The 144179-nt window shown below is 40.0% G+C and overlaps 3 protein-coding genes and 1 pseudogene across 10 annotated transcripts; 2 read left to right on the plus strand and 2 right to left on the minus strand.

The window, feature by feature from the left end:
* The first annotated feature begins 3311 nt into the window (after positions 1 to 3311).
* Positions 3312 to 69500, plus strand: NAPB (NSF attachment protein beta). 5 transcript variants are annotated; one of them, XM_028523694.2, is made up of 11 exons: positions 3312 to 3545; positions 29315 to 29394; positions 33293 to 33409; positions 39568 to 39614; positions 39757 to 39834; positions 52123 to 52178; positions 53581 to 53665; positions 61273 to 61377; positions 62152 to 62220; positions 62595 to 62645; positions 63573 to 69500. In XM_028523694.2, the coding sequence occupies exons 1-11, from the start codon at positions 3448 to 3450 to the stop codon at positions 63681 to 63683; spliced, it is 897 nt and encodes a 298-aa protein (XP_028379495.1). In that variant the 5' UTR covers positions 3312 to 3447; the 3' UTR covers positions 63684 to 69500. The 5 variants fall into 5 exon arrangements, with proteins under 5 accessions (XP_028379495.1, XP_028379497.1, XP_028379496.1 ...); XM_036009432.1 differs by lacking the exon at positions 3312 to 3545 and adding an exon at positions 3896 to 3949 and having other exon boundaries at positions 63573 to 66983; XM_028523695.2 differs by lacking the exon at positions 33293 to 33409 and having other exon boundaries at positions 3421 to 3545; positions 63573 to 66983.
* On the plus strand, positions 33323 to 38958 carry LOC114506189 (annotated as a pseudogene).
* On the minus strand, positions 67924 to 79158 carry GZF1 (GDNF inducible zinc finger protein 1). 3 transcript variants are annotated; one of them, XM_028523692.2, is made up of 6 exons: positions 79026 to 79158; positions 75423 to 76798; positions 73980 to 74074; positions 72353 to 72520; positions 71435 to 71592; positions 67924 to 70790 (listed from the first exon to the last, which is right to left on the minus strand). In XM_028523692.2, the coding sequence occupies exons 2-6, from the start codon at positions 76775 to 76777 to the stop codon at positions 70440 to 70442; spliced, it is 2127 nt and encodes a 708-aa protein (XP_028379493.1). In that variant the 5' UTR covers positions 76778 to 76798; positions 79026 to 79158; the 3' UTR covers positions 67924 to 70439. The 3 variants fall into 3 exon arrangements, with proteins under 3 accessions (XP_028379493.1, XP_035865323.1, XP_035865324.1); XM_036009430.1 differs by lacking the exon at positions 79026 to 79158 and adding an exon at positions 78395 to 79005; XM_036009431.1 differs by lacking the exon at positions 79026 to 79158 and adding an exon at positions 77452 to 77540.
* Positions 79159 to 131067: 51909 nt separating this feature from the next.
* NXT1 (nuclear transport factor 2 like export factor 1) lies at positions 131068 to 134317 on the minus strand. Of its 2 annotated transcripts, none has more exons than XM_036009433.1 (2): positions 134038 to 134317; positions 131068 to 131819 (listed from the first exon to the last, which is right to left on the minus strand). In XM_036009433.1, exon 2 carries the CDS (start codon positions 131754 to 131756, stop codon positions 131334 to 131336), a length of 423 nt encoding a protein of 140 aa, XP_035865326.1. In that variant the 5' UTR covers positions 131757 to 131819; positions 134038 to 134317; the 3' UTR covers positions 131068 to 131333. The 2 variants fall into 2 exon arrangements, with proteins under 2 accessions (XP_035865326.1, XP_028379927.1); XM_028524126.2 differs by having other exon boundaries at positions 131068 to 131816; positions 134035 to 134317.
* Positions 134318 to 144179: the final 9862 nt, after the last annotated feature.

A 144179-nucleotide genomic window follows, 5' to 3' on the forward strand; every position in this document is an offset into this window, starting at 1 on the left:
TACATGAGTTAAAATAATGCATCTGTTGCCAGTGGAAGTCAGGTTCTCCTACTGAATATGAGGAAAATATTCCAAGAATCCATGCTGAGGAAGTTGTGGTGTGGCAAGGTTTAGTTGGGAAGGTTGCCTCTGGCTTTCTAATTTCCCATCTCCTTCCATTCCACCATGGAAAAAGTCCAATTGTGCCTTTAGCAAGGCCAAACAAAGGCCAGTGTTCAGAGTTTGTTCCAAGGAACTAAGCTTAGTTATTTGGAGCCCACACAGGTTGCTGCAGCCCCACATGGTTGTGTTACAGAAAAAAAGGGGGAGGGGCAAAAGGCAATTATTACCCAAAGGAACTCCCCAGGTTCATTATGTCCGCCACCAGAGGAAAGACATCTCTCAATGCCAGAGATTCATGAAAAGGAAAGGAAATGTTTATTTAATGCTATACAGACTTAAAGTAGTGACCTAACGTTCTCATCAAAATCCCAAAGTCTCTTAAAACACTCACAAACACACACAGTCCTTCCTTCCCCCTTTGTCCAGTCTGGGGTACCGTATCTCAGGAAAAGAAATAGAAGCCCATGGCTCAGGCAGCCCCCGGTTCTTCCCACTAATCCATCCTGGCTGGTAGGTCTCCCTCGGTTCCTGGCACCATCAGCTGTGTCGTTGGGATCTCTGCTAAAGCCGGGTGGTGGTTCCCCCTTCTAAAGCTGCGGGGGTCCCCACTCTGGCAAAGCCGCATGGTTCTCTCTCCACTGCCCCAGCCGCGTGGTCCTCTCTGTACAATGGCTGTGGGCGTCTCCACTCTGCAAAAACTGCGTCGTTCTCCTTCCTCAATGGCTGCAAGGACGGGGGTCGCCACTCTGCCAAAGCCCAGTGGTGGTTCTCTGCTAAACCCACATGGTGCTTCTCTCTCTCACAGGGCTGCGGGAGTCCCCACTCTGCTAAAGACCGAGTGGTTCTCCCTCCACTGCCCCAGCTGCATGGTCCTCTCTGCACAATGGCCACAGGAGTCTCCACTCTGCCAAAGCTGCATGGTTCTCCCCTCAATGGTTGCCGAGTCTGGGTTTAAATCCCCAAGCCAATCTTCCTCTGCAGCCCCATTTCTGACTCCTCCCACCATCCGCTACACTTGCTAGCCCTCTCATATCCTTCCAGCTTTACTGGGCTGCCATCGTGAGTCAGGGAAGGCTTGGCCCCATGTCATGGAGCCAATCTTCTCCAAGCTTTCACGCAGGTGCTGTGACTCAGGGGACCTGCCCCCCAGCTAAGTCTTGGTGGGGAAGTTACTTCCATCCCCCTGGCTCAGAGCATGGCCACAGCTATTTAACATATCTATGTAACCAGTTAAAGATTATAGATATGTTAAATGATCCCAGAGGTTAGCTGCAAAGCTGTTGCTATGCGAAACAGCTCTCAATGGCCCTGCTTTATGTGTCCTTTCCTCCAACCCACACCTGTGGGAGTAAGGGTGAGAACATCCTAATATTTCCTGGACACCTTGAGTTCTGGACCCCATTCCAAATCCCTGTTTGTGGCCCTGCTCTTGGCTGCACCGTGTAACAGTTGCATATGTTCCTGGGTGAGACAAAGAACCCATCAATGAATAGAGTGATTCTGGGTCACTGAGCAAAGAAAGCTCTTCCTTATTCCCCTGGAGTTCTATCCTTTTGGCTTGCAAAAGACCAGGAGTGTTTTTCAAAATAACTGATCTACTTCCAAGCTTTTGTGGACTTCTGATGGGTCCACCAGCTAGTCAATGATCTCTTTTCCAGGTTAGACTGACAGGCCTCTGTGGTCAAGCACCTCCTCCTCCACTATCTTGACTACTATTGCCCATGTGCTTACCTCCCCTTGCTCCTCCCAACAATGGTACTAGAGGGGGAAGGGAGGGATGTTAATCTTTAGAGGGGCAATGCTATGATCCCCTGGGGTATGAAGTTGTAGATTCCTGATGAAGCAAACAGGTTTATGCTCCCTGTTGATTATGCTCAACAAGGATCGATTTCCTTTCCTTCCTTTCTTATTAATGATTAGCTAACTATCTATGGTAACACACATGGTAATAGTAAATAAACTCTGCCCGAAGATCAGATTTTCTTCTGTCTCTAGAATCCTGAAATGCATAAACTCTGTGACATTTGCTTTAGTTATCTATGTTTCTAGGAGTTTTGGCCTTCTTGCCTTGCTCTCTAAAGCAGGCTACATTTTCTTATATATATTTTGTGTGGCAGTGCCCACAGTGTACTTAATAGTTTGAAATTGTCACATTTGGCAGTCATCTTTAAATTTGTTTCACCATCTCTATTCTAGCATTGCCAAATGTAAATGGTCTAACTAGACCGTGTATTAAAAAATAACTCTCCCTGGGACAGTCCTGTAAATCTTTGGTAGTTGATAGCATCTATATATGGATACTTCTCCTTGGAGATTAGAATACTTTCTGTTAGGCAGATATTGTGCCCCACCTATAGACAAGATTATGTAAAGAAATAAGAGAGCTCAGTGGGTCACATCCACTGAAAAGGATTCAGTCAATAAAAAGAGTAGATTATACATATATTGCATATATACAACTCAATTACGACCAAGGAAGAGAGGACCAACAGAAGGTTGCAATATGGGGAGGCTGAAAAAAACCTCTTAATTTATATTGGGGGGCATGATACTATTTCAATTGTCTTGCTCCGGAGATAAAAATGGATCTTTCTGACAGCTGTTGCTGGTGGGTGGGCGAGTGAGTTTTTAAATTTTTATTTATTTATTTTTAGAGAGAGGGGGGAAGGAAATAAACATCAATGTGTGTTTGTCTCTCATAGGCCCCCCACTAGGGACGTGGTCCACAACCCAGGCATGCATCCTGACTGGAAATCTAACCGGCAACCCTTTGATTTGCAGGCCAGAACTCAAATCACTGAGCCACAGCAGCTAGAGCAGTATCACGTAGTTAATGAAGTTATTTCCTGTGGCTGCATTAGATTCCTTTTGCGGAACTCTCCAGTAGGTTCAGCATTCTTTCTTCATCCCCTTTCTTCATCCATCCCATTGCCACGTGTCAGTCCTGCTGAGCAGGAATTCCTACACCAAAGTAAAACTGAGTGTTTCAAGTCATCTTTTCTGAAAGCCAGGAGTCATTTTCCATTTCCCTCATATTTAAAGGATTAAAATTTTTGTCTACTCAGGGACCCACCGCCGCCTCCGGCGCTGCACGTCAACAGGACCCCACCAGGCCTGGCTCTGCATCCTGCTAGGAACAGTGTGTGACTTCTGGTACTGCCCCCACCGCCAGAGCAGGACCTGAGACTACATATCCCGTCAAAATGTGCGCGCTGCGCCTGAGCTCCGCTCCAGAGTAGGTCCGGAACTACAAATTCCGGTAGCCTTTGCACACCACGCCTGCGCTTTCTGTAGGTCCTGGGAAAGAAAGAAGGCGCGGAAGCTGTGGCGGCGGTGTGTAGCAACATGGACAACGCAGGGAAGGAGCGTGAGGCAGTCCAGTTGATGGCGGAGGCGGAGAAGCGAGTTAAAGCCTCCCACTCTTTCCTCCGAGGGCTGTTTGGGTGAGCGTCAGACCGCACGTCCCCTGACGGAATCCCCATTATGGGTCCTATTCTCGGCGGCTGCTTCCGTTGCACACTCTAGAAAGCGTTTAGGGCCTCTGACCTCCCCACACCGCGATCTTAAAACCGGTAGAAAGCCGCTGGGGCCCCCAGCTCCAACGCACTCTCCAGAGATTCTGTAGGGCCCGGAGAACCCCTCCACCTGTCGCCACCTTCCTACACTCCCAGCCTCGGTTCTCTCCGTATCCCTTCCCTCTCTGTGCCATCCCTGTGTTGGTGTGGGAGTCCCATGGCCTCAAGGGTCTGCGGCAGCACAGGGTGTGCGTTGGACCTAACCTCAGTAGCTAGACGGATTTGTTCATTTCACCGCAATTGAACCGCGTAGCTAAGGAGGCCTGTGCCTGGTCGGCGTTTGGCTGCCAGGGAAAGCCTGAGGGGCGGGTCCTGGGACCCCTTTGACTCACGCTTTTGGGGAATTTCTGGCTGGGCTCTGCGCCCTGCGGAGAAATGGATGTTTCCGCAGAGCCGCCATCCCAGCGTGAAAGTGCGTATTTGCCTTGCGCCAAGTAGATATTTGGTAAGTATCCGTTAGGCGTTTTCTCAGCATAGTAGTTTTCCTTCACCAGAAATTGATGTAGTAGTCAGGACCTCCTGTTTGATCAAGAATAATGCAGCTCCTGTTTATGTCAGCGTCTCTTGGGAATAATTTTAATTTCCTGTAATTCTTCCATGCTGTGACAGTGAAGGTCTTAAATTCGGACTTTCCAAAAAGTAAAGCCTGCGATGACAGATCTTGGAAGCATTATGGGAAGTTGAATATGTGAATGATTCAGCTGTTTAGGTTTAGAGAGGCAGTTTTTATTTTTTTCCTGTTGAAAGTGAAAGATCCTCTGCCGATACCTAGAGAGTTTTTTTTGGGGGGAGGGGGTGTTTTTTATTTTTGTTTTTAAGTTCTTGAGAAGGACAAGTGGCCCATACTTAACCATTGAATTATTAGACATGGTTTTATTTCTGTACAAAATCAGTTTGTAATATGCTTGTTTTGCCAGCTTCATTCTTTTGGTTATAGTAGTTTACCATTGTTAACACATCTCCAGGAACTGTTTAAAGGCCGTTTTCACTCGGTGCACAGCAGTGTGCAATACAAGTATACGTGAAGGTAAGGGTTCCTGTCCTCAAGAACCTTTTAGAGAGTGTTTATCCCAGCCAGGTTCTTAATTTCTCAAGTGATGTGTAGTTTGAAATACAACAATGATTTGTAAGTTTGTTCCCCTTTAAAAGTTACCACAGTACATAAGGAACGCTGCCTAATACTTGATGCTAATATCAAACAATAGCTCTTTTCTCCGATTCAGAAAACGTTTAAAATTTACTTAGATAAAATTTAATGCCATAACACCTAATGACAAGACAAGATTTAATGTCACAGCGTATTTCAAGTCAGAATGTCCTTTCCTGGATGATAAGTTGTGATTGGCAGAGGAAAAGAGCATTACAAGCACTTCAAGCTTGTTTCAGGGGAGCACATTGCTTTTTTTTTTTTTTTTTTTTTGAAGAGGTGTTGCATTATTATTGTTGTTTTTGTGAAACTAGGCTAAATCTTATCATTAAACCTAAAAGGATTTTGAAAAGCCTTTTTGTTTTGAAAGAAACATCTTTTTTCCTTGGCTGTTGATCACATATTTCACTGATAGGCTGTATAGGAAAACTTTCAACTTCATCATTCACATTCACCTTGTACCATCCTAGGTATGATTGGATACAGCATGTGAGTTTATTATCCTAGCTTTGGAGCCTGGGGCCAGTGACTTAGCCTCTCTGTGCTCAGTTTCCTCTACTGTAAAAGTGAATAATAATAGTATATCTCATAGTCAGTGAGAGTTCAATGACTTTATGTTTGTAAAACATTGGGACTGGTTGGAAATAATTAGCATATTCATCAGACTTGTCAGTCCTAGTTATTTATCAAGAAACCAGAGAGCCAGGAAGATTAAGTGACTTTGCCAATATTTTAAAGCTGGACCTTTGGAGCTGGATTGTTGGTCCTTTAATGAAATAAAATATTTGAAAGAGCTCTGTACCATATAAGTGGTACTTATACTATGGAGGACTGTTATTTTCAGTAATTATCAGCTCCAGGAAAGCTTAGAGAAGATTACTCAGAGTTCTGTCAGTTTAAATAGTACTGTATAATTGTAACAGGGTGCAGCCAAGAAGGGGGCCCCAAATAGGGATTTGGAATGAGGTCCAGAACTCAGGGTGTCCAGGAAATATTAGGATGTCCTCACCACCTCCTCTCTAGGTTTGGGTTGGGGGAAGGGACAAATGGAGCAGGGCCATTAAGAGCTGTTTTGCTTAGCAACAACCTGGCAGCTAACCTCTAGCGTGGTCATTTAACATATCTATAATCTTTAACTGGTTACATAGATATGTTAAATAGCTGTGGCCATGCTCTGAGCCAGGGGGATGGAAGTAACTTCCCCACCAAGACTTAGCTGGGGGGCAGGTCCCCTGAGTCACAGCACCTGCGTGAAAGCTTGGAGAAGATTGGCTCCATGACATGGGGCCAAGCCTTCCCTGACTCACGATGGCAGCCCAGTAAAGCTGGAAGGATATGAGAGGGCTAGCAAGTGTAGCGGATGGTGGGAGGAGTCAGAAATGGGGCTGCAGAGGAAGATTGGCTTGGGGATTTAAACCCAGACTCGGCAACCATTGAGGGGAGAACCATGCAGCTTTGGCAGAGTGGAGACTCCTGTGGCCATTGTGCAGAGAGGACCATGCAGCTGGGGCAGTGGAGGGAGAACCACTCGGTCTTTAGCAGAGTGGGGACTCCCGCAGCCCTGTGAGAGAGAGAAGCACCATGTGGGTTTAGCAGAGAACCACCACTGGGCTTTGGCAGAGTGGCGACCCCCGTCCTTGCAGCCATTGAGGAAGGAGAACGACGCAGTTTTTGCAGAGTGGAGACGCCCACAGCCATTGTACAGAGAGGACCACGCGGCTGGGGCAGTGGAGAGAGAACCATGCGGCTTTGCCAGAGTGGGGACCCCCGCAGCTTTAGAAGGGGGAACCACCACCCGGCTTTAGCAGAGATCCCAACGACACAGCTGATGGTGCCAGGAACCGAGGGAGACCTACCAGCCAGGATGGATTAGTGGGAAGAACCGGGGGCTGCCTGAGCCATGGGCTTCTATTTCTTTTCCTGAGATACGGTACCCCAGACTGGACAAAGGGGGAAGGAAGGACTGTGTGTGTTTGTGAGTGTTTTAAGAGACTTTGGGATTTTGATGAGAACGTTAGGTCACTACTTTAAGTCTGTATAGCATTAAATAAACATTTCCTTTCCTTTTCATGAATCTCTGGCATTGAGAGATGTCTTTCCTCTGGTGGCGGACATAATGAACCTGGGGGGTTCCTTTCGGGTAATAGTATATCATCCCAGGCCTACCCCTTTGTTCTTTAACATAATTATTTGAAACCAAAAAAAAACAGGCTTAGTTTCTCTCTCAGTTACAGTAGGAAGACAGATCTGTATCAGTTTTATTTTATTTATTTTTTTTATTTTGGGGGGATGCTATAGCTTTGAAAGCCTCTTTTTATTTTTTAAGTATATTTTATTGATTATACTATTACAGTTTTCCCAATTTTCCCCCTTTATCCCCCCTCCGCCCTGCACCCCTAACCTTCCAGCATTACCTCCCCTTAGTTCATGTCCATGGGTTATACATATATATTCTTTGAGTTCTCTGTTTCCTATACCATTTTTTACCTCTCCCTGTGTATTTTGTGCCTGCCAGTTATGCTTCTTCCCTGTCCCTTTTCCCACCTACTGTTCCCCTCCCCCTCCCCACTGAAAACGCTCCATGTGTTGCCCATTTCTCTGATTCTGTTCCTGTTCTAGTTGTTTGCTTAGTATTTGTTTTCATTATTTTTCTTTTTTTAGGTTCATTTGTTGATAGTTGTGAGTTTTTGTCATGTCACTGTACATAGTTTTTGATCTTACTCAATTTCTTAGCTAAGTTCCTTTAACATTTCGTATGATAAGGGCTTGGTGATGATGAACTCCTTTAACTTGACCTTATCTGGGAAGCACTTTATCTGCGCTTCCATTCTAAATGATAGCTTTGCTGGATAGAGTATTCTTGGATGTAGGTCCTTGTGTTTCCTGACTTGGAATACTTCTTTACAGCCTGCCTGTAAGGTTTCTTTTGAGAAATCAGCTGATAGCCTTATGGGCACTCCTTTGTTTTAGGTAACTCTGCCCTTTCCTCTTGCTGCTTTAAAGATTCTCTCTTTATATTTAATCTTGGGTAACTTAATGATGATGTGCCTTGGTGTGTTCCTCCTTGAGTCCAACTTCTTTGGGACTCTGGGCTTCCCAGACTTTCTGGATGTCTATTTCGTTTGCCAGGTTGGGGAAGTTTTCCTTCATTATTTGTTCAAGTAAGTTTTCAATTTCTTGCTGTCGTTCTTCTCCTTCTGCCACTCCTATAATTCGGATATTGGAATGTTTCAAGTTGCCTAGAGGTTCCTAAGCCTCTCTCTTCATTTTTTTGAATTCTTGTTTTTTCATCCTGTTATGGCTGGATGTTTATTTCTTTGTTTTGTTCCAAATCATTGCTTTGACTCCTGTTTCCTTGCTGTCACTATTGGTTCCTTGAATATTTTGCTTTATTTCACTTTGAGTATCTTTAATTTGTTCTTTCATTTTCCAACCAAGCTCAATCAGTTCTGTGAACATTTTGATTACCAGGGCTTTAAACCCTCCATCAGATAGCTTGGAGATCTCATTGCTTAGCTTTCTTTCTGGAGTTTTGTTCTGTTCTTTCATTTGGGTGCCATTTCTTTGTCTATAGGCACCTGTTAAACTGTAAGGGGGAGGGGCCTTAGGTATTCACCAGGTCAGGGCAACCTTCTTTGTTGTGCTACAAGCTGCCTGTGGGGAAGGAGCCAGGTTGCCTGCTTGGCTGTAACCCCACTTTCCAAGAACTCTCAACTGTGAGACTGGGAGTTTCTATCACCATGGCAACTGCTGTAGTCCACAGTCAGCTCTGAGTCTCATTTTTGAGTTTAGTCAGTATCGCCCATGCGGTCTGCCACCTTGCCACAGGTTCATTCCATCTGCCCGTCTTACCAATCTGGTTGGTTTGGTTGACTGTTAAATTCCTTGGTTGTTGGACTTCCAAATAGTTTGATTTTCTGGCACTTCTGGTTGTTTATTGATTTTAAATTGGTTGTTATCCTCCTTTTGGTTGTGTAGGGAAGCAAAGGGTTTCTACCTACGCCTCCATCTTGGCTGGAACTCTTTTCCTCTAGAGTGACAACTCTGTATCAATTTTAAATATTTAGAATCTTACATTATATTTGGCATCACTTCCATGCATCATAATCCATCTGGACTGGAAAACATTACTCCATGTTATTTTCCCTTAGCTATAGAATGTTCCCAGGTACTTGGTACTCAGGACTATACTATGATTTAAATAAAATGTCAGACTCCTGAATTAACAAAACACAAAGTGATATGACTATCATCAGTATCATTTGACTCCGTATGTTTAAGAGCTGACTTAGCTGGTGCTTTAAAGGGGACACATGATGCTCTTTTGCAGATGTGGAAGCCATTAAAATGTGCTCAGCATTTTGCAGATAGTTTACATCATGGACTCAGTCTTAACTGCAGATTAAAACCTATTAGAAGTTCATCTTCACTCAGTGTTTATGTGGCAATATTGTATCCTCACAACTGTTCTCTAGCTCTTTTTTGTGGCTTTCAGTAAAATTAGAGGAAAATATGCATTGTATGTTCCCAAGAAAAAGTCAGTCATGTATTCTTTTATATGTAAGGCACAAATCCCATGTTAGTTTAAGAAATGTCAGTGTTCCTTCCCCACTTTTCCCCATGGGAATTATGTTTTATTCCCCATGGGAAAAGAGATGCCAAAGAGACTCAACTATCACAAGAAACCACTGTTAGTGAGTGTTGTTCTGTGTTCCTTCTTGACTGCCAGTTAAACAGTAATTTGTTTTTGTAGTTGTGGAATTGAATTAAAACTTACTTTTCTGAATATATTAGCATACTATAGCAAACTACCAGCAAAAGAGTAGTGTTTTTATTTCATGTGTTTCCAGAGGTGAGCTATTGAAGTTGGTACTTGATTTCAAATTTCAGTTTATAATCTTAGTAAACTGCTTGGTATGATCTCTCAATGAACTGTTTAGTATCACCTGTGTTTGACAGTAAGATACTTTTGAATGGGTAAGGCCTCTCTTACTATTCTATCTTGTTACTGGAGACCACATCGGGAATAGCCTATACAGTGCACATCAAAGAGAGTGGCTGCTTAAGAATGACAGTGGGAAGATGTTCTGGATGATTATTGATTAATGCTTTCTTCTCTTGGCTTTGAATATTCCCCAATTTCATAGCTTATAAAAGAGACATAAATCTGGCAGTGTCAAAGTAAGTTTAATGAAATAACCTTGTTGTGTTATCTTGAATATATTCACATAATTATTTGTGAATATAGGATGAGGCGGCCACTGACCGGCAGTGACCTTGGAACGCTACGGATGCTCATTGAAACACGAGAAAAACATACACATGGACAACCAAGTCCTGTGGAGAAATAGGGTCAAAACGGCCACTCTCTCTAGTGAAGAGCACACCATTCTCCCGCCCAAGCAGGCTTTTATTAAGAATACAGATACAAGCCCTGGCTGGCGTAGCTCAGTGGATTGAGCGCGGGCTGCAAACCAAAGTGTCGCAGGTTCAATTCCCAGTCAGGCCACATACCTGGGTTGCAGGCCATGGCCCCCAGCAACCACACATTGATGTTTCTCTCTCTCTCTCTTTCTCTCTCTCTTTCTCTCTCCCTTCCCTCTCTAAAAATAAATAAATAAAACCTTTAAATAAAAAAGAATACAGATACAGTTTGTGAATTACAGTGTGACAAGGAAGATAAAACAAGTAGTTAGCTTTGAAAGGGGCTGGCAGATCTCCCTCTGGAATTCTGGGCTGAGATTTTGGGGTTTTATCATGTAAAGAGACTATAGTACTTAAAAGCTTAGTTTCCTTTCCTGCCTGTGCCTTCATATTCTAATTAAAGAGCATCCTCCAGCAAGCAGATCTCACAGGATCTTGCATATTCTATGTCTCAGGCCTGATTACCCTGGGGGTCCTCCAACGCTGGTCTGGACTGCACCACCCCTGTTATTTCCGCAGGCCTGAGTTGGGCAGAGGAGACAAAGGCAGCCGGAAGACTTGGATTTCTCAAGGACTCAGGCTTTGACAAAGCCGAGGGGGCAGGGGTAGATGTCGATCACCTCTTCGTTCAGCCCCCTGAATCTCTTCCCATAGGGCATTCCCTTGTGACCGAGTCTGTCTTAGGTTCATCTTCTTTCCTAGAGAATTGTTACCCATCATTGACTGCCGATCATGCAAAGGGACCCAGGCATTAGAACAGGCAGTGTTCATGCCAGGTAAATAAGTTTTGTCTCCTTAATGTCTCCTGGTTCGGAGGCCTCTTACTCAGCCTTAGCCATGGGTGGTTACAGTTTCCTGAGACCAGGCAGGGTGGACCTCAACAATAGGGAATATGTCTTAATCATTGTAAACATTAATTATCAGTATTCTATACTCAGCTTTATTTTGACAAAGATTATGTTTTATTTACATTTTTAAAATATTACTTATTTTTAGAGAGGAAGGGAAGGACAAAGAGAGGGAGAAAAACATCAAGCCTCTTGGGTGCCTCTCAACTGGGGACCTGGCCTGCAATCCAGGCATGTGCCCCGACTGGGAATCAAACCGGCGACCCTTTGGTTCACAGGCCAGTGCTCAATCCACTGAACCACACCAGCCAGGGAAAGATTATGTTTTAAGTTTTTCTAAAATAAAGTGGAGATTTGTGATACCATTTGTAAGGTATTTCTGTCTTCTTGAGTTACAATAGATTTTCAAAGGTTGATTGAACCTTTAAAAAGTCCTTAGCTCAGATTCAGTTATAGATAGTATATTATTCCTTATGCACTAATATAAGAAATAGAATAACCTATATATTGGGTAGCTGTTTTACATATTATATATTATATATTATATATTTTATATGAACTATAGTAACAAATATAACTCTAGTTCTCTTATTTACTAATTTGGTGATCCTGGCCCAAGTAAATTATACTTGGAACTTCTGGTTTTGGTTTGTTTGTTTTTTTCTTTCAGTTTTCAAATGCACAGCTATAAATAATCTACTTTTCAGAATTGTAAGGATTGAATGAGTTGTCAGAATCCTTAAGCTGCACAGAGCTATATTACTATTAATTATAATTATTTGGTTTGAATTTCAAATTACAGTGTCAAGTTACAGTTTGTTTATCAAATAATAAACTGTTAACAGATTGGTCTTTTTCTGTTTGCATTTTTTCAGTGTTCACCATTTCTTCTTTCATTTTTGTGAGCCCTGTGAGGTACAGACTTGTTTAGAAAAGGTAGAAAAGGTCAGAAAATGACCCATTGGTGTGTGGCTCTAGAATGTAAGCTCTCGGGGAGTTCTGTGGTACATCTCATTGTGGTGAGCAAGAGCATCCTGGAAAGGAGTCACTCACACATGTTTGTGTCTTTCCACAATGCCAGGTTAATTAGGGGAGACCTCCCCAATAAGCATATAGAGTCACATGCAGGTTATACACAGAGAGGGAGCTTACGCAATATAAGCTAGCAGAGTGAGTTCTGGCACAAAGAGGAGAGGTGGGCGTTAGTCTCAAGCCAGGTGGCTACAGTGGCAGCATGTGTCCAGTGGAGTGGAAGTCTGGCAGGACTTTGAGCATGAGCCATGTATAGCCAAGCTTAGGTGGCTGGTTAGAGCTCTTGAGTTTGTATAACCCACAAGGGGTGGAGGTCCCATTCGTTTCAGTGTCCAGAGGGAGTCCTTATCCAAAAGTACAGACTTGTGATTTAGAGTATTCCGGGCCCCTCCTAAGGGCATTCCTGTTACACTCGATTACCTCAGTCCTGACGTAGCACTTGACATAATTGTCATGGCTGACAGTGACTCCATATTGAATTGTCAAAGGTCGCCAAAATGCCTACTCTGTGTTGCTCTGTATCCCCACTCAGCACATGTTATGCAGCTGGCACTTAGTAAATATTGGTAGAGAGAATGAACATGTGAATACTAAAACAAATACTGATTTTTTTTAACTCGACTAGTTTTCAAAAGCAAAGGCAACAACATGAAGGGGAGTTCATGTAGCTTCTATGTTTTACTTAAATATCTGTTTATCATAAACTACTTTTTTAAACAAGATTTTTAAAAATTTATTTTTAGAGAGGGGAAGGGAGGGAGAAAAAAGGAAGAGAAACATCAGTGTGTGGTTGGCACTCACGTGGCCCCCACTGGGGACCTAGCCCGCAGCCCAGGCATGTGCCCTGACTGGCTCTTGAACCAGTGGCCCTATGGTTTGCAGTCCACGCTCAATCCACTGAGCTACATCAGCCAGGGCAAATATCTGTTTATTATAAATGTAGTAGCTACACATGGTAGAAAAATGCAAGCAACACAGAAAGATTTCAATTGAAAAGTAAAATTTTCTCCAAATATTCCCTCCTAAACATTACTCCTTAGATGTAACTTTTTAAATTTCTTTTTAATTCTTCTGATAAATTACCATCATAATTCCAAATAATTTTAGAATACTTATATGTTCTGATTTATTAATTTTAGACAGTACTTATTGATTCTGCTAAAAGTAATGAATTTAGCATAGTTACATGGCCTTGTATTTTCTCCTTCCTGATTTTACTTAGTTAATTCTCAATTTATAACTACTACCTTTTATATTTAAATAATAGTTAAACCTGTAACTGTACTTTAAAGTTTTTAAAAATATTTTCCTGTTTCTATAGTGGCCGTGACTATATTGTACAAATTGGGATATGTTTGAGGTAGCGAGAAAATAGATATAAACCAAGAGTGTTCATACAACCAAAGTATAATTGTAGGAGACTTTATAATCTATTTTATGCTTTCACTTTGTGTTCATTTGCTTTGATGATAAGATCAGTTAAGCTTTTGTACCTTCAAAATTTTTTCAGTGACTGATAATTAGAGTTCAGGGTAAGGAAACTTGGTAAGAGAATTTCGTATGTTAGCCATTCCTATATTTCAATGAAGTTTATTTTAAAAATGGTATTCAATTAAAATCTAACACATTAAAAGTCAGTACTTTCTTGGATTCAAGTATATATTTTTTCATGGTAAGGAAGTACCTGTCAATTGCTGTTTTAATGGATATTTTTATTAGGGATTGAATGAAGAGTTATATTTTGAAGGCCTTTTCAAAATCTGTAGAGATAAACATGATTTTTCTCCTTTAATTAATGTTAATTCATAGATTTCCTCATACCGAGCTGTCCCTGAACTCCTTGAATTAACCATCTGGATTATAATGTATTTTTTAATAGGCTACTGGATTCTGTTTTTACATATTTTATTTCTAATTCTTTTATTTACAATTGTTTTGTGTATAGATGTTATCAGATTGAACTATTGATGTTACAAGTGCGTCATAAAAATAATTGAAGTTGTTCTTTTTTTCCTATGCTCTGATCTTTGAAGGTTTAAGTATCTAAATCAACATTAATTTTAGACAGTAATAAAGAATAAAAAGCATTTATTGAGCAAAAGGAGTTGCAGCCTGTGAGACACAGATTCAGGTCGCGACCTAAATTGTACTCTGTCAAGACCTAGGGGAAGGTGAGACTTGTTCATTAATGGTCCATGTGCACTTGAGAAGAAGGTTGTTTCCTCTTATCAGAATGTATTACTTGACAGAGATCCCTAAGATCTAGTTATTGATTATGTTGTCTAGGTCTTTCATGTCATTGTTCATTTTTTGCTCACTTGACCTCCTTTGGACTAAAAGGGTATATTGCTGTTTCCTTTTATTAGTGTATTTTAGTCTGTCTTCTTGCATCTCTTTTTTAGAAATTATATTTTACTGATTATGCTATTATAGTTGTCCTAGTTTGTTCCCCTTTGCTTACCTCCCCCCAGCACCCTCCACTCCCTCAGGCAATTCCCCTATCATTGTTCATGTCCGTGGGTCATGGGTCATGTATATAAGTTCTTTGGCTACTCCATTTCCTATACTGTACTTTACATCCCCATGGCTGTTCTGTAACTATCTATTTGTAGTTCTTAATCCCCTCACCCCTTCCCATGTTTCGTTGTCTCCTCATTTTGGCAGCCTCCTTGTGTTTGTTTCTGTGTATTAGGTAGAGCTGCTTTGACTCCATGTCTTGGTAGTGTGGCCTAATGTAGTAGGGTCCTGTAGGGTTCAGTGGCACAGCTTCCCCAATCATCCAAACTGGGTACTTGAGGTGCATCCTTTGTGTGCACTGAGTACACCCTCCTCTTGTAGTTGATCCTTGGTTGCTGTTGCCAGATCAGTGGGAGGGATTTATCCAGGCCAGTCAGCTACAAGGATTGGCTGTGACCACTTACCACCAACCTCTGCTCTCTGTGGAGGATTAGCTGCGCAGGGGCAGGGTGGTGATGCTCCATCATGGTCTGTGGATCTCCACTGGATGAGCTGGCCCTGGGATTTCTTGGGTGATGCAGCCCAAGGTCAGCTCCCACCTGTGTTTTTGTTTGTGACCACCCTCCTTGAGCTATAAATCAATCTGAGATATCTGCTACCTGTGCTGGGCTTGGAGATTCCCAGGCAAAGCCAAGCTGTGAACCTACAGTGGCTGCTGCTAGTGCCGGGCTGAGGGCTAATTGAGGCCAGCTGTTGCTTATTTGATAGGATTTAGGAAGCTGTGAGGCATGAGCCAAGACCAGCCATTCTTACGGAAAAGCAGCTTGGTTGGGCCTGGAAGTTGGGTGGGGCAGAGTCTCTGGGGATCTCAAAGGTGAGTCAAACCGTGTTAGCCAGGTTGATGGAATCAGCTTGCCAGCTCTGTGGAGGGTTTAGAAAAGGGACTATGGCCTCTGCTCACCAGACACTTCAGTTTCTCTCTGTATACCATGGGTGCCTTTCAAACTGCTACCCCGGCACTAGATCTCAGAGGGAATGAGTCTGAGTAGGTGAGTCCATGTGTGGATTTTTTAATAGGAACTGCTTGGGGCTCCAGCAGCTTCTTCCATTCACTCAATCCCCACTGGTTTTTGCAGCTGAAGTTGTGGGGACATACCTTCCTGGTACTGGAACTCTGGGCTGGAGGGCCTGGTGTGTAACTGGGACTCCTTGCTCCCAAGATAGCCCTCCTGAATTTTCATTCACCACATGAGGGTGAGGAAGCAGCCTGTTTTGCATCTGCGCCCCTCCTACCAGTCTGGGTGAATGTGGTTCCTTTAATTCCGTAGTTGTCAGACTTCCATTCAGGTCAATTTTTTTACAGTTCTGAGTGATGTTTTTTCTATATTTTAGTTGTAATTTTGATGTGGTTGCACAAAGAGGCAAGCCATGTATGCCTATGCCATCTTGACCGGAAGTCTTCTTGCATCTCTTGTAGTTTCTGCTTTATAAAAGTGGCACTATGGTACATACGGTATGGTATAATTTCATTATTGATTGTGTCTTTAGCATTATGAAGTGAGTTTCTTTATCTCATTTGATACTTTTGAGTCCAAATTCTGCCTTGTCTAATACCAGGGTAGTAGTGCCTGCTTTGTTGTTTGTGTTTACCTGCTTTAGGACTGTATTTTGTAAGAGGATTATATATTCTGCCTGTTGGCATTTGACCTGTGCTGCCTGACTCTGGGAGGAGTGCACTTCCTCTTCCTGTTGCATGTCTTGGCCAGTGACTGTCTTTGACTGAAGGAGAGAGAGTGGAAGGATGCATTCTCTCTCTGAGTAGAAGTTGCAGGGGCCATCCATGCTTCTGTCATGGGGTATATTTTTTCCCTGTGTGTCATAAGAAGAGTGCATGTCAGATAGGGGCTGCATTCCAGGACAGAGAAAGATGACCCATGAAAAAGAAACTATCAAAGTCATAACCAGCCTGCAATAATAGGTAAAGTGAGCAAGATACAACGCATCTAAAAAAAGCTGGTTGATATATTTGATATACTTTTGACAATCTTTTTATCTTTGGCCTTTCAGAAAAGCTTTATTTAAGTTGTAGCTTTCCTGTTTGAGCATAGACTTGGTTTTTATTTTGCGAACAAATAAAAATCTTCAGCCCATTTACATTATTGGTATGACTGGTATATGATTGATTTTAATGTCTTCCTACTTTGTTATATTTATTATGTATTATGTTTTATTTGCAATTTTTCATGTGATCTCTTCACTTTTTATTTAGTAAATTTTATAGTTATGTTCTGTGGGTTACTTTTATTTATAATTAGTTAAATAATTTATTTTTAGAGAGGGGAAGGGAGGGAGAAAGGGAGGGAGAGAAACACTGATGGGAGAGAGAAACATCCATCTTGCCTCTTGTATGGACCCTGACCAGGACCAAACCTGCAATCTAGGCATGTGCTGTGACTGAGAATCAAATCTGTGACTTTTTGCTTTGTGGGATGATGCCCAACCAACTGAGCCACACCAGTCAGGGCTGGTTACTTTTATACAATGAATCTTTTTAAATATGCTTAGCTTCTTCTTACTTAGGCTTCTAGTATTTTGTTTGTCCTGGAAAACACTCATTACCTATGTGCCAATCTGTGAGCAATTTCTACTCCCCCCACTTTTTTTATCCTCACCCAAGTACATGGGTGGATATTTCATTTTCAACAATAACTTTATTGATTTGGATATTTTGAGTGTGTCAGCTATCTGTTGCTACTGGCTTCTAGTGGGTAGAGGTCAGGGGTGCTGCCAAACGTTTTCCAATATGTAAGACAGCCCCAGAGCAAAGAATTATTTGGCCAAAATGTCAATAGTACCAAGAAACTTCACAAACCACATTTGACATGTTTGATCCATCTCAGTACTTTCTCCAACCACTGCACAAATCTTGTTTTTTGCATTTCAGTTGCATTTTTACTTTTTCTGAATAAAGCATAACATGCTGAAAATATTGCCTATCTTCTATAATCTTCAATATTAAAATGGCTGCACAAAAATTCACCAATTTTGAAAAGATTTTTTTTAATGAATGCTAATATGCTATGTTAGACTGCATTGTGACAGCTATCACAATGCAGTCTAACAAAATTGTTTCAAATGAAGTTAAGACAACTAATCACTCACTACTAGAGATGGTATGAAAAAAAACTAAATGAACCTTTTGGCCAACCCAATATAAACTAGAACAGTAACTAAGCTGTTATACTATTCAGGGTCAGCTTTCCCAGTACATGGTAGGCCTGTTACAGAACCTTGCCTGTGCTGTTCTGGAACAGCTGTGGTGTCTGATTGCCTGCCACCAAGAAGCGTGGCTCCCAATGCAAGAGTTTAGTGAAAAAGGAAAGGGGTTGTTTGTTTAAAGGTTATACAGGTTCAGAATGGTGGTGGATTTCTGCCCTTAAGTCTCATTCCTCTTTAAAACAACCCAAAACACATAATCCTGCCTCTCTTTGCCAAACTAAGCCAGTTTCAGAATATGCCAGTCAGAGATACTGTCTTTCATTAAAGCAGAAGTCTGAGGCTCAGCATTCCCAGTTACAGATCAGCATCTCAGGCATCTCCTGCTAACTTGTGTTTGGTTAGGCAGGTCCTCTTAATCCCCACCACCATCAGCCCTGCAACTGTGTTCTCCAGGCAAGTTTCCCAGAGGGTCTCCTCTTTCTTACTCCACCTCATGGTGGACAGGGAGGGGCCCTTCTATGTCTTTTCAAACTTCATGGCTGCCACCCTCATGGCTGCACTCTTCATGGCTACCTGTTCTTATTTTAAATCCTGACCCAGAGCTTCCTGCATGACCTCATACTTGACACTCTGTTCTCTGAAAGTCACATAGACCTTTTATCTGGGTGGCAGCACAGCTTCCTTTCAGGAAAGACTTGCCATAATTATGCAAAGTATCTTAAGCTGTATCATCCACTCCCCCTTTCCCTAACCAAGGGCTGCAGGGAATATGCTGTATTTTGGGGTCCCCTCATTTTTCACCCCGTTTCAGACCCTTTCAATATTTAGATTCAGATCTTCATTTGTATCCAGAAATTTTTCCAAGATTGTACTTTTAAATATTATTTCATTATTTTCCCTCATCTCAGGGGCCCCAATTATATGGCTTTGCCTATCCTTTATATCACTTTTTTTTCCTGATCCTTTGTCCTCCTTTATTTAATTTTTATTCTCTGGGCTTTTTTTTTTCTTCTTAGTGTTGGTACAATCTATTCTCCCCTTAAGTTTATTATAACTAAAATTTATTTTCTGAGATGATTTGGTCTTTTTCTTTCTTCTAGAATTTGAAATGACTTTATTGTCTTATTTTTTGTGTGTGTGCATGTAGTAGAGAAGAAACTTAACCTCTTTTCTCTACACTCCTAGGTTTTCCAGTGGGGGCCCTGCAAATTAGACTAACAAAATGCATATTAACAGCAAAAAACAGTTTATTAAACACGTGCAGTGATTAGTAAAATAAAAGGGCGGTTAGAACTTGGGCTTTTCTAGCATCTTAACAAAGAACAATACATTTGTAGAGAGTATCAAGACAAAAGGTTTTTGTCTTCCAAGAGTAGCAAACTGAAAAACAAACTTAGAAAACTGAGAAACAAACGTAGTGCAGGTTTATCTTGGTTCCCACCACACCGACTTTCCATTTTTTTCACAGCCATAAATCTTGAATGGGAGAAGGGATTTATGGCAGTCCTCATGTCTCAGAAGTTTCTGATTTTAGTCAGATGAGGGAAGCTCTGAGAAAGATTATCTATCCGCTGATTCCCTCAAGTGACATATTTTGGGGTGGCCTACTGTGGTCCATGCAATGTGGTCCATACTAAGTTTTGAATTTCTGACTTATGATGTAGTTTCACATTAGTAAATGTTTGTTTGATAATATTTAAATTATACAGGATTGTCTTCCTCTGCTTTGTGATGGTTTAGGGGAACGTATTTTTGTCAGCTGCAGTGTTTTTAGTGCTTCTTATGTGGTGACTTGGTATAGACACTGCTTGTTTTTTCTGTTAGAGTATATTGGAGTGTGTTGGGCCTACAATAGCACATGTTTCTGTGATGGGACAGGGGTTTGGGTGGCTCACATGTTTCTTAGTCTGAATGTTCTTTTCTATTGGTACTGTTAAGGGAGTTTTCTTTAATGCATAGTTTCATGGAGTGGTGGGTAGGAGCTTGGTGTGACACTCCTCAGTTCTGTGATCCTCAGATCTTCATTTCAGTAAAAGTCTTAGTTTATTTCCACCACGTGCTTTTTTCCCCTTTACTACCAAGGTTCCACAGAGCTTTCTTCTCCTCTCTGAGAAGCAATCCCTTCTGGAGACTGCCACCTCTGGCCAAACCACCTTTTTAGCTCCCCAGTTCTAGTGCGCTGGCCTTTGTGGTCTCACACCTGGCTTCAGTGTTCCCCCCCTCTGGGTGGCCCTTCCTTGTTGAGTGTTACTGTGAACCGCCATTGCTAGGACCCTGTGCCCCCCATCTCGTGTCCAGGTGCCTCCTCCTGGCTTTCAGGTGGGACTGTGTCTCTAGTTTGAGGTTTTTATTTCTCTAATTATATTTAAATGGAATCTTGTCCTAGTTTTGCTGTCAGAATGGATTATGTCTGGTTGTGTTTGATCTTATCCGTACAGAACACTTAACGATCTGTATGGGTTTTGGAGAATGTGTGGACAAATTTGTATTTAGGTAACTACCATTATCCTGTGGGGATTGCAAGTCTCATCAGTATTTTTTATTTAAAAAAATGTTTAAAGATTTGATTTATTTATTTTTAGAGAGATGGGAAGGGAGGGAGAGAGGGAGAGAAACATCAATGTATGCCTATCTCTTGAGCATCCCCTACTGGGGACATGGCCCACAACCCAGGCTTGTGCCCTGACTGGGAATCCATGCAGCGACCCTTTGGTTCACAGGCTGACACTCAATCCACTGAGCCATACCACCCAGGGCACACTCATCAGTGTTTTTTAAAGATTGAAATTCAGTTATTGAATTTCTGAAAATTTGAAATTAAATTTAAAACCTTCTCTTGGCAAGTCATGTAATGTGTGGCAGTCATTTCTGAGTTAATCCCATAATTATTGCCCTTAGCTTTTGTGTCTAAAGTATTTTGGTTTTGTTGTATTAATAGGTACAATCTATACATATCTTCCCTCTATAACACAGGTGAATCCCTGATCCCTGTATCAAGTTGAGACATTGGCACTATCACCAAAATAAAGTCCAGCTAGATTTCTTTGCCATGCAAGTCCTCTTAAACTTTATTTCAGGAAATTACGTTTAAACACAGATACTTTTGTCAGGTAGTTCTCAGATGTCTCATTGTTTCTTGTGTCTGAGAATTTATGACGTTGATTTTTTTTTTAAATAAAGTGAAAAGTTCTCAGAAAATTGAATCCCGGGGTTCAGGCCAGAGCACTGAAACCATATTAATCAGTAATGACATGTTCCCCCTGCTTAGCCATCTGTCTGCTGCTCTGGTGGGATTTCTCTGAGCCTTGGAAGGACTGGTTTGTTCTCTCCTACAAGTATACAGCTAATAAATGACAGCAATCATTTGTAGGTAGTCTGACTCCAGAGCCTTCATCCTTACCACTCTACCTGCTGTTACTGGCTTGTGAAGAAACAGAAGACCTCGATCTAGTGCTTTTAGGCACTTAGTATAAGATTTCAAATTAGCATCTGGAAGTTATCTCCCCTGGGGCTTCTGCAGCTCCCCTGCTGCTGCTATCTCTGCTTCCCATATTGCGTGAAAGAAGTTTGACTGTTTCTAAATATATTAAAACCCAGAAATAAAATAATCTTGAAATGATTACATTTATCTAGGAAGTCTCCCAAGTTTCTACAAGCAATGATTAAGAAAATGAAGTATTAGGTGATAATAAATTGCTTATGGCGAGTAAAATATATCACAGAATATATATGGTTGTGATATTGTTACATAATATGAAGTATATATTCTTCATCCCTGATTCATGACACAGAACTCAGAAAACCTTTGTAAGATTCTCAGTGATAAGGGTAAGAGAAGTGCATCTGCTGTTGTATGTCCTTTTAAAGCATACCTGAGTTTATGAATAAGGTGACTCTTTGTGGGTCCCTGGATGGCAACAGTGTGCAGGCTGATTTTCAGAGGAACCAACCATATGATATCAGGGTTGAAACTTGCAGTCCTACTGCAAACCTTCAAGTATGGGAGAGAGCCTGGGTTGAATTAATCAACAGTAGCCAAGGATTTAATTAATCATGCTCTGTAATGAACTGCCTTAAGAACCTTAAATGGCAGGGTTCAGAGAACTTCTGGGTTGGTGAACACATGGAGGTGTTGGAAGGTGGCATACCCAGAGAGGAAATAGAAGCTCCATAAATGCTATTTTCCCATACCCTACCCTTTCCTATTCTAGGAAATTACTGAATTTAAAACAGTCATAGGGATCCATGATTTATACTCCTTAGAAATGTGAGTGCCCTGGGGACCTAGTACTTATGATTGGTATCTGACATGAGGGAGCATCTTGTGAGATTGAGCCCTTAACCTGTGGAGTCATTAGTATCAGAATTGTAAATTGTAGTACACCCAACTGGTGGTGGCCACAGAGAACTGGAGTACTGCTTGGTGTGGAAAATCTACACATTTGATGTCAAAAATGTTATGAGTAGAGAAAGAGTGTTTCCTTTAATGGTAGAGATATTTTAAGCAGATTTAAATTTTTCACTTCTTTTCTGTATTTACTTGTTTAGAGGGATACATGGGGAAACTTTTTAAAAAGTCATGTGTGTAGTTTCTTCCATTGAGACATTGAGTAATCAGCATTATTATCAAGTCCTGTGTGCAAGGCCCTGTGTTGGTCCCTCTCCCCAGAGAATCAGTCCAATGGCTAAAGAAATGTTGCTCATAAATAATGAGAAGAAGGAGTTAGCCTATTTGGTGGTTTTTCCTCAGAGAGTCTTGAGCACTACTAAAAGTGATCCTTGCTTTCAGTCATTCAGGGTATTCTGATGATAGACCTGAATATTGTCTCTAGTCGTACTTTCACATCATTGCAGCATTGTCATTGTCACTCTTTATGATATTTATAATCTAATATCTTATGATTTTAGACGCAGCTTTATTACTACCACAGCAATTGTCACTTTCTTTTGAACACATCTCATGATGTGTGTGCCATTCTTGTCTTTTGATTCTGCTGTAATGTCTCCATCCTCCCACCCACAGTTTTAAAAGAACATGTATTGTAGTTGCCACTGTTTCATAGTGCTCCAAAATAGTTGTTATTCTGGGTAGTAATGTTGACCTTGGTAATAAGACAATCAGTTATTTTATAGGCAAAGTGGGTTTATTTGAGAATAACAGAATTGCAATTTGGGACAAGCAAGCTATGGGAAAACCATGGCCAGTTTGGAGAACAAAAGAGAGGGGCTTCCTTTTTATTAGGTTTTAGGAGGAAATTGGGGAGGGTTGTTTTGAACAGAAGTTCACTGGAGAAGAACAAAAGTTTGAAGTTTTGGTAATTTCTCATTAGCTGTAAGTAATGATTAGTGTGTTGTTCCTGGGGCAGGGAGGGATCTTCCTCCTTTGTCTTAAAAGTAGGAGATGAAATTCCAAGTGATTAATGTCCTCCCTTGTTAAAATAATTATTCCTTTTCCTGCCATTATTCAGGCTGTAACAAGTGGTAGGTGGGTGAGATAGTCCCCTTTCAGGGCTTCTCAACTCCATTTTAAATGAGGTTTCCTTTATGTAATTTTATAAGGAAAAACCAACTTTAGATTATTTGATGATTAATTGGTTTTTAAAAGACAAATTACTTGTCTGCATGTAGATATTAACTGAGCTCTCTGAAATGATAGACTACAATTTTCCTGAACTGATTCACATACCCCACCCCAATCATCTAAATGAGAATGAACAGGATAGCATAGTGATTGGAAGTAGGGACTCACAAGCCAGACTCAAGGACTCAAGACACAGCTCCATTATTCACTGGTGTATAGTGGGACAGGTAGCTGTGACCAAACTTCCTCAGTGGACCATGATCAGGGTGTCCAGTCAGGTTGGACACCCTGATTTTTTCTAACCTGAAGTTTAATATTCTTTCCTTAGCATTATGATCTCCTCATGGGCAAGAACTTTGTTTTCTGGCACATGCTGATCTCAGCAAATGATTGCTGAATAAACATGGTCAAAAAGAGGAGAAGGAGGTCAGCCTTGCCCCAGGAATTGGAGGGAAGGGGAAAGGTTGTTTGGGGCTGCTTGGTAGTGGGGCTGGTGCTCTTGGTTCTTATGCAGGATGGTAATTTTTTCTTTTTCAAAGTCAAGATACTATAATACCAAAAAATAGTCAATTTGGCTCAGTTTAGCTCTTGTAATGTCAATTTAGTGCTAAGTGTGTTACATTGTATCACTTTATAATGTATATCTCACAGAAACTTGTTTTTGTTTTCTAGGATCTTCAACCTCACTATATGGTCTCTGGATAACATTTAGTTGAATTATTTTGAACTCTGAATACTTGTCCTTAAACTTATAAAAGTTAACTTTCATATGTATAAAAGAGTAGGCATTTGGAATAATTTCAAAAGCACATTTTTTATTAAGTTTTAAACTTAATTTCTATTTATGACAAGTGAGTTTTTGTAGTGCTTTTAAAAATTCTGTTTTAGGAGAAGTGAGGGTCTTAAGTATAGAAATATTATTTCACTTAAAACTTTTATAATGATCCCTAAACTTGAAATTCAGTGTCAGCTCCACCATTAACCTTGGCTGAATGACCTCGGGCAAGCCGTTAATGTCCAGACATAATTTTCTCTTCTGTAAAATTAATATAGCATCTATCATGGTTGTTGTAATAGTGAAAATGATGTAATGTGGAAATATTCAGCCGAAAACTGGGTATAACGTAGGCATGCTATATCTCTGAAAACAGCAGCATAGATTTTTTTAAAGATTTTATTTATTTATTTTTAGAGAGGGAAGGGAGGGAGAAAGAGAGAGAGAGAAACATTAATGTGTGGTTGCTGGGGGTTATGGCCTACAACCCAGGCATGTACCCTGGCTGGGAATCGAACCTGTGACACTCTGGTTCGCAGCCCATGCTCAATCCACTGAGCTACGCCAGCCAGGACCAGGATAAAGTTAAGCTAGTTTTATTTGGAAACCTTTAATAAGAATGATTGCACTATAATTACACTTAAAGAGTCCTGGTATTCTGTAGAAAAAAACAAGACCTAAGAAAGTGGCAAGCCTTTGTTAGCTCTGAGGAGTCATGGCTAAGATAAAAACTTTCTCATGTTAGGAATTTTCCATTGTGGAAATATAAACACACACACATACACACACACACACACACACACACACACATATATATATATATATATATATATATAGCCTGGTAGTTTAGTTGTTTAGAGCGTCATCCTGATACACGAAGGTTGCGGGTTCAATCCCAGTCAAGGGACATATAAGAATCAACCAATGAATACATAAATAAGTGGAACAACAAATAGATCTGTCTGTATGTCTGTCTGTCTGTCTCTCTCTTTCTCTCTCTTTCTCTCCCTAACTCCCTTCCTCTCTCTAAAAATCATAAATAAAAATGATATATATACGGGGGGGGAGATTGATTTAAAGTGGAGGAAAAGGAACCTGAGGTGGGAGTGGGAGAAGGCATTGCTTATTCCGACACTTGAACTTTTGGTACAGCTTGTTGCCATTCTATGTCATTCACTGTGTGACATAGCCCCCAAAGGTTTTTTGTTTGCTCTTTATATGTGTATATATAATGTTACATATCATAAAATTAACTCATTCAAAGTGTAGAAATCAGTCATTTTTAGCATATTCACAGAGCTATGTAACCATTACAACAGTCAATTTTAGAACACACTCATAACCCAAAAAGAAACTCTGTTCCCCCATGTCCCCCTTTTTCCCCAATACTCCCACTCTAAGCAACGAGTAATCTGTTTTCTGTCTCTGGATTTGCCTACTTAATACCTTTCATATAAATGGAATTATACAGTATGAGCTTTTTTGTGACTGGCTTTGTTACAGAACCCTGTCAATGCTGTGGGGTTCACTTGCCCACCACCCAGAAGCATGACTCCCAGTCCAAGAGTTTGGTTAACAAGGAAAGGGGTTGTTTATTTAAAGGTTATACAGATTTAGCCTGCAAAGTTTCTTTTGAGAAATCAGCTGACAGTCTTATGGGAGCTCCCTTTTAGGTAACTAACTGCTTTTCTTTTGCTGCTTTTAAGATTCTTTTTGTCTTTAATCTTTGGCATTTTAATTATGATGTATTATGGTGTGGTGGTCCTCTTTGGGTTCATCTCCCAGATAAGAAAGAGCCAAAGGAGTTCATCATCACCAAACCAGCATTATATGAAATGTTAAAGGGTCTTCTTTAAGAAGAAGAAGAAAATCAACAATATGAACAATAAAATGTCAATAAATACATATCCTTCAACAATTGAATCTAAAAAACAAAAGCAAACAAGCGGAACAGAACACAATCTTAGAGACAGCATTTTTATGGTCATATGGAAGGGAGGTCAGAGAGATGGGTAAAAGAGGTGAAGGAATTAAGAAGTACAAGTTGGAAGTTACAGAATAGTCATGGAGATGTAAAGTATAGCATAGGGAATAGAGTAGCCAAAGAACATATACGTATGACCCATGGACATGGACAGTGGTGTGGGGATATTGTGAGAAAGTGGGGGTTGGGGAGCTGGGTAGTGGGCTACAAAGGGAGAAAAACTGGGACAACTATAGCACAAACAATAAAATATAATTAAAATATAAATGAAATGAAAAAATAAAGGTTATACAGATTTAGAATAATGCAGATTTCTGCTGTTAAGTCCTTCTCCCTTTAAAAACACCAAAAACATATAGTCCTTCCTCACTTTGCCAAACCAGGCCAGTTTCAGTATATACCACTCAGAGGTACTGTCTTTCAGAAAAACAGAAGTCTGCAGCTCAGCATTCCCCGTCAGAGTTCAGCTCCAAGCATTTCTCATGAATCTGGGTGGCTAGGCAGGTAGGTCCCTGTAGCTCCATCAGGTCTGCCACTGTCTTCTCCAGGCAGATTTCCTGGCCGACCTCCTTGTGGCAGATTCACTGATTTTCAGACCTCCCAGTGGACCTCCTCTCCCACTGCAGACCTTGTGGCTCTCTCTTCCTAACCTTCAGCCCACCTTAATTTAAGTGCTTGGCCTGGAACTTCCTATGTGATCTCATATCCAGCTCTTCCTATGGTACATTAGCATCCACCATTTTTGTCAGTTCCCCAGTGTCTTTTACCCTCTTTCAGCTGCCATCTTTAGTCAAGGCAAGATTTCCCAGTGACACAGGTGCATCCAGGGTGGACATCCACCTCCCCTAGCTATGTCACAAGTCTCTGAATGTTCTCAAAGTCATGAACATAATTTGCCCCGGGCAGCAACCCTCTTCCCTTTAGTAAGGCATGGCAATTAACATGCCTTTTGTTATACAGTGTATCTTAAACTGTGTACTATCTGGTCTTCCCTTCCCCTAGTCAAGGATTGTGGGGGTTTTTGGGAGACCGTACTTTGAACCCTGTTACTGCTTCTTTGATGTAACATACAGGGTCCAGAAGAAGTAACGCCTACTTGAGTGTTATTGTTAGGGTAATAATATGGGTATAATAATTTATGGTTTTAATTTGAACATTTCACCTAAAATGTCATATGGTTTTCTTGAGTGTGATATTGTTAGTTACATAATTACATGCTTATGATTCTGTGATGAAAGATTTTGTTATAAAAAAGGGACATTATTTGTGCTAGCCCCTGTATAATGCTTTCAGTGCTTATCCACATTGTATCATGTATCAGGACTTAATTCCTTTTTATTGTTTAATTATATCTCATTTTGTGTATACCACATTTTATTTATTCATTATCAGTTGTTGGACATTTGGGTTATTTCCAGTTTCTGGCTATTATGAATAATGCTGCTGTGAACATTTGTATACAAGTTTTTCTGTGGACATATGTTTTCATTTCTCTTGGTTGTATAGTTAAGTAGTAGAATTGCTGGATCATATACTAATTTGTGTTTAACCTTTTGAGCAACTGCCAAAGTGTTTTCCAAAGTGGCTGAACCATTTTATATTGGTACTAGCAACAAGTGAGGTTTCTAACTTCTCCACATCCTTACTGTTATTTGTTATTACCTGTCTTTTTATTCTAGCCCTCCTAGTGGGAATGAAATGGTATCTCATTTGTGGCTTTGATTTGCATTTCCCTGGTGGTTAATAATGTTGAGCATCTTCTTATATGTTATTGGCTATTTGTATATCTTCTTTGGAGAAATGTCAGTTTAGATCCTTTACTTATTTCTTTAATGGTCTTTTTATTATTTGATTATACAAGTTTCTTACATATTCTAGATAGAAGTCCCTATTAGACATGATGTACAATTAAAGAATTTTATGCCTTTGATATATGAATCCAATTATAATGATCATCCTGAGTACATACTGTTGGTCAAGTATTTCTTTTTATCTTCATAATAACCCAAAGGTACAGATAATATCTTCAGTACACAGGCAAAAACAGAGACCCAAAGAACTGAAGAACTAGCCTAGAGTTAGAAAGTAGTTACTGTTGCCTAAGGTATAAGTCACACCTGGCCCTATCAGCTCCTCTACACTGGGACTGTATTGACTGAGTTGCATGCCTTTTAAGTCAGAGTTGGAAGCCTGTTTGCATTCTTGGCCTATGTAATGCCCTCACTCATGTTCATGTCATGGCCACTCTTGTCAGCCTTGACCTCACCTGTCACTTAGTTATTATGTCCATACTTCACTCTCAGTCAGTCATTATGAGTACTGCACAGTTATAGTCTACTGTGTTGTGGTTTTCCTGTGGTTATTCTGTGTTTATAATATAGATAGACATGATACAGAAACATCTTTAATAGAAGGTGTTCTCATCTTTAATGAAAACAAGTTTGACTTTGAAAACAGGTGGAAGTTGTAGAGGATTATTTTTGGCTTTTACGTAAGAAGAAATTTCTAAGCAACTAAAACTGTTCCTCAATGGAATCAGCTGCTGAAGAACTTTCCAGAAGTGTATGTTTTAAAAGCAGTAGTGGAGTTGCTTCCTCTCAGGGTGTATTTCCACATGGGATGAGTGGCTGGAATGTATAGCCCCTTCCAAACTGGGGAAGGGTGTGTTCCCTATCACACAACTGACAGATAATATAACCATAGAACTGTGTGGCACTTTCTTATATGCTCTGGCTTCAGGGTTTGTTTTTAAGCCTGAGTAAGCATAGTGCTAAACTCTTGGAAATTAACATGGTAAAGATGTCTTTATCCTTCCAATTTTTATCTCCTTTGAAAAATGTAGTTCTTATTTCTCAGATTGATATACATTTAAGTTTTCATTCATGGATATGACTGGTTAAGAATAAAGATATGGGGTCAGCCAGATCAATATTTGAGTCTCAGTTCTGTGGTATCTTTGCTATATGACCTTCGGCTAGTTACTTTACTTTTGTATGCCTTAGTTTCCTCATCTGGAAAATAGGAATAAGAATATCCCCTTTAAGCAGCTGTTAAGATTTTCTGTTGCTGTCTGCCCTATAGTATTACATGTGCTAGTTAAGTAATTATTGTTTAAGGAACATGGATGATTGTTATAGTAAAACTTAATGCCATTTTTAAATTTTTCTCAGAGGAAACACAAGAATAGAAGAGGCTTGTGAAATGTATACCAGAGCTGCAAATATGTTCAAGATGGCTAAAAATTGGAGTGGTATGTATACAGTTTTTGTTTGTTTATTATTCAGGCAGGTAACTTTAAAATTATTTTGAAAGAAGAAATGACTGCTGTCCCTTTAGAGAATAAGACTATTGGCCCCAAGCCAGGTATCAGTGCTGAATAACTGGTGTGGCCACCATGAACTGGAATTAAAGGACATTGATTTAGTGGATGAAGTTGAAATTCTGACATGAAACATAAGGACTGGGTCTGTTTTAATTTCTATAAACCACTTCGTATAGTAAGAATAATTTTTGCTCAAGTTGCCAGAAAGACTGAAAGTTGTGGTAAAATTCAATGAAAACAAGTAGGATGAATAAAAATGCTTGCTTTTCTTTACCTAAACATTAGTAGAGAACTTATGTTTCTTACTCTGAGAACAGCTCTGTGATAACTGATTGCAGTTTCATTGAGAAATATGATGGGAGTGTCATTATATAAATCCCAACAGACTTACTGCCATTTTTTAAAGTAATACTTTCTGCCTAGTGAAATTACACATTAAAAAATGAACAGAATTATTATTTTTATTGGTTTGAGAGGGGATGTCTCCCTCTATTACTGATTTGAGAACCAAGTTTATCTCCACACCTAGATAAAGGGGTTTGTCATGGTAGGGTATTTCTGTAGTGAAATGGAGGTGGCCTTCACAGGGACATGGTCTCTGGCCCTGGCTTACACATGCTACATGACCTACAGAAGGGGGTCCTTGGCCTCTCCAGTGTTGTTCCCCCATTTGCTTCCCCACTCCAGCTTTATTGAGATATAATAGACATAAAATGTTGTATAGGTTTAAGGTATATAAGTTTGATTTACCCATTTGCTTTTAAAGGTAGCTCTCTAAAATCATTTCAGTGAAGAAAATGCTGTTGAACTAGATGAATCTGAAAGGTCTTTTCTGGCTCTAAATTTTTTTTAGAATTTTAGTTTTATAAGGTTATGTTATATGTTTTCAGAATGCACTTATACATGAATTATAATGTACTGCAAAAAATGGAGGAGAAAATAAGTATTATTTCAGCTTTCACATGTTTTGTTCAGGTCTTGTAATCAGAGGTGAAAAGTAAAAAGATCACTTATTTCTTTTATCTGGTAATCAGATGTTCTAACACTAAGGAAATTCCATAAGTCAGCTTACGTCATTTTAAATAAGAGCTAGAGTCCTTAACAGTAGCCTTTCAGGATCTACCTAAACTTTGATCCCTGTCTCTGCCTTTCTCTGACCTTATTCACCCACTCCCCTCATTACCTGGCTCCCTTCTCAGAACCTTTCGTGCACTCTCTTCCCCAAAATATAATGTGCCTGATTCTGTTTCCTTTATCCCTTTCAAATGTTGTCTCCTCAGGTCTTCCATGGCCACCCTTTTTAAAGATAGCAATCTTCTTTTTCCTGGAAATCTCCTTCCCTTTTTCTCCAATGCCCTTATCACCATCTAGCAAAAATAAGTGAACAATGTTCACTAATTTATATTGTGTGTGTTTTTATTATGTACTGTCCCCTCACTAGAATGTAAACCATAGAAGGCCAGGATGTTTCTGTGTTTCATCTGTGCTGTACCTTCAGGGCCTGGACTGGTGTCTGCAACATGGTAGATGCTGAGGATATTTGTGTAGTAAATGAATAAATGTTAGATTCTGTGGAATTATTTCTGTGTTGCAGCAGTGGTGATCCTAACACCACTGCACATCTATAGTTTTCAAGTTCTTTTATAAAGATTAAGCTAATTTGTTTGATACTTAGCTTTTGAGAGATAATCCTGCCAGGTATTAGACCAATTTTACAGGTGAAGAAATTTAACTTGAGAAGTTGTATGATTTTACTATATGCTTCTTTAAAGACACTTCTAAGTTTGGAGAAATCAAACTGGTATTTGTTAGAGGTGATTGGAATGAGTGTTCTGTGAATAAGTAAGCCAGCAACTAGTTTTGGGAGGTGGGAGCATGAAACTATAAAATCAAAGCACTTAATATTGTCTGGGGAAATAATTGCCCTAGAGAACCTGGATGTTGTGGTATTCTACTTAGTGGGGAAAGGCTGGACCATAATTGGTCAACATAGATAAACTACAGAAATGAAATTATTGGTGGAAGAGAAGGGATGTAAGTTTTAAAGGAAATGATAACATTTAAACATGCCAAACCACTGCTATTGCTAGATTTGCCTGTAATAATAATAATGATGTGTAACTGGAGCCAGTCTGTTGTAAGCACTTTACTTGGGAGATCCAAGTTATCACTGTACTCTTCCAGGGTAGAACCCATCAAAGCTTCTATTCAGCTAATATATTCCTGAACTGCCATTTACAAATTAGCTGATGCTCCAAGTACTTCAGGTGCCTGCCCACTACCCATAAAGTGGCATTGGCCCCTCCTCTGGGAACCCCATCCTCATGATTCACCAATGAAAGGGTTAAAGCCAGGTGGGCAGGAGTTCTCTGTTCATGCTGGTGGTTAAATATTTTCAAAACTGCCTGGGCATTCTTTCTGTCTTATACAGAAAAGTTAGACCTGGGCAGGCTGGGGAGTTTTGTACTACCTTTTTACCCTCAAGTGAAAGAAAGTCCGGAAACTCCAGTGGGAATTATGTGGTTACCTCTGGAAAAGGGGTAGGGACAACGGACAGCAGGTGAAGCTTTAACGGAAATGGATGTTTTATCTCTTAAAAAGGAATTTAAAGTCAACATTTAATATCAGCAGTGGGTACTTAGGCATCTGACACTATATTCTGTATATTTTTGAAATACGTTTTTTTAAGACCAAAAGGTTCTGTAATATTCTTAATTTTGCTTTTTCCAGTGAAGCAAATTCTTTTCTCTCCTTTCATGTTGGTACTGACTTCCCTATTCCAGATCTTACTGAGCTGTGTCTCCATAGGCCTTTGTACTTTCCAGTTTATGGTGCTCATTTTTCTGAGGCACTGCCATGGTACTGTGCTCTCTCTGAACTGAGAACTTCATGTTGAAGTAGATTTGTCTTTGCCCAGGTTTCTCATGTTAACATTTAACTTCCCTGAACTGACCTGTCAGCATCATCAGCCTTGATTTATACTGCCCCTGCACTTTCATTCCTCCTCCCACCGGCAAGCATGGGCTTCTCTTTGGCTTAGTTTTAGCCCTTTCTTGCCTTCAAGCATTTGTTCCTTGTTCATGTGGCTTCTCTGTTAGGAATGCCTTCCTTCATTTTTTTTTTGCCACTCCAGAATTTATAGTCCTGGATCCAGAACCTTTTCTGAAAAAAATTTAGTGCACAAATCTTTCACATTGTGCTATATCCCAAAAAAGACATGAGCAGCACCCCGTAACCAGATCCATCTGTGATTCTGCAGGGAAGTAGTATGAGTTTTCAGACTAAGTGGAATACAGACAAATTAGACTTCTTATATAAGAAAAACCTGAATTTCATAATTCTAGGCATAATTATCACTCTTTGAGAAACTCTTGTTCATGAAGCCTTCATTAACAGTTTTCTTCAGTCACAACTAAGTCCAGTGGACACTGTAAAATAGAAAGATGATCAAATAAATGACCTCAGTGTTTTACCTTTGTTTAAACATTAGTAGCTTAAATCTGCCAGTCATTGTTCATTATACTCTGTAGAACAGAATTGAACAGCCTAGAATTAGGCTCTTGCTATTGAATGGAGGCTTATTGCTCAGGGGCCACTTGGGAGGTCCTCTGTGGCTGAGAGAAGCTTTTATCACTGTTTGACTGATTCTGGTTATTTTTATATACACCTAAGATGCACTAGATCACATTTTCATGTGCTTCTCACTGGAGTACTTCTTTTCAGTGTAATGAAACTTTCTAGGAGTAGCTCTAGCACTTAGGACATGGTCTGTTCTATGGGAATACTTGTGCCTCTCTGTTTAATTGTAGTAATTTATCTTCCTCAGCTGCAGGAAATGCATTTTGTCAGGCAGCCAAGCTCCATATGCAGCTTCAGAGCAAACATGATTCTGCTACCAGCTTTGTGGATGCTGGGAATGCTTACAAAAAGGCAGACCCTCAAGGTAAGACATACCTCTGTCTAGACAGCGATTTTCAACCAGTATGCCATAGCTACAAGAATATTTAAAATATGCAGTAACTGACTATTTAGTCAGGGGCACTAACCACTTTTCCCTTAGATTATCAATGAAACAAATAACAGCAGCCAGTACAACAATAGCCATCCACTGTGCGTGAATCAAATTATAACTTTTTTTGGCAGCTTGGCAAAAACTATATTTTTTTAGTGTGCCACAGAATTTTAGTAATAAATTTATCTGTGCCATGAGATGAAAAAGGTTGAAAATCACCGATCTAGGGCAGTAGGGCTGATGTTGGCGACCTTTTCACAGGTTATACTGCTGGGCTCTTTGAGCCTTGGTAAAAATAAATATTTGTACTTTATAGTATAGAGATTTTGGTAACTTTAGAAAAATTTTTTAATCATTTGGAGGTTTAATGACAAGATATGTTAAATTTATCCTGTTTATCTGCTTAACATCATTTTCTTAAACTTTATGTGGCATTTTGGAGAATTTTGGAAATAAGCTTTTATTTTATCTAAGGTTTCTTATATCCTTATATCTAATTTTGTGAATATGTATGTATATTGCTTATTAAATGAAACTCCTGTAGTCCCTCATTGCTAAATACCTAGTGAGTTTTAAGATCCAGTTAATGGGAGATTGTAATATCCGATGGTTAAAATCAGCTTACTCACATAATAGTCATCTAACTTTTTAAACTGTTTTTCAGAGTATTTGTTTTAAGGAAAGAATGAAGTAGGGTACTTAAAGTGGTAAAATTTTGTAAATATTACTTCTTTTTTAGTTAGAGGGTTGTGCACTTAACGATTAAAAGCATGAATTTCTTTCCACACATGCACTCATAGCTATGGAGTTCTCTTTCTTCTTCTTCTTCTTTTTTTATGTTATTTTAATTGTTGTTCAAGTACAGTTTTCTGCCTTTTACCCCCATCCCAGCCCACCCCAGCCCTCCCCAGCTCCCTCCCATTTCCATACCCCCACCCCCTTGTTTTTGTCCATGTGTCCTTTTTTTTTTGTAAATAATGGGAGCACTCTTTTTTTTTTTAAAGATTATTTATTTATTTACTTATTTTTAGAGAGGGAAGGGAGGGAGATAGAGAGAGAGAAACATCGATGTGGGGTTGCTGGGTGTCATGGCCTGCAACCTAGGCATGTACCCTGACTGGAAATCGAACCTGCGATGCTTTGGTTCCCAGGCCGCGCTCATGTCCATGTGTCCTTTATACTTGTTCTTGCAAACCCTTCCCCTTTTCCCCTGAAATTCCCTCCCCTCTTCCTTCTGGTCACTGTCAGCCTGTTCTCAATTTCAGTTTTAGCAGTCCATTTTAACATAGAAATTCCAAATTTTATGACTATATCATAAGATATAGTCATTTCAAGGGCTTTTGCATAGAGATTGATCACAACTCCTGTCTAAAAGAGAAAAACTGAACAAAGCCTAAATGAGCAAAAGATGAGAATAGTTTTAATGCATTGGTATTGTAGAATATGATACAGTCATTACAATCCCTTCTTTCAGAGAATCTTTAGTGACCTGGAAATGTCCACATGGTAATTAAAGAACCACATGAGAATTGAGATCTCAAATTTATAATAAAGTCTGTGCACACAGAAATGCATCTAGAAAACACTAGAAGGCAAAGCACATCAAATAACTAAGAGTGAGTTTAAGTGGGATTATAGGTAGCTTATTTTTCTCTCTCTTTTTTTGTATTTTTAAAGGTGTGACAATGATTCCACATTTTTGACATAGTTTAGGAGGAAATTGATTTTTGTTTTTGTTTTTTAAGGAGATACTACTGTATTTGTTTTTAAAGATTAGGGGAAGGGGAAGGAGAAAGAGAGGGAGAGAAACATCAGTGTGTGGTTGCCTTTCTCGTGCCCCTATTGGGGACCTGGTGTGCAACCCAGGCATGTGCCCTGACTGTGAATAGAACTGGCCACCCTTTGGTTTGGAGGATGACTGTCAATCCACTGAGTCACACCAGCCAGGGCTGTTTTTTTGTTAATCACCTTTCTATTCTTTAGTCAGGCCTTGTTACTCTGCTGCCTCTTTTCCAGAAGCAATAAATGTGGGACTGTGAAACAAATGCCAGAATTAAAAACACCACCATTTTGTGATGGTGTGTTGACTCACTGTTTTAGAAGATTAAGGCTTCAACTTCCAGGCTGCCCTCCGATCATGTCTTCCAAGAAGAACAAAAAATGGCTCAACCAGAGCTCCAACAGCAGTTCGCCCTTGCCCACTGCAGCTCACTCCCCTGAGGGGGCCTTGGGGACTTGTGCTGAAGCTGGCTTCCCAGTGGCGACCGGAACTCTGGTGGTGATCAACTTCTTAGAAAAGGATGATGAAATTCCTAAAAAGTTCCAGAATTCCCTTGTTCAACTTGGACTCAGCATTATGAAGCCTGCAAATACATGTACAGGTCGACCAGTACTGCTTACCAGTTCACATGGAAAACAAGAGGTCTACACAGCCTGGCCTGTGTCTGGGTTTCCTGGAGGCAAGGTTGGCCTGAGTGAAATAGCCCAGAAGAATGTGGGTGTCCGAGGTGGCAACGCCATCCATCCACTTCCAGCCCCTGCTGGGTGCTGTACTGCAGGCCGAGGCGATGGACGTGGCACTCAGTGACAAAAATGTGGATATCAGTGAAGAACAACTGGTTGATTGTTTTCTGAGAAAACTAGGTGGCAAGATTGTTTTACCAGGCAACTTCCTGTACATTACAGGAAGTAGCAAGTGCTGCAGGTGAAAGGGGCAGATGTCATGGTACTGCAACAGCTGTGGAGTGACACTGACACTGACACCCAGGGAGCAGCCTCTGAACAGGCTGGTGCTGGATCTGCCCTTATACCTAAGCTAGCTGGATCTGGCTGAGCCCCAGGTCCCATCGTCAGATAGTATTCCCTGCAAACCAGTAGATGACAGAAAGAAAAATAAAACTGGTGACATTTTGTCGGATGTCACATGAGTCCTGGTGGCATAGGAGGCTTGAGCTCGAGGGAGTCACAGCCCCAGGATGTCACTTTGCATCTGCGGGAGAAGGAAACAAGGACCTTGCCAATGAAGAGAGCATGCCAAAGTCAGCTAGTCTGGGAGCGCAGTGTAACACTGATATGTTTTATTTCATTTCTACAGCAACCAGAGTCAATTTTATAAAAATTCATACAAATTCAAAGGAGCAAAGAGAACCAATTCAAAGTAGCTTATGACATAGAAGAGGTTTAAATGGTCAGTTGAAAGCAGTTGGAGAAATAATTGAACTTCCTCTCAAGCAGCTTGAACTTTTCAAGAGTTATAGAATCCCTCTGCCTGGAGGAGTGCTACTGTGTACCCCCTTCACCCCCCCAATCATGGGAAGACCATGATTGCCAGGGCCATAGCCCATGAGGTCAGGGCCTATGTGTCTGTGATAAATGGTCCTGAAATTGTGAGCAAATTCTATGGGAAGACTGAAGCAAGATTACGTTAGATATTTGCTGAAGCTGCTCTGCAGCACCCATAAATTATTTTTATTGATGAGCTGGATGTACTTTGCCCCAAAAGAGAAGGGACTCAGAATGAAGTGGTAAAAAGAGTTGTAGCTTCTCTCCTAACACTGATGGATAGTATTGATTCAGAAGGAAATGAAGGACCAGGTGTTAGTCATTGGGGCCACAAATTGCCCGCATGCTTTGGATAATGCACTCTGCTGACCTGGGCGATTCAGTAAAGAGATTGATATTGGAGTTTCTAACGCTCAGGACCTGCTCAGTATCCTTCACAAAATACTTCGAAAGGTGCTCCATGTCCTCATTGAAGCTGAGCTGCTGCAGAAGGCAAATGGTGCTCATGGATACATTGGAGCTGACCTGAAAGCCTTTGTAATGAATCAGGTCTCTGTGCCTTGCAGAGATTCCTGAAGAAACGGCCTAACCTCCCTAATAGCAAGGTGGCTGGGTTGGTGAAGATCACTGTGAATGATTTTTTGCTGGCAATGAATGAAGTCAGGCCCAGTGCCATGAGGGAGGTTGCAGTTGATGTTCCAAATGTATCCTGGTCAGATATAGGAGGACTGGAAAATATCAAACTGAAACTGAAACAGGCTGTGGAATGTGGCCCTTGAAGCACCCAGAGTCTTTCACCCAAATGCATGTTCAGCCACCTAAGGAAGTTCTTCTGTACAGGCCATCTGGATGCTCTAAAATGATGATCGCCAAAGCTTTGGCCAATAAAAGTGGACTGAATTTCCTAGCCTTAAAGGGGTCTGAATTAACGAATAAGTATGGTGGTGAATCTGAAAGAGCTGTTAGAGAGGTCTTCTGCAAAGCAAGAATGGTGGCTCTTTCCATTGTTTTCTTCAAACTGGACACATTAGTGGTTGAAATGGGCAGCTCTTCAGGTGCTGAGAATGTGGCTGACTGTGTTCTGGCTAAGCTCCTCATGGAAATGGATGGCATCGAGCAGTTAAAAGACATGCCAGTTTTGGCTGCTACTAACCACCCAGATAGGATAGATAAGGCATTGATGTGGCCTGGAAGAATCAATAGAATCATCTAATGTGCCTTTAGCAGATGCAACCACAAGGAGGGAAATCTTTAACCTGCAGTTTCACTCTCTGCCAGTCAGTCAGGATGTTGATCTGAATGAACTCATCCTCCAAATGGACACATACTCAGCAACAGAAGTTATAGCCATCTGCAGAGAGCCGCCCTGCTGGCGTTGGAAGAAGACATGAAAGCCAAATGCATTAGAAGACATTTCACTCAGGCCCTGAGCACTGTGATGCCCCGAACTCCCAAGTCCCCAAGACACTTCTATGGAGACTATCAAGAGAAGAGTGGGCTTCACACACTCTAAAATCATGCATATTCTTGAGTCTGGAAATGCTTCCTAGAGAAAACTGGTTTTGTTTTGCAGTTTTTTGTAGAGAATGCTAAATTTTTAAGAAGCAAAATGTCAAGTGTGTTAATTAAGGGCCTGCAGCTCTTGTAGACATTTTAAATTCTGTAAGTACAATGAAAATGTCCGTGAAAATCTCTGGACAGGAGTTTAATCCATTTTATCTGGAAATGTGTGCTCAGTTTTAAAATGCATACTTCCAGCTTTTTTACTTTGGACCTGGCTCCTTCATCCCATGAAATGCTTTCCTTACCTCAGAATCCATTTCAGTGCATCCCTAAATGCCAAACCTATGGGCATCAACTTTATACAAGAAAATAGATGATTCATGTAGATGAACGCATGATGGAAAGTATTTACAAATCTTTGTTTTTGAAGGCCAGTGATATGGCTGAATGCACCAGCCAAGCTTATGTGGCCTGGTTTCCAAATACATGTTGGTTCTCGTTATAATTCATACGTGCATTTTTGCGGTAGCTATGTTAACCTTTACTTATAGTGAAAAGAAAAAAGAATTGAGTCATTTCTTACAATGTAATGTTCTTTGAAAATTTAAATGCTGTAAGTAAACCATATGAAGTATTCATGTTTCAACTTGTACACATTTTCAGGTTACCAATCAAGTTTTCAGTTAAAAGATTAAAAAAGGAGATTGATATACTTTATTAACTCTGTCATTTATTAGATTTTTCTTCCTTTTGTGTATATGTTAGCACACCAAAATTTAGCATCTTTAACATTGTACAAAACGTTGACTTCACTTAAGAGCTGTCTGCACAAGGATTTCAAAGTCTCTTTGATTTAGCTGCATGAAGTAGCCTATTAAGTCATCTTTCTTGTAAAGTATTATCTTCCAAAATGAATATATATATATATATGATGTCACTGAAAAATTCACTTACATTTATGTTATACCTGATACAGATGATCATTGTTGTTGACAACCCATATTTGTTTTCTTTATAATGCAATGTTTCCCTTGATTAGAGTCCTCACTCTTAGATTAAGAGTAACTGATCCAATACCACTCTAGCTCCAGTTCCCTAAGTTGCACTGCAGCTGCTGTGTAGAGAGCATGGTAAAGAGGTCTGGATTTGTGTTTGATTAGTGTTTGCTTCTCACTAACCAACCTGCCCACCCTCTGCCCTAAATGGGACCCCCTTAGTGTTCTAGTAGCAGCCAGTAGGGCTCACCTGAACCCTATTTGACTGAATGGATTTTTCATTGTTTTCCTTAAATGCCTACGCTTCAGAGGCTATCAACTGCTTAAATGCAGCCATCGACATTTACACAGACATGGTAAGACGTTGCCTTGCTTGAGTGGCTGTGGGGTGGACTCCTTGAAATGGTTTAAAGTTGTATTTTTTTTCTTGCTTCTAAGTGGGTTGTTATTAAAATAGGCAAAAAAGTAAGGTGACTATGTTTTTTATCATCCCCCCAGGGAAGGTTTACAATCGCAGCTAAACACCACATTACCATTGCTGAGATTTATGAGACTGAACTTGTAGACATTGAGAAGGTAAGCAATGGATTCACTTCTTAATAAATTTGGTGTGAAGCAGGTAGTTGACTCCAGGGACCCTTCTCTCTTCCAGTGGTATTGAGTGAAGTAGAGTGATAAATCATACATGGCTTCATGTGGAAGTTTTAGGGACCTGGTGGCTAAGGAGTAGATAGGCTGTTTTCCTAGGGTCAGTATCTAAAATGAGAACTAGTTCAGATTTACTTGCTATTTCCACTTAACGTAATTCATATCAGGAGAATCTCTCTTTTGGGGAGGCCTCTGTGACCCTGCGAAAGAAGCTTAAGTACTGTGAGCATTTGCACACCCTTATCTTCAGGCCTTGACCCTAGGGAAGAAGATAGGTGAACACCAACTTGGCCACGTGTCTGCTTCTCTCAAGTCTGGCTTTCTTTTCTTTCTTTTTTTTAAAATATATTTTATTGATTGTGCTATTACAGTTGTCCCATTTTCCCCCTTCACACCCCTCCACCCTGCACACCCTCTCCCACCCACACTTCCCCCCTTTTAGTTCATGTCCATGTGTCATAAGTTGTTTAGCTTCTGCGTTTCCCATACTATTCTTGCCCTCCCCATGTCTATTTTCTACCTACCATCTATGCTACTTATTCTCTGTACCTTTTTCCCCTCTCTCCTCCTTCCACTCCCTTGTTGCTAACCCTCCATGTGATCTCTACTTCTGGGGTTCTGTTCCTGTTTCAGTTTGCTTAGCTTGTTTTTGTTTTAGGTGTGGTTGTTAATAATTGTGAGTTTGCTGTCATTTTACTATACAATGTTTTTTATCTTCTTTTTCAAAGATAAGTCCCTTTAACATTTCCTATAATAAGGGCTTGCTGATGATGAACTCCTTTAACTTGACCTAATCTGAGAAGCACTTTATCTGCCTTTCCATTCTAAATGAAAGCTTTGCTAGGTAGAGCAATCTGGATGTAGGTCCTTGCCTTTCATGACTTTGAATACTTCTTTCCAGCCCCTTCTTGCCTGCAATGTCTCTTTTGAGAAATCAGCTGACAGTTTGATGGGAACTCCTTTGTAGTAACTGTCTCCTTTTCTCTTGCTGCTTCTAGGAGTCTCTCCTTCATTTTAATCTTGGCTAAGGTAATTATGATGTGCCTTGGTGTGTTCCTCCTTGGGTCCAACTTCTTTGGAAGTCTCTGAACTTCCAGGACTTCCTGGAAGTCTATTTCCTTTGCCAGATTGGGGAAGTTCTCCTTTATTATTTGTTCAAATAACTTTTCCACTTGTTGCTCTTCCTCTTCTCCTTCTGGTACCCCTATAATTCAGATGTTGGAATGTTTAAAGATGTCCTGGAGGTTCCTAAGCCTCTCCTCATTTTTTTGAATTCTGATTTCTTTATTCTTTTCTGTTTGGTGGTTTCTTTCTTCCTACTGGTCCACCCCATTGATTTGAGTCCCAGTTTCCTTCCTATCACTATTGGTTTCCTGTGCATTTTCCTTCGTTTCACTTAGCATAGCCTTCATTTTTTCATCTAATTAGGGACCAAATTCAACCAATTCTGTTAGCATCCTGATCTCTAGTGCTTTGAACTGTGCATCTGATAGGTTGGCTATCTCCTCGTCACTTAGTTGTATTTTTTCTGCAGCTTTGATCTGTTCTTTTGTTTGGGCCTTTTTTTTTTTTTTTTTTTTTGTCTTGACATACCTGTTACATAATAAGGGGCGAAGCCTTAGGTGTTCACCCTGGAGAGGCAACCCATGTCGCTGAGTTGTGATGCTGTATGTGAGGCAGGGGTCCAACAGGGAACAATGGCACTTACTCCGCTCTCTGCTCGATTTCAGCCACTTCCCCTGCTGCCCCCAAGCAAGCTGGGCCCTTCTGGTGCTGATTCCCATGTGGGTGGGTTTGTGTACATTCTAGGACCCTGTGGGTCTCTCAAACGAACTCTCCTGTGAGGCTTTGAGTCTCTCCCAGCACCTCAACCCCCACAGGTGTTTTCAATCAGTGTTTTGAGGCTCTATTTCCCTGCGCTGGGACACTGGGTTGCATGGTCTATCTCGCTCCACAGTTTTAGCTAGTTTGTCTATATGGGAATGTGGGACCGCCCCACCCATCTGCCAGCTGCCTTGCATGCCTCGCCCCTCCACAATCTGCCATCTCGCTGGATCCACCCCCTGCCACTCCATGCCTGGGGTCTGCCAGCCACCTCATGTGCACCCAGGGTCAGCCAGCCACCGCTTTTTTTGCCGTGAGCCCCCTCTGCCTGGCTGCCCAACTCCTCCCCTCCTACCCATCTGGATAAATGTGTATATTTTAACTCCTTGGTTATGGGACTTCCATACAGTTCAATTTTCTGTCAGTACTGGTTGTTTCTTTTTTTATTCTAAATTTTTGTTGTCCTTATTTTGGTTGTGCGAGGAGGCACAGTGTGTCTACCTACGCCTCCATCTTAGTCTCAAGTCTGGCTTTCTAAACAGTAGTTTATATAGGCAGGCATACCTCAGAGATATTGTGGGTTTGGTTCTAGACCACCACTATAAAGTAAAAAGCACAATAAAGTCAGTCACACACTTTTTGGTTTCCCAGTGCCCATAAAAGCTCTCTTTAGAATATACAGCATGTCTTTGTATAACATCATTTGTTTCATCATTTGTTTCATGCTGTTCCATTATAACATTGATGATATATTATAGGAACTTAACTCTTCTGTATGTCAATTGGCCTATGGTAAATTTAGTTTCATTGTATGTCATTAAGATGGTAGAACCTATTGACAACATTAAATGAATAGTTACTGAAGTCTGTTAAGTGTATAGTAGCATTATATCTACTAAAACAATGTACATACATTAATTTAAAAATATTTTATTGCTAATAAATGCTGACCATGATCTAAGCCTTCAGTGAGTCCTAATCTATTTGCTGGTGGAAAATGTTGCTTTGATGTTGATAAAAATTTAGTATCAGTGAAATGCAATAAAATGAGACATACCTCTAATAACAGAAGAAAAGAGGAAGGAGGAAATGCTTATTGAGCATCTACTGATTTCCAGGTTTTGTTCTTGGTGGCATGCTGTGAATTTTACCACATTTCAGCTTTATAACACTAATTTCCCTTTATAGCTGTGGAAACTAGGACTCAAAATGATAACAGTGCCTAGGATCACTCAGGTTGGAACCAGTGGAGCTGATGCAACAGTGACCCCACTCTCCTGCCTCTTACTAATAGGGGATATCCAGCAGGGCTGGAGAGAAAAACACATTTGCCAGACTTCAGAGGCTGCTTCAACTCAGATTGTAGATAAATGTTTATGTAAAACTGTCCTCCTGAGTACTGTGGAAGACAACAGGTGTGAATCAGAAAGAGAAACAGTAGTGGAGATCGTCTCTATTTACTGTCAGACTAATGAACACTAAGTATGCTGGGAGATTGCAGTTGCATCCTATCTCAATGGTCATGGCACTCCCTGTGCCTGCTGCAGCATTGGACAGTTGTCACTCTTCCTCTCTTTTGTTTTACTTCTTTCCTTGGCTTCTGGAATCCATCCCCTCACTATCTGGTGCTCTGTCCACCTCACTGAGTACTCTCTTCCTGACTCCTTAACCTGTTCCTTTTCTTCTCCTCACCCTATAGTGTGAAGTGTCCTGGAGTTGGATTGCTGTCCTCTATCAGCCTGCACTTTCCCCCTTAGTACCTCTCTCTGTAGTCAGCATTACAACTTTAAGTATTGTCTATATCCCAGTGACTTGCAAAGCTCTCTGCAGCCTTGACCTCTCTTTGAACTTTAGATTCCTATGTCCCTGTTTCCTGCCAGACTCTCTACTTGAGTCTCATACCAAGCATGTCTGAGACTGAATTCTGATCTTGACCTCTCTCCCACCCTGATGTTCCCCTCCAAACCACAGGCATACTTGCCTTTTCTCTTTCTCCACATCCAATGTGAGCAATTTCTGTGGGCACTGTTCTCAAAACTCCCAAGTGTCAACACTTCTCACTACCTTTATTGAGGTAGACTTAATCTTGAGAAGATGAGCAGTTGTGTATCATCTTGTCAACTGAGGCTACTGCATCAGCTCCTTGTCCACAGTGGTCAGAAGAGCACTCTAGAAGCAGAAGCCTGAAGTGCTGTGTGCCACTTCTGCTGCTGGGGCCTGGTCTCAGGCAACCACTTCACCACACAGGTTTCTTTAAAATTGAAGGTAAATGAAATGATTGATGGTATACTATTTGCTTTCTTTAAAAAAAAAGATGATTTGCCGTGGCAACCTCTGAAATGCCCCCCATTACTCACTATTCACAGTATTCCTGCCATTCTGTGAGTTAGCCAGGAGGTAGTATCTTATTTTCATTGATGTGTTCTTTTAAAACCAATTTAAGACTATGTATGACTTAACAGAGTTAGCTTGTCATGTTCACTGATGTTTGGCCTCCTGTATTTAGAAATATCATTGCCTTCAAGTCCCTGGTTGGACTCACCAGATTTTGGTTGCTGGTGTGTGAAGTTGAAGTTAGAAAAAAATGTTTAACAAGGTATTTTTTATTAGATTTGTTACAAATGAATTTCTTCCCTTTTAATACTTGCCTCTATATGTTCTCTGATTCATTCATAGATTTTAGCTAGTGAACAATGAAGTGTGAAGCTTTGTAAACTAACATTACTACTTTCACTTCATGAAGTAAAACTGTGAAACAAATAATAAATGGGTCCTTTAAAAAAACCAGACTTTATTTATTTATTTTTAGAGACGGGAAGGAAGAGAGACAGGGCAAGAACAGTGTGTGAGAGAAACATCGATCAATTGCCTCTTACTTGCCCCCAACTGGGGACCTGGCCCGTAACCCAGCATATGCCCTGACTAGGAATTGAACCAACAACATTTTGGTTTGCAAGCTGGCTCTCAATCCACTAAAATACACCAGCAAGGGCAAATGGGTCTTTCTTAAGTGATATAGAGGAATTATTACTCATTTCTGTATTTTAAATATGTTTTATTGATTATGCTATTACAGTTGTCCCATTTTTTCTGCCCGTTATTCCCCTCCACCAAGTATCTCCCTCTCAGCATCATTCCCCAACCTTGGTTCATGTCTATGGGCCATACATATAAGTTCTTTGGCTTTTATATTCCCTGTACTATTCTTAACTGACCCCTGTTTATGCTTATTCCCTGTATCATTTCCCCCATTCTACCCTGTCCCCTTCTCTGCTGATAACCCTCCATGTGATCTCTATTTCTGTGGTTCTGTTCCTGTTCTAGTTGTTTGCTTAGTTCATTTTTGTTTTTGTTTTCCTTTTTTTAGATTTGCTTGTTGATAGTTGTGAGTTTGTTGTCATTTTACTGTTCATATTTTTTATCTTCTTTTTCTTAGATAACACCCTTTAACATTTCGTATAATAAGGGCTTGTGATGATGAACTCCTTTAACTGGACCTTATCTAGGAAGCATTTTATCTGCCCTTCCATTCTAAATGGTAGCTTTACTGCACAGAACAATCTTAGATGTAGGTCCTTGCCTTTCATGACTTTGAATACTTTCCAGCCCCGTCTTGCCTGCAAAGTTTCTTTTGAGTCATCAGCTGATAGTCTTATGAGAACTCCTTTGTAGGTAACTGTCTCTTGCTGCTTTTAAGATTCTTTCCTTCTCTTTATTCTTGGGTAGTGTAATTATGATGTGCCTTGGTGTGTCCAACTTCTTTGGGACTCTCTGAGCTTCCTGGACTTCCTGGAAGTCTATTTCCTTTGCCAGATCGGGGAGTTCTTCATTATGTTTTCAAATATGCTTTCAATTTCTTGCTCTCCCTCTTTTCTTTCTGGCACCCCTCTGATTCAGGTGATGGAACGTTTAAAGTTGTCCTAGAGGTTCCTTAGCCTCTCCTCATTTTTTTGAATTCTCATTTCTTCATTCTGTTCTGGTTGAATGTTTCTTTCTTCCTTCTGGTCCACACCATTGATTTGAGTCCCAGTGTCCTTCCTGTCATTGTTGGTTCCCTGTACATTTCCCTTTATTTCATTTAGCTTAGCCTTCATATTTTCATCTGATTTATGACCTTATTCAACCAAATCTGTGAGCATCCTGATTACCAGTGTTTTGAACTGTGCCTCTGATAGCTTGGCTTTCTTCATTGCTTAGTTGTATTTTTTCTGAAGCTTTGATCTGTTCTATCGTTTGGGCCATTTTTTGGTCATGGCATGCCTGTTATATAGTAGGGGACAGGGCCTTAGGTGTTCACCAGGGTGGGGCAACCCACATCACTGTGTTGTGATGCTATATGTGGGGGAGAGGCTCGAGAGGGAACAGTACTGGTTGCTCAGCTCTCTACAGGCTTTCAGTCACTTCTGAAACCCACAAGAGGATTGGGCCTTTCTGCTGATGATCCTCAGGTGGGTGGGTTTGTGTACATTCTAGTACCTGGTGGGTCTCTCCAATAAACTCTCCTGTGAGGCTTGGAGTTTCTCTTGCCACCATAATCCCTACAGGTTTTTAGTGCCAGAGGTTTTGAGGCTTTCTTTCCCCACACTGGAACACTGGGTTGCATGATCTGTCTTGTTCCCCAGTTGTTCCTCCCAGTTACCCTCACACCAAAGTGGGACCTCCCAGTCCACCAGTCACTGCCTTGCCCACCGGATCCTCCAGCCACAGCCTTGCCATGCATCCTCTCTGCCCAGCTACCTGTCTCCACCCCTCCTGCCAAATTGAATGAATGTTTCTTTTTTAACTCTTTGGTTGTTGGACTTTCCATACAGATTGAGTTTCTGGCAGTTCTGGTTATTTTTTGTTTGTAAATTTGTTGTTTTCCTTCTTTCTGTTTTATGAGGAGGCCAACTGGATCTACCTACACCTCCATCTTGGCCAGAAGTCCACAAGTCTCCTGTTTTGTTTCTGGGCTTTTGCCAGTACCATGCTGTTTTGATTACTGTGGCCTTGTAGTACAGTTGATATGAGTGTGACTTCTCCAACTTTGTTCTTTTTTCTCATGATCACTGTTACTATTTGGGGCCTTTTGTAATTCCAGGTAAATTTTTGAAATAATTGTTCTATTTCTGTGAAATATATCATCAGTATCTTGAAAGGAATTGCATTGAATCTATAGACTGCTTTGGACAGTATGGGCATGGACAGTATAGGATGTTAATTCTTCCTATTCATGTGCATGGTATGTGCTGTACTTATTTGTATCTTCTTCAGTTTCTTTCTTCAGTGTCTTATAATTTTATGAGTATAGGCCTTCTACATCCTTGGTTAGATTTATTCCTAGGTGTTTTATTCTTTTTGAATCTATTGTGAATGGGATTGTTTTCTTAATTTCCTTTTCTTATAGTTTATTATTGGTATATAAAATTGCAGTTCATTTCTGGATATTAATTTTTTATCTCACTAATTTACAGAATACATTTATCAGTTCTAGTAGTTTTTAGGTGGAATCTTTAGGATTATCTATATACAGGTCATCAGCAAATAATGAGTTTTACTTTTTCCTTTCTGGTATGGATGCCTTTTATTTCTTTTTGTTTGATTGCTGTGGCTAGGACTTCCAGTACTATGTCAAATAAGAAGGGCAAAAGCAGACATCTGTATCTTGTTCCAGATCTTAAGAGGAACACTTGTAGTTTTTTGCCTCTTGAGTCTGATACTGGCAGTGTGTTTGTCATATATGTCCTATATTATGTTGTGGTATGCTCCCTCTATTCCCATTTTGCTATGAGTTCCTATCATAAATGTTTGCTGGATTTTATTAAATGCCTTTTCTGTACCTATTGATATGATTATGTGTTTTAATCCTTCATTTTGTTTATGTGGTGTCTCACATTTATTGATTTGCAGATATTGTACCAATTTTGCATCCCTGGAAAAAATCCCACTTGATCATGTCGTATGATCTTTTTGATATATTGCTGTTTTCGGTTTGCTGATATTTTGGGGGGGATTTTAACATCAGTGTTCATCAAGGATATTGGCCTATAATTTTCTTTCCTTGTAATGTCTATGTCTGGTTTGGGAATTAGGGTAATGCTGGCCCCATAATTTGAGCTTGGGAGTGTTCCTTCCTCTTGAATTTTTTTTAAATAGTTTGAGAAGAAGAGGTATTAAATCTCTGAGTGTTTGATAAAATTCACCTGTGAAGCTATGTAGTCCAGGGCTTTTTTTGTTAGTTTTTTTTTATTATAGCTTCAATTTCACTAGTTTTAATTTGTCTATTCAGATTCTTTGATTCTTCCTGATTTAGTTTTGGAAGATTGTGTGTTTCTAGGAGTTTATCCATTTTGTCCAAATTGTCCAATTTGTTGACAAATAGTTCATATTTTCTTACAACCCTTTATATTTCTTTGGTGTCAGTTGTTACTTCTTCTCTTTCATTTATGTTTCTATTTATTTGCTCCTCTCTTTTCTTGATGAGTCTAGTTAAAGGTTTGTCAGTCTTGTTTATCTTTTTAGAGAACCAGTTGTTGGAATTAGTGGTCTTCTGTATTCTTTGAAACTCTAGTTTGTTTATTCCTTCTCTGATCTTTATTATTTTTTTCCTTCTATGCACTTTCGGCTTTGTTGTTCTTTTCTGAGTTTTCTTTAAATGTAAAGTTATATTGTGTATTTGAGCTTTTTCTTGTTTCTTGAGATAGGACTGCAATGATATGAATTTCCCTTTTTGGACTGCTTTCCCTTTGTTCCACAGATTTTGGTGGTTGTGTACTCATTTTCATTTGTTTCAGGAATGTTCTGATTTCCTGTTTGACCTCATTGTTAACCCATTCATTGTTCAGTAATGTGTTATTTAGCTTTCATACCTTTGTGTGTTTTTGGTTTTCTTCTTGTGTTTGATTTCTAGCTTAATAGCATATGGTCAGAGAAGATGCCTGATATGATATGCTTTCTTAAATTTATTGAGACTTGTTTTGTATCCTCACTAGTGGTCTATTTTAGAAAATTTTCCATGTACATTTGACAAGAATGTATATTCTGCTGCTGAAATGGTCAGAAGATAATCAATTAAATCCATTTGATCTATTTATAGTGTGTCATTTAAAGTTGTCATCTCCTTGTTGATTTTCTCTTCATTGATTTCAATGGGGTGTTAAAATCTCCTATTATGACTGTATTTCTGCCAGTCTCCCCTTTTATGTCCATGAAGATTTGCTTTATAAATTTATGTGTTCTATGTTTGGTGCATAAATGTTTACTAGAGTTAATATCCTCTTGTTGGATTGTTCCCTTTATCATTTTGTAGTATCCTAAAGAGATTATCTTTGATTAATCGTAAATTCAGTGAAAAACTTTCCTGGGCATTCCAAAGTAATCAAAGTATTGGCAATAGTTTAATAGAGGGCCTTCATCTGAAAAACAGTTTACATTCATTTACTTAGTGTTTATTGAGTACTTACAGTGTAATAGGCTTTATGACAGGCTTAGTGACATAATAGTGAGCAAAACTATCATGGGACCTGCCTTCACAGAGCTTATATTTTAATGTGAGAAGATGTACATTTATCATATAATCTCACATGTGTATGTATATAATAGTTGTGACATGTACATCAAAGGAATATATTCTATCAGATGTCTTCTGGATGTGTCTATAAAGTTGTAGAAAGAGGACTATAATGGACCTGTTCTTTTATGGCTTTAATATTTCATAAAGAACTTTCTATATTGAATTTTCTATGCATTACTTTTAATAATAGCATAGTAGCCCATTATATTTACTTAAATTGTTTCCAGTTTTTTGCCTATAATAAATAATGCTGAGAAAATTCGTGGGGGGAGGGGGTGCATATTATTTGGGTAGGCTAAGTGGCTGAAACAAATAGACCCAAAACATATTCATTCAAACACAGAAGTGTCTGTTTTTCACAAAACTTCCAGTTTGTCAAAAACTGCAGTCTAGTCAAGGCTGATACTGCAGTCTAGTCAAGGCTGATTCTGTCCTTTTCAGCCAGTGGCTCTGAATTCTTTGTTGTTGCCATTATCACCTGCAGGAAAGGGACCTGTTTTATGAGCCAGGTCTGTTTGCTTCCAGTTTGTTCCCTGTGCCTGTAACTATACCCAAGTGGTTTCCTAATACAGTTCTCTAACCTGTTATTGAGTTGGCCAAAAAATCCATTTAGTTTTTTCTGTAAAATAAAATACACATTTTTCATTTTTACCAATAACTTGGTTGATTTGGATATTTTGAGTATGCCAGCTATCACCCACTATAGGCTTCTAGTGGGTAGGGGCCAGGGTTGCTGCTAAACATCTTCCAGTGCATAAGGCTGTCCCACAGCTAAGAATCATTTGGCCAAAATGTCAATAGTACCAAGAAACTTCACAAACCACTTTTGACATGTTCAGTCAGGCAAAGCACCTTCTTCATACACTGCATGAATCTTTTTTTTTGTTTCAGTTGCTTTTTTACCTTTTTTTTTGAAATAATATAGCATGATACACTGAAAATGTTGGGTATCTTCTTTCATCTTCAGTATTAAAATGGATGCACAAAAATTCACCAGTTTTGATTTCTTTTAAATGCATGCTGATATGACAGCTGTCACAATACAATCTAACAAAATTGAAGTTAAAGACAACTAATACAATCTAATCAAATGAAGTTAAAGACAACTAAGCACTACTAGAGCCATTGTATGGAAAAAAATAAACAAACTTTTTGACCAACTCAATGTGGGTCCAGCAGAAGTAAGACCTGTTTGAGTGTGGTTTGGTAGGGTAATAATATGGGTGTAATAATTTATAGTTTTAATTTGGACAGTTCACCTAAAATGTTTTATGGTATGCTTGAGCGTGATATTATTATGTTACATAATTCCATGCTTATGATTTTATAATAAAAGATTTTATTACGTAATAAAAGAGGGTATTATTTATGCTGGAACTTGCATTTATTTTTTTCCCCTGTTTTTGGGCTTCTTTTAACTCATTAGGGCTACTATGAAGTCATTGAACTGATGGACAGCACCTGTAATACAATTTTCACATAGGTTTCTTTTAGGTTTACTGGGAAAACCTTGAAATATAATTTACAAACCAACCAGCTGGTTTTGTATGTCTAAAAGCTAAGAATAGTTGTCACCTTTTTTAACCATTGAGGGGAAAAGCATTCATGACATAAAAATTAAATAAAACTGAAATTTTTTGTTGTCCATGAATAAGGTTTATATGCATATAGGAACACTTGTTCATTTATGTGTCATTCGTGGCTATAGTTGTGCTACCATAGGAGAGATAAATAGTAAAAACAGAATGTATAGTTTACAAAGTCTAAAATATTTATTATCTGGCCTGTTACAGAAAAGTTTTCCAGACCCATCATTTAAAACATTGTTCAAACTTACCTCTTGCTATTAAGGGTATTGGCCTTTCCAATCTTATAAGGCCCTATCTCTTCACTTTGTATGTTTCCTTTCATAATTGCCTACCAAACAGCTAATTGCTTGTGTTATTTTTTCTTATAAAGTCTTGCTGGGAATAGCAGTACACACGGTCACTTGGCTTTTTCCATAGATTTTATTTCCACAGAGTATCCAGCTCCAGTAGGCATGTGTTTTGCCTTCTTCATTGTCACATGCTTGATTTTACTAAGTCTTATGCCACAGCAGGACAATAGCTTCTAGCTTTCAAGCCTGCAACCTCTGTTTCCTCTCCGCATCACTGTTTATTAAGCACCACACATTTTAGATTTCAAACAACACCTTTATTTTAGATGACACTTATGTTATTAGTGAAGATAGTCTGCTGCTTTAGCAGGCCATAATTCTAAATCTAATAGGACTCTACATATCTTAAAATTAATAATCCAGTGTAGCTGTTCTGGGTTTGGCAGTGGTGGGAACAAGAGTTTTGGGGTGCATTCTGCCCTTTGTAATTATTTTGGATCCGGCAAGGCAAGTTCTACCATCTAGCTTTTGGCTTCCATTGTTACTCTAGAATGGCCATTGACATTCTAGCTCATGAGAAAAGGAAAAGACCTAGCAAAGGACTCAAAGTCTGATGTATGGACCAAATCTGGAAGTAGTTTATAGCATGTCTATTTATATTCCATTGGAAAGAATAGGTCTCATAGCTACACTAACTGGAGTATAGGCTGGGAAAATGGTGTAGCTGTGTTTGCCACTGGGGAAGGGGAGAAGAGATTTTGATGGATAGCAAGCATTCTGCCACCAGGCTTCCAGAACTGCATGTATTTTTTTGTTTCCTAAATAAGTAGGCTAAATTGTGAAGGGTTTACTTTTGAGATAGATTTATTTATAAGAAAAATAACTATGCAAATGTAATTTTTAAATGCATCTCTTTAAACAAGTTTAAACAAGTTTGAATAACATATATGTGTCTTTTCAGGCTATCGCACATTATGAACAATCAGCTGATTATTACAAAGGAGAAGAATCCAATAGGCAAGTATGGGTTTTTGTCAAGTGTGATAAGAGAGATCTTCCTAGCCAGGATGGAGGCGTAGGTAGACACACTGTGCCTCCTCACACAACCAAAGGGACAACAACAAATTTAAAAACAAAAAAACAACCAGAACTGAACAGAAAACTGAACTGGATGGAAGTCCAACAACCAAGGAGTTAAAGAAGCAACATTCATCCAGACCAGTAGGTGGGGCAGAGACGGGCAGCCAGGTAGAAAGGACTTGCAGCAAGGGGGCAGCTGGCAGGCAAGGCAGTGGCTGGCAGACCTGGCGAGGCGGCAGGTTACAGACAGGGCAGTCCCACATTTGCATGCAGATCAACCGGGAGGAACAACTAGGAAGTGAGACAGACTGCACAACCTAGAGTTCCACCATGGGAAAATAAAACCTCAAACCTCTGATTGAAAACACCTGTGGGGCCTTAGGTGGCAGGAGAAACTCCCAGCCTCACAGGAGAGTTCATTGGAGAGACCACCAGGGGTCCTAGAACATGCACAAACCGCACCCCCCCACCCAGGAAATAGACAAAGGAAATCAACTTCCAAGAAGTCTGGGAAACTCAGAGAGTCCCAAAGAAGTTGGACACACCAAGGTACATCATAATTACACTACCCAAGAGTAAAGAGAAGGAAAGAATCTTAAAAGCAGCAAGAGAAAAAGAGACAGTTACCTACAAAGGAGTTCTCATAAGACTATCAGCTGATTACTCAAAAGAAACCTTGCAGGCAAGATGGGGCTGGAAAGAAGTATTCAAAGTCATGAAAGGCAAGGACCTACATCTAAGATTGTTCTGTGCAGTAAAGCTACCATTTAAAATGGAAGGGCAGATAAAATGCTTCCTAGATAGGGTCCAGTTAAAGGAGTTCATCATCACAAGCCCTTATTATACGAAATGTTAAAGGGTGTTATCTAAGAAAAAGAAAATAAAAAACAAGTACAGTAAAATGACAAGCTCACAGTTATTAACAACTGGACCTAAAACAAAAACTAAGCAAACAACTAGAACAGGAACAGAATCACAGAAATGGAGATCACATGGAGTGTTATCAACAGAGGAGTGGGTGGGGATAAGAGGGGGAAAAGGTATGGAGAATAAGTAGCATAAATGGTAGGTAGAAGATAGACAAGGGTAGGTTAAGAATAGTATAGGAAATACAAAAGTCAAAGAACTTACATGTAGGACCTATGGACATGAACTAATGGAGGGGAGTGCAGGTGGGAAGGGGTGCACAGGGTGGAAGGGAATAAAAGGAGGGGGAAAAAAGACAAATCTTCACTATACTCTGTGAATGCATTATACTGTACCAAATGAAGATGCACTGGGATATCTTTTTATTTCTCTATCAATTTGTTACTTATTCTACTCTGGTTCTTGATTTCAGTTCAGCTAACAAGTGTCTACTGAAGGTGGCAGCATATGCTGCTCAGCTTGAGCAATACCAGAAAGCCATTGAAATCTATGAGCAGGTGAGATTACTGCTGTCTCTTCAACTTCTGGAAGAATTTACTCTGGATCTTTTTTTAAATTTAACTTTTAATTAACTTATTTTTTATTGAGATATAATTCATACATTATATAATTCATCCTTTTAATGAGTACCATGTCTGTGGTGTTTAATATATTCACAAAGGTATAATCATTACTGTTACCTAATTCCAAAACATTATCATCCTAAAACATTATCATCCTAAATACCTCTAAGTATTTATCAACCTGATTGTCTCCTCCTTCCAGTTCGTGGAAACCACCGTCTGTTGTCTTTTTAAATGTATTTGCTGATTCTAGGCCTTTAACATATATGGAATCATATATTGTATAGCCTTTTGTGGCTGGCTTTTTTCACTTAGCTTTTTTTCCTAAGGTTCACCTATGTTGTAACATGTATTGATACTTCATTCATATTCATAGCTGAGTAATATTCCACTTTATCCATTTATTATTTGATGGAAATTTGGGTTGTTTGCACTTTGGTGCTATTATGAATCCTTGATGCTATGAACACTTGTGTCCAAGTTTTTGTTGGGGATATGTTTGCAGTTCTCTTAGCTATATACCTGGGATTGGGATATTGCTGGATCATATGATAAGTTCATTTTTAACGTTTTGAGGAACTGCCACATTGTTTTCCACAGTTGCCATACCATTTTACCATCCTACCAGCAATGTACAGGAGTTCCAGTTTCTCCACAGTCTCACTAATACTTCTTGTTTTATGTTTGTTTGTTTGTTTGTTTGATAATAACCACCCTAATGAGTGTGAAGCACTGTCTCATGTTTTTGATATTCATTTCCCTAATGATTAGTGATGTTGAGCATCTTTTCATGTGCTTATTGGACATTCATATACAAATTTCTTTTTTTGGTATTGAGTTTTAGAAGTTCTTTATATATTAAGAACTTTATATATTAATATCCAGATATATATATATCTGCATATTAATCCCTTATCAGATAAGTGATTTGCAAATGTTGTCTCCCATTCTGTGAGTTGCCCTTTTACTCTGTTATTAGTATCTTTTGATGCACAAAGTTTTAAATTTGTATTGAGTCCAATTTTTCTATTTTTTCTTTTCTTGCCTGTGATTTTCATGTCATATCTAAGACATTACCAAGCCCAAGGTTATTAAGCTTCTCCTCTATGTTTTGTTCTATGAGTTTTATGGTTTTAGCTCTTAGGTTTAGAATTTTGACCCATATTGATTTAATGTTTTACACAGGATGTTAGTTGAGGATTCAACTGCATTCTTTTTTGCCTGTAGACTTTCAGTGCTCCCACCACTGTTGAATACACTTTCTTTTTGCCATGAATGGTCTTTATACCCTGTTGAAAATTATTTGACCAATATGCAAAAGTTTATTTCTGGGCTTTCTGTTCTAATCTGTTGATCTATATGTCCATCTTCATGCCATTCTCACACTGTTTGATTGCTGTAGCTTTGTAGTAAATTTTGAAATCAGGACATGTGAGTCTTCTAATTTCTTTTTAAAGATTGCTTTGGCTATTTGGGGTTTTTGAATTTCCATATGAATTTTAGGATCAGTTGTCAATATCTGCTAAGAAACCAGCTGTGATTTAATGGGGATTGCATTGAACCTATAGACCAATTTGGAAAGTATTGTCATCTTAACATTAAGTCTTACAATCTGTGAACATAAGATGACTTTCCACTTACTGTATCTTTAATTTTGTTCAATATTTTATAGTTTTCAGTGTGCAAGTCTTACACTTCTTTGGTTGAATATACCTCTAAGTATTTTATTCTTTTGATGCTATTATAAATGGAGTTTATTTCCTTTTCAGATTGTTAATTGCTAGGTTCACAAACTGAAGCATTGCTGGACTTGTTTATTAACTCTAGTGTTTGCTTTGTGGATACATTAGGATTTTTTAATATACAAAACAATGCCATCTTCCAATAGCAATAGTTTTACTACTTTTTCTTCATCTGAATGCCCTTTACTTCATTTTTTTGTCACTTGTCCTGGCTATAACTTCCAGTATAATGTTAAATAGAAGGGCAGACATCCTTTTCTTGTTCCCATCTTAGGAGGAAAGTTTTCAGTCTTTCACCATTAAGTATGATGTTAGCTGTGGGTTTTTTAATAGATGCCTTTTATTAGTTTGAGGAAGTTCCCTTTTCTTCGTAGTTTAAGTATTTTTATCATCAAAAAGTATTGCATTTCGTCAAGTGCTTTTTCTGTATCTGTTGAGATTATAAACTTTTTGTCTTTTAATTCTATTAAGATGCTATATTGCATTGATTTTCATATGTTGAACCAACTTTACATTTCTGGGACAAATCATAACTGGTCATTGCAAAGTTTAGGGGTCTCCAAGAACACTTCCAGGTTTGATAATTCCTTAGGACTCATAGAACTCAATGAAAGCTGTTACAGTTATGGTTTATTATAAAAAATATATAGATGGAAATCAGCCCAAGTAAGATGTGTCATAGGGCAGGATCCAGGAGGGTTCCAAGTGTGGAACTTCCTATTTTCCTCCCTGGTAGAGTTGTACAAATAGCACTTACTTTGTTTAACAATATGTGAAAATATAGTACTTACTTTGTTTAACAATATGTGGAAATATGTGAAAGAGTGTTGTCAACAAGGGAAGCTCACCTGAATGTAATGTCTAAAGTTTTTATTGGGGCTCAGTCATGTAGATGTGGTTGACCATCCATGTGGCTGACTATATTCTTCAATCCCTCCAGTTCCTCCACAGGGTGGTTGAACCACACTGCCTAAGGCGCCCAAATAAAGAAAAACACTCTTACCAGGCAGGACATTACAAGGGCTTAAGAGATTACCTACCAGCAGTCATGGGCAAAGGCCAGACTTCACTGTAGACAAAATTCCTAACTTTATAGTTATGTAATTCTTTTCATAAGTTGCTGGAATTAGTTTGCTAGTATTTTGTTGAGGATTTTGCATTCATATTCATAAAGGGACATTGATCTTTAATTTTGTTTTCTTGTGATGTGTTTGGTTTTGGTAGTAAGGTAAATACCTCATGGAATGAGTTAGGAAGTATTCCCATTTCTTCTATTTTTTTTTTTGGAAGAGTTTATGAAAGATTAGTGTTCATTCTTTAAACACTTGGTGGAATTCAGTTATTTTCTCTATTTTTTTTCCAGTTCATTGGTTGTCACAGTTACCTTTATTATTTCTGTCTTCCCAGGTTTTTGGATTTACCTTGCTTTTTTTGGTAGCAAGTTAAAGTGGGAACTCGGCTTATTGATTTTCTTCTTTGTGTGCCTGCAATTTTAGTTCTATCAGTTTCCCTCTTAGCAATTTTGGCCATGCCTCACTGTTAAATTGTTCTATTTTTTAAAATTCATTTCATTGGATTTATTGATTTTCATGGGTTAATTTTTTTCATGGGTTTTGTTTAATTTACAAGTGTTTAGAGATTTTCCTTTTATCTTTCTGTTGCTGACTTGTAGTTTGACCCATTGTTTCTGGAGAACACACTCTATTTTTTGCAGTTGGTTTTATAGCCCAGAATATGGACCTTTCTTGGAATATGTTCTGTAGTTCTGCTCTCCTGGGTGACATGTTCTATGAATGTTGATTATATTATCTTTGTTGATGTTGTTGAGTTCTATATACTTGTCAGTTTTCTTCCTAGATCTATGCATTGTTGAGCTTGGAATTTGGAAGTCTCCAAATATAATTATGGTTGTGTCTATTTCTCCTTTCATTTCTATCAGTCCTTGCTTCACATATTTTGTGACTCTGTTGCTTCCTACATACATATTTAGAATTGCTGTGTCTTCTTGGTGAGTTGACCCTTTTATCATTATACAGGGTGGGGCAAAGTGGGTTTATAGTTATTCATATGGAAAATAACACAATAAATAACAATACAAGGATAAATTCTGTTTTGTGTACTCACAACTCTAAACCTACTTTTGCCCATCCTGTATAATGTTATTTTCTGGTAGTTTTCTTTGCTCTGAAATCTACTTTTTTGATAATAATATGGCTTCTCCTGCTTTCTTTTGATTGTTTTAGATATCTTTTTAGCACTCTTTTCTCATCCTGCCTATATCATTATAATTGAAATGAATGTCTTATAGACAGCATGTTGTTAGGTCATGCTTTTTAATTCACTTTGCCAATTGTGAATTGTGGTCTATATTTAGACTACATTTATTGTAATTACTGCTCTATTAGGGCTTACATCTTTTTTTAATATTTTTTTTAGATTTTATTTATTTATTTTTAGAGAGGGAAGGGAGGGAGAAAGAGAGAGAGAGAGACATCAATGTGCAGTTGCTGGGGCCATGGCCTGCAACCCAGGCATGTGCCCTGACTGGGAATCTAACCTGTGATGCTTTGGTTCGCAGCCTGCGCTCAATCCACTGAGCTATGCCAGCCAGGGCATACATTTTCCATTTTATATGTTGTATTGTATTGTATTTATGTTAATTTTCATTTCTCTGTTTTCTGTTTTCATGCTGTCCAGTGAGTGACTTATCTGTAGTGTTTTTTTAATATATCTTTGAATGGCTTTTTTAGTGGTTGCTCTAGCTGTTATATTTATATAATTTATCATAGGCTAATGGCATCTTCATTTTGTCAGTTCCAGTGAAATACAGAAATCTTACCTTACTTTTCACTTTGTGTCTCTTTATTCTCTCCATTCAGTATATAATTATCTTATTTTCTTTACATACATTTAGAACCACATTAGTGTTACAATTTTTGCTTCAACTGTCAAACATAATTTAGAAAATATAAGAGAAGAAAAGTTCATTGTATTCACCCACATTTTGTTAGCTGTGTTCTTCCTGATGACTTGAGATTCCTTCTTTTATTGTTTCCTGTCTGTTTTAAGGAAGTCCTTTTGCCATTCTTTTAGGATAGGTATATTGACAACATATTCTTTTTGTTTCCCTTCATCTGGGAATGTTTTGATTTCCTTTTCATTCCTGAAGCATATTTTCCTTGGGTATACAATTCTGGGTTGATGGTTTGTTTGTTTGTTTTAGTCCTTGAAAAAGGGCCATTTATGGCCTTTGTGGTTTCTGATGAGAAAGTTGGCTGGCATTCATGTTGCTTTTCTCCTGAAAGGGGATGTTTTTCTCTGCTTTCAATTTTTTTCATTTTCTTCAGTTTTCAGAAGTTTACGTGCCTTGGCATGGGTAGATTTCCTCTTATTCTGTTTGGGTTTCACTAAACTTTTTGAATCTGCAGGCTTTTGTTTCTTACCAAATTTGGAAGTTTTTAGCCATTATTTCTTCAAGTACTATTTTAGCTGTTCTCTTTTTCTCTTCCCCTTCCAAGACTTAGAGGACCCCAGTGTTAGTTGCATAAGTCCCTTATGCTATATTTATTTTTTTTTCAGTTTGTCTTCTCTCAGTTGTTCAGACTCAGTAATTTCTAATGTTCTGTGTTCTGTCATCAGTTTGATTCTTTCCTCTGTTCCATTCATCTACTGATCTTGAGCCCATCCACTTTTTATGTGGGTTTTGTACTTTTTGGTTCTAAAATTTTCATTTGGTTCTTCTTCACGTCTTCTGGGATTTTTTTTTTTTTTTTGCAGTGGATTTCTTTTACTTTGTTGATTTTTTTTTAAATTTTGAAGTGTTTTTGTATTGCTATTTTGAAGCATTTTTCTGAAGGTTCCTTCAAAACCATTGTTAGGTAATTCTAACATTTCTGTCAATCTCAGAGCTGTCATCTGTGGGCTGCCTTTTTTATTTAGCTTAAGATCTTTTTTTTTTTTTTGGTATGGTAAGTTTCAATAGAATACTGGACATTTTCACATTATTTTATGAGACTGGATATTACTTAAACCTCTGTCAGTGGGTTTTCTGTAACACTGCTCTGGCTGGGAAAGAGTGTGTCATCCAATTACTGCCAGGTAGAGGTTAGAAATTCAGGCTCCCCACTGGCCTTCATTAATATCTGGGGGTGGCCCTCGTTTTGTTCCAGCTCCTGCTTACCCTCCACCATCTCTATGCTGGGGTTTTCCTTGCTACTGCCAAGTGATGGTGAAATCTTAAACCTCTACTAGGCTTCTTTTGAAACCAGCTGGGAGGTGAGAACATCTGTTTCCTGCTGGATGGAGGTAGAACCAGGTTCCTCATGTGGTCTCCACTACCTCAGCGACATGGGTGGAGGGTGGGCTCATTACTAGCTGGCAGGGATGCAGGATTAGCTCCTCTTTTGGCTTTCTCTGAAGCCACCTTGGCAGGAATGTTAAGCTCCTCTTTGCAGACTTGATAAGATGGACATCTTGGTTTCCTTCTTGGCCTTTGATAATGTGAGTGGGGGTAGAGCTCCAGTTTTCTTGTGGTGTTTGGCTGTAGTAGAACAGTATTAACATTTCCTATCTTACTAAGCTGCCTCTTTGCTAGTCCTTTTGGTTAGAGACAGCAGACTCTTTGTCTATTCCCTTTCTTTCTTTTTTTTTTTTTTTCCTGCATCCAATGGCTTTTATAGGTGGCTGGATTTCTCTATAAAAAGTCAAGGGTACATGAAAGAAAAAGAAAACCCAGGGATCTCACTGTCATGTTTTCCCTTGTGTCTCAGGGTGTCCCTATCAGTCAGCTCTTTTCTCTTCACCTTTCAGTCTTAGATTTGTTTTATATAAAATAACTGGGCTTTCAGTTGTACTTAGGAAAGATAGAGCAAAGTATGTCTGTTCCATCTTCCTGCAAGTGGAAGTCTTCTGAGTCATTTTTAACAAGTTAACACTTAAATAACTTTTCTTCTAATAAAATTTTCTAGTTTGTGATACTGTATTAAAAGAATTTATTTCATAATTAAACTAACTTACATAAGATACAGAAGTATTTTCTTAAGGCAGTGGATGAGAATCAGTATGCCTAATATAAGAAACCAAACTGTTTAAAACACAATATATATATATCTACAGCACATAGATATGGTCAGCAGTATCCCTATAGCCAGAGGGAAAGGAGGGTGGGTGGAAGTGGGCAAAGTGGGGATAAATGGGGATAGAAGGAGACTTGACTTTGGGTGGTTAGCTCATGATGCAGTATGCAGATGATGTTTTATTGAGTTGTATACTTGAAACCTGTATGGTTTTATTAATCAGTGTCACCTCAGTAAATTAAATTTTTCTTTTTAACCTGCAATGAAATACCACTGCACACTGGTCAGGATGGCCATCATTAACAAATCAACAGACAAATGCTGGTGAGGATATGGGGGAAAGGGAACCCTGGTGCACTGTTGGTGGGAATGCAGGCTGTTGTGGCTGCTGTGGAAAACAGTATTTCCTCAAAAACCAAAAATGGAATTGCCTTTTAACTTGGCAATTCCACTGCTGGGATTATACCCTCAGAATCCTGAAACACTGATTCAAAAGAACTTATGTACCCCAATGTTCATAGCGGTACAATTATAATAGCCAAGTGCTGGAAGCAGCCTATGTGCCCATCAGTAAAGGAATGGATCAAAAAACTGTGGTACATTTACACAATGGAATACTCTGCAGCACAGAGAAAGAAAAAACTCAGTAATTTAAATTTAAAAAGAAAAAAAGGAAAAAGCAGCAGCCAGACATTTTAAATTTAACTCTGCTTTCTGTGCCTAGGTTGGAGCAAACACCATGGATAATCCGCTGTTGAAGTACAGTGCAAAGGATTACTTCTTTAAAGCAGCCCTCTGTCACTTCATAGTCGATGAGTTGAATGCCAAGGTAAGGAGTCAGTCCTTCAGTACTAGTTTACTGATACACATTACCCATGAGAGAAGGTCTCACTCCGGTACTCTGTTGTTCTTGATATCAGTTCATTTGGGTGATATTCATTAGTTGCAAGACTAAACTGAGTACCTTAAAAATAATAATAATAATATGGTATATGCCTCAGCTGTAATCTTGTAACAGCTGCCTAAGCTGTTCTCTTAAAGCTCCCTGGTAGCCGCATTTCCTTCAGTAGTTTTGTCTTAAAGAAATTAGTGAGCCTAGGGGGAGACAATAAAAATGGAATATTTTCCTTTTTTAAAAAAACTTAGAAATGTAATTGGAATGAGAATTGTGAGAAGGTGAAAAGCCAAGTGAAAGCTGAGAGACAAGAGGCAAGAGAGTTGGGTAACCTTATTGTTTTTAGTTGGAGGTGGAACAGCAGGATTAAAACCACTAAGAGGAAAAGCATTCTTCCCTCTACCCTCCAACAATGGTCTAAGTGATTTGGGGGGCGCTGAAGAACACTGTTAAAGGAGGAATTTCATTTAATGAATGCCAACAGACACTGGTCTATGAGTTTTCAGTAAATTATCTAATTCTTAACTGAAATTGAAAATCAGAATAAATAGGACATTCTTACATTAATTTTAATGTTGAATTTAACACCCTACTTCTTATACACTTACATAGAATGTAGATAAGTCTTAACTGAAGTTAATAGAATATTCAAAGCTTTGTTTTCTGGTTTAGTGAGTCAAATATTAACAAATGGTTTTTCTCTCTCAGCTTGCTCTTGAGAAATATGAGGAAATGTTTCCAGCATTTACTGATTCAAGAGAATGTAAATTATTGAAAGTAAGTAATGTTAGAACTTTGGGGGAAAAAAAAGCCTTTCTGTCAGTTGGAACTGTGTATAAAGTGAAGTTCTAATTCTATGAAATCTGCTGAAGAGTCTTTCCTGCTTTTGTGTAATAGATTTAAAATGCCACTAGAAGTCAGGGACATAGCATTGTGTTCTGAAGCAGGCAATTCAGAAATGTTAACACAATTACCAGATTCATGACTTGGGGTAATTCTGTATTTGTACTTGAATATTTCTCCAATTTTGTAAAGTATTTGTCAGTATCAGTAAATGTGATACTAAGGCTGTTTCTCTATTTAAAATATCTTTATTCAGAGATGGAACTTTTTAGCATACTGAACTAAATTTTTCATATTTATGTTATTAGAAACTTCTAGAAGCTCATGAAGAACAGAACAGTGAATCTTACACTGAAGCAGTAAGTTATGTCTTTTTGATATAATACATTCTTTGAAGGTTTAAGTTATAGAAACTTCTTTCTCTTTTCATTGTGTAAATGCTGAACATTTATTTTAACATTATTCCAGTATACTGAATTTGGCTTCTCCAAAGGTCATGTTTTATATATTCCACAAACCTATACAATTATACAGCTTCATTAGCCATGGTAAATTTAGCTGTGAGACAAATTCAAGAAAAAATATATGTGTTACAATTTGTTGTTTTAAGAATGCATTCTTTTGAAAATAGTCTGCTCCATAAAGAAGTGTAAAGTAAAATCAGTTAAATGCAATTTAAAATATAATGACAATATATTCCTGGCATCAAATAAATGGAAATTTTTTCTTTATATTCATCAATCTTCCATTCTCCTATCTTTTGCTATCTTATGCTTAGAATCAAAAGTTTCTCTGTATCCGCCATTAATATATTCATTATAGTTTTGAAGCAATAGCAGAAAGAAATGTTCTCCCATTTAACTTTTACTATGAAACTATTTTCATCCTATTGAAATGTTATTCTTTTAGTAGTGTGTCGAAATGAGTTAAAGGAGTTCTGCTTTCATACATGCAATGAATATTGGGACACTGTTAATTTCCCATGTTCCCATCTAAGTCTTATACATGGTCTAATTTCCTGTGTCACATTAAATGTGCTCTTCTTCCAATTATAAAGGCTGTTAGGAATTTTTGCTATCACAAGTTAGCACACAGCAATATAAAAGGCACAGAAACTTAACTCCATCAAAATAGGCAGAGGACAATGAAAAAATAAGCAAATTTTAATGAACTGGAATAATTTTAAATGAAAAAGTTGGTAGATTATCGCTATATATATTTAAACAGCTGTTTTGTTTTGATTGTATCTCAATGGACTAACTCCTATTCCTTTAACCTTAAACTAGGTGAAAGAATTTGACTCAATATCTCGCTTGGATCAGTGGCTTACTACCATGTTGCTTCGTATCAAAAAGTCCATCCAAGGGGATGGAGAAGGAGACGGAGACCTAAAGTGAAACAATTATAAGTCTTTGTGGCATGCAGCTAACCTCTCTTTAGTTTCCTTTTAGGGCTGAGTGATCTTTATGAGATGTCTGTTTAATGGCTTAATTTTGTTGCACATGAGCTCAATGAAGTGTGTGCAGTTTTCAAGTTTGCTGTGTTTGTGTCAATGTTAAACGGATGGGTAAAAAGCTTCTGTGCATACTATGGGTATAATGGGTTATTTCATGCTTGCCAAAGTCCTTAGAGTTTTCTGAGAACCACTGCAGAATTTTCTTAATATTTGATGTTTGCAAAACCCATGTTTAATTTTGCCACATATTTTTCTGTTCTTTTTCTTGAACTTGAGTACCCAACCCAATTGTTCTAATTGATGCTTTGAATATTCTCTGTAAATTTGCATCTGAATATATTCTCTTAGTGTATGTGTTAGTTAGGGTGGTTGTTAGGAATAAGTTTATGACTTCATTCGAAATTTTTTGTTGTTGTTATCTTGTGATTCTTTTGATGTTGCTAATGACTAGTTTCTTTGCTTTTGATATTGTTCCCTATGCCAACATGCATGTGAAAATTCAGAACAGCCAGGGTCTGCCTGAATCACACTGTGAGAAAAGGGGACTTCCTGGTATCACTTGCTTATGTGTGAATGAATGTCAAGGTGGGTTCAACTGCTTTGTATTTATATACACAGGCACACACACACAAATATATAACATCTGTGAGAAGTAGAACTTTTCCTTTTCCTAGACAGTTTCCACTTTTAGTTGGGGTAAAAATCCCTGTTTATATTCACATAAAGGTGTTTTAACTGGCACATGTCTGCTCTTTCATGTTCATATTCTTTCCGATTGAGATGGTATCCTTCCTATATCCACAGTCATGTACATCCTCATTGAGAAAGTATTTCAGTAATTTTAGTCATTTATTGAACGTGATGAGTTAGATAGGGTAAACATGGTACAGAGGCTTATTATATGCCTCCAACTAGCTTCTGAGGGGACTTGACTTTCCTCTTGGCTGATGGAATTGTTTTAGATTTTGTGTTTGAACTTTGAACTCTGTCATTTTCTTTTGTTTTACATTACTAACATGTACTCTATTGATTTATGAACTTGATCCCATTATGTTACATGTTGACATTATATTTTAGACATGGCCTTGTTTCTTGAACCTCCTCTATACGTATTTTTAGGCTTAAATTATTTATGTTCCATGTGCATTTGTTGCCAGAGATAGCCTGTTTCTTTCTAAATTGTGCTGCTTTCGTTAATGACAGGTGGTGAAATTCCCCATCTTATGTTAGATAGTAACAGGTATTTAAATGCTTTCATTTTTTTAATATTCTATTTATTTAGTTTTAGAGAGGGGAAGAGAGGTGAGAAACATTGATGTAAGAAACATCAATAGGTTGCCTCTCATATGCGCCCCATCGAGGGACTGAGCCTCCTACCCAGACATGTGCCCTAACCGGGGTCCTTTCACTTTGAGGGATGATGCCCAACCAATTGAACCGCACCAGTCAGGGCTGATGTTTTCATTTTTGGATGATCCTCTACTGGGATTAAGGGCCAGAAGTAGAATGGGTGTGCCCAGTCCAAAGGCACAGTGAGAAGGAAGGTTTGGGAATGGTGAATAGGTTAGTCTGAGATAAAGGAGAAAGCAGTAAAGAAAGTTGAGCCCTGGCTGGTGTGGCTCAGTGGACTGAGTGCCAGCCTGTGAACCAAAAGTTTACTCTTCGATTCCCAGTTAGGGCACGTCTGGGTTTCAGGCCAGGTCTCTGGTTGGGGGTGTGTGAGAGGCAACCAATCAGTGTTATCTACTTGCACATTGATGGTTCTCTCCCTCTTTTTCCCTTCCTTCCCTTTTCTCTGAAAATAAATAAAATCTTTAAAAAAGAAATAATTAAAAAAAATAAAAGGAAGGTTGGAAGGGCCAGCTGAGGCCATGTTGTGGAGGCTGTTTCTCAGGTGGCTGGGAGGATTCCCTGGCTGTAGTTGTAGAGTGATGTGTGCAAGGTGGACTGATGGAGAGAAAGGTTAGTGGTTTCATAGTATCAGCTGAGAGCAGAGGGACTGGACCAGAAGACATGGACACTGGTGTTGGGCCCTGGAATCTGATGAGTATTTCTTTTTCCCTTCAGAAGTCAGGGATTCTTAAAGCTGGTTATCACTGATAGTACAATTTGGAATGGAGTTCATTTGCTACTCTCTTATTTCCTGTTGGAATCTCTTATGAAAATAATAAGAGAGAAAAGTGGATTTTTATTGCTTTACCTAATCTGTTTCACAGCCATGCAAATGTACTTTGTAAAAAGTTTTTCCAAATGCACTTCTGTGAAAGTGAGGCATGGGCAGTGCTTTTGTAGCCCATGTCCTCTGGCCATAAGTCTCTGCCACCTGGAGAGCATTAAAATCCTAGCCAGCCAGCATGCTTCTTTTATCACTAGCCTAAAAAGTGTGTTTCCACTTGTTAAAAGAACCTCCTGGTCTGACCATTTAAAATACAAACCAGATGCTTTCTTTTATGGGACATCCATTTAGCTTTTATTATGATCCCCTAATAAACCTGTGTGAAAAAGAGGTACAGTTTTTAAAAATAATATTGGCAACATTTTATGTCAGAGACTTGCCTGTTTTGAAATGAACAGTGGAATTCAGTGTCTGAGTTAAAGATTTTTTTTTAATATTTCACAGGAAAGTAAAAATAAGTGTAATGACTAGAACAGACCTGCTAGAAAGTAAAAGGAAAATGAGAGGGAAAAAGCTCCATTAACAGTAGCCAAACATCCTTCCTTGAAGTGTTCCATTGTCGAATGTAGGATCATGAACAAAATATGATGACTGTTTGTTACAGTTCTTGTATTTTAGCAAATCTGGGGTTAGTTCATGGTCAAAGTCAGTTAAAATTTCTTACAGGAAAGCTTTGCTTTTTGTAGCAACATTTTTATAGCTTGTGTGAGTTCCTTTTTTATATAATGATTTGAAAACAGTATTTTTGCACAGTTGTGACTGTTATGATGGTGTGACTATAATGAAAGAGTGTGCATTTGTTTCCTTTGACACTTTGCATTTAAAGTATCCAAATGAAAACCTTTGTGGCTTTCTTTGGAGGGTTGGGCAACTATGACCTGCCTGCCACCTATGGTATGCTAACAGGTTCCTGCCTGTGAAGTTCTGAGTTGGTCACTGTGGTGTTTTCTTCTCTCATACTCTTAGGTAGAGGATTGTATTATGAAAACTAACCATAAACCTACCTTAGCAGAAGAGTATGTATGTTTTATGTGAACCTGTAAATAAAATGGAAATTATAAGTAATATTTTGACAGGTCTTTTCTACCTAAATTTGTACAGATCATGAGTAGCTTCCTTTCTTGAAGTTATTCCTATTCAGTTTAAGGCAATAATTCTCTAGGCTTTTTGAATATCCTTTGAAACTTGAGTTTGACTATGCTAAAATCTTTCACTTTTTGGAAATTCAGGGAACTGTAATGATTTTGCACACTAAGGGTTTATGAAAGAAGCCCTGGTTATAGTCTGTTGATAGGCTGCTAAATTTGCACAATGACTTTGTAAGCCTCCCATTCTCATCCCTATCTGTTGCCCTGATAAGGAATGCTGCTTGCATCCTTTGGACTTGCAAAGTTGAGGGAGGACTGGTTCACAGAAAACTGCCAGGTGGGAGAGGAGAGAAGGAGGGGCAGGGAACCCTGAAGTTACTCAACTCTTTTGGCATTTATTGAACTTGCAGATGTCTGTACAGGGTTAGCACATGCCCCTGGGCAAGGTTGAGCCCACTGGCCTCTATGGAGGAAGAGGGTGCCATGTGGTATAGTAGAATGGGTCACCTCATCCTAAGAGCAATGTTCAGGTCATTAAGCATATTCCTATAACTTAAAGATAATACAGCAAATTTTGAAAAAAAAAGAATGGTAGAACAGACCATCCCAACCTACGAATTCTGATAAGTTGTTGATCATTCAAGGTTTAGTTTATCTCAGAATCATTATTTCCTAACAGAAAGAAGCCACTATGGTGGTTAAAAAAAACTAGTTTTGCCAGCCTTGGTATGAGTCCTGTACAGATTGACAAAGGTAAGTGGGTGGGTTCTGGGGCTTAACTGGGTAACATGCTAGGTAGCCCCTGACCTGTGTTTGTAGCTTGCTCAGTCATATCTGCCCACATTTAGGTATATGTGAGCAAATGGTCCTTTGCACAAGTGCCCTCCCCTACTGAAATAAAATATTGTTACTTCAAGTTTCACACTGTCAAGTTTAATTAAAGGGATGACCACTCATTGGTCTCAAAAAATGTCCCTGTGTGATAAGGTATAAATTTAACAAGTTACAACGAAGTTGTAACTTACCATCAAATTTGTTGGTTTGGATTATCGGATTTCATAGCAAAACCACATTTGTTAAAATTACCTTCAATAAAGGTCTTCTCCCACCACATGGTCCATTTTTTCCCAAAGTGTAAAACAAAAATTTTGGTAAAACTAAAATCAGCAGAGATCTTTGGAGTTCAGGCTGAGACTAGTTCCCATACTATGGTTGAAAGGCACTAAATCACTCCCTTAACTGCCTTTTCTGAGGCTCTAGGAGAAGCAGCCAGCACCAAGGGCACTTTCCCAGTCATGGATTTAGGACTGACATAGTGATACGATAGGTTGCTTTCCCTCAGGGAGACTGTACTTGGACTAAGAGAGATAGGAGGAGATGCCCCACAAACCCCTCAATGATGAGTCTTCCATAAGGTTAACAGACTTCTATTCTCAGAGGCAGCTTTACCTTCCCAGGAAGCAAAGAAATAGATAAACTGGAGAAATAAGTCTTCTATATGATGCAATCTTAAACACGACATTGAAAAAACCAGTCCACTTACACATTCCACAGCAACAGCTGCACAGGTTACTTCTATACAAGTAAAGGTTAGTGTTACTTATCACTAGGCCTTTTACTTCTAAAGAATAAGTGTGCAGTTCACATAGTTAAAACTAAAGAGATTATTCCTAGGACTACAGTCTTGATTTTAAACTTCCTTATCCATGAAATTAAGAAAATTATACTTGTTTCAATCTACAGAGCCTAAATTCTAATAACAGGGAAAAAACTTGCAAAACTATTTTACAAACATTTATTAACACATTAAATGACTTTTTATAGAATTTCTAAAGAAAATTTTATGACAAAAATGCATCTAGTAGGTAACAAAATAATCTATTATTTAAATTCCTTCTCATTAAGATGACTTTACTCCATGAAACAGTACATCAGTTAGGCAGGTTCATTCTTACCAAGAATAAAATGGCTATGTAACTGTCACTGTTTGTTGTTGTTCTGTAACCTAGTTAGGATATATTGTCATAATTGAATTTGAACTAGTTCAGTACCACTGTTCTTTAAGAGCAGGTGTGAAACATGTTATCAGCACCTAAAACACACCTTATAGTGGCTTTAGTATGTAACATGTTATAAACTAGAACAAAATAAGCACATAGGAAGAAAGTTTTCCCTCATTAATGTTTCTGGAATGGTATAGCCATGTCTTCATCCTGGAACTTATGGATAAGTTCTTTCTCTTAGAAATGAAAGTGTTTTCACAGTAAGTTAATAAATTAAAATGTAGAAAAACTGTCAACAGAATTCCCTTTTAAGGCTGTCTTTAAATAAATATGTTTAGGGTTACTTATGAGTCACAACTACATACAAAAGCCACTGGAACCATGAATCAAGCTTAGTAAATACAGCAGAATTATCCTTTCATTGCAAATTCATTAACTCCAGCATAACACAGCCAAAGGGGCATTTACGACAAATTATTGGTTCTCTACAATCTACTTTTAAGGCATAATCAATGATGTGTGCCAAGGCTTTTGGTCCCTTGGCTGTATTCTCTCATGTTCCTAAGTAAACAAATGTGTAAGTTTGGGTTTCTGAAAGTTACAGAAATTAAGTCAGAAAAGACAGAAATACTAATTACTCTGCTCTAAGGTTTGCCATAATCACCTCATTGCTACTGGTCAGTAAAATAAAAACACAGTTTCAAGTGTTTTAAACCCTGTGGCTTAATTTTTCACACCTTTTTGCAAAACAAAACAAAAACTATAGGTTGCTACTAAAATCTTTGGTAGGACAGATTTTACCTTATTAGGTTTTTAGGAATGAAACTGAACAGCCACATCTCATTTCAAAAGCTATTTTATGACAAATTTCCTAGCTGTGTATGTGTTGTGATTAGGGGTTATACTAAGCTGTTTGCAAGTGTCATTCCTTTTTTAGTGTGGGTGTAAGGGAGTGGAAGGAAATGAATTCAGTAATTCATTTCTTCAGTCCCATTCAAGGGTCCCTTCAGCAAATCTGATTTGCTTCAATTCGACAGGAAAGAAACAATACATGGCCCCAGTTTTATTTCAGCTTTTTAGAAAAATATCTTGTGTACTCTATTATTAAGGTAGTTGTCTAAACTTAACAAACATCAAGGTACTCAAGCATTAAAATGATTAATGCATGTAGCAGCCTACAACAGAATTAGGTGAGGTTATATTAATTGCCTTATGTGTTGATAAAGTGTAGCTGGGATCGTGCAGATAAGGATTTTTAAGGGAAAGCTTTAAAAATGTTTTGATAAAAACGTGCAAGTTATCAAAATTTAGGAAAATCAGAAGCCATTCTTGCCCAATTCTTTGCCTGTTTCTTAGCTCCTGACATCATCTTGCATACACTATTACACAAGGTGCAGGATGGGACCTGCCTGGCAGGTAATTGCCAGCTCTTACTCCATATTGGTCAAAGAGTGAAGTTGTGTGGGTATCAGATGTGTCTGTGGAGTAAGCTCACTAAGCTCACTGATGGTGGTGGCCAGCAGAGCATCCTGGGGCACCACAGAATTATCTGACTTGCAGGCTGTGTCTACAGAACTACTCTCATGTACAGTAGATACGCTGCCTTGGACTGTGGCCAGGTTGTGAAAGTGGTTATTTTCTGCAAAAGACAGCAATTTATCTGAAAGTTTGGATGATGCATATTCTTCATCAGGCTGTTCAGTTTTATGCCCTTCATCATTCTTGGGTGAGCCATCTACAATAACAAGGAAAGACTTCCATGGCGTATTCTTATCATGTACCTATAAATGAAACACAAAAGTCACTTAATGTGTCTTTGGACAAATATCTATAAACCTTCCAATTCATAGCCATTGTTTTTCTGTTTTTTAATCCTCATCCAAGGATATTTTTTTTACTGATTTTAGAGAGGAAAGTGGGGAGGGGGAGAGAGATAGGTATTAGTGTGAGACAGAAACATCAACCGGTTGCCTCCAGTACACACCCCGACTGGGGACTGAACCTACAACCTAGGTATTTGCCTTGACCAGGAACCAAACCTGCAACCTTTTGGTGCACAGGACAATACTTCAAGCAACTGAGCCACCTGACTAGGGTGGCCACAGCTACTTACTTAATGCATCTTTAAAACAATAGTCTCTTTTCAATCTAAATTTCTACTTCAGCCAACTCTCTTTACTAATTGCCAAGTATCCTTCTACCTACCACTACTGCTGCTGTTAGAAAGTGTCTATAGACATCAAGACTTGGTCTTCACTTCATTCACACTGTGAATGTGCTCACAGCAGAGAAAACCTGAGGAAGAAAATATCTGTTGTTTGTCTTCTATAACCACCTTATGGAATAATAAGCATTTCTGACTGCCTAGGGTTACGCATACCCAGGAACCAGCAATTTGTTATTCTTAAGCCATACTGTTGCTTACTGAGGTGTGCCGCCGGAGAGTGGACTTGTCAGTAAAGGTCCGTCCACATGCATTACACATGAATGGTTTCTCTCCTGTGTGGATCCGATGGTGGCGCTGGAGAGCATTGAGCTGGGTGAACTGCTTACCACACTGGTCGCAACAATAGGGACGTTCTCCTGAGGCAGGAAGAGAAGAAAACTGGTTGATCTTGTTAGCCTGGTGTGTTTAATTCTGACTACAAAACTAAATAATGCTGTTTGTAAACCACTGGAAATTATTAGCATTCCACCATAAAGAAGATCAGTTGAGGGTCAACTGACAGGTACAAATCAGTCCTCTATATATGTTTCCCTGATCCAAAAGTAGTGTTCCCATGAAACCTTTTGTAAGCCGATAATGGCATAAAGTGAAGAGCATTCCCCACTTTGCAAAAGTTCATGTTACATTTTTTTCAGTTACTGAAAACAGGTACTAATACAGGTCTTTCATAAAAGCAAAGTAGCCCAACATGAACTTCTGAAGAGCAGGGATCCCTGTAATACCAAGAGTTTATGCCCTATATGAAAAAAGGGCCAAATTCATACCTGCAGCTCATATTACATCTATAGAAATTTCACCTAGTTCCATAGTGAGGGATATAAAATTCCCATATCCCATAAGTGAATTTGCATGCATATGCATATACACTAATATGTATAGATTATCCCTAATTCTAATCTGAAAATGTTAAAAGTGTTCATATATCCATACCTTTTCAGTTTCTCAAGAGCCAGAAACTAGAAACTGAAAAATTTTAAAATAATATTATGACATGTAAAGTTTGGGGAAAGATTTTTTCCTAAAGCTAAATTCTAATTTTTCTAGTTCAGTCAAAAACCTTTGGGATGTTTCTCTTGGTACACTGAACTCCCTTTTTTGGTGACATTCCAGCCATACCTGTGTGGACTTTAATATGCTGGTAAAGTGAATTCCGCTGAGCAAAAGTCCTGAAACAAACTTCACATTTAAAGGGTTTGGATCCAGTATGGATTCTATTGTGATGTTTTAAATACTCCTTAGAAGCAAAACTCTTGCCACATGTTTCACACATAAAAGGTCTTTCACCTACATGAAAAGATGAAACAAAAAGTTAGAAATGATACAGGCACTAGAATACACAGGTAAGAATGGACCCAAACTCTAAAACCCATATGAACTCCAACAGCGCAGGCAGCCTGTTACATTTTCTAGTTAAAACTGTCATAAAACATCTGTTCATCTGTTCATAAAAGATCTGTTCAAGTAACTGTATAACTTGTTTGGAGAAATTGTTAGATTTTTCTCAAAGAAGCACTTGTGTGGATCTTTTTCAGAATAAAAAATAAAAGCCTTTCTTGAAAGGGAGAGGAAATTTACATTGGCTATATATGCATAATTATTCTAGAGAAGCAACTCCCAAGCACTTTGGATTGGATTACAAGATAAGGAAAAAATGGTTAAGTACCACTTCACATTGTGTTGGAATCCTTTAATTCTACAAATCAGACTTATTTATTAGGTATACTCCTGATTTTACAAACATCAAAAATACTGGGTTTAATAAATTCCGAATATGTTAATATTTTCATCAAATGATTGACTCTAACTTAATCTTTCAGTTGTGACCTGACTTCACCTCGGTCCCCAACCATCCATTACACACAAATTTTGCTCGCTTTTCAGTCTAGTAATTCACATCATTAAATGTCTCATCTCTGCCTCACCTGCATTTGAACTTGAGGAACATATGACAGTGTTTAGAAGTAAAAAAATTAAAAACACAACCAATTAAGGAACTGGATTAGCATGATAATTACACTATACAACAGATTATGTATACTTCTGTGCCAAACAATAGGGTTTTCTGAACAGTGTGGTTACTGTGCTGAATTCAGAATAAAGCCAACTTAAATGTCCCTCACATAATAAAATGTCACAAAAATTTTGGAAAATGGAAATAAGATAATTCCCACCTTGATACATCATATAATTATTTTCTAGTCTTTTGTGCAGGTGTTCAATATAGTTGGGATTAGTTGTATGCTTTACTGTGCACTTTTCAAGTCAATATTCAAGTACAAGTGTTATTCAGAATGTTGAGAGCCCTCACCCTAAATGGCCATGGCATGAGCCAGGAGGGTAGATTTTCCTGTTTACTGAACCACTGTGGTTGAGTAAGCAGGTTGTTCCTAATGCTCTGTTATTAGAAATAGCAAGATGATGGAAAATAGAGCTTTTCTCATATTCTGAACAATTTCTTTAGGACAGATGCCTGCAAATGGAATTTGGGGCTAAAGCAGTAGGAACTGTTTCATACCTTTTTGATACATAAGACGCACATGCCAGTTCCTACTGCCTAGTGTGCAAAAGACTATCACCACAAGCATATTTTATTTATTCATTTTTGCTCACTTTCTAAATGGGAAAGACAGATCATGGCTTTAACCTGCATCTACTTTGGTAGATGCCAACTTCTAAATTAATAAATTGCAGTTTTCTTCTACCACTAGGAAAGACATTCAATCACAACAGCAGGGGTATTTACCTGTGTGACACCTTTTATGATATATCAGCATGTGGTTCTGAGTGAATCTTGCACCACATTCATCACAGACAAAAGGTTTTTCCCCTGTATGAATTCTGAAAGTACAACATTCAGATGATAACTTAGGATGTATTTCAAACCTCACTTTGCAATTCAATTTCCTCTCCAGCCTGCAAAGATAGTTTGTTCTGTGAGACCTAATGAGAATGACTGGAACGAAGCCCATAATCCTCATCTCCAAATCTGCATCTGCACAAGGACAACTACACGTTTTCCCGTAAAACACTAAATGTCCACCCACACCTGCCTTATGGTTTATTTTGTACAGCATATTTAGGCAGAGACCATGCCTTTGCATATTTTTAAAAACACTAATGAGCATCATGTAATATTTGTAGTTTTCTTACTCAGAATAATCAACCACAAACACCCCAGAACTATAGTTATGAAGAACCACATGACCAAAAAATTAACTATCATTTACTAACATGTATGACATAACTAGTCTAGAAAGAACTGTTCCCAAAATGCTGAAGAAACCTGGCTTCTGAAAATGCATAAAATGCATAAGCATTTTAATTTCACAACTAGTATGAAGTAGATTATCAACCATGATTTACTGAGCACTTCCTAATAAGCCAAGTTTTTAAACTTGTTATATAGAGTAAGAGTGAACACCATACTACCACCCCAAAGACTAGCCCAAGTTTGAGGGCAGATCTAGAACAGGCTGGAAAACTGGATTTGAAACACTAAGCACTGTAAGAAAACATTTAAAAACAGTGTCACCCACCTACAGTGCCAAAATTAACAAACAGAAAACACTGTCCTAATTCTGGAGTTTAGACTAACCAATAGCACAGTTTCCAAGCCCAGAGAATGAACATGACCAGAGAAAAGTCCGAAAGCCCTAAAATGTCATCTCACTGAGCTCATTACTGGGACTGTGGGACCCAGATGGTCACAAGCCCGTGTTGTAAATCAAATCAGGGAAAGAAAAATAAAGGTTATTAGCCTCAGGTGTGGTGGAAAGAATACATACCAGAGGCTCCTCTGGGACTGGGAGAGCTCTGGCCTGCAGTTGCATGCCAGAAAAGACCTGTGGGGCCTCGCATGTTCAGCAGCTATCTGCTGCCCTGGTCCTGTGTCCAGGCTTCCATGCTGTGACCACAACAGAAGCTGGTAAGTCCTCATTAGCCTGAGGCCTACAGAACACTATGAGATTTCTGTAGTGTAGAACAAGACCCATAAAGAATGCCCAACTTTCAGAGGGAACAAGTTATGAAGTGAAATGTAGTCAAACTAGTCTAAATCCTAGAGCTACCTCAATTTCTGACACACACTTCAACAAAATTAAGCACACAAGCCACATTCTGAAAAAAATTATTTTGAGAGGGTCTCTGCTATCGCCCACACCAATCGGCTGGAGCCAGGTGCACATACCTCATGTGGGTCTTCAGTGCTGAGGGCTGTGAGAACTTGGCCTCACACTCAGTGCAGCTGTAGGGCTTGTGGCCTGTGTGTGTCCGCTCATGGAGCCGTAGGGCCGTCTTAGAACTCAGGCCCTTGCCACACTGCTGGCAGTGGTGCCGCTCACCACCTCCCTCATGGACCTGTACCACATGCCGCTTGACATCCTTCTTCCTCTTGAATTTCTTCCCACAGAACTCACATGGGAAGTGGCGCTCACTACTGTGTACGTGACGCTGGTGGCTCTTCAGGTTGCAGCGGTTGGCAAAGGTCTGGCTGCAGGTATCACACCGGTGAACCACCTCAGTGGCCACTCCGTGGTAGTGCCTGATGTGCTTCAGGAAGCTCTTTTCATACAAAAAGGCCTTTTCACAGATAGTGCACTTAAAGTTGCTCCTCCTCTTCTCCTCCTCACCCTCCTCATTCTCCTCCTCCCTATGTCTTGCCTTCTGCAGCACCTCCCCCACCTCCATTTTAGCACTGAAATCTTCATTTTTTGTTACCAGCTCCATCTCTGTACCCATAGTGTCTGGGCTGGGTTCTTGTGGCCACCTGTAGTCCCCCACATCATCCTCAGCACTTTTCTGCTGTTCTCGGAGTCTTCTTGTATATTTCTTTTTAGGAATTTCCACAAATACCTTTCTGCCAGCCAGCCTTCCACTAGCTCTTCTGATTTTAGGGTAGGAAGTCTTAACTACATCTTTCTTCTTGTCTGGTTTCTCCTTGGACTTCCTTGGTGGCATATCTGGCAACATGCCATTGCTGATTCTCTGCACTAGGGGGTCTGAGGAGTCCATAAGGCCATTGGCAAGAGGACTGTCCGCAGCCACACTTGGCACAGTATCAGGAGTAACACTGCCTTGGTAGCTACTGCTCCCTTCCACCTCCTGAGACTCAGAGAAACTCTGCAACTCCAAAAGTACCGACTCTAACATCTGTTTCTTTAACTGAAAACAAGTTTCTGATAAGTCTAAACATTTTAGCTTTTCAGCTATTTCCAGCATTCGCTGTACCCGATCTTCTTCTACCTGTACCTTTGCGGTGTAAACAAACTCAAGAAATGAAGCAAAGTCAACAACTTGCACTTCATTTAAGTAAACGTTAGTCCTACTGCCATCCACAGTCTTCTCATTGAGGAACATTTCCTTAAAAAATTTGCTGGTGGCTGCCAGCACTGCCTTATGGGCCATGAATTCTTTGCGGATGCCCTGGTACTCCACGCTGACAGTCACGTCACACAGGTGACCCAGAAGGCGTAGTTGGTGCATTTCATGCAGAAGATTAACCGGTGAGGATTTGGATTCCAGCAAAACTGCACCACTTTCCATGTTTCTTCTTTCTAAAAATAGCTTTGAAAACAAAAACAAGAATTATTTCATGCATGAGCAACTACTGAAGTAAAAGGATTAAAAGTTATGAAAATTGTTTTTAAGAGAATATAAACTTAACCTAAACCTAACTTTTCTCATGTGAAGACTGAAGTCACACTTCAGTTAGCAGTTTTCTGAAGTGAAGTCCTGATGCACCTTCATAAGATAATTTGTGAGGAAAAAAATAAGCATATTAATTTATGCAAATAAGCATAAATAAGCTAAGATTTCACCCAAAGGTACACATAAATGATTAAAACTATGATTAATGAAATACATTAAGGTAGTAAATTTGCTAGGTCATTTTCAAATTTACATATACACAGCCCCAAAATTATAAAAGAATTTATGGCAACAATAATTCTAGTTCTTTGATCAGGAAACCAAACAAAACACATGGCTGATCTGGGACCAAACCTTACAGAAGCATGTCTGTCTTTGAAAACAACTGAATTATAAAAAACGTAACTATTTTCATGGTGAAAACTTCACAGAAATTTAGTCAACAACTCATACCACTTCCGACAGCCTAAAATACCTCAGAATTTGAATTATTGTTAACTCTACTGATGTAATGCAAGTTCCACAGCTTTAACTAGCTGCTTTACCTTGAGTAAGTAAATTTTCTGAACCTTACTTTGCTTGCTCTTTTGTAGAAGGCTGGCAGGCTGTTATGAGGCTTCAGTGAGTACAAATATTTCAAATGCTTGCAGCCACTTACACTTGTTAGCTAGTTGGTACAGGCTTCCCTTGCACCACACCTATGTGCTGTTATCCCTGTTTCACAGATGACAAGGGAACTATCAAGGTAAGTGTTGGGCTGGGACTTGTTCCTGGGCCTGATGGGACTCTGGACTCACATCAAAACTGCTCAGTGCACCCCTCACCTCAGCCTTGCCAAATGCAAACAGCTGCTTTTACTCCCTCTGTGGGCACTGTAGATTTTGCGTCCATCCCACCCCGAGGTCTCCTCTCCTTGCTTTCCTTGGTACCCCACACCATTTGGGTCATTTCTTTTGTTTTCCTTGTTCTGTTACTTCAGACTCCCTGATATGTGTTTTCTCCTGAAGGTCCACCCGCAGTCTTCTACTCTTCAATCTCCCTCCTCTTCCAAGTTTGCCTTTGTTCCTAAATTTCCACCCATCCATCCAAAATGCCCACCTTACTTCTAACCTCCGTCAGCCAGATCTTGAATGTCATCTCAGACCCCATGTGTCTAGAGCAGAACTTTCTTTATCTTCCCTGAAAACCAGTCTCACCTCTCCCCACTTCTCCAGTCCCATCAATGACACTTGAGGCTACAGCTGGCTCCCTTCAACCACCAGCATCCGACCTTCAACATAAAAAACGACTGAACTCTGAGATTTAACTGTAAAAATGACATCTACAGGACCTGAGCAGTATCACCTGAAGACGACTCCACAGTAAACAGAAAATACTGACCAAAACTAAGTTAAGTCAATATGAGAGGTTCATAGGATGGTGGAACACTAACACAGGGACTGTCACTGATTCCAACACGTGTTGGGAGAATTGGCAGGAGATTCATCTCTTAAGCCTGATGCTCATACTCACCAGCAGCCCTCCACTTTCCCAAACTTCTGCCGACCTGGCCCTGGAGCAGAGATGTGTGAGCTTACAGGGGGTCCTGACAGTAATTAAGAAGTCAAAGTTGTTTCTGCAAACGATTTCCCATTTTGCACGAATAAGGTAAAAGAAGCAGTGGTCAAAAAAACAGAACATTTCGGCTTGGGTGACGGCGTCATCTCCCATTGTAATTGGTGCCCTGACAACACCTCTGTCCCGGGGCATCGCCCTGCCGTCAGCGGATAGCCACGGTTCTCCCCTCCAAACTAGAAGACTGCAGCTTTCCAGCCTGGCCTGAGCCTGACCGGGCCCGGCGCCGGTCAGGGCCCATCCCCGGCCCCCCACAGGGAGCTCCCTGCCACCGCACAACTACCCCTCAGCCCCTCCAACCCGCACATTTCCCAAGGACCAGGCCCCAGTTTCTGGCAGACAGGGTTCCTGCTTCCCCGCGGGCGTCCAGTGCTCCCGCGCGATCGGGTCAGCTCCTCCCTCTTGGCCGCGCTTGCCCTCTCCCCCGGCCGTGGCTCCTGCACCCCTAAGGCCCGCTCCTCCTCCGGGAAGGGCCCCCACGAACGGCTGAGAGGGAGTGACTGGGCAGGCCCTCGAGCCGAATACTCACTTCCCAACAAACGCCGCCAAAGCCCCCGCTGCTACAGACGCCTCCGAGCTTCCGCCGGACCAGGCCCGCGGGGTTGGCGGGCTTGCTGGGCGGGGCGCGGCACCGGCGCGGGCGCCGCGTATTGGCCCCCCGCAGTCCCAGCTAGGCCCCGCCCCCTCGCGGGGCTTCGGTAGGACTTACGCTTGCCTCTGTCAATGGCAGAGGCCTTTCGGCTGGAGTTACGAGAGCCAACCGACACCGGGATTCCGCGTCCTGCGTGCGGTACAGGATTGCGTCACTGGCCTCGAGCCAAGGTGTGAGCCTGCGCAGAAGGCAGCGAACGCGCCTAGGCGGCCGAGGCGTGGCGCGGATGGGATGGTTAGCTTCGAAGGTTACGTGAGTGGCGGGGCTCGTAGTCACGGTTGGGTTTACCCCAGCTGCTTACTCTGGAGCCCGCGTGCTGCGCGAGGCTAAGTCCCGAGTTCTCCTTTGATGGGTGGGTTAACAACTAGAGCCACTGGCTCCCAGCTACCAAGTAGGGGCAGGTGCCCTGTGAGCCTCCTGGGGCTGGTGGGCAGCGGACAAAGCGCTTACACGCTCGGAAGGGCGCCTGCTTTGCAGTGGGCATCCTCTTACTCTGGGTTACATAATTGCCTGATTACATATCTCCTTTTTGCAGTTTCTCCCAAACAGGTCCGAAGTCTTGGGCTAAGGCTAATTATAATGAAAATAATAAGACCTGCTTAGTTCTTATAATGGGTAGGTCGCCATGTTAACCATGTTACTGGTATTAGTCACTTATCACAAAATTCTATGAAGGTGTACTATTTTTTAAAATGTTTTAAATATATTTTATTGATTATGCTATTACACTTTGTCCTATTTTTGCCCCCTGTATTGCCCTCTGACCTGCACTGCCCTACCACCAATATTACCCCCTGCCTTAGTTCATGCCCATGGGTCATACATATAAATTCTTTGACTTCCCCATTACCTGTGCTATTCTTAATCTCCCCCTGTCTATTTTGTACCTATTATTTATGCTTCTTATCCCGTGTAATTTTTCCACCATTCTCCCCTCTCCACCTACCTGCTGATAACCCTCCATTTGGGTTATCAGAAGCACAGAAATGGAGAAATGTAATCTCCATTTCTGTGATTCTGTTCATGTTCTAGTTGTTTGCTTAGTTTGTTTTTGTTTGTTTTTTTAGGTTCGGTTGTTGATAGTTGTGAGTTTGTTGTCATTTTAATGTTCATATTTTTTATCTTCTTTTTCTTAGATAAGTCCTTTTAACATTTCATATAATAAGGGCTCAGTGATGATGAACTCCTCTAACTGGACCTTATCTGAGAAGCACTTTATCTGCCCTTCTATTCCAAATGATAGCTTTGCTGGATAGAGTCATCTTGGATGTAGGTCCTTGCCTTTCATGACTTTGAATACTGCTTTCCAGCCCTTCTTGCCTGCAAGATTTCTTTTGAGAGATCAGCTGATAGTCTTATGAGAACTCCTTTCTAGATAACTGTCTCCTTTTCTCTTGCTGCTTTTAAGATTCTCTCCTCTTTAATCTTGGGTAATGTAATGGTGATGTGCCTTGGCATGTGCTACATTGGGTCCAACTTCTTTGGGACTCTGGGCTTCCTGGACTTCCTGGAAGTCTTATTTCCTTTGCCAGATTAGGGAAGTTCTTCTTCACTATTTTTCCAAATAAGTTTTCTGTTTCTTGCTCTTCCTCTCTCCTTCTGGCACCCTTATGAGTCCGATGTTGGAATGTTTAAAGTTGTCCCAACAGTTCCTAAGCTTCTCCTCTTTTTTTTTTTTTTTTAAATTCTTGTTTCTTCATTCTGTTCTGACTGAATGTTTATGTCTTCCTTCTGGTCCAAACCATTGATTTGAATCTTGGTTTCCTTCCTGTCACTGTTGGTTCCCTGTGCATTTTTCATTACTTCAGTTTTCATAGCCTTCACTTTTTCCTCTACTTTGTGACCATATTTAACCATTTCTGTGAGCATCCTGATTACCAGTGTTTTGAACTCTGCATCTGATAGGTTAGCTATCTCTCATTCCTTAGTTGTATATTTTTTTCTGGAGCTTTGATGTGTTCTTTCATTTGGGCTTTTTCTTTTCTTTCTTTTTTTTTTTTTTTTTTTGTCTCGGCATGACTGTTACATTGTAAGGGGAAGAGCCTTAGGTATTTGCAGGGGCAGGGCAACCCACATTGCTGTGTTATGGTGCTCTATGTGGGGGAGAGGTTCCAGGGGAACAGTGCCTCTTCCTTGGCTCTGGGTGGCTTTCAGTCACTTCTTCTGCTACCCACAAGAAAATTGGGCCCTTCTGGTGCTTATTCCCAGATGAATGGTTTTGTATATGTTCTAGGACCCCATGAGTCTCCAATGAACTCTCCTGTGAGGTTGGGAGTTTCTCCTACCCCCAAAACCCCCACAGATTTTTATAGCCAGAGGTTTTGAGGTGTTCTTTTCCCATGTTGGAACCCTGGGTTTCCTAGTCTATCTCACTTCCTAGTTGTTCCTCCTAGTTTATCTGCACACAAATGTGGGACCACCCACTGTGACAGCTGCTGCCTTGTCATGAGTCCTCACCACCCTAGCTGCTTGTCTCCACCCCTCATACCTATCTGGATGAATGTTTCTTCTTAACTCCTTGGTTGTCGGACTTCCATACAGTTCGATTTTCTAGCAGTTCTAGTTGTTTTTTTTTGTTGTTGTTGTTGTTGTTATTTTTAAATTAGTTATCCTTCTTTTGGTTGTGCAAGGAGGCAAAGTGTATCTACTTATGCCTCCATCTTGGCTGGATGTTGAAGTTGTAGTATTAACCCCATTGTACAGATAAAGAAACTCAGGCACAAGAATTATCTTAGATTACAGAGAGCAAACACAGAGCCAGGATTTGAACCTTCACACCATGTCTCTGCCCAGACCACATCAGCTCCCTAGCTACAGAAGAACAAAGGAGATGTCTCTTGTCAGATCAAGTAGAAAATAAAAAGGAAACTAGAGAGGGTGTGAATAACATCATAATAGTTCTAGTCCCTTGGTTTGCATGAATCCAAAAGTGAGAAATATTGTTTGTAAGATACTGGGGGAAGAAAGGAAAGGAGAGGGCAATGGCAACTTCTTGCAAAAGCCCAAGGATCTGGATGTGCTTAACTGAGTCAATATCTTCTTTCACCTCTACATGCACCTGACCACATAGGCCTGGGTGCAGGTCTGGCAGTGACCAAAGGCCCCTCAGTACAGGGAATTTGAACATCTTATTTTGATTTTCCCTCTTCAAATGTATCACCTGAGTTTCCAATCAGTTGTTTCCTACCCAGGAAAGCCAACCTCAGCTCCCTGAGTAGGACAGAGCATAAGCTCATATATCTTTCCAGTTTTGCCCTCAGTAGCTGCATTACTTTCAGGTCTTTAGAGGCATTTAAGAAATTGGTGATAGGAGCTCTAAGCACTAAAGATGAAAGAGTTGGGAAAAGGCCATTTGCCTTTTTATTTTTAAGATTTTATTTATTTTTAGAGAGAGGAGAAGGGAAGGAAGGGAGAGAAACATGGATGTAGGAGAGAAACATCAGTCAGTTGCCTCCCCCTCACCACCAACCTGGGACCCGGCTTGTAACCCAAGCATGTGCCCTGACTGGGAATCGAACTGGTAACCTTTCACTTTTTGGAATGAAACACAGTCCACTGAGCCACACCATTCAGGGTGGTCATTTGCCTTTCAAAAAGTGTTTTAAAACTTTTGATGCTATTCCTTAATGATTTTCCTAAATCACAATAGCTCTGAACTGAATCTCTTTTAATTGTTTTAAAATGTACGATGAAATTTACTACTTTAACCATTTTTTAATTCAGTGGCATTAAGTACATTCAGAATGTCCTACAACTTTCACCACTAACCCTCTCCATAATTTTTCATCATCCCAAATAGAAATTCTGTGCCCATTAAACAACTTCCCATTCCCTCTTCTCCTAAGCTCCTAGCAACCATCATTTTACTTTCTGTCTCTATGAGTTTGACCACTCTTGGTACATAACATAAGTGGATTTACACAAACTATGGACTTTTGTGTCTAACTTATTTCACTTAACATAATGTTCTTAAGATTCATCCACATGGTAGCAAGTACCAGAATTTCATTCCCTTTTAAGTTTGACTAAAATCCCAGTATGTTTATACCACATCTTGTTTATCCATTTATCTGTTGATGGGTCATACTGTCTTTTTACTCTTAATAATGCTGTTATGAACACTGGTGTACAAGTATTGGAGTCCCTGCGTTTACTTCTATTGGTTGTACATTGGAGCATCACAGTTTGATAAAATTAATCCAGCCACAAATGCTTTTAAATCAACTTTTCTTCAACACAATAGGTGATACACCAGTTTTTAAAGAACAGTTTTGAATAATACCTTGTTGCAAAACTGTTGCAGTCTTTGTCAGCATCAAGGATCCTAAGTGTGTAAAAAAAGCATACAAAGTATTTAGAATGTATTAGAACTCTAAGCAGACATAAAAGCAAGATACATGGAAGAAGAGAAGCTAGGATTCTGTGTTGTAAGTTAGTATTCAGTTCTGAAAGTACTTTTTTAGTTGGGTGTCATAATATCTTTAGTGCTTAACCAAGTGAAGAAACCAGACATAATTACTATAAATGTTACATTCAGTAAACTTTGGAAATCAATAAAGAAAATAAAAAGCCAAAAGTGCAATATAAAACTAGCAAAAAACACAAATAGACAATCCATTAAGAGTGCATATGGCAGAGACAATAGAATACAGACATACCTTAGAGATATGTGGGTTTCAGTTCTATACCACCAAAAACAAGTACTGCAATAAAGCAAGTCATAATATTTTTGCTGGTGAAGGGTCTTGCTGTCAATTTGTAAAAAATAAAAACATATTTGTGAAGCACAATAAAGTGAAGCACAATAAAACAACGTGTGCTTGCACTACAGAAACATTGATTAACCAATGAATATGACAAATTGATCCAAAGTTAAATATAATGTTTGATGAAGCCGTTTGCTTGGGAAATGCAAGCTAAGGGGCAGTTGCAGGGTTGGAGTGAGGGGAAGGAAAAAGTATATATATAAATGTATTGGGTTACCTGATGCAGACACCGGCCTGCAGTGTCCACATCATTATGGATGAAATGAGACATTCACATAGACTACAGAGTCTGTGGAAGAAAAGGGACAGCATGGCTTTTCTCTCAAGGGGAGAAAACCCTTGGCCCTTACCGTGACCGACCTTTATTGGGTTTCTCAGCACATTACATGATGGTCCTCATTTACTATGCACAGGTTCACTTTAGGTGGTTACCTTTTACAGAAAACAAAGGAGCCAATGCCACTAATCAAATCACAGGAGAGGGATATTTGTAAATGAAAAGGCAAAAGTGGTTAAACCATTTACACTCATCCTTGGAAGTTTAGCATGGATTTTAGGAAGTTACTTTGCCATGAATGTCCTTAATTCAGGGAGAGGGAGTGTTTTTAGCAAGAACAAGATTCAAAGCGGCCTAGGCACATTGCAGGCCTGATTCCCCATGGGAGAACCTATCTGTAAGCATGGGTCCTGTGCATCTCCGAGTGGCAGCTGGGCCCATGCCACACAGAATGGTCTCCTACATTGACCAAAGTAACCATTAGGTTTTTTCCATAAAATAAAAGACACAGTTTTCATTTTCACCAATAACTTTATTGATTTGGATATTTTGAGTATGTTAGCTGTCTCCCACTATTGACTTCTAGTGGGTGGAGACCAGGGATACTGCTAAACATCTTCCAATGTATAAGGCATCCCCACAGCAAAGAATTATTTGGCCAAAATGTCAATAGTACCAAGAAATTTTGCAAACCACTTTTGAACACATTTGATCAGTCACAGCACCTTCTCCATACTCTGTACAAATCTTTTTTTGCATTTCAGTTACATTCTTACCTTTTTTTGAAATAATAAAGCATAATACACTAAAAATATCATATATTTTCTTCCATCTTCAATATTAAAATGGATGCACAAAAATCACCAATTACTTAAGTTTTTTTTTTAAATGCAAGCTGATAATGACAGCAGTGTCAGTACAATCTAACAAAATTGTTTCAGATGAATTTAAAGACAGCTAAACACTACTAGAGCCATGGTACAGAAAAAATGTAATGGACTTTTTGGCCAACCTAATATTTGTATAAGTGTTCCTACCCTTTAGCCATCCTGAAGCAGTAAACAATTTTCATGTAAGGGCGTTAATTGAAGTGCACTCATATTAGTGAAAATTTGGAAACAACCTACTCACCCATAAGACCACTGACTAATTTATGATAACCCATGCACTGATTTACTATGCAGTCACTAAAATGATGTTTCGAAATGTCCCATGGAACTTTCACAATGTATGTGTACATCAAGTTATTACATTATACACTTTGAAGATGTACCAATTTACTTGTCATTTATATTTCAATAAAGCTGGAAAAATGATTAATGACTTGGGGTAGTGTTAACTATATTATGAGTAAAGAAGACTACATTATTTTACATAGTGAATGACTTAAGTTAACAAATTTATAAACTAGACTGAAAATAATTACAACAAATTCTAAACCACACTAGGGGCGAGTGCAAGAGAAAGCTGCACAGCTCCAACATCCAGTCTACCTGTGCCACCCATTGCCGCTGTACCCCATCACTTGTCCTGAGCTGCCACCATTGGACCTGCAGACAGGGCAATACCACTCACGGGCTTGCCAGAGCTGTACAGAGGAGTGGGGCCAAGGGTTCAACCCTAAAGAGAGGAGTTTGGGTCATAAGCCACTCTCTGCAAGATTCAAAGTACAGCTAAGTAGCCAGTGTGCGTGGGAGGAAAAAGCTTCCCCCTCCTGACCTTGAAATGGTTCTGGTGTTCTGGACCAGCTCTCTTGTCCTACAGAGGTGCCCCAGTCCCATGATGTTTCCTGTTCGCCTGGCAGCCCCACCTTCCATCAGCCCGCTAGGCAGAAGCGCTGGGAGCCAGCAGCACTGCACTGTGGTCCAGATCGCCACCGCTGCAGGCACGGTGTCCAGGTAGTGGGTAGTCTCCACCCATCCCCCAGGATAAAGCAGCTGCTCTGGGAGCCAAGGCCACAGGGACCTGGAGCCATGGTGCAGTGCAGGCACTAGCAGAGGAATGTTGTCTCCACCTAGTGGGTGATTTTCCTAATATGAGGATTCCAAGGCTCTAAAATTGTACAAATTACATTACATTGCACTACATCAAATTAGGCATATTCAGGGAAGTTTAGGGATTAATCGAGACCCTATTTGAGTTTTAGCACATGTCTTCACCTGAGTTAAATTTGGTCAAATTAGAAGAATGTTTAAGTTATTTATCATGAGATTGGTTGGTTATCTTTTAAATATTTAGAATATGTAATTTCAAGAGACACTCCCTCTGCCCCCTGTCCCAGATGTCAGTGAAACATCTTTGGAGACTTCTTTGTTCAAAATAGTCTCAGGACTTCTGGCCAAGATAGAGGCGTAGGTAGATACACTTTGCCTCCTCACACAACCAAAAGGAGGACAACAAATTTAAAAACAAAAAATAACCAGAAATGCTGGAAAATTGAATTGTATGGAACTCTGACAATAAAGTAGTTGAAGAAACATTCATTCAGACTAGTAGGAGGGGTAGAGAGGGGCAGCCAGGGTGGAGAGGACACATGGCAAGGCAGCAGCTGGTGGGCCAGGAAGTCCCACATTTGCATGTGGATAAACTGGGAGGAACAATTGGACAGCAAGACAGACCATGCAACCCATGGTTCCAGCGTGGGAAAAGAAAGCCTCAAAACCTCTGGCTGTAAAAACCTGTGAAGGTTGTGGTGGTAGGAGAAACTCCCAACCTCACAGGAGAGTTCATTGGAGAGACCCACAGGGTCCTAGAATGTACACAAACCCATCCACCCAGGAATCAGCACCAGAAGGGCCTGATTTGCTTATGGGTAATGGAGGAAAGTGACTAAAAGCCAAGAGCAGAGCAAGTGGCCTTGTTCCCTCTCAGAACCCTCTGCCGCATACAGCATCACAATGCAGCAATGTGGGTTGCCCTGCCCTGGAGCACACCTAAGGCTCTGCCCGTTACAATATAACAGGTGCACCAGGACAAAGACATATGACCCAAATGAAAGAACACATCAAAGCTCCAGAAAAAAATATACAACTAAGGAATGAGAGATAGCTAACCTATCAGATGCAGAGTTCAAAACACTGGTAATCAGGATGCTCACAGAAATGGTTAAATATGGTCACAAAGTAGAGGAAAAAGTGAAGGCTATGAAAACTGAAGTAATGAAAAATGCACAGGGAACCAACAGTGACAGGAAGGAAACCAAGATTCAAATCAATGGTTTGGACCAGAAGGAAGACATAAACATTCAGTCAGAACAGAATGAAGAAACAAGAATTTAAAAAAAAAAAAAAAAAAAAGAGGAGAAGCTTAGGAACTGTTGGGACAACTTTAAACATTCCAACATTGGACTCATAAGGGTGCCAGAAGGAGAGAGGAAGAGCAAGAAACAGAAAACTTATTTGGAAAAATAGTGAAGAAGAACTTCCCTAATCTGGCAAAGGAAATAAGACTTCCAGGAAGTCCAGGAAGCCCAGAGTCCCAAAGAAGTTGGACCCAATGTAGCACATGCCAAGGCACATCACCATTACATTACCCAAGATTAAAGAGGAGAGAATCTTAAAAGCAGCAAGAGAAAAGGAGACAGTTATCTAGAAAGGAGTTCTCATAAGACTATCAGCTGATCTCTCAAAAGAAATCTTGCAGGCAAGAAGGGCTGGAAAGCAGTATTCAAAGTCATGAAAGGCAAGGACCTACATCCAAGATGACTCTATCCAGCAAAGCTATCATTTGGAATAGGAGGGCAGATAAAGTGCTTCTCAGATAAGGTCCAGTTAGAGGAGTTCATCATCACTGAGCCCTTATTATATGAAATGTTAAAAGGACTTATCTAAGAAAAAGAAGATAAAAAATATGAACATTAAAATGACAACAAACTCACAACTATCAACAACCGAACCTAAAAAACAAACAAACAAACAAACAAAACAACAACTGAGCAAATAACTAGAACATGAACAGACCACAAAAATGGAGATCACATGGAGGGTTATCAGCAGGTGGGTGGAGAGGGGAGAATGGTGGGAAAATTACAGGGAGTAAGAAACATAAATGTCTATTTCTTGTCTACAAAACAGACAGGGGGAGATTAAGTATAATATAGGAAATGGAGAAGCGAAAGAACTTAAATGTAGGATATATGAACATGAACTAAAGAGGGGGACATGCTGGTGGGAGGCTGGTGCAGGAGGGAGGGAATTAAGGGGAGAAAAAAATGAGACCGTTGTATTAATATAATCACTAAAAAATGTATTTTTTTTTTAAAAAGTAGTCTGAAGTTGGACTGCTCTGTGGGGGAAAGTGAGGCCACTTCTTGCTTATGCTCACAAGTTGAACGCCCTGTGATTCTGCCTGTGAAACATTTCTAATTCTTAAATGATACTTTAAAAAGCATGATGTGCACACTGTATAAAAAAATGAAGAGTCTAAGAGTGATTTTTAACCTTTTTTCATCTAATTGCACACATAAACAAATTGCTATTTTTGCCAACCTGACAAAGTAAGTATAATTTTTGTTTATTTCAAAAAAATAAGAAACAGTAATTATATAGCCTTTTTTTTTTGCTCCAAAGTGACTTTTTTCTTTCCCCCCAACATTTTAAAAATTAAATTTACTGGAGTGACATTGGTTAATAAGATCATATAGTTGTCAAGTATACATTTCTATGATACTATATCTGTATATTGCACTGTGTGCCCACTCCCCAAAGTCAATCCATCTTCTGTCACCACATATTATGCCTCCCTTCACCTTCTACCCTCTCCCACTGCCCTCAGCACTACCACATTGCTGTCTGTGTCTATGAGTTTCAGTTTTATATTCCACATATGAATGAAATAATATGGTTTTTAGCGTTTTCTGAATGACTCATTTCACTTAGCATAATATTCTCAAGCTCCATCCATGTAACAAATAGCAATATTTTGTCTTTTCATATGGCTGAGTAGTATTCCACTGTGTATATGTATCACATATTCTTTGTCTAGTCCTCTATGGGAGGACACTTTGGTTGTCTCAATACTTGGCCATGGAGAATAATGCTGCCGTGAACATAGGAGTGCATATATGGTTTTGAGTATTTCAGGTAGATACCCAGGAGAGGAATTGCTGGGTCATATGGTGACCACATTCTTATTTTTTTTAGGAATCACCAGACTGTTTTCCATAGTGGCTGAACTGGTCTACATTCCCACCCGCAGTGAATGTAGACAACCTCTCCAACACTTATTATCACTTGTCTTGTTGATGATAATCACACCTGTTGATAACAGGTGTGAAGTAGTATCTCACAGGAGTTTTGATTTGCATCTCCCTAATAGCTAGTGAGGCTGAACATCTTTTCATATATCTGTTCACCATTTGTATGGCTTCTACAAAGAGGTGTCTGTTCAGGTCTCTTGCCCATTTTCAATTGGATTGTTTGTTTGGTGTTGAGTTTTATGAGTTCTTTATATATTTGGGATATTAAACCTTTGTCAAAGCTGTTGTTTGCAAATATGATCTCCCATTCTGTCAGTTGCCTCTTTGTTTTGTGGTCAGTTTCTTTTGCTGTGCAGAAAGTTTTTAATTTATTATAGTCCCATTCATTTATTTTGCCCTTACTTCCCTTGCCTTTGGAGTCAAAATCATAAACTGTTTTCCATAACTAAGGTCCATAAGTTTGGTACCTATGTTTTCTTCTATGTAACTTATTTTTTCATATCTTAATTTAAGTATTTGATTCATTTGAATTGATTTTTGTACATAGGGACAAACTGTAACCTAGTTTCAATATTTTGCATGTGGCTTTCCAACTTTCTCAACACCTTTTATTGAGAAGGCTTTCTTTTCTTCATTGTGTGTGTCTGGCTCCTTTGCTGAAAGTTATTTGCCCATATACATGTGGTTTTATATCTGAGCTCTCAATTTTGTTCCATTATCTGTGTGTCTGTTTTCTGCCAATACCATGCTGATTTGATTAGTGTAACTCTGTAGTATGAATTGAAGTGAGGTAGTGTGATATATCCAGATTTGTTCTTTTTTACTCAGAACTGCTTTAGCTGTTTGGGTTTTTGATGGTTCCGTATAAATTTGGTGGTATTTTGTTCTATTTCTTTATTTTTGAACATTCCTTTTTAAAAACAATTTTATTGTTTTTTGTCTCCATTACCATTTATCCCCCTTACATCCACCTACTCTCTGCAAACACCACACTGTTGTCCATGTGTCCTTTTTCTTTTTCACTTGATCCCTCCACCCCCTAATCAGAGCTGTCAGCCTGTCTCTATCTGTGAGTCTGTCTCTATTTTGCTTGCAGGTTTGGTTTGTTCATTAGCTCTACATATGAGTGAAAGCATATGGTATTTGTTTTTCCCTATCTTGTACCACTTATCATAATGTTCTCTGAGTCCATCAATACTGTCACAAAGGGTAAAACTTTTTTTCTTGTTTACAGCTGAGTAGTATTCCATTGTGTAAATGTAACATAGCTTTTTTTTGTTCATTCATCTACTGATGCACACTTGGGCTGCTTCCATATCTTGGTGATTGTAAATAATGCTACAATGAACATAGCGGAGCTTATGTTCTTTTAAATTAGTGTTTCAAATATTCTCAGCTACATACCTGAAAGTAGAATCTCTGGGTCATAAAGTAGCTCCATTTTTAATTTTTTGATGTATCTCTATACTACTTTCCACAGTGGCCACACCTATCTGCATTCCCACCAACAATGACAAAGGGTTTCCCTTTCCCCACATCCTCACTAACATTTGTTGTTTGTATCAATGGTAGCCATTCAGAACAGTGTGAAGTATTATCACATTGTGGTTTTAATTTGCATTTCTCTGATGATTAGTGATGTTAAACATCTTTTCATATTTCTGTTGGCTATCTGTATATCTTCTTTGGAGAACTGTCCATTTTTTATTAGATTGTTTGGAGTTTTTTGGTGGTGAAGTTTACAAGTTCTTTACAAATTTTGGATATTAACCCCTTATCAGATGTATCAGTGAATATATTTGCCCATTCTGTGGATTGACTTTTTATTGTGTTAATGGTTTCTTTTGCTGTGTGAAAACTCTTTAGTTTGATGTACTTCCAGTTGTTTATTTTTTCTTTTGTTTCCCTTGCCTGAGGAGATATATCAGAAAAAAATATTTCTACAAGCAATGTCTGAGATTTTTTACTATGTTTTCTTCTAGGATGTTTATGGTTTCAGGGATCACATTTAACTTTAATCCATTTTGAATTATTCTTGTGTATTTTGCAAGAAGGTGGTCTAGTTTCATTTTTATGCATGTGTCTGTTCAATTTTCTCAACACTATTTATTGAATAAACTTTCGCCTATTGTATGTGCTTTCTGCTTCTGTCAAATATTAATTGACTATAAAAGTGTGGATTTATTTCTGGGCTCCCTATTCTGTTTCATTGATCTAGGTGTCTGTTTTTATGCCATGCCATTTTGACTGTGGCTTTATACTATAGTGTGATATTAAGTAGTGTAGGGGACCGATTTGTTTCAGTCTGGCAAATGTGACTCAGCTCTGTATGAAAAACCTACAGAAGCAAAGTTGTGGGCAGGAGCCAGAACTTCAAACCAAGTTTTCCCATGGGAATCAGGCCTAGAAAATGCATACAGACTGTTATGGCTTGCTCTTGCTAAAACTCCATCACCTGGGCCTAAAACAACAAATGTGTATTGTCTATCTTCAAGGTAATTTCCAAAGCCTGTGTGAATTTTCCCAAAGGCAGAGCTAATCAGCTTGCCACCATTTCCTTCCGAATGTTATTTTCATTTCCTTGATTGTACCTATCAATATATAGACAATAATAGACAAATATAGACAATAGTATTCTATGTAATAGATAATAAATCTTTCTTTGATGTAAGACCCAAAGAAAACAATAAAAGCTTGTCTAGGCAAGGGTTGGGAGCTCTCTTGAGAGAGTGGCTGAGGCATTCACAGGCACTCTCCCCTTGAGAGAGTAGCTGTGCCATCCCCCTTTTCGCAACAGGATTGCTGTCTTCTGTGCATTTATTTTCTTTTTCAGTCACAACAGGCGGACTCTGCTGGCCGGAGTCCGCCACAAAGTTTCTTCCAACTTTGTTCTTCCTTCTCAAAATCACTATTGCCATTTGGGCCCTTTTGTGGTTCCTTATGCATTTTGAAATATTAGTTCTAGTTCTATGAAATATGTCATTGTTATCTCATAGGAATTGTATTGACTCAAATAGATTGCTTTAGGTAGTATAGACATTTTAATGATGTTGATTTTCCCTGTCCATGAACACAGTATGTGCTTCCATTTATTCATATCTTATTTGTATCTTCCTCAATTTCTGTCTTCAATATCTTATAATTTTTGAGTACAGGTCTTTTACATCCTTGGTTAGATTTATTCCTAGGTATTTTATTCTTTTTTAAAGCAATTGTGAATGAGATTTTTTAAATATTTCCCTTTCTGATAGTTCATTATTGATATATAAAAATGCAACTGAACCCTGGCTGGTGTGGCTGAGTGGATTGAGTGCCGGCTTGTGAACCAAAGGGTTGTTGGTTCAGTTCCCAGTCAGGGCATGTGCCTAGGTTGCAGGCCAGGTCCCCAGTAGGAGGTGCTCAAGAGGCAACCACACATTGATGTTTCTCTCCCTCTTTCTCCCTCCTTTCCCCTCTCTCTAAAAATAAATAAATAAATATCTTTAAAAAAATAAAAAATACAACTGATTTCTGGATATTAATTTTATATCCCATTACTTTACAGAATTCATTTATGAGTTCTAGTAGTTTCTTGGTGGAGTCTTTAGGGTTCTCTAGGAACAATATCATGTAATCTGCACATAAAGACAGTTTTACGTGTTTGTTTCCAACTTGGATATCTTTTATTTCTTCTTCTTGTCTGATTGCTGTGGCTAGCATTACTAGTACTATGTTACGTAAGAGAGGTGAAAGTGGGCATCCCTGTCTTGTTCTCAATCTTAAGGGGAACACTTGTCATTTTTGCCTGTTGAGTATGATGTTGGCAATGAGTTTGTCATATATGTCCTATATCATTTTGAGGTATGTTCCCTCTGTTCCCACTTTGCTGAGACTTTGTATCATAAATGGATGCTGCATTTTATCAAATACTTTTTTCTGCATGTGTAGATATGATCATATGATTTTTATCTTTCATTTTGTTTATTTATTGACCTGTGGATGTTTTACCAACCTTGCATTTCTAGAGTAAATCCCACTTGATCATGGTGTATGATCTTTTTGATCTACTGCTGTATTTGATTTACTAATATTTTGTTGAGGATTTCAGCATCTATGTTAATCAGGGATATTGGCCTATAATTTTCTTTTTTTTTGTCATGTCTTTATCTGATTCTGCAATCAGGATAATGCTGACATTGTATAATGAGCTTGGGACAATTCCCTTCTCTTGAGTTCTTTTACAGAGTTTGAGAAGGAGAGGTGTTAGTTCTTCTCAGAATGTTTGGTAAAATTCACACTTGAAGTCATCCAGTCCAAGGCTTTTGTTTGTTCGAAGTTTTTTTATTACTGATTCAATTTCACTGTGTGTAACCTGTCTATTCAGATTCTCTGATTTTCCCTGATTTTGTTTTGGAAGGTTGTATGTTTCTAGGAATTTATCCATGATGTCCAGATTGTCCAATTTGTTGGCACATAGATATTCATAATACTTATATTTCCTTTGTATTTCTATCCTTTGTATTTAAACATCCTTTCTGTCCTTTGTATCTTTGTATTTAAATCCTTTGTATTTCTTTGCTGTTGTTATTTGTCCTCTTTTATTTCCTATTTTATTTATTTGGGTCCTGTCTCTTGTTTTTTCTTGATGAGTCTGGTTAATGGTTTGTCAGTCTTGTTTATCTTTTTAAAGAACCAGCTCTTGGATTCATTGGTCTTTTGTATTGCTTTTGTTTAGACTGCATGTAATTTATTTCTGTTCTGGTCTTAATTATTTCCTTCCTTCTACTCACTTTCGGCTTTGTTTGTTGTTCTTTTTCAAGTTCCTTTAAGTATAAAGTTAGATTATTCATTTGAGCTTTTTCTTATTTCTTGAGATTGGCTTGTAGTGGTGTGAATTTTCTTCTTTGGACTGTTTTCCCTCTGTCCCACAGATTTTGGGTTGTTGTGTTCTCATTTTCATTAGTTTCAAGGGATCTTTTGATTTCTTCCTTGATATCATTTTTGACCCATTCATTGCTTAATAACATGTTATTTAGTTTCCATGTCTTTGTGTAGTTTTTAGTTTTCTTCTTGTGATTGATGCTTAGTTTCGAGTCATTTTCATTAGAGAAGATGTTTTATATGATTTCCATCTTCTTAAATTTATTGCTACTTGTTTTATGTCCTAACATGTGTCTATCCTAGAAAATATTCCATGTGTACTTGGAAAGAAAGCATATTCTGCTGCTTGGGGTGAAATGCTCTGTAGATATCAATTAAATCCATTTGATCTAGTGTGTCATATAAGGTTGTTTTCTTATTGATTTTCTGCCTGGCGGATCTATCTATTGAATCGGTGGGATGTTAAAATCCCCTAGTATGACTGTATTTCTGTTGATCTCTCCTTTTATGTTTCTCAGTATACGCTTTACATATTTAGGTCCTCCTATGTTGGGTACATAAGCTTTTGTTAGAGTTATATCCTCTCATTGGATTGTTCCCTTTATCATTATGTAGTGTCTTTTTTTGTCTCTAACTATAGCCTTAGTTTAAATTCTATTTTGTCAGATATAAATATTGCTATCCCAGCTTTCTTTCCTTTCCATTTGCATGAAATATTTTTTTCATCCCTTTTTGTCTATGTGTATTTTTTGTTCTGAGGTGGGTCTCCTGGAGACAACATATATGAGGTCTGTCCAATAGGTGTCCAGCCATGTAACATGAGAAATAAAGACATTTATTGAAGAAGATATGTGAAACATTGTACACAGAACAGTGATACCTTAGTCCCCTTTAATGTAGGCTCCTTGGGACCTCACACAGTTCTCAATTGCCATCAGCTGTATTTTCCTGACTCTAATCAATGATCTGAAATCTCTTCCCTTTCAAAGGTGATTTTAGTTTTGGGAAAAGCCAGAAGTCACAGGGAGTGAAATCTGGAATGTTAAGTGGGCTGAGTCACCCGATTGATTTGATGTTCCACCATAAAAATCTGCATGAGACATGATGCATGAGTGGGCACATTTCCATGATAAAACTGCCAGTTACCAGTTGCCCATAGTTGCAGCCTTCTGAATCATCCAAATAGTATCCATTGGAGAACTCTTCCAAAATCTGATGCAGATTCATTGCTCCATTCACTCAGTCTTTTTTAATGCAGAGGCCACACAGTACACATGCTCACTCAACAGTGTCTATTACCCCCACTGACTAGTACAGTGAAGTCATCATTGTTCATGCATGCACATTGCAATCCACTCTCCTTGGCTGCAAGGTTACATTGATGTTGTGCCAACAGTTCTCTATATATTAACAACAGCTGGGAATTTGCTGGACAGACCTAGTATATGGGCCTTGTTTCTTATACATTTAGCTACCCTTTGTCTTTAGATTGGAGCATTTAAGCCATTTACATTTAAACTGATTATTGATAGATACATAATTATTGCCATTTAATTTTTTAACTATTTGGATGTTTTCCCTTGTTTTTTAAAAAATTATTTATTTGTAGAGTGGGAAAGGGATGGCGAAAGAGAGAGAAACATCAATATGTGGTTGCCTCTATCACGCCCCCCACTAGGGAACCAGCCCATAACCCAAACATGTGCCTTGACAGGGAATCAAACCAGTGAGCCTTTGGTTCACAGGCCAGTGCTCAATACACTGAGCCACAGCAGCCAGGGCTCTTCTTAAAGCAAAGCCTTTAACATTCGTTGCAATACTGTTTTGGTGTTCACAAACTCTTTTAGCTTTTTCTTGCCTGGGAAGCTCCTTAGTTCTCCTTCAATTTTAAATGATAGCCTTGCTGGGTAAAGTAGCTTTATTTGTATGTCCTTGCTTTTCATCACCTTGAATATTTCATGCCCTTCCCTTCTGGTTTGAAATGTTTCTGTTGAAAAGTCAAATGACAGTCTACTGTGAGATCCCTTGTAGGTAACCAACTGTTTTTCTGTTTCAGCTTTTATGATTCTCTCCTTGTCTTTAATCTTTGCCATTTTAATTATGATGTGTGTCGGTGTGGGCCTCCTTAGGACTCTTTACACTTCCTCAACTTGTGTGTTTTTTTTTTTTCATTTACCAGGTTAGGGGAATTTCTAGTCATTATTTCTTCAAATAGGTTCTCAATCCTTTGCTCACTCTCTTTCCTTCTTGTATTCCCAGAAGTGAATGTTGTGAATGTTGGTATGCTTCATGTTGTCGCAAATATTTCTTACTCTCCTCATTTTAATTTTTTTTTCTTTTTGAAGTTCTGCTGGGGTGTTTTTTTCTACTGTGTATTCCAAATCACTGATTGGATCTTCTGCATCATCTAACCTACTGTTTATTCTTTCCAGTGTATTGTTTCAGATATTGCATTCTTTATTTATGACTGGTCCTTTTTATAGTTTCTATGTCTTTTTTATGCTATTGAGTATTCTTATAATCATTACTCTAAAGTCTACATCTGATAAATTGCTTACCTCCACTTCATTTAGTTCTTCTGGAAAATTCTCTTGTTCTGTCATTTGGGGCCTGTTTGTCTTTCCATCTTTGGCTGCCTTTTTGTGTTTCTTTCTGTGTATTAGGTAGATCTGCAAAAACTCTGGTGCAAACCAACGCCAGATGCTGCCTGTGACTGGCCATGGGCAATCTGTCTCATTCGGAGCTATCATTGATTCAAAGCTTGTGGCTCCCTCTGCTGAGCCTGAGTGTGTGGAGACCAATCCTAGCTGCACACCAAGGCCTGCTTTACCAGCCCTGGGTCCAGTGGAAGGTCAGCAAATGTGTCAGAGCTCCCGGAGATCCACCTTGACCTGCAGGCTTTCTGTTAAGCTTTGTCTCTGAAGTTGCCTCCAGCTGTACTCCTTAGCAGCCAGGCTTAAGCCACACAGGGTGTGGAGAAAGTGATTCCTGTAGGTAGGGCTATTGCTTTCCCTCACACTGTTGCCACACGGAAGGAAGTGCTTTGTCCGAGAAAGTATGGGGAACAATTCAACACAGGGAACCTGGTGTCTGACCATTCAGCTCTCTCCTTTGAGCTACCAACCCAGACTCTCCCCATGCATCTCTGATGGTGCCTTCCCTCTGCCAGTACCCAGGGTAAGTGGATGCAAATGAATTTTTGTGTGTTGGCCTTTTAAGGGTCTCTCTGTATCCTTAGTCATCTCTCCCTGGCAGACAGAAACCCTGCTGCATTTCATATTCAGATGTCATTTGGATTCCTTTCCCAGTTCTGTTTCTTTAGGCTGGGGAGACTAGCTTGGGTTTTAGACCTTACACTTATCAGGGGCAACTCCCAGGAGGTTGAAATATATCCTCCAGAGCTTCAGCTGCTGCCTGTGGGAGCCCAGCCAGCCATCTTGCTTCCAGTCTCATTGTGGTGGTGTTGTTCCTTCCATAAATTCTTCATTATAAGGCTTCTCTCCAACTAGTGTTCAGTTGGTTATTCAGGATGATTTTTCTATAATTAGTTGTAATTCCAGTTTGGTCCTGGGTGGAGGTTAGTGTAGCTTCCACCTACTCTGTCGCCATCTTGGATCTCTCTGTTCTATTTCTTTAAAAAGTGACATTGGGATTTTGATAGGGTTTACATTAACTTTTTATATTGTGTTAGGCAATATGGCCATTTTAACTGTGCTCATTCTTCCAATCCATGAACATGGAATATTTTTCTATTTCTTTTAATAATGCTTTGTATTTGTCAGTATATATAATCCTTTGTTAAGTTTATTCCTAGGTATTCTTCCAGTTGTAATTCCAAAAGGAATTTTTTTTTCATTTCTTTTTCTGAAGTTTTGGTGTTAGTATACAGGAAAGCAGTGGATTTTTGTACTTTGATTTTGTATCCTGCAACTTTACTGCACTTATTTATTGTTTCTAATCATTTTTAGTGGAGTATTTAGGTTTTTCTATGTACAGAATTATATCATCTGCAAAAAGTGACAAAACTTCAACCTTCCCAATGTAAATGCTTCTTGTTTCTTTCTCTTGCCTTATTACTCTGGCTAGGACTTCCAGAACTATGTTTAATAAGAGTGGTGAGAGTGGGTATCCTTGTCTTGCTTTTGATTTTAAAGGAAAAGCTTTCAGTTTTTCACCATTGAGTATGATAGCTACTTTAATTCTATTCTTATTTTACTGAGTGTTTGAATCATAAATGGGTGTTGTATCTTATCAAGTGCTTTTTCTGTATGTGTTGATAAGATCATATGATTTTATCCTTTCTTTTGTTAATATGGTGTATTATATTGATTGATTTGCATATGTTGAACCATCCTCGTTCCCCTGTAATAAACCCCACTTGATTGTGATTTTGTGTGTGTGTGTGTATTGTATTCCATTTGCTGCTATTTTGTTTAGGATTTTAGCATTTGTATTCATCAGAGATATTGGCCTGTACTTCTCTTTTTTGTGTGTTATTGTTACAGAACAAATAGGGGGGGGGGCCTGGGACGATATACTATTATTGAAAAAAAAAGCCCCCAGGTCCATTATGTCCGCTGCCAGAGGAAAGACGTCTCTCAATGCCAGAGATTTGTGAAAAGGAAAGGAAATGTTTATTTAATGCTATACAGACTTAAAGTAGTGACCTAATGTTTTCACCAAAATCCCAACACCCACAGACAGACACAGTCCTTCCTTCCTTCCCCCTTTGCCCAGTCCAGAGTACCCTATCTCAGGAAAGGAAATAGAAGTCTATGGCTCAGGCAGTCCTCTGGTTCTTCCCAGTTAGTACTCCATCTCGACTGGGAGACCTCCCTGGGTTCCTGGCACCCTCAGCTGAGTCGTTGGGATCTCTGCTAAAACCAGGTGGTGGTTCCCCCTTCTAAAGCTGCGGGGGTGCCCACTCTGGCAAAGGCACGTGGTCCTCTCTCCCAGGGCCATGGGAGTCCCCACTCTGCCAAAGCCGCGTGGTTCTCCCTCTCAGGGCTGCGGGAGTCTTCACTCTGCTAAAGCTGTGTGGTTCTCTCTCCTCAATAGCTGTGATCATCTCTGCACTTCCACAGCTGCATGGTTCTCCCCCACAATGGCTGCTGCATCTCGGTTTAAATCCCCGCGCCAGTCTTCCTCTGCAGCCCCATTTTCGACTCCTCCCACACTTGGCTTCACATGCCAGAGCTCATACCGTTCCAGCTTTACTGGACTGCCATCATGAGTCTGGGCAGGTGTGGCCCCAAGTCCTGGAGCCAATCATCTCCAAGCTCTCAGGCAGGTGCTGTAACTTGGGGGACCTGCCCCCAGTCTCATCTTGGAGGGGAAGTTACTTCCATTCCCCTGGCTCAGAGCACAGCCACAGCTATTTAACATATCTAAGCAACCAGCCAAAGGCTATAGGTATGTTAAGTGACCACCCCAGAGGTTAGCTGCAAGGCTGTTGCTATGCAAAACAGCTCTCAATGGCCCTGCTCCATTTTTCCCTTCCCCTGACCCACACCTGGGGAGTGGGAGTGAGGACATCCAAAAATCCCATGGACACCTTGAGTTCTGGACCCCATTTTAAATGCCCATTTGGGGTCCTCTCTTTTGGCTGCACCCTGTAACATTATTTTTGCCCAGTTTTGGTATTATGGTTATATTGGCTTCATAAGATGTATTAAGAAATATTTCTCTTCTTCAAATTTTTGGAAGACTTTGAGGATAGGTTTTAAATCTTCTTTGAATGTTTGTTATAATTTACTGTTGAAGCTGTCTTGAACCTGGACTTTTTTTTTTTTTGTAAGGGTTTTGATAGTTGCTTCAGTTTTTCTCACTTGTGGTTGGTCTATTTATATTTTCCAATTCTTCATTATTTAGATTAGGAGTGTTTTATATATTTCTAGGAACTTATCCATATATTCTAGGTTATTGAATTTGGTAGCATACAGTATTCCAGCTTTGACAAATATGTTCTTCGATACAGTCAGTTCCCTTTTCATTTTGATGGTGTTTATTCAGCTGTGCAGAAGCTTTTAAATTTGATGTAGTCCCATTTGTTTATTCTTTCCTTTATTCCCTTTGCCCTAGGAGATATAATGGCAAAATATTGCTATGTAAGATATCTGAAATTTTACTACCTGTTTCATACTAGGATTATTATGATATCATGACTTATATTTAACTATTTTATCCATTTGGATTTGTGTGTTATTCTAGATGTACAGTTAGGTTATTTATTGGAGATTTTTCTGCCTTCGCTAGGGAAGTTTATAATGCTATGAATTTCCCTCTCAGGACTGCTTTCACTGTGTTCCATAGGTTTTGGGTTATTTTGTGTTAATTTTCATTTGTTTTCAGATACTCTTTCATTTCTTCTTTGATCTTATTGTTAACCCATTCATTGTTTAACAACATGTTATTCAGCCTCCATGTATTTAATTTTTCTTTCTTGAGGTTGGGTCTAATTTCCAGCCATTGTGATGTGAGAAGATGCTCAATGTGGTTTTAATTTTCTTGAATTTATTAAGGCTTGTTTTCTCTCCTACCATATGTTCTGTCTTTGAAAATGATCCATCTGCATTTGAGAAGAATGTTCATTTTGCTTCTTTGGGGTGACATGTTCTGTAAACCTCAATTAAGTCCATTTGACCTAGAATGTTATTAATGCCACAATATCCTTATTGGTTTTTTGTTTGGAAGATCTGGCCATTGTTGACAGTGGTGTGTCAAAATCCCCTACGGTGACTGTATTGCTATCAATTTCTTTCTTAGAGTCCTCCAAGATTTTATTTATATATTTAGGTGTTCCTATATTGAGTGCAAATATGTTTACAAGGGTCTCATTCTCTTGTTATGGCCTTTGTTTTTTTTTTTTTTTAATCATTGTTCAAGTACACTTTTCTCCCTTTTACTCCCAATCCAGCCCACCACCGAACCCTCCCCACTTCCCTCACTTAACCACCCTCCCCCTAGTTTTTGTCCATGTGTCCTTTCAATTTGTTCCTGTAAACCCTTCTCATTCTCACCTCAAATTCCCACTTCTGTCCCCTGTGGTCACTGTCAGCCTGTCCTCTATTTCAGTGTCCTTGGTTATATTTTACTTGTTTCTTTGTTTTGTTGTTCAGGTTCCTGTTACAGGTGAGATCATATGGTATTTGTCTTTCACTGCCTGGCTTATTTTGCTTAGCATAATGCTTTATAGTTCCATCCATGTTGTTGCAGGGGTAGGAGCTCCTTCTTTCTTTCTGCTGCATAGAATTCCATTGTGTAAATGTACCATAGTTTTTTTGATCCATTCATTTACTGATGAGCATCTAGGTTGCTCCCAGCACCTAGCTATTGTAAATTGTGCTGCTATGAACATTGGGATGCATAGGTTCTTTTGGATTGGTGTTTTAGTGTTCTTAGGATATAGTCCCAGCAGTGGAATTGCTGGTTCAACAGGCAGATCCATTTTTAGTTTTCTGAGGAAGTTCCATACTGCTTTCCATAGTGGTTGTACCAGTCTGCAGTCCCACCAACAGTGCACTAGGGTCCCCTTTTCTCCACAACCTCTCCAACACTTGTTGTTTGTTGCTTTGTTTATGATGGCCACTCTAACTAGCGTGAAGTGGTATCTCATTGTAGTTTTCATTTGCATCTCTCTGATAGCTAGCGATATTGAACATCATTTCATCTGTCTGGATTTTCTGTATGTCCTCCTTGGAGAAGTGTCTGTTCAGATCCTTTGCCCATTTTTTAATTGGGTTCCTTGTTTTCTTAGAGTGTGGTCGTGTAAGTTCTTTCTATATTTTTGAGATTAAACCCTTGTCTGAGGTATCATTGGCAAATATGTTTTCCCATACAGTTGGTTCTCTTTTTATTTTGATACTGTTTTCTTTAGCTCCGCAGAAGCTTTTTTATTTTGATGAGGCCCCGTTTGTTTATTCTTTCCTTTATGTCTCTTGCTCTAGGGGACATGTCAGTAAAAAAGTTTCTGCTTGAAATATCTGAGATTATCCTACCTACGTTCTCCTCTAGGACTTTAATGGTGTCACATCTTATATTTAATTCTTTTATCCACCTTGAATTTATTTTTGTATAAAGTGTAAGTTGGTGCTCGAGTTCCATTTTTTTTCCACGTGGCTGTCTAGTTCCCCCAACACCTTTGGTTGAAGAGGCTATTTTTATTCCATTTTATGTTGCTGCCTCCTTTGTCAAATATCAATTGACCATAGAGACTTGGGTTTATTTCTGGGCTCTCTGTTCTGTTCCATTGGTCCATGTGCCTGTTTTTATGCCAGTACCAGGATGTTTTGATTACAGTGGCCTTGTAGCATAGTCTAGTGTCAGGTATTGTGATCCCTCCTACTTTACTCTTCTTTCTCAAAATTGCAGCAGCTATTTGGGGTCATTTATGGTTCCATATAAATTTTTGAAGTGTTTGTTCTATGTCTGTGAAATAAGCCATTGGTACTTCAATAGGTATTGTATTGAATGTGTAAATTGCTTTGGGTAGTATGGACATTTTCATGATGTTAATTCTTCCAATCCATGAACACGGTATATGGTTCCATTTGTTTGTGTCTTCCTTGATTTCTTTCCTTAGTGTTTGTAGTTTTCTGAATACAGGTCTTTTACCTATTTGGTTAGGTTTATTCCTAGATATTTTCTTTTTCTTTTTGCTATTTCAAATGGAATTTTTTCTTGATTTCTGCTTCTGCTGTTTCATTGTTGGTATACAAAAATGCCTTTGATTTCTGGATATTGACTTTGTATCCCACTCTTTTTCCAAATTCATTTATTAGATCAAGCAGTTTTTTGGTGGATTCTATAGGAATTTCTATGTACACGATCATGTCATTCGCAAACAGTGACAGTTTTGTTTCCTCCTTTCCGATTTGGATGCCTTTTATTTCTTTTTCTTGTCTGATCGCTATGGCTAAAACTTCCAGTAGTATATTGAATAGAAGTGGTGAAAGTGGACATCCTTGTCTTCTTCCTGATCTTAGTGGAAAAGATTTTAATTTTTGCCCATTGAGTATGATGTTGGCTGTAGGTCTCTCATATATGGCCTTTATTATGTTGAGGAATGCTCCCTCTGTTCCCACTTTGCTGAGTGTTTTTATCATAAATAAAATAATTTGATAAGGTGCTGTACCTTATCAAATGCTTTTTCTGCATCTATTGATGTGATGATGTGGTTTTTGTCTTTACTTTTGTTTACGTGATGTATTACATTTACTGATTTGGGAATATTGTACCATCCTTGCATCCCTGGAATGAACCCCCTGTCATGGTGTATGAACTTTTTAATGTACTGTTGGATGCGGTTTGCCAGTATTTTGTTGAGGATTTTAGCGTCAATATTCATCAGTGATATTGGCTTGAAGTTTTCTTTTTTTGTTGTGTCTTTATCTGGTTTTGGAATTAGGATAATGTTGGCCTCATAAAAAGAGTTTGGTAGTCTCTCATCCGTTTGGATTTTTTGGAATAGTCTGTGAAGGATAGGGGTTAGCTCTTCCTTAAATGCTTTGTAGAATTCTCCTGTGAAACCATCTGGTCCAGGGCTTTTGTGTGTCAGGAGTTTTTTGATTACTTCTTCAATTTCTTTTGCTGTTATTGGTTTGTTCAGGCTTTCTGCTTCTTTTCATTGAGTTTTGGGAGATCATATTTTTCTAGAAATTTGTCCATTTCACCTGGGTTTTCACATTTCTTGGCATACAGTTCTTTGTAGTAATTTCTTACAATCCTTTGTATTTCTGTGGTATCAGTTGTTATCTCTCCTCTTTCATTTCTGATTGTATTTATTTGGGTCTTCTCTCTTTTTTTCTTGATGAGTCTGCTTAGAGGTTTTTTGATTTTGTTTATCTTTTCAAAGAACCAGCTCTTGAATTCATTGATCCTTAGAATTGTGCTTTTAGTCTCTATGTCATTTAATTCTGCTCTGATCTTCATTATTTTCTTCCTTCTGCTTGCTCTGAGTTGTTGTTATTGTTGTTCATTGAGTTCTTGTAGACGAAGGGTTAGGTTTTTTGTTTGAAATGTTTCTGACATTTTTAGGTGGGCCTGTATCACTATGAACTTCCCTCTGAAGACTGCCTTCGCTGTGTCCCGTAAGTTTTGGGTTGTTGTGAGTTCGTTTTTATTTGTTTCCAGAAACCTTTTGATCTCTTTCCTAATTTCATTCTTGTCCCATTCATTATTCAATAGCATGCTATTTAATCTCCATGATTTTGAGAGTTTTGGGTTTTTTTCCTTGCAGTTGGTTTCTAGCTTCAGTCCCTTGTGATCCAAGAAAATGCTTAGTATGATTTCAGTTTTCTTCAAATTGTTGAGACTTGTTTTGTGTCCTATCATGTGCTCTATCTTTGAAAATGTTCCATGTACATTTGAAAAGAATGTGTATTTAGCTTCTTTGGGATGGAAGACTCTGTATATATCAGTATGGTCCATTTCATCTAGGGTATTGTTCAATGCCACGATATCTTTGTTGATATTTTGTTTGGAAGATATGTCCATTTTTGATAGTGGGGTGTTAAAATCCCCCACTATAACTGTGTTGCTGTCAATATCTTTCTTGAAGTCCTCTAAGATTTTCTTTATGTATTTGGGTGTTCCTATGTTGGGTGCATATGTACTTATAATATTTATATCTTCTTGGTGGATTCTTCCCTTGAGTATTATGAAGTGACCCTCTGGGTCTCCCTTAATGGACCTTTTTTCAAAGTCTATTTTGTCAGATATGAGTATTGCTACCCCGGCTTTTTTTTTCCTGTCCATTTACTTGGAAAATTTGTTTCTAGCTCTTCACTTCAGCCTGTGCAGGTGTTTTATCCTGAGGTGGGTCTCTTGTAGGCAGCATATGTGTGGGTCATTTTTTCTTATCCATTCAGCTATTCTATGTCTTTTGATTGGAGCATTTAATCCATTTACGTTTAAGGTTATTATTGATAGGTACTTATTCATTGTCTTTTATGTACGTGTGTTCCCCCCCCTCTCTCTCTCTCTTTTCCTTTCCTCAAAGCAGTCTCTTTAGAATCTCTTGCAGAGCTGGTTTGGTGGAGGTGTATTTTTTTGGACCTCTTTTGTCTGGGAAGCTTGTTATTTGGCCTTCTATCTTGATTGAGAGCCTTGCTGTGTAATGTAGCCTTGCTTGCAGACCTCCGGTTCTTATTACTTGGAATACTTCTCTCCATTCTCTTCTGGCTTGGAGTGTTTGCATTGAGAAGTCAGCTGTTAGCCTTGTTGCAGCTCCCTTGTATGTTACGTCCTTTTTTTTTTCTTTGCTGCTTTTAATATTCTCTCTTTGTCTTGAAATTTTGCCATTTTAATTATGATGTGTCTTGAGGTGGGCCTCTTTGGGTTCCTGTTGATTGGGATTCTCTGTGTTTCCTGGATTTGTGCGACTTTTTCTCTCGTCAAATTAGGGAAGTTTTCCACCATTCCTTTTTCAAATAGGTTTTCTATCCCTTGTTCTTCTTCTTCTCCTTATGGTATTCCTGTTATATGGATATTATTATGTTTCATATTGTCTTGCATTTCTCTTAATCCGTCTTTATTCTTTCTGAGCCTCTTTTCCTTTTCTTGCTCTTTCTGAGTGTTGTTTTCTACCTTGTCCCCTAGGTCACTGATCTGATCTTCTGCTTCATCAATCCTGCTTTTCATTCCTTCTACTGTGTTCTTCAGTTCAGAAATATTCTTCATTTCCTCTTGGCCCTTGTTGATAGTTTCTATTTCTTTTTTCATGTTGATATAATTTACAGTGAGATCGTTGTAGCTTCCCTCTAGTTTCTGGTAGCTCATTGTGAGTTAATTGAGCTTCCTGATAATCATTGTTTTGAAGTCAATATCTGATAGTTGAGTTGCCTCTATTTTATGTAGCATTTTTTCTGAGCCTTCCTCTTTTCCCTTCAATTGGGGATTGTTTCTTTGTTTTCTCATTGTTTGTGGGATTCTTTTTGTTAGCCTCTGTTTCTTAAATTGATCTGTTCTGGTTCCCTGTGATTATGGTGTGAACTTCTGTTGTAGAATACCTGTGATATTCAGTGGTGCAGTCTTCTTCATATATCCTGGTGTTCACAACTTCCCCCTACTCGTCTGGTTTTTCAGTGTCTGCTATAATTTTTGATGTCTTGTTTTTAAAAATGTTTTGATAACCTAGGCCACTTGCTCTGTTCCTCCACGGATCCATGAGTTTCTCTCCCCTGCATTGTTATGGCCACTGTTAAGTATTGCTACCCCACTTTCATGGAATATTTTTTCCATTTCTTCACTGTCAGCCTGTGTATATCTTTTGTTCTGAGGTGGGTCTCTTATGGAGAGGATATACACAGGTCATGTTTTCTTATCCATTCACCTACCCAATGACTGGAGCACTTAATCCATTCACATTTAATGTTGTTATTGATAAGTATTTATCCATTATCATTTTTTCCTTTTCTGCCTGTGTTCCTCCTTCTTATTTCTTCTTCCTCTTAAAGCATTCCCATAGCATCTCTTGCAATGCCAGTTTGGTGGATGTACTCTTTTAGCCTTTTTTCTTGTTTTTCTGGTCTGCAGATCTATTTATTTCACCTTCCATTTTAAACGAGAGCCTTGCTCTATAGAGTAGTCTTTGTTTGCAGGTCCATGTTTTTCATTACTTTGAATATTTCATGCCAGTCCCTTCTGGCTTGTAGTGTTTTTGTGGAGAAATCATCTGATAGTCCTGTTGGAGCTCCTTTGTATGTTACTAACTGTTTTTCCCTTGCTGCCTTTAAAATTCTTACTACCTTTTTATTTTGCCATTTTAATTGTGATATGTCTTGGAGTGGGCCTCTTTGGGTTCATCTTGATTGGGACTCTCTGTGTTTCATGAACTTGGATGACTTTTTCCTTCCCCATGTTTGGGAAGTTTTGTGTCATTTTTTCAAACAGGTTTTCTATCTCTTGCTCCCTTTCTTCTTCTGGTGTCCCTATGATGTGAATATTGTTATGTTTTATATGTTCCTGAAGCTCCCTTAATCTATTAAGATCTATTAAGAAGCTCCCTCATTCGTCTTGAATATTGTTTTCATTCTGTTGCTCTGACTGGGTGTTTTTTCTACCTTGTATTCCAAGTTACTGATTCAATCCTTTGCTTCATCTAGCCTGCTTTTAATTCATTCTAGTGTATTCTTCACTTAAGATATTTTATCCTTCATTTTTACCTGGTCCCTATTCACAGTTTCTATTTCCTTTTTCCTGCTTATGTAGTTCCCACTAAGTTCCTTATATCTTCCATAAAATTCCTTGTAGTTCTAAGTTCCTTGAGCACCCGTGTAACCATTACTTTGAACCCTATGTCAGATAAATTTCCTGCCTCATTTTCACTTAGCCCTTTTTCTGAGGGTTCCTCTTTTTTTTTTTTTTTTAGATTAGGAGTTGTTTCTTTTTCTCCCCATTTTAGGTGATTCTTCTTTTGTTTGTACATATCAGATGTATATGCTTTTGACCATTTTTCTTCATCAGTGGCCTACTGTGGTTCGAGTCCTATGGGACTCAGTGGTGCAGTATTCTTGGTCTCCTGAGCTAGATGCTGTATGGATGCCCTTTATGCAGTTTATCTAGGCTCTCCAGTTGTATTTGGACTTTGATTGTTGTTGGTTCATTTGTTATTGGGTTCTCTCCCCTGGCTGGCTGACTGAGAGTCTCAACCCCCACTACATCTTGTAAGCTGTTGTACAGGTGCTTCCAGAACAAAACAAAATAACCCAAGAAATGAAACTCACACCAGCAATAATGTCCTCTCCCCCCCAAAAAAAACCAGCAATATCAGTAAAAAATTAGCACAGCTTAATAAAGGTGGAAGGAGAATAAGAAAGCATTATGAGAAACATTATAAGAAAGAAAAAAAACATGAGATGACTAAAGGACAGAAATGATTTTGAGAAAATAGAGGGAGGAAAAATAATTAGAGTAAGGAATATAAACAAGATGAGGAAAGGGGAATTATAAAATTTAAAACAAGAGTACGAAAGAGAAGGAAGAAGGCAAAATGGAGTCTGAAAAGGGAAGAGTAAAATACGAGATTTGAAATAAAAAATAATGAAAATAGGAAAAACTTGAAGAAAAAGAAAATATTAAAAATCCATACGAGAAAAATAATGCAAATAATGAAATGGATTGAGGTAGAATTCATCTCATTAGACTTTAGTGCTTGCCTGCTGGCTTCTCCTTCTGGCTATGCCTCTGGTGTTCTGATGCTGGTGTAAGCCACTGTCAGATGATATTCAATCTAGCTCTAGGCAGCCTGTTCAAAGCTACAAGTGATCCATAGTCTGTGGCTCTTTCCTTTGGCTTGGCTGAGTCTGAGGTGGTCCTCACTGCTCTGCACTGCTGGCTTTTTAGCAGCACAAGGCCCACAGGTGAATCAACTAATGACCAAAATCACCACAGGTACCACCTCCACCTGCCTCTGCTTTCTGTCCTGTTGTTATAGTCTAGCTGCTGAAATGTGTGTTTCTAAGAGGGCTTCTTGTGGAATCAGGAGGATGAGACCCCTGACACTTCTGTGGGAGGTGCTGTTCAGACTTCAGGAAAAAGGGTGGGTGTGTTCAAACATCTGAGTGTTTCCCAGATTATTTTCTTGAACTCAGCAGGACAAGGGCCTTAGTAGGGTATTAAGTGGGGCCTCCAGAGCCCAAACTTTGGGTGTGATGACTTTCCTAGGCTCTCCTATGAGGGGGAGGTTCCCAGGAAAGTGTATAGAATGGCCATGCCCTAAATCCAGCCTCGGACACAGATGACTTTGACTATATTGCTGTCTCCTTAGCAGGGGATAAGATGCAGGTTGGGAGAAAATAATATAGATACCAGGTGGGGCAAGCAGGATTCCAGAGGATGGGGCTAGGAGTCTTTCTGAGACTGTGAGATGAGAAGTTTTCATTGTTTTTTTCTCCCGGGACAGGCTTGCTTTTTTTTTCAAGAAAAATGGCTGCTGTGGCATGGTGTTATATCCCAGCCCTAGGAACTCAGCAGCTGCTCTCTTTTTCTTCTCCCCGCAAGCCTCCCATTCCAGACTGCCCTTATGTGGCTGCAGACTGTGCTGCCCTTCCTTCCCCCAAACCAAAAGCAAGTCGCTGGTAATGCAAAACCTGTGCATTGGCCCATTAGAACACAAGGAAAGAGGAAAAAAAGTTGTTTGTCTCTAGCAGACTCTGTCTTTCTCTGGCAGGCAACAAAAACCCCATGGCCTTTGACAGCTGGATGCTGTGGGCAGGTGATCCCCATGCTGATGCTCTGTATTTGGGAGCCCAGTCTGAGGTCCAGGCCTCACTCTTCTCTGGGGGAAGCTCCCTCAGCTGTGCAGCCACCTTGGCCTGCATGGCTGCTGCCCATGAAATTGGTGCCAACTGCCCATGAAAGTGGTGCTGGCCCCTTTCACATCCTTGCCCTTTCTGATAGTCATGAGTTGGTTTCCACCTGCCCTTGATTAAGTATCTCCTCCTCAGGTAGTGCTCAGTTGTTTATTTCAGGTGGATATCCCCCTCTTTTATTTTCATCTTGGTTCTGGGAGGTGGTGTTAAATAAACTCTCCTACTCTGCCACTGTCTTACTTCTGTGCTCTGAATTCTCTGTCATTTATATCACATATAGTTCTATATGTTCCAGTTTGCTTTCTGGAGATTTTTTAATTTCTTTCTGAGCTTCCTTGTTTTGGTTATTCATGATATTGGATGGGCTTCTTTGTCTAGGCATTTATTGTTTTAATTTTCACTTCTCTAGTTTCCTATGAAGAGATCTTTCTACTGTTTTCCAGTAGGTAGCACTGAATCACAAGTTTTTTAGCTCTCTGAAATCCCAAAGCTAACCTCTGGGTCTTCCATCAGTTGAGCCCATATAGCCACAATGTGTGTGGGTTTCCTTTTGCTCTCTCAGTAATGGCCACCTCAGACCTCCCCTGGGTCCCTTGCCATGTCCCACAACTGGGTATCAGTCACAGAGGGAAATAGGGATTTTGACATAAAAGTTCTCAGATTTAGAGATAATGTGCTCAAGTGCCACAGGAGGCATGTTTGAGGAGTCTAAAAGGCATCAGTGCTCTGTGGCTTCATTTCTTTGTTTGGGACACTGACCACTTGATAGTCATTAGTTGTGGCAGAACCCCTGTGCTATGTCCTTGTCCTGGTCTCTTGGATGACTCAGGCAGTTCACACAACTCACTCCTGCAGGAGTGTACACTGAGACTGCTCCTCCCAGCTGGCTGAAGGAAGTGATGGCTACAGCCGGCCTCCTCTCTTTTCCTTGCCAAACTCACCACAAACTCAGGGCTGAAGGGTTGCCACCATGACCATCTGAGCTTTCCTCCCTTCTCACCTCCCATGGTTGTTCCTGTTTATCTACCATTAGATGCTTCAATGTGCACTTCTCAGGTGTGCCTGTATGTTGAGCAGGGAATCATTTGTTGCGTCATAGCTGATCAACTTGTTGAAATTTCAGGGGAAGAGGCCAAGGTGAATCTCTCATGTTTCCATTCCTCTGATATCCCAAAGTGACTTTTTTAAAAATCAGGTGCTTATACTTGTATATAAGGATTTCTGGTTCCAAGAATTTACCAGTCAGATGCAACCTTATACAATGTGACCAGTAAGGTGCATTTCTATTATATAACCTATATATTTATGGTTCAAGACAGGGCAGTCATACCTGACAGCTATTGTTGTATTTGCTGTTGTCATTTTTCAATAGTTTAAGGGAAAAAAGGTCAGTGCCCCTGACTAAGTAGTCAGGTATTTCATGTTTTAAAAATTTTGCAGCATGCCAGTTGAAAATCGTTGGTCTAGGAGTACATACAACAACAAATGCCTTGTCCCCACATTCACCCCTCCCCAGAATCCAGTCCCCAAGGACAGTCATCATTAAGTTTTTTCCAATTTTTCCAGAATGTCCATGCGTACAGAGCAAGCCTATACTATACAGAATCTCACCCCTGCCCTTTTTAAAAACACAAATCAATTTCTTCATCTGTAAATGTGGCCAAAATAGTTCAGAATACCTGGAAGAGTTCTTGAGATGTTCTTACTGCCAATGACAACTTCATTAATATTTTTAAAAGAGTTTGAACTTTGCTTTCCTGACTACCAGTGAATCTTAAAGATTGTTTTATATTCACATCATGGACAGACAGGTCTGCTTCTTGTTTTCAAGGCCATATAAGAATGCATTTTGTAGAACCTGTAGTGTAGCCTGTTTAATCTTTTATTGTTGAACTCTTAGAGTGCTTTCACTATTATAACAAAGACAGAATCATCTTATATAAACATGAGTGTTATGGGCAATTGCATTTGCAAAATACATATAGGAATAGAACTACAGAGGTAAGGGGGATGAGTTTTAAATGTCACCTGCCCTCAGAAGACTTTGTACCACTAAACACCACAAAAAAACTGAGCAGGAGTGTTCCTTTTCATGGACCCTGGCCAACATGGGATACAATAAAATGTTTGGGCCCAATATCACTATGATAAATGAGAAGTAGTGATTCATATTGGTTGGACAACTTTGCAAGTTGCAGAAAGGCCCATCAAACTATCTTACATGTTAAAAGGGATTTACTGACTCTCAAGAGACCTGGAGGTGGAGTACATGGGCTTTGGGGTTGATTTAGTCCTATACTGGATCAAAGCTTCCTTTTTCCTTCTGTTCTTTGGTTGTTTTTGTTGGGCTCCGGTTCCTGAACATGCCACTATTGGAAGTACAATAGACTTACTCTGTCTAAGACTCAATAGGAAGTCTACTCAAAAATGACCAGGGGCTCAATCCCCTGAAAATATGTTACAATGTGTTATTCCTGGGAAATTGCCACAACATCCACTATAGCCCTCCTTTATAATGTGCATTTAAAAATGAGGTTGGGTGAGCACCTTGTTCAGTATCAATAGGCCCTCTCTATTTTGTGATCTGCATGCATTAGTTCTTTTCCAAGTTTTCCATTTTGCTAAGCCTTACTGATTTCTAGACACTTGGGAGGGCACTACCCAGTAGCTGCTGGTATGGTGTGAGGCACTTGTGGAGGCTGGAAGCCTGTGCTCAAGGTCTCTGTGCTCAGTTTGGGCTCTGAACACATGCTGGGTACAGCCCAGGGACCCTGACATCTGTTGGGCAGGGTTCCTGTGTGTATGACTCCCAAAGGATCTATCAGGTGTCTGTCACATGAACAAAACATGAGACAAGTCCTTGGCCCTCAGTGTCACATTCTGGCTTGGGTGATCACAGCATAATAAATAGGACAGTATGTATAGAAAAGCTGAAACAGTTACAAGAAAAAAATTCTGCGGTGTTCTAAGTTAAATTACAGTGGCCAAAGAGTGAAAGAGGCAGGAATAATTAACCAGTTAGGAGCTGTGGGCCAGCTAGCAAAAGACTGCTCATATTCCTGAACATATGTTGGAGCTTTGAATCAACCTCCAGGTGTCAATTAACTGACACCTGAAAGAGAAGCCATGATATCCTTCATATGCATGAACTTTCAATACTATTGCCTGTAGCCAATCAAAAGTACTAAATATTTGTTTCTCACAGACTGTGCTTCACCTTTTCCCACCCTCTCTTCTCTGTAGCCAGTGTAGAATCTTTCAAAATAACTTACATTTTTCTCACCTGAAACCAAATGTATAAAAAAACTCATCAATTCCAGGATGGGGAACCAGAGGACATGTATGTCACCTTTTCCCCCTGGTGCTTCTATTGGTGGTTTGGACTTCTTGCCCCAGGACCTGATCATTTTTCTTGTTAGCAATGACCCAATAACGCTTTCTTTTAAGAATACTTTAAGACTCGGAAATTAAGATTTTTGTTTACAAAATGATGCCTGTAGGTTGCTCTCTGCCAGAGATGGACAGCTGGAGATGCAAAGAGCTATTTAAAGGGCCAATGCACAAGTATTCATTTGTAGCCATTTACCTATGACTCCAGCAAAGGTGGGGGCAGAGTGGGCAAGAGACACCTGAGGAGAGACTGGGGACAGAAGCTGTGAGGAGAAAGATGAGAGAGTAGGTTCCAGAATCCCAGTGCTGAGTCATCACCCCTACAGCAGCAACCATCCAGTTCAAGCAGACCACTGCCCTCTGAGCAGCAGCAATCTGAGGGGAAGCAAAAGTCCCAACCCCAGGCAGGATTCTTCCCTGCCCTCTGGGGCTTAAGCCTCACTGCTGAGTGCACAGTGACTGGATTAACAACTGAAGGAAACAGCCATACACAGCAGACCCCTGGAAGTCTCAGAGAAGGCTGCCTAAGGTTAGACAGGGTCAACATGTGACATCACCAGAGGCAGATCCAGAAAGAAAAAACAATAGTAAATACCAGAGGCTACCAAGACGAAATCTGCTGTGGTCTTCCTCATGATTAGTTATGTTTTTCTCTTCTGAATAGATTTTTAGCATTCATTTCTTCTCCAGAAAGTTTGTGTATATTAAGTGACTAGATTTTATACTATAGTTTATTTGTCTCCTTTCACATAACAGGCTTAATCGCTTTATACCCTATTAATACTGGTTCATTTGCTGTTGATACTGAGATTGAAAGGAGGAAATATTTTTGCAGATGTAGTTTTGTTACCTAGGCTTTGTGGTTTTCTTCTGGCAGGTCCTGCACAATAGAATATAAGATTTGATGGATAGAGTGACATTCCTCAGTCACCAGCTAGAAGGAAGGACACACCAAAGAATGATCCAATGACAATCAAAACCCAATTACTTGCAGAGAGCCAACATAAATGGCATAAAGGACATCCCAAGAGCATCAAGTTTAGGAGATCAAGAAGATTACACCACTGAACCTCACAAATTTCCTACTATAGAAGATTACACCACAAATTCAGGGAGTCAAAACTGTTCAATTTAAGAAGCAGAGGCAAACAAGATGAGTCTCAAAAACAATGGGTGATGCAGACCCCGGCTTGTGGGGTCTGTGACATTATGGATAAGATACGAGAAATTCACATGGACTACTGAGTCTTTTGGAGGAAAAGAGATGCCATGGCTTCTCTCTCAAGAGGAGAAAAAGCCTCGGCCACTGCCTTGACAAGCCTTTACTGCTTTTCTGGACACATTACATGATGCTCCTCATTTACTATGCACAGGTTTGCTTTAGGTGGTTACCCTTTACAGAAAACAAAGGAGATGCTGCTGCTAATCACATCACAGAAGAAGGATATTTGCAAATGCAAAGGGAAAAGTGGTTGAACTGGTTACACTCCATACTGGGGAGGTTTAGCACAGACTTTAGGAAGTTACAGTACTTGCTGTCTCAATTCAGGGTGAGGGAGTTTTAGCAAAAAGCAAGACTCAAAGCACCCCAGGTACAATGCAGGCCTGATTCCCCATGGGAGAACCTATCCATGGTTGTGGGTCCTCTGCATTGGACCTTGCTTTCCACTGGGAGCTGGGCCCATGCCACATAGAACAGTCTTCTGTAAATGGTCACACAAAGAAACAAACCCAAAACCAAAAGAAAGGAGGAATCTTCAGACAGAATGCTAACTGAAATAGAGGCAAGTCAACTATCAGATGCTGAGTTCAAAACAATGGTTATAGGGAAGTTCAAAGAACTCACTGTGAATTACTACATACTACAGGGAAACTATGAGGAAATTACTGAAAACTATATCAACATGAAAAAGTAAATAGAAACTAACAACAAGAGCCAAGAGGAAATGAAGAATACAATTTATGAAATGAAGAACATTGAAGGAATCAAGAGCAGGCTAGATAAAACAGAGGATCAAAACAGCGAGCTGGAGGACAAGGTAGAAAAAACTCCCAGAAAGAGCAAGAAAATGAAAAAAGCCTCAAAAAGAAAGAAGAAGTGTTAAGGGAACTGCCGGACAATAAGAAATGTAATAATATCTGTATAGTAGGGATACAAGAAGGAGAAAAAGAGCAAGGGATAGAAAACCTGATTGAAAAAGTAATGATGGAAAACTTCCCTAATGTGATGAGAGAAAAAGTCACACAAATCCAGAAAATATGGAGAGTCCCAATCAAGAGGAACCTGAAGAGGTACACTCCAGGACACATCATAATTAAAATGTAAAAATTCTAAGACACAGAGAGATTCTTGAAGGCAGCAAGAGAGAAACAGGAAGTAACATATAAGGGAGCACCAAGAAGTCTAGCAGCTGACTTCTCAATTGAAACACTGCAAGCCAAAGGGAATGGCAAGGAATATTCCAAATAAAGAAAAGCAACAGTCTGAAGCCAAGACTACTATATCCATCAAGGCTCTCAATTAAAATGGAAGGCTAAATAATGAGTTTCCCAGAGAATATAAGGCCAAAAGAATACACCTCCACCAACACATCTCTTGCTGGCACTGCAAGAGGTGTTAAAAGGACTGCTTTAAGGAAAGGAAGAAAAAGAGTGAGAGGGAGAGGTAGTCTGGTATGAAGGGAGTAAAATGGTAATGAATAAGTACCTATCAATAATAACCTTAAAAGTAAATGGATTAAATACTCCAATCAAAAGACACACAGTAGATAAATGGGTAAGAAAACATGACCCACACATATGCTGCCTACAAGAGAATTACCTCAGAAGAAAAGAACTACACAGACTGAAAGTAAAGGTTTGGAAAAATTATTCCAAGAAAATTGACAGGAAAAAAAATGCAAGGGTAGCAATAATTATAGCAGACAAAAAGTGACTTTAAAACAAAGGCCATTAAAAGAGACACAGAAAGACATTTCATAATACTCAAAGGAAGAATATCAACAAGACACAAACATTGTAAACATAAATGCACCAATCATGAGAGTGACCAAATATATAAGAAAAATCTTGGAGGACTTCAAGAAATATATAGATAGCAACACATTTAGGCTAGGTGATTTTATCACCCCACTGTCAAAAATGGATAGGTCTTCCAAACAAAATAGCAACAAGGATATTGTGGCATTAAACAATGTCCTAGATTAAATGCACTTCACTGAGTATATATAACCAATCACTCAAAAGAAGCAAAATATATATTCTTTTCAAATGCACATGGAACATTTTCAAAGGTAGCCCATGTGATAGGATACAAAACAAGCATCAAAATTTTCAGGAAAATTGAAATCATATCAAGCGTCTTCTTGGACCCCAAAGTCCTAAATCTAGAAACCAACCTCAATGGCAAAAGTAAAAAACACTCGACTTCATGGAGACTGATAGGATGCTATTACACAATGAATGGGTCAACAATGAGATCAAGGAAGAAATCAAAAAGTTTCTGAAAACAAATGAAAATGTACTCACAACACTCCAAAATTTATGGGATACAGCAAAGGTAGTCCTGAGAGGGAAGTTAATAGAAATACAGGCCTACCTAAAAAAGACAGAAACATTTTTTTAAAAAAGCCTAACCCTACAACTACAAGAACTCAAAGAAAAACAACAATGACAAAAAATCCATAGCAAACAGAAGGAAGGAAATAACCAAGATCAAAGCAGAATGAAATGACATAGAGGTTAAAAGCACAATTCTAAGTATCAATAAATCCAAGAGCTGGTTCTTTAAAAAGATAAACAAAATCAACAACCGTTTTAGCAGACTCAAAGGAAGAAAGAGAAAGGTCCCCAATAAACACAATCAGAAGTGAGAGAGGAGAGATAACAACTGATACCACAGAAATACAAAGGATGGTAAGGAATTACTACAAAAAAACTATATGCCAAGAAATTTGAAAAGCCAGGTGAAATGGACAAATTTCTAGAAAAATATAATCTTCCAAAACTGAATAAAGAAGAAGAAAGCCTGAACAGATCAATAACAGCTGATGAAATTGAAGCAGTAATCAAAAAACTCCTGACACACAAAAGTCCTGGACCAGATGGTTTCACAGGAGAATTCTACAAAGCATTTAAGGAAGAGCTAACCCCTATCCTTCACAGACTATTCCAAAAAATCCAAACAGATGAGAGACTCCCAAACTCTTTTTGTGAGGCCAACATCATCCTAATTCCAAAACCAGATAAAGACACAACAAAGAAAGAAAACTTCAGGTCAATATCGCTGATGAATATTGACGCTAAAATCCTCAACAAAATACTGGCAAACCGCATCCAACAGTACATTAAAAAGTTCATATACTCCAGGGATGCAAGGATGGTACAATATTCACAAATCAGTAAATGTAATGCATCACGTAAACAAAAGCAAAGACAAAAACCACATCATCATATCAATAGATGCAGAAAAAGCATTTGATAAGGTACAGCACCCATTTATGATAAAAACACTCAGCAAAGTGGGAACAGAGGGAGCATTCCTCAACATAATAAAGGCCATATATGAGAGACCTACAGCCAACATCATACTCAATGGGCAAAAATTAAAATCTTTTCCACTAAGATCAGGAAGAAGACAAGGATGTCCACTTTCACCACTTCTATTCAATATAGTACTGGAAGTTTTAGCCATAGCAATCAGACAAGAAAAAGAAATAAAAGGCATCCAAATCGGAAAGGAGGAAACAAAACTGTCACTATTTGCAGATGACACGGTCATGTACATAGAAAATCCTATAGACTACACCCAAAAACTGCTTGACCTAATAAATGAATTTGGCAAAACAGTGGGATACAAAGTCAATATCCAGAAATCAAAGGCATTTTTGTACACCAACAATGAAACAGCAGAAGCAGAAATCAAGAAAAAATTCCATTTGAAATAGCAAAAAGAAAAATAAAATATCTAGAAATAAATCTAACCAAAGAGGTGGAAAAACTGTATTCAGAACACTGCATAACACTGAAGAAAGAACTTAAGGAAGACACAAACAAATGGAAACATATCCTGTGTTCATGGACTGGAAGAATTAACATCATCAAGATTTCCATACTACCCAAAGTAATTTACGTATTCAATGCAATACCTATTAAAGTACCAATGGCATATTTTGTAGACATAGAACAAACACTTCAAAAATTTATACGGAACCATAAACGACCCCAAATAGCTGCTGCAATTTTGAGAAAGAAGAGTAAAGTAGGAGGGATCACAATACCTGATACTAAACTGTATTACAAGGCCACTGTAATCAAAACAGCCTGGTACTGGCATAAAAACAGGCACATGGATGAATGGAACAGAACAGAGAACCCACAAATAAACCCAAGTCTCTACATTCAATTAATATTTGACAAAGTGGACAGCAACATAAAGTGGAGTAAAAATAGCCTCTTCAACAAATAGTTTTGGGAGAACTGGACAGCTACGTGGAAAAAAAAAAAAAGGAAACTCGAGCACCAACTTACACTATACACAAAAATAAATTCAAGATGGATAAAATATTTAAATATAAACTGTGACACCATTAAAGTCCTAGAGGGGAACATAGGCAGGAAAATCTCAGATATTTCATGGAGCAACATTTTTACTGATATGTCCCCTAGAGCAAGGGACATAAAGGAAAGAATAAACAAGTGGGATCTCATCAAAATAAAAAGCTTCTGCATGGCTAAAGATAACAATATTAAAATAAAGAGAATCAACTGTATGGGAAAACATATTTGCCAATGATACCTCACATGAGGGTTTAATCTCCAAAATGTACGAAGAACTTACACAACTCCACTCTAAGAAGACAAGCAACCCAATTAAAAAATGGGCAAAGGACTTGGACAGACATTTGTCCAAGGAGGCCACACAGAGGAACCAGAGATACATGAAAGGATGCTCAATATTGCTAGCTCTCAGAGAGATGCAAATTAATACCACATTGCGATTCCACTTCACACTGGTCAGAATGGCCATCATAAACAAATCAACAAACAACAAGTGTTGGAGAGCCTGTGGAGAAAAGGGGATCCTAGTGCACTGTTGGTGGGATTGCAGACTGGTACAACCACTATGGAAAACAGTATGGAGCTTCCTCAGAAAAATAAAAATGGGTCTTCCTTTTGACCCAGCAATTCCACTTCTGCAATTATATCCTAAGAATCCTGAAACACCAATCCAAAAGAACCTATGCACCACAATGTTCATAGCAGCACAATTTACAATAGCCAAGTGCTAGAAACAACCTAGATGCCCATCAGTAAATGAATGGATCAAAAAATTGTGGTACATTTACACAATGAAATTCCACAAAGCAGAAAGAAAGAAGGAGCTCCTCCCCTTTGCAACAACATGAATGGAGCTGGAAGGCATTATGCTAAGCGAAATAGCCCAGGCAGTGAAAGACAAATACCATATGATCTCTCCTTTAACAGGAACCTAAACAACAAAACAAACAAGCTAAATATAGCCAAACACACTAAAATAGAGAACAGGCTGACAGTGATCAGAGGGGAGAGGGGAGGGAATTTCAGGGAAGGGTGGGAAGGGTTTACAGGAACAAATATAAAAGACCCATGGACAAAAACTAGGGGGGCGGTGGAAATGGGAGGGAGGTGGGGAGGAATGGGTAGGTGGACTAGGATGGGAGTAAAGGACAGAAAACTGTACTTGAACAACGATTAAAATTAAAAACAAAACAAAACAAAAAACTCCCAGGACACAAATCCCTGGACCAGATGGTTTCACAAGAGAATTTTACAAATCATTTAAGGAAGAGCTAACACCTGTCCTTCACAGACTATTCCAAAAAGTCCAAGAAGAGAAGACAGAGCACTCTCAAACACTTTTTATGAAGCCAGTGTCATTCTAACCCCAAAATCAGATAAACCCAACAAAGAAAGAAGACTACAGGCCAAATTCTCTGATGAACATAGATGCTAAAATCCACAGCAAAATATGGGCAAATCATACCAGCAATATATTAAAAAGATCATACCTCATAATCAAGGGGGATTCATTCCAGGGATGCAAGGATGGTACAACATTTACAAATCAATAAATATGTCACGTAAATGAAAGGCAAGACAAAAATCACATGATCATATCAACAGATACTGAAAAAGCATTTGATAAGGTACAGCACCCATTTATGATAAAAGCACTCAGCAAAGTGGGAGTAGAGGAATCATACCTCAGCATAATAAAGGGCACAAAAGAAAAACCTACAGGCAATATCATATGCAATGGACAAAACTAAAATCTTTCCCACTAAGATGAGGAACAAGATAAGGATGTCCGCTCACCACTTCCATTCAACATGGTATTAGAACTCCTAGATAGAGCAATTGGACAAGAAAAAGAAATAAAAGGCATCCAAATTAGAAAGAAGAAATAAAAACTGTCATTGTTTGCAGATGGCATGATAGTATACATAGACAATCATATAGACTCCACCAAAAGACTACTTGATGTAATATGTGAATTTGGCAAAGCAATGGAATTCAAAGTCAATATTTAGAAATTGAAGGCATTTTCACAAACCAATAATAAAATATCAGAAAAAAATCAGGAAAAAATCCCATTTGCTATAACAATAAAATAAAAGTAACTAGGAATAAACCTCAACCAGGAAACAAAAGACCTGTACTCAGAAAACTACACAATGCTGAAGAAAGGAATTAAGGAACACACAAACAAATGAAAGCATGTACCATGCTCATGGATTGGAAGAATTAACATCATCAGAATGTCCATACTACCTAAAGCCATGTATAGATTCAATGAAATCCCTGTTAAAGTATCAATGAGATATTTCACAGATATAGAACAAACATTTCAGAAATTTATATGGAACCATAAATGACCCTGAATAGCTGCAGCAATTTTGAGAAAGAAGAACAAAGTAGGAGGGGTCACAGCACCTGATATCAAATTGTATTACAAGGCAACTGTAATCAAAACAGCCTGGTACTGACATAAGAACAGACACATAGAACAATGGAAGAGAATAGAGAGCCCAGAAATAAAGCCAAGCCTCTATGGTCAATTAATATTTAGTAAAGGGAGTAGAAGCATAAAATGGAGTAAAAATAGCCTCTTCAACAAATGGTGTTGGGAGATCTGGACAGCTACATGCAAAAAAATGAAACTTGATTACCAACTTACACCATACACAAAAATAAATTCAAGGTAGATAAAAGACTTAAATATAAGTTGTGACACTATAAAATTCCTAGAGGAAAACATCAGCAGGAAAATCTCAGAAATTCTATGCAGCAATATCTTCATTGGTATGTCCCCTAAAGCAAGGAATGTAAAGGAAAGAATAAACAAATGGGATCTCATCAAATTAAAAAGCTTGTTCATGGCTTAAGAAAACAGCATTAAAATGTAAAGAGAACCAACTCTTTGGGAAAACATAATTGCCAATGATACCTCGGACAAGGGTTTGATCTCCAAAATATATAAAGAACTCACATGATTCCACTCCAGGGAGACAAAAATCCCAAGTAAAGGATGAACAAAGGATCTGAACAGATACTTCTCCAAGGAGGACATACAGAGGTCCCAGAGGCATATGGGAAAATCCTCAGCATCACTAGCCATCAGAGAGATGCAAAATAAAACTACAAGGAGTTGCCACTTCACACTGGTGAGAATGGCCATCATAAACAATTCAACAAACAAGTGCTGGAGAGGATGTGGAGAAAGGAAACCCTAGTGCACTGTTGGTGGGAATGCAGACTGGTGCAGCCACTGTGGAAAACAGTATAGAATTTCATTAGAAAACTAAAAATGGAAGTTGCCTTTTGATTTGGTAGTTCCATTCCTTAGATTATGCCCTAAGAATCCTGAAGCACTTATGCATAAGGACTGATTCACACCAATGTTCATAGCAACACAATTTACAATAGCCAAGTGCTGGAAGCAACCTAAGTGCCCATCAGTAAATGAGTGGATAAAAAAAAAATGGTGGTACATTTACACAATGGAATATTATACAGCAGAAAGAAAGAAGGACTTTCTACCCTTTGCTATAGCTTGAATCGATCTGGAGAGCATTATGCTAAGTGAAATATGCTATGCAGTAAAAGACAAATACCATACAATCTCACCTATAAGTGGAACCTAGTCAACCAACCAAACAAACAAGCAAAGTATAACAAGAAACATTGAAATTAAGAACAAAGAGACAGTAACCAGAGGGAAGGTGAAAGGGGATAATGGGGTAAAGGGAGAATAATTGTCAAGGAGTATGTATAAAGGACACATGGGCAAAGCTAGAGAGGGTAGGATCAAGGATGGGAGTTGGGGATTGCTAAGGTTGCGGGGGAGTGGTACGGGGGAAATGCAGATAACTGTACTTGAACAACAATTTTAAAAGAGACTTAAGAAATAAAGAAAGGAAAAGAAAAAAATGATGCCTGTAAAATTGGAGGCAGGGCAGCCAGAGGCTTTTTATGAGTAGGGCTTTGGGGGGAGGCCACTCTGAGGAAGTAAGCTTAGAGCAACAACTCCAAGAGGGGCTTTGGGAGAGGCTGAAGAACCATGTGGCAGGAAGGGCAGGCCACCAGCCCCTCTCCTGTCAGCCACTCTTGGTCTGAATGAGACCCCATGCCCAAGGGTCCCTGCTTCCCACCTAGCTGGGTGTGCAGAAAGCAGGCAATGTTCTACAGGACGATCAGCCCTGGTCATGACCAGACACCCAGACACTGGGCACTGGGCCCACTCCTCCTGGACACACCCAGATAGAGCAGCTAGGATCCTTAGAGAAGATACTACCCAGCAGGGATGCCTACCTGGAGGAATCCCTACATGTCTCCCATCCACCCAGTGCTCTGCCTCCAGGATGCACCCACCAGGGCCTTTTGCTTTGCAGCCTTTCATAGGAGAGAACCCTGCCCTTCCCAGTGAGGGTTGGAGCCAGGGAGGGGAACCTAAGCTGGATTGGGGCAGGAAGGATGGGAAAGGAATCCAGTTTGGGGGCCAAGTTCTGTTCCCACCTCCATCATTCCTGAGATTACAGGACATTCAGGCAAAGGTTTTCACAAAGTTGGAAGTAAAAGACTAAATTTTAAGTGTATTTTCATCCTTCCCCATCCATTGCCTTCATCCCAGCAATAAAACCTTGAAACAAATGGTGTGGATGCATTTATATTTTCAGCCTGTGAATACAGATAAAAGTGGACATTAATTTATAAACTTAATTTAAAAAATTAATTGTAAGGAAAATATAGATGAAGTGGTTACACTTTTTCTTACTTTTGCAACTTTTTATAAATTTTATTCTAATTCTAAGGTTTATTTAAAAAATAATTGTGCTGATGAGTGATGTTAATCCCTGTGTGGTTCCCCGCTCCCAAATCCACAAACCTTATTATTGGTGAAAAACGAGTTCCCGTGGTGTCTGTGTGAAAAGGGTTTCCTAAGACCTGCACAGAAGGATGTGGCTCTTTACTGAACTTTACTGATGTTGTAAAATTAAGTGGGTTCCCTTCCTGACTTCTCAATGTCTCACCTTTGTCCATATCACCATGGAAAAAGTCCAGTCTTGTCCTCAGGAGGGCCAACACAAAAGCCAGTTGTTGGGAGCCAGCCTGCCTGGTTTCAGGAGTTGTAACCCCCCATGGCTAAGGCTGAGTGAGTGACCTTCGGATCATAAGCCACTAAGGAGACAAAGCTTATCTCCCTAGCAAGAGCTCTGCTTCTGCTCCTTTTTTAATAACTGGCCCCCAATGCTTGATCAGTTAGCCAATGACAGGTACAATTCCCCAAGGGGGGAACCATCTAAGACAGGCATGACCATGTGGAGGCCCCAGGGAAGGAGTTAGGGGGCTATGGAGAAAGGGGGTGATGGACCCTTGTCCCTCGGCTTTGACAAAGCCTGAGTCCTCATTCTGCATTTGAGATGTCTCCTAATTTCTTGGCTCTCTTGCCTCCTCTTCCTGACTTAAGCCTGAAACAATGACAGAGGGCGGTGCAGCCCTGTGCTAGATAGGACAGGCTCTCCCGGTAATCAGGCCTGAGAAAGGATATGTAAAATCCTGTGAAACCTGCTTTGCTATGAATGCTCTTAATTAAATGGTAAGGGTCTGAGCAGGAAATGAGTTTGTTTCCCAAAGTTTTGTAGCCTGTTAGCTAACAGACCCTGACTCAGAATAGGCCTTCAGAGTTCTTTGTACGTTATCTATTGTTTGATCCTTACTGCCTGATGATGATTAATGGACTTTACCTGTATCCCTGTGCAAATTGAAAGCCAATAAAAACCCGTGAAGGGAAGGATCGGGACGCTCTCCTCTTGAGAGAGTTGCCAGGCCATTCCGAGGCACCCTCCCCTTGAGAGAGTAGCTGTGCCATCCCTTTCCCTCCACAGGACTCAGTAGTCCCTGTGAATTTATCTCATGTCTCATCCATAACACCTTGGGCACTGCAAACCAGTGTCTGCATCAGCCAGCGTCTAGTCCAGCATTTTGTGAGCTTAGCCTGTTTCCAGCTGCAATCCATTGCTATGCTGCAATATTCAGGCTCTGTCTTGGAATCTGTGTATGGAGACCATGCGGCCGTGGGCCACATGACTGCTAAGGCCATATGGCTGTGGAAAGAGGACATGTAGGTGTGCACAGCACAAGTTCAGGTCTGAGATAGACTTGTTTCCTGGGACTATATTAGTTTGGGTTTGGGATGGACCAGGTGCCTTTTCAAAGAACCAGTCATCTTTCCAAAGCTTTCATGGGCTTTGGGTAGGTTTATACCCCCTAGTTAGACTGACAGGCCTCTTTGGTCAAGCACCTCTCCCTGTGCCCCCCAACAATCTAGAACTGGAGGGGGAAAGGAAAGAGTGTTAATCCCTTGGTGGAGCAATGCTGTGGTCCCCTGCAGTGTGGAAACCTGTCGTTTCCAGGGGAAGCAAACAGGCTTGTGCTCCCCGTTTTATTAAGCTCAATATCTAGTTCTCTTTGCTTCCCATTCCTAGCTAAATACTTACAGTAACATTAGGTGTGGAGAAGGGGAGGGGAGGGGCTCACTTTTTCTGTGTTTCAATCTCCTGGTTATGGTTATTTCCAGGTCTCTGAGACAGGTCGCCTCTCAGGTAAAACTTCAGCTAAGAGGCTATGACAGAGCAAGGTCTGTTGGTTTCTTACTGTGGCTTTGGTTTCAGTTTGATTAAAACCAGAGGCAGAGTAGAAGGGTGGGCAGGGAGCAGAGGGAAATCTTGGGTAGTCTGAGGGAGAAGTGGTAAGGCCCTGACTGGGCAGAGGTGGGAGGGATAGGAGCTGAGTCTGGGGAGGGTAGGAGGTGAAGAGCAGGGTTACTTGGAGCATTCTGGTAGAAGTGAAATGGGGTGTGGGGTGTAAAACAGACAGTGAGAAAAACTAAGGGGGTGCTGGTGGACCATTTTCACTCAGATTCAATATTCAGGAAATGCCACAAATCAAGAAACTTCTAAATGTGGTCAGTTCCAAGCTCAGCAGGTGCACACTGATCCTGCTCATCTTTGTTGACCATGATCCATGTAGCAGGCTCTGTCCTACAAATATCGCACACACTTATGCCAGGTATAATACTACCCCGCTATACAGATGAGGAAACTGAAGCTTGTAGAAGCTGAGCAGCAGCTGAAATTTGGGCCCAGTTGGTGTCTCTGCAATGCCCATTTTTTAAAAAGATTTTTTAAAATTTATTTTTAGAGATAGGGGAAAGGAGAAAGAGGGAGAGAAAAGCATTGACATTGATGTGTGAGAGAAACATCAATTGGCGGCTTCTCACATGCCCCTAGCTAGGTACCTTGCCTGCAATCCAGGCATGTGCCCTGACTGGGAGTCAAACTGGTGACCTTTCAGTTTGCAGGTGGGCACTCAACACACTGAGCCACATGAACCAGGGCTCTGCAATGCCCATTTTCAACCTTTACACTTCTCTGACAAATCACAGTCCCCTAGTGAAAGAAAAGAGTGGGTGTTCCAATAAATCAGTGGTCCTCCATCCTATTGAGCATCAGAATTTTCATGGATGGTTGGTTTGGTTGGTGGTGGGGCCTGAGAACCTGAATTCTTGGAAAATGCCTAGGTGATGGTCCAGATCAGCACAGCTCTAAAAGGTTTCTAGAGTGCATCTGGAAATAAGGATCAGGCTTTGAAAATGCCATCTGAGGCTCTTTCCAGGCTTGCAGCTTATAACATCCCTAAAGGAAAGTTTTTCCTAGGCTACCTTGTCTAGAATCCAAGATTATGATATTTTCATTGTATCTGAAGAAACGTCACAAGCCAGTGTGCAAGGCTGCCATCCAGCTTGTCAATGTTTACTGTACCAGCATGGATGAGCAGAGAGACAAGCTGTCCCTGCTGGAGGTGGAGGAGGCCATGCTGACGTAGGATGGAAGTCCCATCTCCAGGCAGACAGTTCTGGATTTTCAGTGTACCGCTTCCAACTCATTCTATGCCAGCAAGTTCACTGCCAGCCTGTGAAGCACCCAGAAATAGATGAGGGTCCTTGTTGTGCCCAGTGAGACAGCAAAGTTTGAGGGCCATCCACAATGCAACTCCTACCAGACCTTCATTTTGAAACTGCTACTTGGTCCAACCACACAGAAATGAGGTTGTGTAGGGTTGCTGCCACTTGAGGGAGGTGGTGGGTGCCAGACACCCTCCCTGTGGTTTCTAATGTGGAAGCCACATTTTCCTTGTGGAGGGCAGGGCTGCTGCAGTTGATACTACATATTAGTAGCCTGTCTGCTGATGTTATATTTAATTCCCTTTACTAATCTACCTTTTTCCTTGCCCTACAAAAGGCCTAAGTTCTGAAATTCTGAAATATAAAAAGGCAATAGAAATGTTTCCAGCTTTGTGTGTTTGGGACGGGGGGTGGTTGGAGGGGTGTTTCAGGGGAGGGACTCCTGTGGTGGGATGGGAGGGGCTGAGTTCCTTGGCTGACCTGCATGCACAGCAATTCACACACACACACACACACACACACACACACTCTCTCTCTCTCTCTCTCTCGCTCTCTCTCTCGCTCTCTCTCTCACCTGCAAATCACGGTAGAAAGTGAAATAGCTCATCTTCAGCCTAAAGCAGGAGATTAGGGTCTAAAGCTTTATCCTTTCTGCTCACATTTCTCCTGTTAAAAGACAGAATGTTCTAGGAATAGGGTCACCTTATACACTTCATGCTAGCCAGTGATCATCTGACTCACCTTCCCCAGAGCTAGGAGATGACAACTAAATAGTAATTGTAAAGTCCAAGCAGGATGGTGGCTGAACAGAGGCAGGGAGTAGGGCCTTGGCTCTAACGGAGGGTGGTAGGGCCAGATGTCTTCATGTCTATATCTAAACTATATCTGTATTTACATTAGGCAGGGTTTTTTTTTTTTTTTTTTTTGAGTAGTTTTAAATACATCTTATGCCTCAAGCAAGCAAGGCTCCTGATGTTCTTGGGAAGTCAAGTAACAAGGTCTTTCCAGCCTTGCCTCAGTGGTCTCTACCATCCAGAGGCATCCTCTCCTTAAGAGACAGTAATAGGGTGTCTGCATTTTATGTCCTGTGTTCAGTGGGGTCATGTAGACTCCAGGCCTCTTCTTAACTCAGCAGGTTCTGTCGAATTCCCTTCTCTTTCTGCTAGAGGCAAGGGAGATGGCACCTCACTACTCTTCCTTGTGGGGAGATAAAACAGGGACCTTGGAGCAGGGGAAAGGTCTCCCAGGAAATCTTTCCCCAAAACACCCTGCCTCCTCTCCTTTTGAGACAATGGACACTGGCACCCCAAGGTCCCATCCTGATGAGCACTGGGGAGTTGAGGGTTTCCTTGCTGTTGTCAGTCTGATGGGGGTATGGTACCTCCTGCTATCACCTAGGTGGCTGCTATGCAATGGTGAGGGGGATGGATGTGGGGAAACCACCAGTGTTCATTGCTGACCTTAACTAATTCTATTACAGTAAATTGAGTTTATGCATTATTTTCTTCCTACCTTCCTTCCATATATATTTGTGTTTTCCCTTTTTATTTATTTTCTTGTGCCTTTATGGAAATATGGCCTGTCCTTTGTTGCATAGACATGTTGGAGTCCACCCTGCCTGATCTCAGGAAGCTATAATCCCCTCAACTTAGGCTTAGTGAGACCTCCAGACCAGGAGCCACTAAGGAGACAAAACTTATTTCCCTGGCATGAATGCTGCCTGTTCTGTGCCTGGCCTCCTATGCTTGATCAGTTAGCCAATGACAGGTAAGATTTCCCATGGAGGGAATCACCTAAGACAGGCATGATCATGTGGAGGCCTCAGGGAAGGACTTGGGGGGCTGTGGAAATGAAGGGGTGATCAACATCAACCCCTGCTCCCTTGGCTTTGTCAAATCCTGAGTCCTTGTTCTTAGCTGTGAGAAACCCAAGTCTCCTGGCTGCCTTTGTTTCCTCTGCCCAACTCAGGCCTGCGGAAATAACAGGGGCGGTGCAGTCCAGACCAGAGTCTGCGGACCCCTGGGGTAATTAGCCCTGGAACATAGAATATGCAAGATCCTGTGAGATCTGCTTGCTGGAGGATGCTATTGAATTAGAATATGGAGGCACAGGCAGGAAATGAAACTAGCCTTTTAGGTCCTGTAGTCTTTTTAAGTGATAAAACACAAACTCTCAGCCCAGAATCCCAGTGGGAGTTGGCAGTCCCTTTGAAAACTACCTATTCCTTTTGATCTTCCCTGCCAGACTGTAATCCACAAATTGTGTCTGTATTCTTAATAAAAGCCTACTCAGGCGGGGACTCTGAACACTCTCCACTAGAGAGAGTGGCCATTTTGTACCTATTTCCCCGCAGGACTTGATTGTCCCTGTGTATGTTTTTCTCGTGTTTCGACGAGCATCTGCAGTGATGGATACTGCTGGCTCAGTATTCATCTCACATACCCTTCTCCAGTTTTTCACTGCTTATGTTTGGCTATATGTAAAAAGATCATTGAACAGTGGCTTCAATAAAATGGAATTGTATTTTTTGCTCCCTGAGAGAAGCTAGAGGAGCTCCATGAGGTTGACAGGACTGGTAGTACCTTCTTTCTATTCTTCCATACTTTTCATGTGGCCACAAAATGGGCCTCATTGGCCCTGTAAAACTGCTAGAACATCAGTCCTCACACTTGCTTCCCAAACAACAGTATGAAGGTTGGGAGGGAAGAAAGATTGGCTGCCCCAATCTTTTAAGACTTTCCTCAAGTGTCTCTCTTGCTCCAGTCACAGGGCCACCCTCCCTAGGTGGCTGAAGGAAGGCTCGTCATTCTTCTGAGTACTTTCTGAACCAAAAACCCATTTTCCCTTGTTCCTGAAGGAGGGATGAATGGACACTGGGGGGCCACTAGAGGTCTACCCTAGTGCCCTTCAGAATATGCCACCTGTATTTTTTATTTCTCAAATCTATTGCTCCATGGGGACAACAGCTGTTGTCTTGAAGCTTGTCAGGCCAATGATTCAGACCCCAGGGAGTTTGTGTCATGTCAAGCTCTCTGAGCCTGATGGACTTGTGCCCTCTATCCAGGCCTATGTTAATGACGTGGCATTCCATCTGGTCCCTTAAAGGGGAGGACTTTGAGATTTGAAGGCCAGCAGCATCTCCCTCCAAATCAATCTCTGCACTGCTCCCACCCCACTCCACGTTCCTCCTAAGGGACAGTGCTCCAGGGTCTCAGATAATTCTACATCTTGGTTTAGAACCACACGCTCATGTCTCATATGTACAATATTTTACCAGTATCCCAGCTGAACTGCTTGCCTCATCTTACTATGCACACATCTATGTGGCTAGCTGAATCACTCTTTATGTGTCTTTGACACTGAATTTAGTTTACCATTTCAATATCTTACTTTCGGATTACAAACTCTTTGAGTGGAAGGAACATACCTGTGCCTACTTTGGTTCCCCACAGTGCCTTGGCAGACAAATACCCTTACTGGGGCACACCTCCTGTATGCCTATTGCAAACCTTTTTTCTCACTTGGGAATAGGTTTTACTACAGTATGTGACATATGCCCTGAGCCAGTAATGGCTTAAAGATAGGACTTTTTGGTGGTTTCATATGATCACCAGGGACCTAGGCTCCCACCAGCTCAACACAAACCAGTAGTCCAGCCATCATTGCTGCCTTCTAGGCAGCAAGACAGAGGAAGTGTCTTTTGAAACAAGATTCTCCTACAACCCCAGCCCTTCTATTTCTACATTATTGGCTGGAACTTGATCACATGCCAAACATAGCTATAAACTCAGCTGGAAAGTTCTCTTTTAGGTGGGTACTTTGTCTCACTAAACATTGAGTTTCAGTAACTAGAGAAGGGGGAGGGTATTGGGAGGAAAGTCTCATCTGTGCCACTGTACACATCAGTGTTCTTTTCCTTCTCAGTTTTCCCTTTCCAAATCCTAACCCACACCCTACCCCAAACCTAACAAAGAAAATTTAACTGAGAAGTCATGTAGCCACAAGATCTCACCTATTGGCCAAAGGATGATGAAACATTACAGTTTTCTATTCCTCTTTTACATTGGAGAAATACAATTATAGAGTTGATCTTCAGTCAACAAAACTAGCTTTTAATTCTGGTGCCTTCCCTACCCCAACCTCAGTACTTCATAAAAGCAGTTCTTCACATTCTCTTTATAAGAGATTAGTTAATATAGATGCTTCATTTACAAGCAGTCATGAGCTCTTTAGTATTTCACCTGTTCTCATTCATGTAACTCTCAGCTAAGGTTTTAAGGTAGGGCCCAGCCACCTCCATTAGGTGATTCTGATGTATTCTAAGGTAAACTACATATTAAGACACCTAGGGTGCTTCTGAAAAATGCCAATGCCCAGTCCTACCCTCAGACATTCAGGAAAGTTGATCTGGGATGTGTGGCCTGAGCAAAAGTAATTTCAAAATGTCCCAAGGAATTACAGTGTGGAAATGGTCGTGAAGCCCAGCTCCACTATACCTGGGTATGCACCTGTTTCTGGTGCAGGTGCTTGGCCTTGGACCTCACACTTCTACAAAGCTTACTGCTAACTTACCTTCTCCTTAAAACTTGGTCAAACACATCAGGCAAAAGAAAATGAACATCTGTAATTGTTTTATTTGTCAGAATTTCCAGAACCAGAGTGTCTACTGGACAAGTAGAAAAATAGAAGGTTTTACTACTATGAAAAGGCAACGATGACAAACAAATATACTCAGAAAGAGGCTCCTTGGACTGAAACAAATGCAGAGTTCAGCCTGCGTAGTGTATCTTACAACAACAGAAAAGACATTGTGTACCCACATTTTGAGATCTGCATTTCCCTCCAGAGGTGGAGCTGAAGCAGAGGCCTTTCTAACTCTATTAGCTGGCCCAGTCCTGGAACCGGAAGCAGTCACTTGCTATCTTCCACACTGTATTACTGGGTGAAGCCTGGGCAGTCAGGAGGAAGTTCTGGTTGAAGTCCCGTTGTTTGTTGCCTTCAAACTTCACTGTTCCACAGATCACAACAAGGACTGTGGTCTGGCTTGGGGTGGCTTCATCATGTACAGGCTGGCAGTCAACCACATTAATTTGGAACTCACTGGAAGGCAACATTTCAAAAAACTCACTCAAGGACTCTTGCCCTGAAACAGCATTTCCGTTCCACACCAGGGTGGCTGTGCCCATGTATAGGCGGGACAGCAGACGCCTCCGCTTATCCATGGTGGTGTAGTAGACGTTGACAAACTCCTCAGCAGCCCTGCAGGCCTGATCCACGTAAGTCTTGAAGTCCACTGATGCCATCTCTGGTTTTGCTGAAGGAGGCCTCCTTCCAGGTGCTTCCTGTACCTGAGGGAGCTGGCGCTGTGGGGCAGGAAGGTCAAAAAGAACCCATGTTAACATCGAACTTCATACTGTCCTGACAAGTTTTTTATTGCTGGCAAAACAATTACATACTATAGAGAGATGACTCTAGGCTCAAATTGCTGCTGACACCTAATCTTACTAAACCTCAGTTTTCTTATCTTAAAATGGATTACCACTTGTGGTATAGTCGTAATGTGAAAATTAAATACAACTGTATACTAAGTGCTTAGTTAGAAAAGCCTGATGCCTACATGCTCAGTAAATGGTAGCTATTACTATGAATGTTAAAAACCTCATTTTATAAAACAGCATTCTTGATCATGGAAGGCTACTTTTTCCTAAAAGTGTGGAACAGGTGTTCCTGTCCCTAGACAAGTGTGGAAAATTTAACCTGGGTAAAGACAGTGGACCTCATTGAAGAGAACAGTAGCCTAATAAAGGCCAATCAGATGGCATATGCTCATCAGCTTGTGACAGTCTGTGACAGCCTATCATGCATGAGTCCACTCCACAGATACTGTAAGTTTGTTTTCGTTTCTGCTTTTTTTAAAAGGCAGGTTTCTTAAGAGGGTAAAAGAATAAATGCCACAAGGACAGAACCAGAACGATGGCCATAATCCTCATGATAAGCTGTAAGAAACCTGGCAGCTGATTGGGAATGAGAATGGAGAACACGTAGCATCTGTGAGCACAAATACTTACCAGGTAAGTCCTGTAAGCCACAATGGAAAGACAAGTTAGAATCAAAGAAATTCTGAGGGGTGGTAGTGGAGAGTAGGGGTGGCATAAAAGCATTTCAACTGTAGCTGAGATGCCACATTTCCTTTAAAAAGCCCAAAAGCATAAAGAAATACTATTGTCCTCCCCCTGCCCAGGGTATGGTACAACTACTACAGTTCTCTGTTCATTTTTGCATGATTAAAATATTTCACCAAAAAGAAATCCACCAGAAGACATTACTAAAATAGTGGGTATGTTTAGACTTACAAAATTAAATATTGAACACATTTTTCATTTCACAGATCTTAACTTTTTTAATGAAATAGATAAAAAAATTCCCCACTGGACTGGGAAGGAGTCAGGTACTTTTAAGGGCTGAGAAAGATGGAGACCTCTGCCTCCTGTCAAGAACTGTAAGGAGCTGGGAGGGAGCATGGTTCTAGGAATGAGCAGCTCCAGGGCCAGATGTAGACTTTGGTTTTTCTGTTCCCTTCAGGAACCTAAAGTCAAACCTCAACAAACACTGTGAGCTGGCTATTTGTTAAGTGTTTTACATGCACTACCTCATTTAATGGTCACCACAGCACAAATGGATGAGAGGGCATTACTATGATAATAATTATACTAAAAAGAAAATTAAAACTTAGGTTTGGATCTTGGCAGTAAGGACACTCTTTATCATTTATAAGAACGTGTGTGGATCTTGCAAATGTTGTCAAGATTATGCTGTTTTTTTTTACTTGCTTATTTTTTAAGTTCCTGTACTTACGAAATCAAGTTCATAACAGCACAATTTCTGGGTCGCTAGTTTGATGATTTCCTTTCAAGGACCCACATTTCTCTGTTGCAGGAATTCTCAATCACCAAAGGTCCACATTATTCATCATCCTGACATTCCTCCGTCTTTCTATCATCTCAATTCAATCTCAGAAACACCCCTCATCTCCCCCCCAGTTCCCGGCTCATATTTTCGGTTCCAATGAAGCGTGTTTTCCAAACAGTTTTAACAACCTGCCCTGCCGGATGCTTAATAAAACGATCACTTCTACTTGCTTTGGTTCAGTCACGTACAGAGGTTAAGGCCAGCTCCCCATCAAGTCAGAAGAAACGAGACCGAAAAGAAGAGGAATAAAAGCGACTATGAAGGTCGCCGACTTCCAAGGTGCCTGTCGTCTCGTTCTTTGGAGCTGTACCAAAGAATATGAAACAGGCCTCATTTCTCGTGGTGAGTGGCTTTTACCCAAACACGTAAAGCACGCTTATTTTGGCCATCTTCTGGACAGAAAGGTGTACAGTGTACACTGCTACACTTCGTCGTCGTCAAGCGAATTTACTATTCAGCTTTCTCACAGGCCATAGCTTGATACAGAACTGCGGCGCTGCCACCTGGAGAAGGGACAAAACCTAGCTTAATCCTGACAATGGAGGGAGTGCGTGGGAGACACACATAGGAGATGGCTAGTGAGTCCCTCAGACTGTCCAGCAGATCACCTACCTATGCCAGCGAAGGCCAGGATCGACGTGGATGGCGAACTCGGTCTGCCGGGTCAGCACCGGTAGAGGTGGCCCCGGTCCGGCCACCAGAACGCGGGCCACAGCTCCTCCAACAGCCAGCCCCGGAAGGTCACAGGGAGGGCCCGCCAATGCTCGGTGCTCTTCCGTCACTTAGGAGAAAAAAAGAGTCGTCCTTCGCCTCTCTTTTCCCCGGGAGGTCCCGCCTGGGCTGCAGGACTTCTGAGCCTGGAGACTTTACACTGCCTTCCACGGGTTACACCGCGCAGACCCGGATGCTCCACTATCACCCGAGCGCCCCGAAACCACCCACTCCCACCTCCACTTGAAGGGCACCTGCGCCAACCAGTGGGATGGCGATCATGGAGGCTAGCTCCACCTAGGTGAGGCTCAAAGGAAAAGGGTACTTCCGGGAGAGGCGCTTTCCCAGAATGCCACTGCAAATCCGCGCTGGAGTTTTCATTGGTCTAAGCTGATCACTGACGCAGGCGTACTTGTTAGGTGAGATTCCTGGTTGGGTAAAACTTCCAAGTTCTCTCTTCGGGCCGGAAATTAACCGGGGAGGGGGTGGGGGCGGTCTGCTCTGTGGCCAAGGTGATCGCTTAATGAGGAAAGATAGGGAATGTGAGTGCTCGGTCGCGATATCCCTCATTCTCTAGAAGTTGGGGTGATCCCAGTTAAGACCAGCGAAGTTTCTCTACTTGATGCAATTCCGGGAAACCAGCAGCAACAGTAACCCATCTTAAGACTTTCAATCGGAGATAACATGTAGGGTGTCAGTGTGTCCCGCGGGGACACCAGGGAAACTCCACCAGTCTGTGAGTGAAGTCCGGAAATCGTCCGTGGAACTCAAGTATGCATTGAGGAAAACCAATTTATATTAAGTAGGAAATTAAAGTAAAAGTGCACGAAGAGTTAAGGGTGTGCGTAGGGCTGGAAGTAACCAACGCATGCCAACTAGGGAAACTTAACCTTCTTATGACCAGTGAATTGAGGGCAGAAGAAGAACGGCTCAAGCTCTGGCTCAGAACCTCCTAGCTATGTGATACTTTCTGTACTGTCTTTGAAGCTAGCTAAATTTCACCAATCTGGAGCCTGGGCTGTTATTTTAACTGAAATTTTGTTTAAGACAAGCTCAGTAGAATGCAACCAATTAGGAAATTACAGTTTATAGCATAAATATGAAACTTTGGTTTCTTAAGACAAAAGATTCAGGAAAATTACAGTTTATAGCATAAATATAAAACTTTGGTTTCTTAAGACAAAAGATTCTTTTATTTTTTAGTTGTTTTTTAAAAGATTTTATTTATTTATTTTTAGAGAGGGAAGGGAGGGAGATAGAGAGAGAGAAACATCAATGTGTGGTTGCTGGGGGGTCATGGCCTGCAACCCAGGCATGTACCCTGACTGGGAATTGAACCTGCGACACTTTGGTTCGCAGCCCACGCTCAATCCACTGAGCTACGCCAGCCAGGTATTTTTCAGTTGTTTTTTAATTTTTTTACATTTTATTGTTCAAATACACCTATCTATATCCGCCCCCCCCCACCCCCCGCATTACTGCTTGGTTTTGACTATGTGTCTTTTATAGTTGTTCCTGAAAACCTTTCCCTGCTTCCCACCAATTATCCCCTCCCATCTCCATTCTGGTTACTATCAGATTGTTCTTAATTTGAATGTCTCTGTTCATATTTTGCTTGTTTGTTTTGTTGATTAGGTTCCACTTAACTCTGAGATCATATGGTATTTGCTTTCACCATCTGGTTTATTTCACTTAGCATAATGCTGTCCAGTTTCATCCATGCTGTTGAGAAAGGTAGGAGTGCCTTTCTTTCTGCTGTGTAGTATTCTATCATGCAAATGTACCATACTTTTTGATCCATTCATTTACTGATAGACACTCAGATTGCCCCCAGCACTTGGCTATTGTAAACTGTGCTACTATTAATACTGGGGTGCATAGATTCTTATGGATCGGTGTTTCAGGATTCTTAGGATATAATCCCAATAGTAGAATTGCCAGGTCAAAAGGCAGTTCCATTTTTAGTTTTCTGAGGAAATTCCATAGTGTTTTCCACAGTGGCTATACCAGTCTACATTCCCACCAACAGTGTACTGGGGTTCCCTTTTCTCCATATCCTGTCCAACACTTGTTGTTTGTTGATTTGTTTATGATGGCCACTCTCACCAGTGTGAAGTAGTATCTCACTGTGGTTTTAATTTGCATCTCTCTGATGGCTAGTGATGCTGAGCATCTTTTCATATATCTCTGGGCCCTCCTTGGAGAATTGTCTGTTCAAGTCTTTCGTCCGTTTTCTAATTGGGTTGTTTGTCTTCCTGGAGTGGACTCGTGTGAATTCTTTATCTATTTTGGAGATCAAATCCTTGTCCAAGGTATCATTGGCAAATATGTTTTCCCACAGAGTTGGTCCTTTTTACTTTTATTGCTCTTTTTTTAGCTGTGCAGAAGGTTTTTATTTTGATGAGGTCCCATTTGTTTATTCTTTCCTTTAGGTCTCTTGCTGTAGGGGACATATTGGTGAGAATATTGCTGCGTGAAATATCTGAGATTGTCTTGCCAATATTTTCCTCTAGGACTTTTATGGTATTGCAAGTTATATTTAATTCTTTTATCCACCTTGAATTTATTTTTGTGTGTGGTATAAGTTGGTAATTAAGTTTCATTTTTTGCATGTAGGTGTCCAGATCTCCCAACACCATTTGTTGAAGAGGCTATTTTTACTCCATTTTATGCTTCTACTCCCTGTATTAAATATTAATTGACCATAGAAGTTTGGCTTTATTTCTGGGCTGTCTATTCTGTTCTGTTGGTCTGTGTGTCTGTTCTTATGCCAGTACCAGACTTGTTTTGATCACAGTAGCCATATAATGTGGTTTGATATCAGGTATTATGATCCCTCCTACTTTGTTCTTCTTTCTCAACATTGCTGCAGCTCTTTGGGATTGTTTATGGTTCCATATAAATATTTGAAATGTCTGTTCCATATCTGTGAAATATGTCATTGATACTGTAATAGGGATTGCATTGAATCTATAAATTGTTTTGGGTAGTATGGACATTTTGATGATGTTAATTCTTCCAATCCATCAATATGGTTCATGCTTCCATTTGTTTGTGTGCTCCTTAATTCCTTTCTTCAGTGTTGTGTAGTTTTCTGAGCATAGGTCTTTTACCTCCTTGGTTAGGTTTATTCCTAGGTACTTTTTTTTTTATTGCTATAGAAAATGGGATTTTTTTCTATTTCTGATACTTCATTGTTAGTGTACAAAAATGCCTTTGTTTTCTGAATATTGACTTTGTATCCTGCTGTTTTGCCAAATTCACTTATTAGGTTGAGTAGTTTTTTGGTGGGGTCTGTAGGATTTCCTAAGTAAACTGTTACATCACCTGCAAACAATGACAGTTTTGCTTCCTTCTTCCCAGTTTGGATGCCTTTTATTTCTTTTTCTTGTCCAATTACTGTGTCTAGGACTTCCAATACTATGTTGAATAGAAGTGGTGAGAGTGGGCATCCTTGTCTTGTTCCTGACCTTTTGGGGATGGCTTTTAGTTTTTGCCCATTGACTATGTTGTTGGTTGTGGGTCCCTCGTGTATGGCCTTTATTATGTTGAGGAATGTTCCCTCTATTCTGACTTTGCTGAGTTTTTTTTTTTTTTTATCATAAATAGGTACTGTATCTTATCAAATTCTTTTTCCGCATCTATTGATATGATCATGTGACTTTTGTCTTTGCTTTTGTTTATGCGATGTATTACATTTTTTGATTTGTAAATATTGTAACATCCTTGTATCCCTGGGATGAACCCCACCTGATCATGGTGTATGATCTTTTTAATGTATTGCTGGATGAGGTTTGCCAATATTTTGTTAAGGATTTTAGTGTGTATGTTCATTAGTGATATTGGCTTGTAATTTTCTTTCTTTGTTATGTCATTATCTGGTTTTGGGATTAGGATGATTCAGACTTCATAAGAAGCGTTTGGCAGTCTTCTGTCTTCTTGAATTTTTTGGAATAGTCTGTGAAGGATCGGTATTAGCTCTTCTTTAAATGTTTTGTGAAATCCTCCCGTAAAACTGTCTGGTCCAGATCTTTCATGTACTGGGAGTTTTTTGAGTTATGCTTCAATTTCATCTGCTGTTATTGGTCTATTCAGGCTTTGTGCTTCTTCTCCATTCAGTTTTGGAAGATTATATTTTTCTATAAATTTGTCCATTTCACCTAGGTTTTCAAATTTCTTGGCATATAGTTCTTCATAGTAATTGCTTATAATCCTTTGTATTTCTTTGGTATCAGTTGTAATCTCTCCTCTTTCATTTCTGATTGTGTTTATTTGGGTTTTCTCTTTTTTCCTTGATGAACCTGCTTAAAGGCTTGTTGATTTCGTTTATCTTTTCAAAGAACCAGCTCCTGGATTTATTGATCCTTAGAATTGTTCCTTTAGTCTCTACGTTGTTCAATTCTACTCTTGGTTATTTCTTTCCTTCTACTAACTCTGAGCTGTCTTTGTTGTTGTTCTTCTGGTTCTTGTAGGTGTAGGCTTACATTGTTTTTTTTTTTGAAACCTTTTAATTTTTTTTAGGTAGGCATGTATTACTGTGAACTTCCCTCTCATGACTGCCTTCTCTGTGTCCCATAAGTTTTGGGTCATTGTGGGTTTATTTTCATTTGTTTCTGGAAACTTTTTTATTCCTTCCCTAATCTCATTGTAGGAGGGTGCAGCCAAAGGGTTCCCAAAAGAGGGATTTGTGGTGAAGTTCAGAACTCAAGGTGTCCAAGAAATATTAAAAAATTATATAGGATGTCCTCACCTTCCACCCCAGGTGTGGGTTGGGGAAAGGGACAAATGGAGCAGGGCCATTGAGAGCTGTTTCCCATAGCAACAGCCTTGCAGCTACCCTCTGGTGTGGCCTTTTAACATATTTATGGCCTTTGGCTGGTTACATAGATATGTTAAATAGCTCTAGCCAAGCTCTGAGCCAGGGAAATGGAAGTAACTTTCCCTAGTTATGGTGCCTGGGAAGCAACTCCCCCTGGTTACCAAGCCTGTACCTGCATGAGAACTTGGAGATGATTGGTTCCATGATATGGGGCCGCACCTGCCCAGACCCACAATGCCAGTCCAGTAAAGCTGAAAGGCTTTGAGAGTTCTGGCATGTGAGTGTGGGAGGAGTTGGAAATGAGGCTGCAGAGGAAGATTGGTGCAGGGGTTTAAAACCCAGACTTGGCATCCATTGAAGAGAGAACCATGCGGTTTTAGCAGAATGGGGACTCCTGCAGCCGCACAGACACCGTCCACGATGCAGCTGCCTGCAGCTCCTCTACCACCTGGCTCTGAGCCCCAGCCGGCTCTGCAGCCGCGGCCGTGAGAAGGGGCCACTGGTAAGTGACTAGAGAGCACCGGGTCACCACCTGGCCACCGCAGCCACCGCCAGGCATCGGTGCGCTGCACTGCGCCCATGCTCACCGCTCGGGCTCTCAGAGCCTCAGGTCAACTTCACAGCTACCTGCTCTGGACCTGGGGCCAGGGCACGATGAGCTCTGCGCTAGCCCTCTGGGCACTGCTGCTGCTGCTGCCGCCTCACTCTCCCAGAAAGGGGGATTCCACCCCCCACCCCCCCGCAGCCATGAGAAGAATCACCACGAGGCTTTAGCTGGAGATCCTGGCAACACAACCAATGGTGCTGGGAACTAAGGAAGGCCTGCCAGCTGAGCACAAATTACTAGGAAAAACTTAGAGCTGCCTAAGCCACGGACTTCGATTTCTTTTCCTGAGATACGGTACCCCAGACTGGGCAAAGGGGGAAGGAAGAACTGTGTATGTTTGTGAGTGTTTTAAGGGACTTTGGGATTTTAACAAAGACATTAAGTCATTACTTTTAGACTGTATAACTTAAATAAATAACTCTTTTCTTTTTCACCAATCTCTAGCATGGAGAGCTATAATTCTCTGGCTTAGGGAAAGATGAACCTAGTACAGGGGGACCCCAGGAGAAACGGGGATCAATTTGGTAGCATTGTGGGACCCTTTTCCCTGGTGGCCAATCGGGGAGAATCATGGGAAACCACATGCGGAGTAGCTTTAAAGTAATGCAGCTACTTGTATATACTCAGTAAAGTCCAACAAAACTAGCCAGGAAGGATCTGCCCTATAAAATAGAATCCCTCCAGCCCATGAGGTCAATCTCTGCTTGGAGTTGGCCTGCTCCCATGTTCTCTTCTATGAACTCTGGGTGTTCGGTTCAATTCTTTGTCCCGATCACTAAGAACCTGGTTACCTGTGCCCACCTGTGACATTATTCTTGACCCATTCATTGTTTAATAGCATGCTATTAAATCTCCATGAGTTTGAGTGTTTTGGGTTTTTTCCTTGAGGATGATTTCTAGTTTCAGTCCCTTGTGGTCAGAGAAAATGCTTGATACGATTTCAATTTTCTTGAATCTGTTGAGGCTTGTTTTGTAGACACAAGATTCTTAGATCTGTCCAGTGGTCTGAAAGACTGAATAATTCCTTGCAAACCTGTGGGAGTATCTGAGTGCGTGAATTTTAATGATGTTCCTACATCCTTAAGAGCGTGTTGCATTCAACTCATATGTTGTTAGCTACCCAATGACATACATTTTCTTGCATCCCTAGCAGAATTCTTGCTCTCAGATTTCAGGGCATATTTAGAAAGTGGGTGAGTTCTCTTATGAGTGACCTCCCACCCACTTAAATCAAGTAGGTGAAAAATTTGGATTATAAAAATTAAATTATAGGCTGAGTAGAGAGGGTAAACTAGCATCTATGGAGACTATTCACACTAAAATATCTTCATAAATCCTGAGTAAATAAAATTCAGATGTAATATACAAAAAAAAAAAAAGCAAATCAGCATTAACGGAATGAGAATGAGAGTTGATTTTCTACATACCATTAGGTTGGATATCTACTACTTTGTTTCCTCATGTTTTCTACGTAAGCCCTTTTTATTTTGTTAGCAAATGAGCTCTGCTGCCAACCCAATGCCAACAGGAATCTATAATCTTGGGTAGGTGAAAGGAGAGACATTATTCAGGTGAATGGTGTGCAAACTTAGGAAGCACAGCCAGTGGAAGAAACCCGAAAGTATGCTCCCTACCCCCTCCCAAAGGGAAGGCACACTTTTTATAGAGAAAGTTTCTGCCCTGGTCCCTGATTAGTCTATTTCTATGCAAATGGGAAATCCAGATTTACACAGTTGATTGGTCCACATAGTACTGCCCTGATTGGTTGGAATTAGACACCCTAGCTGGTCTTTATAGAGATTTTCTGATTGTTTCATAAATGCACAAGTGGTGATATAACCGCACAGTTCTGATTGAACAAGTCAGGGAGGCCTTAGCCCATTGGTCAAAATATGATTCCAGAAACTTCTTTATAAAGATTGACTCTGATGGCAAGAAGTCTTGGTACCCTGACCTGTTGTACTTCCCTGAGATGCAGTGTGCATGAGAGGCTTCTGTCAGCAATGGCTGCCAGATTGTGGTTATGAATTTGAGCCCAATAAACCAGGAGGACTCATTCCTGGCAGATGGCTGTATCTCTTCTTAGAGTCCACACTTTCATTTTTAAAACTTTGGAAGAGATAACATTATTACTGAGTTTACAGTTGAGGAGGCTGAGAAACCTGCTTCAAAGCTAAAATTAGGAGAACATTTGTCCAGCTCCAAGGTCTAGTAAAAATGCAAGGCTTTAGCGCTGAGAGCCAGCAGAGCCAGTAGCAGGAGGATGGGAGAGCAGGAACCTTTCAGGTTTGTGTTGTTATCATCTAAAATTGTGCCTGATCCATAGCAAGGACTCAGTACTGTTTGAATAGACAGTTCTGGATTGAAATAACTGCTCCACAACATTGTAGTTGTAATTATTCCCCTCTAACAGTCATTTCTGTACTCACAGAAACAAGTCTGGTTTTTATTTCCACTATGGTCTTTGATTTTGGGAGGTTAGAGATACTTCTGGGTCTATAGAGCAAAACACAAGCACTGTATGTACTGGGCATAGTTGTACAGTACTTGGAGGCCCAGTTTGGACTATCCAGTCTAGAGAATTTTATAGGGGATTTTGGGAAAGATGCTTTTTCTGTTTCTCCTTCTGGACATGTGTTATGTAGATGGTGCTGCTGTTACAGAACACAACAAGGGGGGCCTGGGATGATATACTATTATTGAAAGAATGCCCCGGGTCCATTATGTCCGCCGCCAGAGGAAAGATGTCTCTCAATGCCAGAGATTCGTGAAAAGGAAAGGAAATGTTTATTTAATGCTATACTAACTTAAAGTAGTGATCTAATGTCTTTCCCAAAATCCCAAAGTCTCTTAAAGCACCCACAAACACACAGTCCTTCCTTCTTGCCCCCTTTGCCCAGTCCAGAGTACCGTATCTCAGGAAAGGAAATAGAAGTCCATGGCTCAGGCAGTCCTCTGGTTCTTCCCAGTTAGTACTCCCTCTCGACTGGGAGACCTCCCTAGGTTCCCAGCACTCTCGGCTGAGTCGCCGGGATCTCTGCTAAAACCAGGTGGTGGTTCCCCCTTCTAAAGCTGTGGGGGTCCCCACTCTGCCAGGCCACATGGTTCTCTCCTCCAGGGCTGCCGCGTGGTTCCCCTCTCTCAGGGCTGCAGGAGTCTCCACTCCATCAAGTCCGAGTGGTTCTCCCCCAGTGGCTGCACATGGCTCTCCCTCTCAGGGCTATGCATGGCTCTCCTCCTCTCAGGGCTGCACATGGTTCTCCTTCTCAATGGCCGCCAAATCTGGGTTTTTAAATCCCCGTGGCCAATCTTCCTCTGCAGCCTCATTTCCAACTCCTCCCACACTCGGCTTCACATGCCAGAACTCGTGTCCTTCCAGCTTTACTGGGCTGCCATCATGAGTCTGGGCAGGCGTGGCCCCATGTCCTGGAGCCAATCCTCTCTGAGCTCCCACGCAGGCGCTGTAACACAGGGGACCCGCCCCCCAGTTACATCTGGGTGGGGAAGTTACTTCCATTCCCCTGGCTTAGAGCTGATCACAGCTACTTAACATATCTATGCAACCAGTCAAAAGTTATAGATACGCCAAACGACCACGCCAGAGCTTAGCTGCAAGGCTGTTGCTATGCTAAACAGCTCTCAATGGCCCTGCTCCATTTGTCCCTTCCCCCAACCCACACCCTGGGGTGGGGTATGGAGACATCTTAAAATCTCCTGGACACCTTAAGTTCTGGACCCCATTTCAAATGCCTATTTGGGGCCCCCCTCTTGGCTGCACCCTGTAACAATCCCTCCTTTCAGATATATACCCACTTTAAATTCTTTTAAAGGACATTGGACGAAGATCTCATCTTCTTGTAACTGCTTCCTGCTGGAAAATGGACATTGTTTTACCCACCCATGGGTCAGGGGTACCCTGAAAGGGGGGTACAGCACGGAGGGAGTCCTTCCTGCAAGGGGAAGGACCTTACAGAATCCTGGTCAGTTGGCTGTCACCAGGAAGTTGCAGGCTCGGTGTCCAAAGGCTGGCATTACTGGACCATTGGTGTCCTGGTCATATTCTGGAGGTGATAGATTTGGAAAGAATTGGAAGGCACAATTAAATCATAACCACTAAATGACAAAGGCAGGAACTTAAGTAAAGAATGGCTTATCTGGAGGAAGGTGTACAAGGCATGCTACACCTATCCGAAACTCTTGTGGCCCACTACACTTCACTTGGGCTGAGGGGAATATGTTAGGATTTCCCTCCTTTCAGATATCTGGGCCCTTTCTGTCCAAGCCATTAAGACAGAAAAGGCAAAATTAGTTCTAAAGTGAAGCCCACAGACCGCCCAAATCATTCATCAAGCCAACCACTTAGTTCAGACAAACCGTTGAGTCTCAGGTGTGATGATGAAAATGGGCTCCTTAAGAGAGGTTTATATTCATTCATTCATTCAAACAATTACTCAGGTAATGAAGTCATAGGCATATGCCCCATGAAAACAGAAGAACATACAGGTTAATTCACACAACAATCCCCAAACCAGTCTCTGTGCCTGTGAGACTGTCTTTTGGGAAGACCTTCAATTGCAAGGTCCTTCCTGCAATAACATTTAGCAATGGCAATTGCACAGG

This window comes from Phyllostomus discolor, chromosome 9 (genome assembly GCF_004126475.2).
Source record: "Phyllostomus discolor isolate MPI-MPIP mPhyDis1 chromosome 9, mPhyDis1.pri.v3, whole genome shotgun sequence".
NCBI lineage: Eukaryota > Metazoa > Chordata > Mammalia > Chiroptera > Phyllostomidae > Phyllostomus > Phyllostomus discolor.

Bases quoted from the DNA above. Each gene is read 5' to 3' on its own strand.
- GZF1 (XM_036009430.1), bottom strand. From the start codon at position 78,631: ATGCCCCGGGACAGAGGTGTTGTCAGGGCACCAATTACAATGGGAGAT. The intron at 76,799-78,394 runs GTGAGTATGAGC...TTGTTTTCAAAG, and splicing joins GGGAAAGTGGAGGGCTGCTG to CTATTTTTAGAAAGAAGAAA. The intron at 72,521-73,979 runs GTAAATACCCCT...CTTTTCATGTAG, and splicing joins TCATAAAAGGTGTCACACAG to GTGAAAGACCTTTTATGTGT.
- NAPB (XM_028523694.2), top strand. From the start codon at position 3,448: ATGGACAACGCAGGGAAGGAGCGTGAGGCAGTCCAGTTGATGGCGGAG. The intron at 62,221-62,594 runs GTAAGTAATGTT...TTATGTTATTAG, and splicing joins GAGAATGTAAATTATTGAAA to AAACTTCTAGAAGCTCATGA. The intron at 62,646-63,572 runs GTAAGTTATGTC...ACCTTAAACTAG, and splicing joins GTGAATCTTACACTGAAGCA to GTGAAAGAATTTGACTCAAT.
- NXT1 (XM_036009433.1), bottom strand. From the start codon at position 131,756: ATGGCATCAGTGGACTTCAAGACTTACGTGGATCAGGCCTGCAGGGCT.